The sequence below is a fragment of the Apus apus genome, chromosome 19 (assembly GCF_020740795.1).
Source record: "Apus apus isolate bApuApu2 chromosome 19, bApuApu2.pri.cur, whole genome shotgun sequence".
In the NCBI taxonomy this organism is placed as follows: Eukaryota; Metazoa; Chordata; class Aves; order Apodiformes; family Apodidae; genus Apus; species Apus apus.
The window spans coordinates 222911-349481 of NC_067300.1; the positions used below are offsets into that span (position 1 = coordinate 222911).

Genomic DNA, 126571 nt, shown 5'->3' on the forward strand with positions numbered 1-126571 from the left:
CGGGGCAGCCCTGGTCTCCATGCTGGCCAGAGGCCCCATCCTTTGCCCCCCAGGTCCTGGGTGGGCTGGGACCCCCTGCGTAGCCCCTAGGGTTGAGCTTCCCCTGTGGGACCAGAGCCAGGAAGGGGACCCCAGCCAAGGCCCTGCAGCTGGGAAAGGGATCTTGGCTGCGGCCTCTTTGAAGTGTAGCTTGGGCAGCCACGGGTCCCAGACAGGGCAAGGAGGGAGCAATAATTGCCTTCAGTGTCCATTTCGTGCCTGTGCTGGGACGCAGAGCCCATGAGGGCTTTCAAAGGGAAGAGAAAATCATTGTCCCTGCTCAATGCTGCTCTGTGCAGGGCCAGGGTGCTCTGCCCTGCCCCAGGAACATGCCAGCCATGGCCTGGCGGTGCTGGCCCAGGGGCTGCTGCCTCTGGGCTGCTGCTGGGGAGCTCCAGTGGCCCTGCTGACACTGGGGGCCCCTGGGAACTGCTGGCCCTGGCACAGCCATGCTGCTTCTGGGTCCATGATGGATCTGCCCCATGCCTGATCCTCACTGGTGTGTCAGGGCTGTGTCTGCTTTGGCACTTCTGACTGTGGGGGTTGGCAGCCCTGCCATGGTGGTCCAGGAGCCACCAGACCTGGCTTTGACCAGAGCTGTCAGCGATGTGCTGGGTTACATGGGTGAACATCTTCCACTCTCTTTGGGCTCTGTTCCTGCTGGAGTTAGGTTTGCACAGGTCTGTGAACACCCCTCCAGGGCTCTGACTGCATCTGGAAATTACTGCGTGAGGCTCTGGTCCACACTGGGAACAGCTGGAGCAGGTCTCTGCTGTCCTGCCAACCCACCTAAGCTCAGCCCCTCCATGTCTGGGGTTGTCAAACCCTAGTGCAGCATCATGTAGTCAACACCCATCTCACCAGGCACCAGGCAATGCTGGTCACCAGCACCAGGGTGAGGTGGCATGAGGGGTCCACAGTGTCAGGCCCCAGAGATGAGGTGTTGTTGCCAGGAGATGGGACTGCTTGGCCCTTGCCTGGGCTCAAGCCAGAGACATATCCAGCCCCTGTGCTGCCCCAGGGGACGCAGAATCTCATCCTTCATGTCTTCAGCCATGTGGTTTGGGAAGGATCCAGTCACCTAAGTCTGTTTGTAGTTTCTCTCTTCTTCTGCCCAGCTCCATGCCCTTCTCACGCCCTTGAAGGCTGGGCTGCATGCCCAGCTACCCCCCTTAGAGAAGGGCCAATCTCCCAGCAGAGCAATTATCCCAAATGCCAGCAGGAACAACCACATCTTGGGCCCCCAGCCTGGACATTTTGTGCTTTTTGCCTTTCTTCCCTGCCGCATGGTCAGAAACTTCTCTGCCTGGAGCGGGGCCCTGCTGCCTGGGGCCATTTGCAGCAGCTCCAACTCCAGCGTGCTGGCAGCCCATGCTCTCTGCATCCACTGTTATGATTCTGCCAGTGCAGATCCCTGGGAAATGAACTGAGGATGTGATGTTTGATGCCAAGGAGAATCTCCTGATCCTAGGGCTGGTGCTTAGCAGGATGGGAGCCGGGCTGTGCAGGGCTGTCCTGGCTAAGGGGGTGCCTGGCATGTCTCCGACCTGTGAGCTGGCACCTGGCATCCCTTGCTCATCCCCTTGGTCCCTTGTTACAGGTGTTCCTCTGCCCCAGATCATCACTGTACCTTGACACTTGAGGCACAGTGCAGCAAAGTTCCACTCCCAAGTGGCAAGGGACCACATCTGTCCCCTCCTCTGCGGGGGATAGCAGGGTCAGTGGTGGCCTCTGCTGCACCATCCTGGTTCATTCCCAGGGGATGCAGGGACCACAGCTGTGCCCAAGCCCCAAACGGTCTCCACTGGGGGGGGAATTGAGCACAGTACCCTGGCTGTGCTCCAGCTCCCTGCCAGCTCCCTGCTAAGTCTGCTGTTCCTGCAGCCATGGCCCCAGACTGATGTGGGTGCTCGCTGCTGCCAGTGCAGCCAACCCAGCCTTTTCCAAGGTGCAGCTGGTGGAAACCAGATGCTCCTGCCTGGGGAAACCCAGTGCAATGGGGAGGGGTGGGGCTCCCAAAATTTGCCACGGGGACCGTGACTTTACTCCCTGCCTTACAGAGCTGCCTGTGAGATATCTGCCCTGTTTCCTTGTTCTCGGAGTCAGAGACCAGAGCAGGAGCTGGGACCTTGGCTAGCATCCTGGTGGCAACACCCTCTCTGTGTGGGTGCCCCTAGACCCAAAGCGTCTACTCGTGGGAGCCCCATGTGGCAGTGGGTGCAGACACAGTGGAGGTGGCCCCTTCCTCCTGCCCTGTCACCAGGACACCTCTGGTTACTGTTCCTTGGAGATGGGATCATGCTAGACAGGACCGTGCCCCAGGCAGGGACAGGGAACTGAAGGACAGAGCTTGTTCCACCAGCAGTGCTGGGCTGGAGTCAGGCTGCAGCCATGTCCCAGGGAGAGCTCAAAACCCACCCACGCCATGATGCTGTTTAGCTACTCTGCCTCAGTTTCCCCAGCTGTAGATGAGGGCTGGGCACATGGACCAACATGTCCCTGTGGCAGGAAACCTGGGCTGCTCCAACCCTGCACAATTTCAACAACCAAATGTTTTTCCTTCATTCATTCCCATTCCCACTCTGCAGCCTGGCCCTGCAGTGACAGGGCAAGGAGGGCATGTGGCTCCCACTTGTCCTGCAGCTGGATCCAGGGGCCAGCACTGGGAGCAGTGAGTCCTACTGCCCCAGACCCTCTCCTGGGTGCATGTCCCCCAGTTTGTCCCAAGGCATTCCTGCAAGGTTCTGAGGGACTCCCTAAATCTGCTGTCCCCGCCATGGTCAGCCAGGGACACCCCATCTTTGGACAGGTCCAGACAAGCAGGTTTGGTTTCTTTTGGCTACTGAAAACAATCTCCTGACCATGGAGGAGACCTGGGGGTTGTCTAGAAGTTCAGAGAGACACCAAGTAGGGACATGGTAGCTGTGGGGATGTTCCCCAGCCCTTTTCCTTGGGGTAAAATAGAAGAAACAGTTACCAAATCTTCCCATCAAGGACCTGACAGCAGGCAAGGGCTTCCTGTGCCACCTGTACCGGGGCTTCTGCAGCTGCCTCTGGGCACGGGTCATGGCCACAGCCATGTCTGCATCTCCCACAGATGGGAACACACAGGGCAGAGCTCAGACACAGCAGTGATAGCCCAATGCAAGCAGAACTTCCCAGTCTGAGCTCTTCTCACCCATTAACTGAGCTATGGCCTCCAGCCAGCTCCTTGCTGGTGATGGATCCTCTGCAGAGGGGCTGGTGCTGGTCAGGCCCTGCCCAGCCCTGCACAGGCACCATACACCATCCTGCCTGAGAGGACCTGTCACAAGGGACACAGGTTTGCTCGATCTCAGCCTTGGGCTCCTCTCCACCACACTGCTCTGGTCCTGGCAGGCACCTGAACCAGATGTCAGTATCAGGGTGGACAAACCAGGCAGGTCTGCAGTGGAGGGAACAAGGGGAAGAAAAACCCATGCACATGGTACCAGAGCGTGCATCAGCTGCCTGGGCCAACTGTCCCCCTCGTGCTGCTGCACACACCTGCACTGCGCAGTATTCATCTCTATTTCCCGCTGGGAGTCCCCAGTGATGATATGATGTGATGGCTTAGCAGCCTGGTTGAAGAGGTCCCTGCCCACGGCCGAGAGGTTGGACTAGGTGATTTTTGGGGGTCCCTTCCAACCCAGACAATTCCGTGGTTCCATGTGGAGCTGGGGGTGATGGGACACTCCGGGGGCCTGAGCGGGGCAGGGCAGGGCAGCTCTGCCGGCGGGAACGTCCTCCCCAGCCTCTGAGCCTTGTGCAGGGTTTTGTGGTGCTACAAAGGCACTGAGCAGCTCTCAAACTACAATGGCTTCTCCATCCCTATTGAAAATTAACAACTACCACATGGTGCTGGTCAAACCAACCAGCTTGTCCCACTGGGATGGAGGAGCCCAACACCCCGGTGGCACCCCTGGTGTCCCTGCACCCAGGGCCAGAGGCGCTCAGCTGGTTCTGGTGGAGCTCTTGGTGGGGTCTGTAGGGGCAGCTGCATCCTCCCTGTGCTCTGCACCACCCAGGATATTTGGACGTGTCAGCTCTCATTTTGCTTTTCTGTCCAAAATCCTGAGCAGGTTTTTCTAGCTCAGCCATTTTTCACATTTTCCTCTGATGAGGGGGCTGCTGCACCTCTGCCAACTCCTGGAAAGCCATAAATCTCCCTGGACCTTCTAAAATCCTGAAATTAGGGGGGGGAAAGAAACAAACAAAATAAAACAAAACAAAACAAAAAACCCACAAACAAACAATCCAACGAACATAAAAAAACAACAACAAAAAACACCAAAACCCCTAAAAAAAACCCCAAAAAGCATGTTTTCTAAACAATACTTGGAGAAGAGAATGTTTATTCCTCTCCAGGGCCCTCAGCCTTCAGCACCCCCATTGCTCAGCACCACCCACGGAAGTGGGAGCCTGTTCCAAAGAAACAAAAGGAGCTATGAAAATGCAAATATTGCAAAATTATTTGGTTAAGAAGAAAGGAAAAGCAGTTGGGGCTGTGTGTGCTGTGAGGCTGGGGACAGCTCACCCAGCAGCATCCCTTATCTACCCAAATGCCCTGGTTACTTAGTCGTCCCGGGGGACACATGGCTCGTACTGTGGCTGCACTGTCCTGGGGAGGGGACAGTGGGAGCACAAAGCCCACCCACTGGTGCTGCCCTGTGGCCCATCTCAACTCCCTATGACTTTTCCAGGGATTTCTACCATTTTCCTGAGGTGTTGAAGTGCTTTTCCTCCTCCTGCCTTCTAGTGGGATCGGGGGCTTTCCCAGCTCACAGAGTGTTTTCGTGGCAGGCTTGGGATGTGGGTCTGCAGGAGAAGATCTGGAACAGGCTGCCCAGGGAGGTGGTGGAGTCACCATCCCTGGAAATGTTTAAAAGAAATACAGGTGTGGTGCTCAGGGACATGACTTAATCACTGAATGGGTAGATTAGCTTATGGTTGATGGATTTAGGCTATGGTTGGACTTGATGATATTCAAGGTCTTTTCCAACCAGGATAATTCTGTCATTCTGTCTCCAGCCCAGGTCTCCAACCCACCACTGCAGCATGTCGAGGGCTGCTGGGCTGCTCCAGCACAGCCCCTGGGCTCACTAACAAACACCACTGAGTGACAGGGGGTGGGTGTCCAGGGAGCACCAGCACAGATACTGCTGTGCCAGTGTTCATGGCACTGCCAGGCTGTTCTCAGGCCATGCACGCTGTGTCCATGCTCACACCATGACTGTGGTCTTTCCATGTCCCTGCTCACACTGAGCCCCCACTTTCCCCACTCAGTTCCCAGCTCCGCAGCAAGGCAAGGAGGAAGGAGAGGCACCTCGTCCCTCAGGAGCCTGGGAAAAACCAGCTGGGTATAAAATTAGCTGGAGCTTCTATTGCCGGGATTTTATTTTTAAATGCAATGGAAAATAAATTGCTGGAGGGAAAATCCAAGAGGTCTGGGCTACCCTGTGGAATAACAGGATACCTCTGTCCCACAGTGAAGGTCCTGCTGGTCCCAGGCAGGGCATGGGGTGGGAGCTGGCTGCAGGTGCAGCCAATGCAGCAGTGAGGACCATGAGAGGCTGGTCCTGTCCCTGGGGATAGACCAGGAGCAGTGGGGGCACAGGGGACATGAGCCCTGCAGGCATTGAGGGGGCCATAATGTCCCTGAAGGTCTCCACTGGGATCTCCCTGTCTGAGAAGGATGGGACTTTCCAGCCAGAAAAGATACAGCTGAAGGTCTGGAAATTCAGGACTGTCCTGGAGAGGTTGGAGAGGGATGGAGCCACCAGCTCTTCAAGCACCCAAAGGAAGTGATGGAGGTGGGAGCAGACTCAGCCCAGCCAGCAGCAGGCAGCTCCCCATGCTGAGTGGAAGGAGCTTCCGGCTGAGGGAAGGTGCTGCTGCTGCAGGGTGCCTGAGCCCAAAGGGAGGTTTTCTTGACAAATCCAAGAGGGGCCTATTGAAGGGTGTAAGTACAGATAAATCTGGATATCACATCTGCCTCAGAAATCCCTTGAAGTGAAAGTAAATGGAGAGTGGGAGAGGGCTCAAGGGAAATATCACATATTCTTGCTGTCCTCTGCCTCATCCCTGAAGGTAATGGTGGGGCCCTTGCAGTGGGGTCATTGCCACCTTCTCCCAGGCTGCTTTGCTCAGAGGTGTGTGCTGGCCATGGCCAGGTAGGACACGGTGGCAGCCAGGCAGACTCCTTGCCTCAGTCTGCAGCTCCAACCAGAATTCAGAGGCTGAGCAGGCTCCTGCCACAGGAAGGTGGAGATGGGGGTCCTCCACGGGCTGCAGGTGGAAAGCTGCTCCACCATGGGCCTTCACAGGCTGCATGTGCATGTCTACTCCACCACGGACCTCCATGGGCTGCAGGAGGACAGCTTGCCTTGCTATGGTCTTCACCTCAGGCTGCAGGGAAAGCTGTGCACCTCCTCCTCCTCCTTCTCCACTGACCTGGGTGTCTGCAGTATCTGCTGTTTCTCTCACATCTCTCTCCTCTCCCAGATGCTGTGCAACACTTTTATCCTTTATTAACTACTATGTCACAGAGGTACCACCATCTTTGCTGATAGGATCAGCTTTGGCCAGTGTTGGGTCCCTCTTGGAGCTAGCTGGAGCTGGCTGGGTCCAACAGGGTGGCACCTCCTGGTGTCTTCTCACAGAAGTCACCCCCCCACTTCTGAAACCTTGCCACATAAATCCAGTGCAGACCCAAGGCCACCATGTTGCCCTGGCAGCAGGGGCACCAGGCTGGAGCAGCGAGGGGATGCGCTGGGAGTGGGACGCAGGCGCTCATCCCCACCGGCCTCTGCCCAGCTCCCATCTGGTTGACACATGCCAGGCAGGACCATTTCTGCCCCAGCAGCAGCTTCCCACACACCTGGGCTGGTTTTGACTCTCCTGAGGACCCACCAGCCCCTGGTGTAGGATGTGTTTTGGGAGCCAGACCTCGCCGGCTGCTCCTCGGAAAGGAGATGAGCAGCCACTGGCTGCTGGACACACCTCTGGCAATCTGTCTGTGCCCCCAGTCTCTGCCAAATTTCACTCATGCAAAATGCTATTTTTCTGCCTTGATAGTTTAACCTCAGCCCTTCCCAGGGACTTGGAGCTGAAAAAAAAATAATTCCAGCAATGAATGATGTTCCCTGCAGCAATGCAGTGGCTCCCTGTGGCTCCCATCAGCAGCCCATGAAGCTGTGATTGCTCTTCCACCCCATGAAAGAGTAAAATTGAGCTGAAGCTGAAAACATGGCACTCAATAGTTGCAGCCATATCACCTGCTGAAACCTGAAAGCAGGAGTCAACCAACCTGAAGGCAGGATGTGTGTCCTTCCCATGCCCTTCCCAGCACAGACCCAGCCCCGCAGGCACAGAGAAGCACCTGGAGGTCACACTGCCAGCACCCACAAATGAACCTGACTATGCTTTTCTTCTCCTTTTGTCCCAGTTACAAAGCACAAACACATTAAAAGGGTAGGGTGGTGGCTTAGAGCAAAATGTTTGCGGTCCTGAAGGCCTCAGGGATCATTCCAGGACACCATTTAGGCTGGATATAGGAAGAAATTCTTTCCTGTGTGGGTGGTGAGAGCCTGGCCCAGGCTGCCCAGGGAAGCTGTGGCTGCCCCATCCCTGGCAGTGTTGAAGGGCAGGTTGGATGGGGCTTGGAGCAACCTGGGCTGCTGGGAGGTGTCCCTGCCCATGGCAGGGATTTGCAACTAGATTATATTTAAGGTCCATTCCAACCTGAACCAGTCAGGGATTCTGTGATTCTCCTGGCTCCACCACCTCTGCAACTTCAGCCTCAGGGATGTGTGTTTAACTGTTGCCACCCCAGGTGTGGGTCCTGCTCGCCCTTCTAACCTGCAGCACATACGATCTGTCATGGGATTGTGATTCTTCCAAATTTTTGGCACCCAGTACTGATAGAGGGAGGCTGGACTCTCATTGAGGCCCTGCTGAGACCAGGGTGCTCCCCGAGCCAAGTGCAATGCTGCGTCCTGGGGGCCATGGAGCAGGCCCTGCCCTGAGTCCTGCTGAAGCAACTCCCTCCTCATCTTCCAGAGCTTTCACCAAGTTGGCTGCCTTTCTTCAAGTGGCCTGAAGAAGACCCACAGAGATGTCTGCTTTGGGGCAGGATCAGCTACCCTGCAGCACTGGGGGGTGTTTGAGGGTGTCCATCTGCAGCCAGAGATCCCTGTGTCTCCTCTGCAGCATCCAGCTGCTCATAAATTATCCTGCTTTGGAGTGTCACAGGGAAGAGGAAATGAGTGAGGCTCTCAGGGGCTTTTTCAGAGCTCCACAGCACGTTTTTCTCCAATTGCAGCTCTTGGCACCCCACAATGAACTCATGCCCCATTTCTCCCTGAAAGACAAATAGAATTCCAGCTTTGCAGTTATGTTAAAAAACTGATAAGTGTATGAAAATATCTGGAGCACACAAGCTCTCTTTTTTCAAATTTCAGGATTTGGGGTTGTCTGACTCCCAGTTTTGAGTTTTAAGTCACCTGAAAAAAATCCCTAAAGAGAGCTGGGGAACCATAGGAAAGGCCCCAAAGTGGATAATGGTGATGAAGTAGGAGGGTTAAATATAGGGGAAAAACCTGATTTAGTAAATTGATTAAAGCTGATTCATTTCCAGGCCTGGGTATGGATCAGTTCAGCTGCCTGGACTCAGTACCAGGTGATCTGACAGCAGCTCTGCAGAGCCCAGCCCTGTTCCCCAGCAGCCCTGGAGGTGCTTGGTTTGCCAGAAGGAGACAAGAGCAGAAGCTGAGCATGGCTGGGAGGTGTGTGCTGAAGGAGTGTCTCCAGGAAAGCAAACTCCCAGCAGGGTTTGCCCCAAGTGGGAGCCATCAGCAGCTGGCAGAGATCCCAGCAGGTTCAGGTCCAGGATCTGGGAGGGCCTAGGCAGCAGCAGGAAGGGCTGAGGCAGGAAGAAGAACGGGGCAGGCAGCAAGGGCTGGGAAAGGACATGGGAGAGGAAGGGCTGACCCGGCTGAGCCTTGACCAGATGGTGACAGCACGTGCCCTCCTGGCCTTGTGCTGCAGTGGGTCTGGGTCCCTTTGCTGCCATCCTGCAAACACGTCCTTGCAGGCAGCCAACACATCCCTGAAGCTGCCCTCCTTGCCACAGTGGTGGGGAATGATGTCTGTCCTGCCTGTGCCATCACACTGGCATTGCTCTGAGTCTGATGATGTCTCTCGTAATCAGGAACCCTCCACAGAATGTTGGTCCTCAACTCTGACTGCAAACATCAGCAGAAAGCAAAATTATCTTGCTCAGTGCAAAGTGGGACCAGACTGACCTGGCCCCTTCCCATATCCCTTCCCAGTGCTCAGGAAAGGTGCTGGAGAAGCGTCACCTTGCCAGGCTGGGACATACTGGGGGACAGCTGTAGGATGGCCATGGGAAGGTGGCTTATGCCCTGAGAGAGGTGCTTCTACCTCCTGAGCTGGCAGGGGATCCACAGAACCCTCCTAGTGCTCAAGTTCTAGAACGTTTTGTTTTGTTGACAACACCTCTAAGGACTTGAGGGAACCTCAGAGCAGAGAGTTTCTCTAATGGAGAGATACTCACACAAACTATGTCCCTTTGGGGTTACTTGAATCCTCCTTGCAGCTCAATGCAAGAGCCAAGAATGGAGAGACAGGTCCTGTTTGCACCTTCGGAGGGCAAAATCCCTCATGCAGCCTGGTTAAATGTAGATAAATGGGGGGGGGGGGAGGGGGGGGGGCTGAGGGGGAGAGGGAGGGGAACGACACTGACTCAAGTCAGACAGTGGCGTGAGTTTGGAGAAAGTGGATTGCAGTGCTTGCATTGGCCCCAAGCATGGCCACAGTGTGAGGGAGGGGTGCTCTGCCTGTGGGTCCTGTGTCCTGCCCCAGTGTTCACAGCTTCGTAGCACAAGTGGGAGAAAGCAGGATGGTGGTGCAACCACAGAACCGTTAGCAAGGGATCCTTGTAGTCAACGGCTCCTGGCTGCAATGCTGGTGCTGTGAGGTGTGTGCACCTTCTGGGCAGACACCTCCCTGCTCTCTGCCCCTCACTGAGGTCTCCTGGAGAGGAAGCTGGGAGAATGCTGTGGGGCTCTTCTAGAGAAACTGCCTGTTTCCTGGCTGCTTTTGTGCCCAGGCAACAGGGAACACCAGGTCCTTGCCCTGCCATTGCAGAGGCTGCCCTGGGAAACCAGAGAGACAAAGAGGTTTTTAGAAAGTAAGGCAAGAATGGAGATTTGTGCTTGGGTTTGATCTTCCTTCCAGGCAAGTGTCTTTGCCAGGATGGGGATTACAGACTTGGATACACTGGGGTCCTTCCAGTCCTGGAGCACTTCAGTGCCTGTAGGAGGAAAAGCTCTGGGCTTGAAGCCAAGCCTTGAGTGCCTCAAGGGAGCTCATACCCGAAGGGTGTAGATGCAAAGACACTGACTCAGGGGGGAACTATCCTCAGTCACCCTTTGGCTTGTTGCATCCCCTTATTTTTACCCTCTATCAGTGGAAACACTCATTTGATTTGCAGCCTTGTTGCCGAAAGACTCCAAGAAAACCCTAAAAACACCTTGCACCTGCATGCAGTGAGTTTGCTTGGTGCTGGGACCAGGGTGGGCACCCCCAGCTGTTCCCACAGGCATTGGCTCCCTGGCCAGCCCTGGTGACACTGGGCAGGTTGACCCATGGGTGGGTGCATTGTGGACAAAAGCATGGCTCCAGCTCTGGCTGGACACACCTCTCCTGGGCTGAGGGATATGTCGTCCCACCAGGACAGGTTTTCAAGTACTCTGCGATTTTGGGACTCCGTACAAGGCAATGAGATATTGTGGGGCTCAGTTGCTCAAGTCCTTGGCTGGTGCAGGACTCAGCCTGCCTGGAGGTTCCCCAAGACCAGGACAGCTCTAGGCATGTGGGGTGGCTGGCCCAGGCTGGCTGCATCCTTTGGAAAACACAGATGGTTTCTCAGCCGATTGTCCAGATCTGGGTCCATCCAGGGAGAGCTGCAGAGCTAGGCCAGGCTGCACATGGCCTTGGGGGCTGGGAGCAGGTCACAGCTCCTCCACCTGGCTGTGGGTTCAGCTCTGCTCCCAGGAAGGACTGGGATTGGGGTGGAGGCTAGGATTGAGAGCAAGGCTGGGAGATCCCCCTCCTGTGGACCACAGCATGCAGAAAGGGGCTGTGCCCCTTCTGGGGACACCTTTGCAGCCCCCACCATCCCCAGTGTGCTGCTGCCCACCACAAGGACCATGCTGTCCTCCAGGCAGTCCCTCTCACTGCCTACTATTTTCCCTGAGTAATTCTGCAGAGTAACCACAGCACCCACTGCCCTCCTGTGCATCTTGGGAGCAGGTCAGGACCACCTTGGGGCTCCCATCAGTGTTTTGCTCTAGCAGCTCTTGAATGCATCATGGGGCTGCTTTTTCGTTGCTCATGGTTGGCCCTTGCTGGTGGCTCATCCTCATCTCAAGATTATCAAATGTTTCTGGACCCATCTCCCCTGCACATTCCATTGGCCTGGGAGCTTGCAGATGGGAGCTGAAAACCCTGTCCCTGATCCCTCCCTTTGGACCTAAGCCTGTTGCAGTCTCCAGGCTCATTCTGTTCTTCCTGTTATTTCCCAGCCACATGTGGAGCTGCTGTGCCGCCCACCAGCGCTCCCAGATGTGCCGCCCACCAGCGTTTTCCAGATGTGCTCACCCATCTTTCACACAGACATTGAGAAGCTCCAAGCACCACCACCAGCAAACCCCACCATCTCTCAGAGCCAGCCAGAGAGTACCTTCACATGCTCCAGTTTCTCCACTAACTACTGGAAGGCCTGGCCCCATGTCAGATGTTATTGTTGGAAGAGGTGGATTAGGAAAACCTCTCTCCTTTGCCTAGGAAAGCAGCTCTCCCGCACTAACACACTCCCCACCTTCTCATCTTTGTTCATCTCCTGCTACTTTGTGCCCAGTTAATATTTCTCCTACAAGTCCCCTGGAGTGGGGACAGGTTTTGTTGCCCAACTGGAATGGAGCTCCACCAGAACCTGCCTTTCCTGGGAACCCTGGCTTCTCCTTAGTGAGGGAAGGAAAGCCTCGTCCCCCAACCCCACCGAGGCAGTCAATGCCCACAGCAACTGCAGGGATGTGGAAATACACCCCAAGAGCCTGTAGATGCCTTGGCTCAGTAAAGACACCAGCATGGTTTGGAGCTGGGACTCCAGATCTGGACCCCTTTTGCCTGTGAAATCCCTCCACTCCTCTGGGCCTGCTTGCCATGCCACATCTCAGAGGCACGCCTGGTCCTTCTCTGCCTTGGCCCCATAACAGAAGTGACACCCCACAAACAAGCTGTAAGCCTGGAAAATTGGCATGAAATCATGAGGAACTTGTTGCTGGCTCACAGCAAACCTTGGCCCTGCATCTGACTGATGATACAGTTATTTGAGGTTACCATAAGTGTCTGGTCATGCTGAGGGTCTCTGTGCCTCCTGCTATCAAAGCAAGTCCCTTAAAATTTCACCACATTCCTCTGTCCCTGAGGACACTCAGGCAGGATAAAGGGATGGAGAGCAGCCCTGGGGAGAAGGACTTGGGAGCACTGGTGGATGAAAAGCTGCACATGAGTTGGGAATGTGCGCTGGCAGCCCAGACAGCAAAGCCTATCCCAGGCTGCATCAACAGCAGCATGACCAGCAGGTCAAGGGGTGGGATTCTGCTCCTCTGCTTCAGTTTGGTGAGACCCCTCTGCAGGGCTGGGTCCAGCTCTGGAGTCCCCAACACAAGAAGAACATGAAGCTGTTGGAGCAAGTCCCGAGGGGGCCATGGAGACGATGGGAGGGCTGGAGCAGCTCTGCTCTGGAGACAGGCTGGGAGAGTTGGGGTGTTCAGCCTGGAGAAGAGAAGGCTCCAGGGAGACCTTATTGTGGCCTTTCAGTACTTAACAGGAACTATAATAAAGATGGGGACAGACATTTTGCCTGGGCCTCCAGTGACAAAACAAGGAGCAGGGTTTGGAACTGAAAGATGGTGGATTTGGATTGGACATAAGGAAGAAATTCATTGCTGTGAGAGGGGTGAGACACTGGCCCAGGTTGCCCAGAGAAGCTGTGGCTGCCCCATCCCTGGAAGTGTACAAGGTTGGATGGGGGCCTGGAGCAACCTGGTCTAGTGGGAGGTGCTCCTGCCCATAGCACAGGGGTGGGACTGGATGATCTTGAATGTCCATCCAAACCAAATCAGTCTGGGATTCTAGGATGATGCTCAGGGAGAGAGCACACCCCTTTTACCTGTCCTTCCAGCAGGTTTCCCAGCTGCTGCACGTCCCCTGAGCCCAACAGGCTGGGGCCCATGGCTGGCTGCTTTGGGAGCAGTTAAAATGACAGTGAGCTGCTGAGCAGGGTAATCCCCTGAGACACCTCTCTCCACACCACCTTGCTGTGCAGTGCGAGGACAAGTTGTCCTGGTACAGGGAGGCAGGCGACAGGACAGCAGAGGTGGCAGGGTGGCAGAAGTGACAAGGCAGCAGGACAACCAGGCTGTGCTGGGCTGGCTCCCCACACAGTTGCTTGGACATGGAACTTGCTCGTTCAGGCAGATCCTTTGCTTCACAACCTGGAGTCCCACAGAGGTGACATCTGTGCCAACCTTGTGTGCTGGCACCCAAAATCTACGTCCCTGGTTTCCTCAGACAAACAAAGCTGCTCTCTCCTTCCCATGGCATCAGGAGATCCATCTTCCATCTCAGAGAAATCCCTGCCTGCACCTTGCAATCATTTTCCCACTGAATTTGCTTGTGCCTGGAGCTCATTTCCTGGTTCTGGCCAGGTGCTGAGCGCCTGATGCAGCCACTTCAGTGCTGGTGTCTGCTCCATCCCCAGGGATGTGGCTGGGTTCTCCCTGTGTGGGGCGGGGGCTGCCTGCACAGTGCAGGAGCACAGCCTGCCCTGCCTTGCCCCACTGCCCTCACTGCTGGGGACTCCTCTAAACCAGGCATGGTGAGAAATATCTCCCCTTGCTAGGGCCAAAGCCACCAGCACCTGTCCCTGGCCAGGCAGAGCTCAGGGCAGCATCCCAGCATGCTGTCCCTCTCAGTGACACCTCAGAGAGAGATTCCTCTAGCTACACATGGTTTCAGGTGGCTGTCATTCCCCTCAGGCACTGGGAGCTTTTCCAGCATGTCCCAGCACTTGGTGATCTCTTTGCACTGGAGGCTGAGTCTCCTGGGACACCCAGCCTCAGCCAGGGCTGGGCACAGGCTCTCACCAACCTGGGCTCAACCCCCCCTCCCCTGTGGGGCCAGGCAGAGGGTGCCAAATGTGACCCCATGCAGAGAAGCAGGAACAGTCCCTCCTGCAGTGAGAAGGGACACAAACCCCCTGGTCCAGGTCATGTATGGGCAACCTGGGAATAGGTCAGTCGAGTCTGCACCAGAACAAGGTATGGAAGACACATCTCCACTCAAATCCCAGTAAGAGTTTCACCATACAAGTAATCTCCTGCAGAAAGGGACTCACTGCTAAGTACTCAAAAGCTAAATAAAGATGAGGAGCAAGGGACCATCCCTTGAATTCTCCTTGCACCCACAGGGATCCCCCAGCCCTGTTTCTGCTCATTGCCATCCAGAAAATAGATTTTTGGTGCCTTTTCAGGCTCTGAAGACCTCTTCTCACTGTTTGTCCAGTCATGAAGAGAAACAGGAGACTTGGCAGCTATTGAGAAAGAGATTAAATGCAATCCAGAGAAGAGCTTTCTGTGTTAATCCCTGCTGTGGTTGCCCCTGGGAGGGTTGCAGGTGTGCACCACAGAACGAGAACAGGTGAGAAAGATGTAAAGAAAGTCAGGAATAGGCAGCTATTTCCCTGTGGAAACTTCAGACGAACCTTAAAGCCAGCAGCAATGCAGGAGGGCAACAGAAATTATGCTCTGCTAAGCTCACAGAGACAAACCAATGATTTCCTACTGTTTTAGCAGCAGCAAGAAACAGGAGCATTTTTTTCACATAAATCAGGATATTAATGTATTGGAGTTGATTGACACAAGTTTTCTGGAGGTTAAATTGAATTAATTGAAGTGAGGGGGTGGACATGCCTGCAAACACTCCCAGGTCAAAACCAGCAGTGCTGGGGAGAAGCCCTGTGCTGCGGTGATGGGCACTGGCTGGGTGAGGGTCACTTACTCTGCCCTTATTTAGACATTTTCTTCCCCAGGCTCTGCTGTTGGTCACAGCTCCAGGGGATGACACCAGAGCTCCAGCGGCAAAGCCACAGCAGCACGTGGGGACTGAGGTCCCCAGACCACATGCCCTTAGCACAGGCTGGGCCTCGGCCCCCAGAGGCCCCAGCGATGGCAGGAAGCTCTGCAGAAACCCCATGCAGTGTGCTGAGGAACTGCTGCAAAAGTGTTTTGATATGAGAAGAACTGAGGAGTGAGACAGGTTGCAAGGAACTTGAAGTGTGACTCCCAGCCTGCAACCCAGCTGGGCTGGAAGGCCTGTCTTCCCTCAGCCTCCTCTCCTTGGTGATATCTCCTTGTTTATTATTTTGTTCACTGTTTTATCCCACTGTGTAAGCAAGATCCAAATGTCCTCAGAGCCAGGGGCCCAGCCTTCCTTGGCTCCCTGCTCCATGTGTTAAAGCATTACATTATTCACTTGTGACCGTATTAAAAACAATCTCAGTATACATCTGGGCTCCTCAGGGCTGTCACAAACTCCTTGTAATGATTAAAAGCAGTAACATACTCGTAGCTGTTAATTGTAATACGTGAGACACTTTTTTGGAGCTTTTTTGTTGCTCAGGGTGTTCTCACCTCCACCAAACGCACCTTTGGGCTGAGTCCCAGGACACAGGCAATGCCTGAGGCGAGGGGGACGGGGCAGGATGGGGCTGAGCCCTGCGTCAAGGACAATGCCTGGTGAGGGGGAGAAGATGGGACTAATCCAAAGGATTTGGCCGGGGAAAAGGGACAGGGTGGGGCTGAGCCCGAAGAAATGGTGATGCCCGAGGGCGGGGAGCAGGAGGAGGCTGATCGCGGGGCAAGGGTGATGCCCGGGGGGGGCGGGATGGGGCTGAGTCCTGGGTCAAGGACCATTCGGCGGGGGGCGGGGAAGTGGGTCGATGGGGCTGATCCCGGGGCAGGCGTGATACCGGGGGCGGGGGCAGAACGGAGCTCAGCCCGGGACAGGGGCAGCCCGACCCCACCCGCGCAGCGCGGCAGAGCCCGATTTCCCTCCCGGGTGGGCCGGGGCGGCGGTGACTCAGCCGGGAGAGGCGGGCGAGGAGGAGGAGGAGGCGGCGGGGCAGGAGGAGCAGCGGCAGCAGCTGCAGCCGCCGCGGAGCCGCTCACCTGCCCCGCTCGGCCCCCGCCATGGCCCGCCGGATCGCCGCCGTCCTCCTGCTCCTCGCCCTCGGCTGCCTCCTGGGCATCCTCCTGCTCTGCCTCGGCTCCGGGGACACGCGGGGCCCGCCGGGCTTCAAGGTGAGCGGGGCCGGCACCGGGGACGCCGGGCAGGGAGGGGACGCGGACGGCAGGCACAGGAGGTCCTGGGCTACCAGGGCTGGGGGAGCCGCAGTGGGGACCCCGATCTGCAGGATGTCCGGGCGGCAGCGGCTCCGGCCCCCAGCACATCCCTGGAGCCGCGGGATGGCAGCAGGGCTGGGGGTCCCCGAGCAGCAGGGCGGGAGCAGCTCCCTCCGGCCCCAGGCCAGCAGCGAGCCCCTGCCGCGGGTACCCCCCGCCCGGCACCACAGACTTGTGTTTTGAGAGATGAATCCACTGGGCTCCCTACAAAATAACGGCGGTGTGTCCGGGTGTGTCACCACCGCTGTGCTGGGGCCGGGGCACCCCGGGCACCCCCAGCACCGCCCGCGCTGGAGCCAGCGCTGCTGGACCAGAAATGCACCTCCCCGTGAGAACAAGCTACATTTTTTCATCCTTTTTTTTGGTGTAAATTTAGATGCTGAAAGAAGTCCCCAACCAATTTCTTGTTGGCTAAATCCCCCAGTTGACTCTTTTGCAGTTCAAGTCTTTTGTTTTAAAAAAAAATTGTTGGGTTTTATTGTTGTTTTGTTGTTTGTTTGTTTTTGCTGTTGGTTTGGTTTGGTTTTTTTGTGACAGACAGGGCTATTCCATGGAGTGAAGGCTCTTGTCGTGGAAAATAGCTCATCCAAACCCCCCATTTTCTCATCCCAAGCAATTTACTTGTAAACTTTCTGAGCTGGCCTGAGTGCCAGATGTGTTCCTTTCACTCTGTGTTTGTCAAATGCAATGAAGATGAGGTTGAGAAAATGAGCTGGCTTAGCCAAAATTATCCTTGATGCCGCTAGTGTAACTAGCAATGATTAACTCTTTCCCCCTGACACCTTTCTTTGCCACTCATTGCCACATGCTGAGGCATATTGAGCAGTGCCCATGGTTGGTTTTAAAACAGATTTTGTCTCTTTGGACATGAGGGAATGAGACAGATTAGTGCTGAGCCCCAACTGCAGCGCTTGGCACAGCCTGGGAAGCCTTTTCTGCTCCTGGTTCCAAGATGGATCTTTGCTTTTAAGTCAGGTGCATTCCCAGAAATTTAATTTTTGAGCTTTTTTGTACTTTCTCTCTGAAGGGTAGCACCTTACAGTCTGAAGGTAGCCCTGCAGTTTGGGACTGAGAATCTCTGAACACTCCTGTGGTCTTGGCCCCGCTTGGCCTGGCCCGTGGACTTGGGGTCTTGCACCCTTCTTGGATGTGCCAAGCCCACATGGAGTGTGTAGAGAGGCACTGCCCACCAGAGCTCATCACCAGTGTCATGGCTGTGCCAGGTAGGCACTGAGCTGTTTGCTTTTGCACAAGTCTCAGGGCCTTGTTTTGAGGATGCAAAGCTTTGGCATCATCTAACTCAGCCCAGAATGTGCAGACATGAGGCAGAGGTTGGTCCTGCTGCAATGGACCCCAGGCATGTGCTCTCACTTACGGGGGCAAGTCATGGTCCTTGCTGGCTCGGTCCACATTGGCACAGCTGCTGGCTGATAGCACTGTTCACTGCTGAGTTATGGCTCCATGTCTTCCTTTTCCAGCTCCTTTGCTTGGAATATTGCCCTAAAAATACTCCAAATTAGTTATCCTATTGCTAGAGGGACTGATCTGGGAGCATGGTGTTCCCCTTCCCTCGCTGGTCCGTAACAGGCCTTTCAGCACCAGTGCTGTTCACTGGAGCTGTTGCCTTCTTTTGACAACCATTTTTCCTTCTTTTGTTAAATCTCTTCCCTGGCTGCTACAAACTCTGCAGGGCTCTTCCCCTGCCAACCATCCCAGCAGAGCTGCAGCTCCCATGGTGGGAAGGAAACCTATCATAGCCCACCACAGACCTGAGGGCCCATGGGTCTTGATGCCCTCGAGGAAGATCAGATGTTGTGGGGCTGGACTGAGCCCCCACTGCCCCATGGGGCCACCCAGAGAACCTGTGGGGCAGGGGCTGGAGGCCCAGGCACACCTGTGGGGCATGGTGCTGGACTGCAGTGAGTTGGGCCGTTTTCAGTGTGTCCCCTGCCTCCTCCCCCAGTGTGTGGAATATTTCTAGGCAGAGCCATGCACTCACCAAGACGCCTGAGCCCTACTCGTGTCTTCACTGCCCCGTGGCCTCTGGGGACATCCCTGCCCTCTGCATCCCTTCTGCAGGGGCTTCAGGACTGAGCAGCCCTGGTTTGGGCTGGACTGAGAAACGCTGCAGTGTGACAGAGCCCACAGGGCCATGGGTGACCCAGGAGGCAGCACGGCTAGAGGTGGCACAGGGACACTGTCCCAGTGTGGGGCCACACCATCCCCCAGCCCTGTGGCATCACAAGGGTCTGGTCAGGGAGTCCTGTTGTTAGAAAAATCTATCATCCCTGTGCCACCAGGAGATGCTGGAGTTGAGGACTGTCCCACAGACAGTCTTACCAGGGCCAAGAACATGCATGTGAGGCCCTGGCAAGCCCAGGGGGTGTTGGCAGCTGAGCGTGTCAGGGAGGATGAGAGGGATGACAGGAGGCAGGCGCCAGCATGGGAGCGTGTCAGGGCATCCTTGTGTCCCTCCAGCCCTTGTTTTCAGCCCAATCCTTGGCAGATGCCAGACGCCTCAGCTGGCAGAGCTGCGGGCCAGTGCTTACGCTGCAAATCACTAATGAGATGGGCCTTCAGCCTGGTTTCTCCCTCCCTGGGCTTCTCATCTGCAGGGGCTCTGCAGACAACCCTTCTTTGCCCTTTGTGTGGCTCTGCTGCCCAGGCACAGGATCTGGGACAGCAGCTGAGGCAGGAGCTTGGACAGCCCCACTGTGAGTGACCCCATCCCTGATCCCTGTGTGGATGCTGGAGGTGTGTGTGTATCCCCAAGTCTGGGGAGAGGATGGGACCTCTCCCTCATCCCTGGAGATCCTCTTGGCTGTCCAGGTCAGCCCCAGCCCCTTGCTGCACACATGCCTGTGCTCACTTTCACCACTGCTGCCAGGGAGGACAGCTCCTCTGTGGGGACAGGACAGGGTACAAAACCCTGCACCCTGGGAGCGGGGGACTGGTGCCAGGCTGCAGAGGCTCCCCTGGTGTGGGAGCAGCCAGGAGCGAGCCATGGTGTGGGTGCTGGCGGAGTGCCGGGCACTCCCCAGACTGACAGCACCCACCACACTGTGCCAGGTCGTGTTGCCACACGTTCTCACCTTGGCTGGGCCTGGGCACTGCTGCCTTTGCTGCTGGGGCCAGGTAGAGGGTGCCATGGGCCAGCCCTCACCCGTGAGTCCTGGGCCATAGGCACCTTGGCCACGCTGCACCAGGCTGTGATGGGCTCTGCCTGTCCAGACACCAGGACCCTGGGGAGAGACCCCCCACCCTGACCTGCAGGTGGTGGCAGCAAAGAGCACTGGGGTGCACCCATGTGAGACATCTGGTTCTGCAGCCTGCCCCAGCAGTGCTGTTGTCACCCCACACATGACACTGCCCTGGGAGAGGGTCAGTGCTGCCTCCCACTGCCAACCCCCCATTGCATGGGCAGCAGAAGAGCAGTGCCAGCTCTCTGTGGGGCTGGAAGCAGAGGACAGCTGAGCCAGCCCTGGTGAAGGCAGGAGGGAATCCCTTGAACCTGGCTGACCAGGCATGTGGGATTCCCATGCCCAATCTGTATCCAGCTGCATGTCCAAGCTCACATGGCCATGTCCCTTTCTGTTGTGGGGTGGGTATGGTGTCCCTAATGCTGTTCTTCTCAGAGTACCCCCATTCTATGGCTGTGGCACCAGGTGTCCCCAGTGCTGCAGGTCTTCCTCACTGCCTCCTGCTCCAGCATTTCTTAGCCCCAGCCACCCTGCAGGTATCCCCATCTCCAGCTTTGTCCCCCTGCTCCAGCTACAGTTCCCCCCCTGTGTCATCCTGGGGCTGGAAATGCTCCCAGGGACCCAGCTGTGCTCCACCACTATGTGTGAGTCCCCTTTGGGGACAGGTTGTCACCCTGCTAATGCTAGTGTCACTCTGGGTGAAATGTGGGGTGGCAAGGAGGTGGTGTGGTACCGTGAGTACAGTGCAGACATCTGCACAGTGGCCACAGGGCACCTAGGCACACGTGTGGCAGAGGTGGGCAGGGGATCTGCTGGGGTTGGACCCTCCCTGGAGACCCCCATGGGGATGCCAGCACCTGCTTGTGAGGACTGGGACAGTGAGGAGGACATGCCAAGAGGACCATGGGGTGGGAGCTGGTGGTAACTTGCCAGCAGGCATCCCCTGTGACAAGTGGCTTTACTGGGACAGACTCATCAACCTTTATTGCTCATGCTTGTGCCTGGTGGATAATGGCCTATCTGGGGGTGTAGGGGGTGCCTGTGGGGTCCTGGGCAGGCAGGAAAGGCAGAGGGTGCAAGGCAAGGGAGGGGCAGGGGGGCGCTCAGTGCCAGGGGTGCACTGCCTGGAGCATGCTGGGCAGAGGAAGGGACTGAGAGCCCCAGCACCCTGCCCAGCAATGGGCCAAACTGGATGTCCTGCTCCCCTGCTTTGTGGTTTAAAGCAGCAGCTTGAAGACGTGAAGAGGTGGGGGGGGCTGCTGTCAGAGCCCCCCTCCTCCTCTCCACAGCATTCAGCAGTGCTGGGAGCTGCCCCCCACACATGTGCCCTGGCACACCAGCCCCACTTTACACCCAGAGGGGGGTTTCCTGCTGGCTTGGAGCTTTTGGCCCAGAGCCACTGAGAGCTAACAGAACCCTTGGTAGGCTGGGGGTCCACCTGCTGAAGATGGTTCCCTGGGGGAGTAGCGGGTACTGTTGGTTTGGAGCCATGAGAATGGGGGTTGCCTCTAAGTGGGGATCCCTGGGTGTCCGTGCCTGTGCTCTGACACGTTATTTCTGCAGCTACCTGGGCTGGAGCCTGCTCTCTGGGACAGGGATGGGGATAGGGATGGGATCAGGGCACCCAGCAGGCAAGGCTGGGGTGGCTCCTAGTGCTGGGCAGGGAGAGGCTCTGCCAGGTGCGGGCAGGGCAGGCAGCAAGCAAAGTCTTTGTACCATCCAGTTTTAAGCCTTGAGAGGTTTCACCCCAGAGATGTTCAGCTGCTTCCCCCTCAACCTGGCCCCACCCCAGCCCCAGCAAAGCAGCTCCAGCGGCATGGGGGTGCCCAGCACAGGCAGCCCTGAGCCCATGGGCAGTGGGGCTGAGGCAGAGGGATCTGGCCAGGGGGCTAAAGGCAGCAAGGGCAGCCCCTCCTTGGGAACTGGGTAACCTTGTTTGGCAGGAGGGAGTGAGGATATTTATAGCTGGAGAATGGCCGAGCCATACAAGGGCAGGAGGGACAAGATGCCTGGCTGCCCTTCTTTGGCAAGGCATCCCTGAGGGGCCGCTCACAGGTGTACCCCCACATTGGCCACAGGGCCCCCTGGCACAGCTGAGCACAGGTGTGATAGACTGGGGAGGTGGGAGCAAGCAGGGCAAGGGGGGGCAGCCTCCTGCTATCTGCTCCAGGAGACAAGGGGGTCACCGTGCCCAAACAGCTGGAATCCCCGTGCTGTGCCACACGGTGTCCTGGGGTGGCCAGTACCCCCAGCTGGGAGCGTGCCCACTCCCAGCCCCATTCTGGGCAAGCAGATGTGGGCAAGAGCATGCCCATGCTGAGCTGCTCCCCTCTGCCAGATGATGCTTCTGAAGCTTCTGGGCAGGGCAAGCCGAGTGGGTGAGCCCCAGTGCATTCCCTCGGGGTGGCCTGGGGCAGCCTGGGGGTCTCCTGCCCCTGGCTTAACCCCCTGTTTCCCCCCTGCAGTATGGCATCGTGCTGGACGCCGGGTCCTCCCACACAGCCATGTTCATCTACAAGTGGCCGGCAGACAAGGAGAATGACACCGGGGTGGTCAGCGAGCACAGCATGTGTGATGTGGAGGGTAAGGGCTGTCCCAGTCCATGGGACTGGGGGTGGTCGCAGTGTCTGTCATGCTCTGTTCCCAAAACCTCCCCGATCTCCCCTGAGGCTTGCAGACCTTCCTGCCTGTGGTTTCTTTTTTCCTGGCATGCACTTCAGCTCCCTGCCTAGCCCAGTGATGAGCAAGGGATGGTTTCCCACTCCCCATTTAAGTGTCCTTTCCCTGGCTGCCAGCTGATGGGGGAACACAGTGTGAGCAGGGAGATGTGGTTGGACTCTGGGTGGCTTCAGGCCCACAGAAAACTGCAGCACCTGCCTTTTGACCAGACTGGGAGGGACGCAGCTGCCCACTCAGCATCTTGCAATCCCGCATCCTCCCACCGAGCCTCTGCCCACCGCCTGCAGGGAGCAATGCTCTTTCCTCTTCACAGGTCCTGGCATCTCCAGCTACAGCTCCAACCCACCAGCTGCTGGTGCAAGCTTGAAGCACTGCCTGAACCAGGCCCTGAGAGATGTGCCCAAGGAGAAGCAGGTGGGCACCCCGCTCTACCTGGGTGCCACGGCTGGCATGCGCCTGCTCAAGTGAGTGTTTGCTCCAGCCGTGCCAGCTGCCTGGCCTCAAATGCTGGCTGGGGGCCCTGCATGCCACCCTGCCATCTCACCACCCATGGCAGGGGTGGAGATGGTGAAGCACAGCTGCGAGATCTCCCCTTGGCCAGGAGAAGCTCCTAACCCTCCCAGCTTCCTAGCTCCATGTCTCTTTGTCCCTTGGAGAGGTGCTCCTGCCTTTCAGAGCAGGAAACGCTCCAGGGCACAGCAGTAGAAAAGGGGCTGGCATGGGGCCAGCATGGGGATTACCCAACCAGGCTTTTTGGCCAGCCAGGAGGAAAGTCCCCCTGTGCCTACTGCCAGCCTGACAGGATGCAGTGAGAATTATTCCCTCCCAAAAATCACATAGAGAAGGGGGTTGTGCTCCCTCACCCAGACATGGGGTACAGCTGGAGGGAGGAGGAGGGAGCATATCTCCAACCCCTGCCACTCGCCTCCTTCTACAGCAGAGACAAGAATTAGCTGGGTTTTCAGGGGACATCCCCACCGGTGGGGGCAAGGACCCAGGTGCTCTGTGTGAGCAGCTGGGGCTCCACTAGGGTCCCCTAGCACAGCCCTCCCACTCTGCCCACAGCATCACCAACCAGCAGGCTTCTGACGCCGTCCTCAGCGCCGTGGCGGCCACGCTGAAGTCATACCCCTTCGATTTCCGGGGGGCAAAGATCCTGTCAGGGGAGGACGAAGGGGTCTTCGGTTGGGTCACCGCAAACTACCTCCTGGAGAACTTCATCAAGGTGGGCATTGGAGTGCAGTGCCTGTCAGGGACAGCTGCAGGGGCCAGGCTGTCCCACAGCTCATCATGTCCTTATGTGCACTCTTGTCTTCCTTGTTCAGCGTGGGTGGCTCGGGGAATGGATCCAGCCCCAGAAGAAGACACTGGGGGCCATGGACTTTGGTGGTGCTTCCACACAGATCACCTTTGAAACCAAGGACACCATTGAAGACCCCAGAAATGAGGTGATGCTGAAGCTGTATGGCCAGGTGTACAAAGTGTACACCCACAGCTTCCTCTGTTATGGAAGGGACCAGGTCCTCAAGAGGCTGCTCTCAAGGCTCCTCCAGGTACCAGTGTGTGCTCAGCAGGGATGCTGCCTTACATCACCCTGCTGCTGCCCCCTCACCCTGGCGTTTGTTGACTGGTGTCCCCCAGCCCTGGCTCTACGACAGCCTCTCAGGGCTGGCTGCACACCTTCCCATCCAACTCCTGGGTTTTGCCCCCAGCCCGCTTCCGTGGTCCCAGGGCTTCCTCCCACCTTCTCCATAAGGTGTTGCACGCCTCAGTCAGAGCCAAGACATCCTGAGTGCTCTCAAGACCCTTGTGGCATCTGCCAGCTCTGTGTCCCACTGCCCAAGCTCCTCCACATCTCCCTGGAAGGGAAATGGAAGCAGGCAGGCGGTGGTGTTGGGGCTGCCCAGGCTATGACATGGTTCACATGTCCCATGTGTTGCTTCCCTGGCAGGCTGAGAGCTACCGAGCAACTGTCTCCTATTCCTGCTGGCCCACGGGCTACAACAAGAGCCTATTGCTGAGCAGTGTCTACAACAGCCCCTGCACAGAGAAGGAGAGGCCCAGCCTTGCCCTCAATACCACCATCACTGTGGTTGGTACCGGGAATGGGAACCTCTGCGCTCTGCACGTCAGCAAGCTCTTCGACTTCACCACCTGCTCCTTCTCCCACTGCTCCTTCGATGGCATTTTCCAGCCGGAGGTTTCAGGAAATTTCATCGTAAGTCCTGCCATGGAGCAGGGTGGTGGCCTGGCTGCTGGGTGGGCAGGTGTCCCCAGGCCTCAGCATCATGCCTGGCAAAGCCAGACCCCCAACTCTGTGAGGGTGGTCACTTGTGCCCACCACAGCTGTTCACCTTGAGAGGATTTGCTGCCAGCCTGTCCCACAGCTGCCTCCTTTCCTCCATCAGGCCTTCTCTGCCTTCTTCTACACGGTTGACTTCATCCAGACAGTTATGGGGAGACCCATACACTTGCCCAGCGACCTGAGGGATGCTGCTGAGACCATCTGTGCTACCAGCTGGAGCGAGGTGGGCTTATTTGGCACAGTGGGGAGGAGAGGGGCTGCTCCTCATGGGCATCATCACCTGGGTTCTAAGAGCAGCCCTTCCAGGGGGAAGGATGTCCTGGCACCCATGGAGCAGGGGGAGGGTGGGTGACAGCTCCTACATGGCACCAGGAGAGACTCAGGTGGGTATGGGCAGCACTTTGGCCAGCCACATGCGGCCAGACAGAGCTTCAGGCCACAGAAAAAAAAGCCTGGACTCTGTTGGCTTGACCTCTTTTCTCTCCCTCCATGCCTCCCATCCAGCTGCTCCAGAAAGCCCCCATGCTGGAGAAGAGGCTGCCGGATTACTGTGCTGTCAGCACGTTTGTTTATTTGCTCACCACCAAAGGCTACAACTTCAACAACCATTCCTTCCCCAACATTGCCTTCCAGAAGAAGGTGGGTAACAGCAGAACACATGCTCATGCCAAGGTATCTGCTTGGATTTAGGCCAAAAGACCTGCAGAAGAAGATTTCAGGGAACAGGGGCAGGATGGGACTCCCAGTTTTTGGGTAGATCTTCTGGGAGATGGGAAAAAAAAGGAGCTAAGCTGTGGTCATGGAGTCAGGTCCTCCAGTCCTTCCTTGGCCCTCAAGACAGCAGCCATCTGAAGCAACTTTTTGCTCAGGCTTGTTGGGAAGTTATCTCAGGGCAGGGTCCCAACTTTGCCCTCACCTGCATGAGCCATGAGATGGGCAGTAAGATCAGGACTGGCCTAAGCCAACAAGATCTTGCTCCCATCAGATGAGCCCAGCTCCACACAGTATGGTCACTGCTTCATGTCTGGGCTGGCTTGACCCGTGGGTAAGCAAGGACTCAGGGTGGCGTGGACTCCCTCACTCCCTTGGGCTGACACTGAGGTCATACCTGGAAGGTCTTTTGAGGCTGGTGGAGCTGGGTTGACCAGGGTGGTGCTCATGCCATGCTGTTTCCACAGGCAGCAGAAACCTCCATTGGCTGGGCCCTGGGCTACATGCTGAACCTCACCAACATGATCCCAGCAGAGAAGCCCTCTTCCCACAAAAGCATGATGTACAACTACTGGGTCATCCTCATCCTGCTCTTTGTGATCACCACCCTGACATCTCTGGTGACTGCCGTCTGCCTGCTCCGGCGCAGCAAGTCCAGCACAATCTAATGGCAGAGCCAGGGAGAACCTCGTCTGCAGGACCCAGCTCCTCCCTCCTGTTGGAGCCTCCATAGCCTGAACACCGGGGATGCAGCAAGTGCTCACAGCTGTTGTCCTTCTCCAGTACCCTACACTGCCTGTCCCTGAAGGGAAGCTATCCATTTCTGCCCTCCCCTTGTTTCAAGCTGCATAAAGGGGGACAGAAGAGGACTGCTGGCCCTGCAGGAGGATGGGTTAAGGGTTTCCCAGTGCTACTCAGGGATGGACCCCAAAGCAGGCTCGGGATCTGGATTTTCAGACTTGGGGCATCTTTCTGTCACTAGGCCTGAGCTGGACTGGACCATTAAATCCAGACAACAACGTGATTTATTCTCAAGTCCACAAAGTGTAATTGAGGTACCAACAAGGAGAGGTGCTGTGCTGGACCTTGTCCTCACCAAGAAGGAGGGGCTGGTGAGGGATGCTAGGCTCAAGGGCAGCCTTGGTTGTAGCGACCATTAAATGGTGGAGTTCAAGAGCTTTAGGGCAGCCAGGAGGGCTCACAGTAAGCTTACTGCCCTTGACTTCAGGTGGGGAGATAGCCTCTTCAGGGATCTCCTCAAGAGAGTGTCCTGGGATAACATCACAGAATCATCAAGATTGGAAAAGACCTTCAAGATAATAAGGTCCAACCATCCCACTAAACCATCTCCCTCAGCACCACGTCCACCTGTTTTTTGAACATCTCCAGGGATGGTGCCTCCACCACCACCCTGAGCAGCTTGTTCCAAGGCCTCACCACTCTTTTTGTGAAGAAATTTTTCCTAATATCCAATCTGAACCTCCCCTGGCACAGCTTCACCCCATTTCCTCTTGTCCCATCACTGGTCACCAGGGAGAAGAGCCCAACACCCACCTCACTACAACCTCGTCTCAGGTAGTTATAGCCAGCAATGAGGTCTCCCCTCAGCCTCCTCTTCTCCAGGCTGAACAGCCCCAGCTCCCTCAGCCTCTCCTCATAGAGCTGTTCTCCAGACCCCTCATCAGCCTTGTTGCCCTTCTCTGCACCCTCTCCAGCACCTCCATGTTCTTCCTATCCTGTGGTGCCCAAACCTGCCCCCAGTGCTCAAGGTGCAGCCTCGCCAAGGCAGAGTAGAGGGGCAGGATCACCCCCCTGGTCCTGCTGGTCACACTATTCCTGATGCAGGCCAGGATGCTCTTGGTCTTCTTGGCCACCTGGGCACATCCTGGAGGGGCCTTTGAAAGCTGGCTGATATTTATGTGATTTAAGGTGATTTAAGAATCACCTTCTCCAGGCCCAAGAGCAATGCAGCCCAACTAAGAGGAAATCAGGTAAAAACTCCAGGAGGCCAGTGTGGATGAGCAAGCAGCTCCTAGAAAAGCTCAAACATAAGAAGGAAGCATAGAGAGCGTGGAAGCTCGGGCAGGTACCATGAGAGGACTATAGAGAGGTTGTCCAAGCAGTTAGGTCAGGAGAGCCAAATCCCAGATGGAATTAAATCTCACCAGGGATGTAAAGAGCAATAAGAAATACCTTCTCTAGGTATGCTGGGGATAAAAAGACAACCAAGGAAAAAGTAGTTCTTCTCCTGAAGGAAACAGGAGACCTAGTTAGGCAGGATATTGAGAAGGCTGAGGTTCTCAAGGACTTCTTTGCATCAGACTTCTCTGGCAAGTGATCCAGCCTCATCACAAAGGCCACAGCAGCTGAAAGCAGGGACTGGGAGAATGAAGGACACCCCACTGAAGGAGAAGAGCAGGTTTGGGACCATCTAAAGAACCCGAAGATGCACAAGTCTGTGGGACCTGATGGGGTCCATCCACAGGTCCTGAGGGAGGTGGTGGATGAAGTTGCTGAGCCTCTGTCCATCATATCTGAGAGGTCATGGCTGTCTGGAGAGGTTCCTGCCAATTGGAAAAAAAGTCCCATAGCCCCTATTTTTACAAAGGGGAAGAAGGAAGACCCAGGGAACTACAGACCAGTCAGTCTCACCTCTGTGCCCAGCAAGATCATGGAACAGATCCTCTTGGAGTATGTGCAAAGGCACATGGAAAACAAGGATTTGATTAGTGACAGCCAACATGGCTTCAATAAGGGCAAGTCATGCCTGACCAGTTGGGTGGCCTCCTATGACAGGCTACAGAGATGGCGGATAATGGCAGAGCAACTGACATCTTCTACCTGGCTCTGTGCAAGGCATTTGACACTGTCCCACATGACATCCTGGTCTCCAAACTGACAAGACATGGATTTGACAGGTGGACCCCTCAGTGGATCAGTAATTGGCTGGATGGCCCCACCCAGAGCGTTGTAGTCAATGGCTCAATGTCCCAGTGGAGGCAAGTGACAAGTGTAGTTCCTCAGAGGTCAGTATTGGGACCAGGGCTCTTCAACATCTTTGTTGAGTGGGATTGAGTGTCTCCTCAGCAAGTCTGCTGTTGATCCCAAGCTGTGTGGAGTAGCTGACACCCTAGAGGGAAGGGATGCCATCCAGAGGGACCTTGACAGGCTGGAGAGGTGGGCCAGTGCCAGCCTCATGAAGTTCAACAAGGCCAAGTGCAGGGTCCTGCCCCTGGGTTGGTGCAACCCCAGGCACAAATCCAGGCTGGGGGGAGAATGGCTGGAGAGCAGCCCTGAGAAGGACTTGGGGTTAGGGGGAGATGAGAAGCCGGACATGAGCCACCAGTGAGTGCTGGAGCCCAGAGGGGCAATTGTGTCCTAGGCTGCGTCAAAAGAAGTGTGGCCAGCAGGGCCAGGGGAGGGGATTCTGCCCTTCTACTCTGCTGAGACCCCACCTGCAATGCTGTGAGCAGCTCTGAAGCCCTCAGCACAGGAGAGACATGGACCTGTTGGAGAGGGGCCAGAGAAGGACCACAAAGATGATCCAAGGGCTGGAGCAGCTCTGCTCTGGAGACAGGCTGAGGGAGTTGGGGTGTTCAGCCTGGAGAAGAGAAGGCTCCGGGGAGACCTTAGAGCACCTTCCAGTGCCTGAAGGGGCTACAGGAAAGCTGGGGAGGGGCTTTTCATCAGAGAGGGCAGTGCTAGGACAAGGGGTAATGATTTTAAACTGAAAGAGGGGAGATTTAGGTTAGACATCAGGAAGAAATTCTTCACCATGAGGGTAGGAAGGCACTGGAACAGGTTGCCCAAGGAAGCTGTGGCTGCCCCCTCCCTGGAGGTGTTCAAGGGCAGGTTGGATGAGGCTTGTGCAGCCTGGTCTAGTGTGAGGTGTCCCTGCTCATAGTGGGGATGTTGGAACCTGTTGATCTTTAACGTCCCTTCCAACCTTCAGCATTCTATGATTCTGTAAGTGGGTGGAGAGCATTACTTAAGCCAGTCCTTATAGTTGACCATTCCAGCCAGTCCCTGGAGCAGCAGCCCCACCTCCCAGGAGTGCTGGCCATCACCCAGAGGCCATGCTGGCTTTCTGGTTGATGCATAAACCCCACTGACCTTTCTGAGGACTCCTTCTTGTCCTGGACTTCCACCAGCCTCAGCACAGGGGCTTTGGGTAGGGGCTTAGCAACACGCAGCTGATGGGAGCAGGCAGCTTCCGAGGTTGCACTTCAGCAGCCAGACACAGGGCCTTCCCCATTCCTGTGGTTCCTCAGCCAGACTCACCTTTGCCATGGCCAGAGTATCCTCCATCCCTCCAGCAATGGCACAAAAAAAGCCCCCATGGCTCCCTGGTTCATGGCTGTGCCAGCTTTAGGACTTGAGCCCTGCAGCACTCCACGCCAGGTAGCTGGGAGGATGCACCTTCATTTCCAGTTGAGTAAGAATAGGGACATGCAAACATGCAGAAGGTTTGGTTAGGGTTTTTTTTTAATCAAATAAATCTCTGTAACCACTCCTATGCCTCTGTGGCTCTCGATCAGCAGGAGGCTGATGGAGCCTGCCTGTCCTGCAGGGCAGTAGAGCCACTTATGGGGTCTGCTCAGACACAGCCACAGGTCAGGCTGTGCCTGGAGGTGACTCAATCCCTCACAGCCTGCCCAATCCTGAAACACCATCACAGCTTCGTATACCAGCCCAGAGAACCTCCCAAGACAAACCAAGGTGAGCTTGAAACCTGACTCCAGACTCAGGCCCACCTGGAGGTCCAAGAGTTTCGACCAGCCACGGTGGCAAAGTTGAGGTTTCCCAGGTGCTAGAGGCCCAGTCACCCCAGAGGTGTGAGCAGCACTGGGGTGGCCCTGCCCTGTGGGCACCGCTGCGCTCATGGCCACACAATGAAAACATGCAAGGAGCCTCTGCTGCCATGGACCAGGTGCCCAAGCAGGGCAGGAGAGCAGCCCCAGGCTTGGCAATTAATTGGTGCAGCTGCTGTGAGGGGCCAGCCCCGAGTCCTCACTCCTCCGGCCAGACCCTCCAGCCCTGCCCCTTCCCCCACACGCCCCGGGGCAGGAGCCTCGGCCAGAGCTGCGGTTTCTCACTGCGCTTCTTCCCCTCCACTGCCCACCAAGCTCCCAGGAATGCTGGACTCGGCTCAGCCCACCTTCTCCCTGCAGCCACTTTGCTTTTAGCTGTCCTGGTGGCTACACAGGACAAATGTGACACCAGTTCAGGTGATGCTCCCAGCCCACAAAGTTTCCTCCCCAGCTCCCTGTCTCCCTGGAACAGGGACTGCCTCCTGTGGCAAGGCTCGGGGACGGTTTCCAGTCCTCATAAAGGAGGAGGCACTTCTGGTCGAAGCTGAAATGCTGCTGCTCTGCTGTAAGAAACCAGCTATCTGGCAGAACTCAGACCAAGATTCCCCTTCTGAGAAATTCAGCTGCCACTGAATCGCAACTGGACAGCCACCAGGAGCCGCTGGTTTGCCTTAGTCATGACTTGGCGTTTGCCAAGTAGGGAAAAATTAAGTAAAAGTAGCTTCTTAATCTTCCCACGTGCCCCTCTGGATGTGTGAGATTTGAGGCAGTACCGTTCCCTTGCTGGCTGGTTACGGATCCCTGGATAGAGTCTGGGACTGGCAGGGTGATGTGCCCCAAAAGCAAGGTGTGCACCTCACAGAGGGTCTCTGGGCATGCATGCTCCCCCTCTGCAGGGGAGAGTGGACACCCAAGAGGCTTCAGGGCCCAGCTCAGCCCCATCCAGGCAGGCAAGAAAGGCCTTGCTGCTGCGGGGTCAGGGACAGTGACTGGCTAGGCTGAAGAAACAGCACAGGGCAACAGCTCTGCCCCTGACTCAGACCTGTCCCTGCCTGCAGCCACTTTGCAGCCAGTGCTGCTGGAGTGTGGTGCCATGGTCTCAGAGGGACCAGAGCACTTTGCTCCAATGATTACTGCAGGGTGACTGCACCTGCACCTCAGCTTTTCCTGTCCCACCACCAGCCTTTGCTTTGCCCACAACGTGTCCTTTCAGCTCTTGATGTTTATTGTGCACCTCACATGTGATTTTCAGAGGCCATCTGGGAGGCCACAACCCCTGGTGGTGCTTCCACCAAACTCCCACTGCAGCACTGACTCATCCAAGCTCCCGGGCAGTGCCACAGAGCCCACCAGTCTCTCAAGCAGCAGAGGCAGCTGGGCAGGCAGGAGGGGGTGAAGCAGGACAGGGCATAGTGTGCTCTGCTGGCTACTCCACAACATCCCCATACTTGTTCCTTCTCACTAGCGGTGCCATAATCTCTCCATCCTCTGGGCTGGGCAGATTTTCTGCAACAGAAAAGAACAAGCTTCCTGGACCCCCAGCTATCCTGGTGTGTTTGCCAAGGGAGGACAGAGAACCACAGACATCCAGTGAATTGTTTAAAGCCTCTTCAGCTTGGCCCAGCTTTGGGAGCTCACGGTACCAGTGGGAGAAAGCAGCAAACAGCCATGGGAACCACCCAGCAGCAGCTGTCCTGGTGCCCCTCCAGCTCTGCCCAGAGACCAACCGAGGTGTGGAGGGGTTTACAGTCTCCCTCCATCCCTTACCTTCCTCCTCCTTTTCCAGCAAACAAGCCCTCCATGCTGGCTCTCAGAAATCCACATAGCAGGCAGGGCCACAAGCAGAATCAAGTGCTCCCACCCCATGCTGCCAGCCCTGCTCAGGTACCTGCAGCACAGAGGCCCTCAGGAGCCACAGGACCTGGCAGGGAGCTCCAGCCACCCCAGCACTGCTGCCACCCCTTGCACCTGCTCCATCCCTCAGCCACGGGATGCCAGCATGGGACTGGTCTGGGGATTTTGGCAATGGCCAAAATGGTCACCAGCTTATGAGGCAAGGACAGCAAATTGTTGCAGTAGGGAAGAACCAGGCAGGTCAAACCCAGAGAAAGCAGCAGGGAGAGATGTGAACGTACCTCCAGGCTGAGACACCCTACCATCCCCAGCGAGCTCCTGGGGGGACTTGCCTGTCTCCAGGTAAATCCAGAAGTCAGAACATTTCCGTGTCTCAGCTCTGGTTACCACATAGCTGGCAATGGACCCTGCAGCTGGAGAGACCAAGATGCCCCTGTGAACACCAGCAGCAAGGGCAGTCAGTGGTGGGGAAAAGCACCTGCCAGCTTCTGAGGTGCTGCAGCTGCCTGAAAGCCACCCCTGAGCCCCCCCAGGGCTGTGAGGAGTGGGGATGTGACAGGAGCTGGGGGTGAAGAATTCCCCAGGAGAAGGACCAACAGCCCTTCTGCAGCACAGGGTGCTGCAGGGCCGGGCAGGACACTCACCCCCCGCCAGCAGCAGGCTCCACTGCGGGCTGTAAGGCAGCTTCTTGTTCAGCAGCTTCTGCACGGCGAAGGCGGCCCCAGTGCCTGCCGAGAGGCGGGGACGGTCACCGCAACCGGCCCCGGGCCGCGCCCGCAGCGCCCGGGGCAGCCGGGAGGAATCGGGGGACGGGGCCAGGCCGTACCTGCCAGGAAGGTGCCGATGCCCTTCACGAAGGCGTGGGACTGGCAGGCCGCGTACTGCTGCAGCGCCTGCGGGGAACCCCTCAGCGTGCGGCGCCGGCCCCCGAGTCCCCCCTCGGCGCCCCAGCCCGGCCGCGCCCCGCTGCTCCCAGCACCGGCCGCCCGCGCTCCCGCCCGGCTCCCTCATCCCCCGGCCCCTCCACCCCCAGTGCCCCAGCCCCCGCCTCCCAAGGCCTGCCCGGCCGCACCGGGTGCTTGGCGGCCACGCTGTCCTCCACCCGCCGCAGCCCCAGGGTGACCATGGCGCGGCGGCCGCTCCCGCTGCCCCGGAGGCCGCGCAGGCCTCGCCCGCCCCTTCCGGCGCGGCTGTCATGGCGGAGCCGGCAGGGCCGTTCCAGCTCCTGCGGGCCGGGCCGGGCCGGTACCTCTGCTACTGCCGCGGCGGCACCGTCTAGTAAGTGCGGGGCCGGGCGGGGCCGGGCGGACCAGGCTGTGCCCCTGACCCGCTGCCTCCCGCAGTGTGACCGACGCGCTGCAGGTCTGGGCCGGGGAGCTCGGAGCCCGCCCGCCGCTCGGCTGCGTGCGGACCGCGCCCGGGATGGGGCCGGCTCAGGCCGTGTCGGGACGTGCCCCCTCTCCGCAGCGGTGCCAGCCGGAGGAGCAGGCCGCCCAGCTCAGGTGGGTGCTGCCGCCGCGGGAACCCGGCCCCTCCGCCCCGGGCCCGTCTCACCGCGCCCGGCCCGCGCAGGGCCGCCCTGGGGCGCGGGGCCGCGGCGCTCAGCCTGGGGCCGGGGAAGGCCACGCTGCAGCTGCGGGAGGAGGAGGCGGCGGCCCAGTGCTCGGCCCTGGATCTCTTCAAGCTGCCCGTGGCCGAGGCGAGGAGCCAGCTCCAGGCGCTGGTGTTCGGCATGGCGGGGCGCATCGAGAGCCTGGAGAGACGCCTGGAAGGTTCGTGGGGGTCTGGGAGGGGGTAAAGGCAGGAGGAGGGCGGGCTGCTCCCTGCCACCGTGTCATCCCCCCGCCCAGGGGCGCCCCAGCTCAGCCAGCAGCAGGAGAAGGCTGTGCCTCCCTAGACTCAGCCCAAGGGGCTCCTCTCCGATCCTGGGTGGACTGGCCAGGGGGGGTGGGAAGCAGATGTGCTACCACCCTTTTCCTGGTTGGACTGGCTAGTTGGCAAAGGTGGCCAAGGCCTTCACATGACCACCTGGGTGAGAAGAGGTCCTGCATGGGACCAGAGGATGCAGTGATGTGTCTCTGTGCAGAAGCACAACCTTGTCCCCATGGCCATCACCATGCCATCATCTCTGTGTGGGAGTCACTTTACAGAGGTCTCTCTTTTAGGGGTCTAGAAAAATCCTGGGGCAGCAGCAGTCTGGCTAGGAGAGCTGAGAGTTGAGCTGTGTAGGGGAGGGAGCTTGCTGGGAAGGCCTGGGGTGCCGCATGCCACGTTGGAGTTTATTGTCACAGCCTGGCTCTTGTTCCTCTCTCGGTAGTGGTTGAGACACTGGCATCTTCCTGCAGCCCTGAGAAGAACACAGCCCAGAGCCAGCAGCTCTTCCGTCCAGGTAGGCAATTGCCAGGGTCACCTCCCCTGGTCCAGCTGCTTGTTAGCCTTCTCTCCCCCAAGATGCTGCTGGTCCTCTGTCTGTGTGCTCTCCAGGACACTCTTGAGTTCCCTCAGCTGTGGCTGCTGTCAGCCACCCTGCTGTCCTAGTGCCCTTCCTGACACAGAAGGGCCTAGGGCTCAGCACAGTTGCTCCTTGGGGTGTGCTTGGGTCAGAAGCCAAGCATCACCAGGAAGGTTGTTGACTAGCCTTCAGGAGGAGGTCAGGCTTCGCTGCTCTTCTGAGACCACGGCAGGTCCATGGCTTCCTGCTCCTTTGGGAGAGGAGACCAGACTTAGCGCTTCCTCATCCACCACGGGTGCTGGGCCCACCTGGCTGCGCTGCTGGAGGCTCACCCTGAGCACAGCAGGGTTTGCAGAACTGTCAGAGCAAATGACTGATCTTTTGCAACCTCTATCCTGCCTGTCCCTGATGGAGGCAGACCCCAGTCCCCAGAAGAGCAGGGGTGCTCGCTCAGCTTTGCCGGCCAAGAGGAAGATCCCAGGAGAGTCTCTCATTAACCCTGGCTTCAAAAGGTAAGAGCTGCTCCTAGGCCTGGTGCCTGGAGGTCCAGTAGGCTCTGCTCTGTAGCTGTGTGGCAGCAGGTGTGGGGCGTTGAGCTGTGACATTCCCTCCATCTCCTAGCAAGAAGGCACCATCTGGAGTGGACTTCGAGGACTTCTGAGCTGCACTGTCCTGTCCCCCGATGACAGCCCTACCAGAGCCTTGTCAGCTGCCTGCATGGCTGGTGGTGGAGGTGTCACTGCAGCCTGGGCCTGCTGAGCCCCTTGTGCCCAGGGAGGTGGGTGAGGCAAGCAGGACCCAGAGCACTGGACCAGCACCTGGCAGGCCTGAGTGAGCAGATCTCCAGCTGGGGCAGTGGCAGAGCCTTTGGGGTGACAGATGGGGCAGGGGTGACTGAAATGGTCTCACAGCTCTTCCCTGCTGGCAGGGGTACCCTCTCTACCTCACTTGCCATGAATTGGTGGGGTTTTTAAAGGAACTATTATATTACTATTTAACAAAAAGATTGCCTATGCTTAACTTCTTGCCAGTAAAGCTGGTTTGAACTATCTGGTCTCTGGCAACTGGGACGGTGCTGATATGTCACTCCATTCTGCCTTTCCCTTGATCAGGAGCTGTGTGACCAGCTGCACCTGGAGGGTCAGAGGCTCAAAGGATTTCACTTTACTGCCAGCTTTGTGCCAGCAGGCTGGTGGGTGAGTGTTTAGAGCCTTCCCAGCCCCCTGAAGAGCTGGGATAATGGGCTCAGCCCTTGCTAGGCACTGGGAGAGCACTGGGAGGCCAGTGTGAAGTTCTGTGGGGCAGGAGAGCTGCTGGGGCTGGTCACTCCAGAGTCACACTTGTCTCACTTGCAAAGCTTTTATTGATTTCCAAGAGCTCTGATCCATGGCTTGGGCTTGTCCCAGTGCACCCCATCCCTCTCCCAAGTCTGCTCCTGAGACCTTTCTAATGGTGGGTTCTGAGGGGACAGTCCCCTCTGCTCCCCTCACCCAGGGTGATGGGGCTGGGCTGTGTCCACCACCTGTGGCAGCTGCCCCAGCTCTGTCCCATGGCTCTGCCCTGGCTGTGCTGGTTCCCCTCACTTGGTGCAGCTCCTTGGGACATCCTGCAGTGCCCACTACCCTGGCATAGCCCTGCCTCAGGTCACTCACCTGCTGGGTGGCACACCACACCTCCCAGGGAGCCTGCAGGGATGCCTGCCACACATCACTACCCTTTGCAGTGACCTCTGCTTTAGACAGCCTTTCCCCTCCAGCTCTTGCCCTTGCCCTCAGCATTGCCCAGCTGTGGTACAGGCAGTGCCCAAGGCTGTGGCCCCTTGCACCCATCCTGGTGCCTGAGGGACCACAGGGCAGGTTGAGGGGGCTGTGGCCAGGCAGGGAGGGTGGCACAAGAGATGATGACATCTGTGGGCTCAGTGCGGTGCAGATTGCTGCCAGCACCTCGGGCAGAGGTGCCAGCGGGGGGGGATTCGGGTGCCAGGGGCACAGCTCATGCTCTCTGCCTCCCTGAGTGTGTGCAGGCAGAACTGGGGTGGTGGTGGTGGCAGGACTGGGGTGGGTGTTGCCCAACCCTGGCCCTACACCCACCAGGGCACGTGCCCGGCTCACTGCAGTGACCGGACCACAGAGCCATAGGCTTGTATGATCTCCTCGCTGTTGGGGCAGGTGTATTTGAACTCCTTGGTGGCACTGGCACTGTTGAGGTACCGCCACACGCCCTGCAGCTCCTTGGGGATCCCGAAGCGGCGGTAATGCTGGCACACGACCTGCAGGCAGGAATGGGGTGAGCCCTTGCCCAGCCCTGTGTGCCTGCAGTGTGCCAAGGAGGGTCCCACAGCTAGGGGCTGGTATTCAAGGGCAGGGAGGGTGGCTGGGCCAGAGGACATCCCTCGCACTGCATGGGATGGGGGGTGGCAGTTGGCAGGGGACATGGAGGGGAGCAAGACCTGTGGGAAGGCACCGTGCTGGGGAGGGGGCTGCCAGTGGGCAGGGGGATGATACAGGGGTTGGCAAAGGAACATGGGGTTTCATGCCAGGGGCTAACAGCACTGAGGATCCAGAGGGAAATGGGAAGGGCATGGTGCCAGGATAGTCAAGCTCACCTGGACGATGTTGAGCTTGGGCAGCAGGTTGCAGTCGGCTAAGGTGAGCTGGTCCCCGTCAAGGAAGCGGCGCCGGGAGGCCTGGAGGTGGGGGTCCTGGGCCAGCTCGTACTCCAGCGGGGCACACAGGTACTCGTCCAGCTTCAGCAGGGCCCGTAGCAGGCTCCGCTGCAGTGCTGTGGGGAGGGCAGCCATGCTGCTGGGTCAGGGCATGAGCCCCATGGTTCTGCCAGCCCACCCCTCTGCCCACTCTCTTCCTAAGTGAGGCTCTCTTAACTTGCCCAGGTTGGACCTGCCCCTGCCCTCCCAAGGGAGCCCTGGCACAGCCATGTTGAACTGTGTGGGGAGACCCAGCTGTGGCCTGGGGCTGGGGAGGGCTGGAAAGGCTCCAGGTGATCTGACCTGGTGTCAGGCTGGTGACACCTGAGAATTTGCATGGCGTGTCCCCCCCTGCCCCTCCACAGCTCGAGGTTGCATGGGATAACCCCTCATCCCGCTGCTCACCCTCATCCTGGGCAGGCACCGGGTTCTTGATGAAGGTGGAAAACTTGTGGAAAATGTCATTCCCAGCCAGGCTCGACTCCCTGTACTGTGGGACCAAGCTGGGGAACCTGTAGGGACATGGGCACAGCTGAGGAAGGAGGCAGAGCCTGGCAGGGTCAGGTGTTGCCTTCCCACCCCACCTCTCAACCTGTCCTGCCCCTCTTTGGCTCTTTGCCCCCTCTCAGGGCAGTGCCCACTGACATGGGTGGGCTCAGCTTGTCCTCCAGGAAGTCCTCAATGGTGACAGTGTCGGTCTTGGGCTCGCCATTGTAGAGCAAAACAGGCAGCTGGGCACCCGGAGCAAAGTCCTTCAGAACGTCCAGTGCCCTGCAGAAGATGGGGACAGACACTGATGCCTGGTCGTGTGCAGGGCTCTGCAGGGCACCATGCACATGTTTGTGTGTGTGTATTTTTCAAGGGCAGGTTTGACAGGGCTTTGAGCAGCCTGGTCTAAAGGAAGGTGTCCCTGCTGTTGCAGGAGGGTTGGAACTAGATGATCTACTAGGTCCCTTCCAACCCAAACCATTCTGTGATTCTGTGTGTGTGTTTGCAGGCATGTGTGTCCTAGGCAAAAGGACAAGGTGGTGCCCCTCAGGGTGCTCCTGCCTCAGCATGTGACCATGGCAGTTTTGCCCTAGAAAATGCCCACTGACCTCCCTCAGGCTGAGGGGTACAACAGGCTCCAGTATCCCACAGAACCCACCCTCACATCTCTTCCCAGCCCCCCTCTCAGTGTTCCCATGGCCCTGTCCCCTCTTTGGGCAGGGAGCACGACTCACCTCTTCATATCCACAGTGGTGAGGGTGAAGGGCACCCCTTTGAGCAGCAGCACCATAAAGAGCCGCTGGCAGAAGGGGCAGTGCCCCACACTCTCCCCATCCTCGCTTGCCTGCAGGCAGAGAAGGAGAGCTCACCTGGTGGGTGCAGGGTGAGGATGGCAGGGCACATGCCACCCCACCTCCTCCCCTAGCCAAGCCCAGGCTGGCCACAGGCTGGCAAGCAGTGCTAGCACCTGTGGCACCAGCTAGACTGGGCAGGGGGCCAGTCCCCAGCCCTCGTCTGCTCCTGGGGCCTCTCTGCCCCACCCTGGGGCAGCTCATGTGGCAGAGCAGGTGCTGGCCCTGGGCCCCTCTGGGGAAGGGGGTGGGTCCTGAGCTGCCCCAGCCTTGTAGTGCCAAGGAGAGCAGGGCTTGGGGGCAGTGTGGTGGCACCCGTGGCAGTGGCAGGTGACAGCCCAGCGTGGCAGAGGCTGTGCAGAGGAAGGTGGTGGTGATGCTGGTGGCCCCATTGCCGCCAGGTGCCATCCCAAGTGGGCCCTGCCGTGCACAACCAGACCAACTGCCCCAGCCAGGTGGCTGCTAGGCAGGACTTGGCAGGTGCTGTGGTGGCCAGGCTGCTGGGCAGGGGCTGTGGTGGGGGCACCCCAGTCCAACCCCCTCCCATGCTGAGGACCTCCAGCCCCCCCATGCCCACAGGGCAGGCAGCAGCACGGTGGGCCCTGGGCTGCCCTGAGCTACCCCAGTGCCCGCCCAGTGCCCACATCTGGGTTCTACAACAGGCAGGGGTGGCCAGGCTACCCCAGTCTGGACAATGCCAGGTGCCTGCCAGAGGTGCTGCCTACCGGCCTGAGGCACCCCAGGCCCCTGTGACCCCCTCACCTTGACAAAGAGCTGGATCTGGGGCTTCTCTGCCATGCTGGGTGGTGGCTGCCGGCAAGTGCTGGCTGAGCTGCGAGTGCCGGTGCGGAGCTGTGGCCACTCCCAGCCCACATTCCTCCCCGGGGTGCACCCGCTCCCACCCACGCCTGGCCCCACGGCACAACTGGGGACGCCCAGTGATGGAGACACCCAGTCGTGGGGCCACCGTGGCTGCTGCCAGCCGAGTCCAGCCAGGGCCACTCACAGCATCCCCAGATCCTGTCTGCACCCTGCAGAGCTTCATGCCCCCCCCAGCCCCACCACCAACCCAGAAAGGTGCCAAGGGCTGGGCACAGCCCCATGTTGTGCTTTTCACCCACAGTGGGCTCCTGCACCCCAGCAGGGGGACCACAAACCCCCTCCTCATCCTGTACCCAGCCCAGTCCCTTCCCAGCCACCCAACCCCTGGCCCTCCTGTCCACCAGCTACCACACAGCCTCACTGGCTCCAGTTATTAATTTTTTATTTAAAACAATAATTATTTTCACATTTCATCCTTTGTTTGTTTTGTTTGCAATGTACAGGCTTTTCCAAGGCATCACCACCCGCAGGGGTGCCCCGTGCCGGGGCCCTGTGTGGCACCGGCACTGTGCCCGGGGCTGGTGGCCAGGGACGTGCAGAGGGAGGAGGCAGGAAGCAAGGCCAAACTCAAGGAAGCAAAATAGTGTTAAGGCAGCAGCCACCCCTGCCTTGGGGTGATGCCCTCCTGCTTCCACCCGACTTTCCACCCAGGGGCTGTTCTCACGGGGGTTTTGTGTGGGCAACACTGTGCAGGGGGCACAAAACCCTTTTTTTTTTTTCTTTTTCCACTGACCATCAAGACACAGGGACAGTGGCACAGCAGCAGGTGGGGGCTGCTCTGCAGAGTAGGGGGCTCTGTGCCCTCCCTGAGCTGCAAGGCATCGGGGTGGGGGAGGACCAAGCCCAGGCCAGAGCACAGGGCAAGGTGCCATGCCCACCCTTGGGGGGCCCAGAGGGAGCCACCAGCAAGGTGACAGCTAGAAAACCAAAGCTGTCACCATCTCCTCTCTCCCTGGTGCAAAGGGCTCACCCCAAGGTAGCTTGTTCCCCATTGTCCACCCAGGAAGGCAAAGTGTGCCCAGCAAGGGAGCAGGGTAGGGGCTGCCCACCTGTGCCATCCACCCCACCCTAGGGCCTGCCAGTTTCCAGTATACCTTTAAAAAAAATATGGTCTGAAAAAATCAGAAAATAGAGCTTTTCTCCCCCAATTTTTCCCCTATTGAAAATACAGTATATTGCATCACAATCTATAGCAGGTGGCATACACAACTGGCCAGACCAAGGGGCACAGGGACAGTGAAGGGTCAGATGCCGCCTGTGTCTGCTTCTGCTCTGGTGTCCTACCCACCTCCCCCTGCAGTGCTGCCCACAGCAGGGAGCCAGGTGACCTGGTGCTCGGAGCCAGCTCGGGGCCTCCAACTGATCCCACGCCAGGGAGGCTGAAGAGGCGATGGGGACAGACATGGAGCAGCTTGGCCCTGAGTGCTCCCCAGGGAAGGAGGACTGTGTACAGCCACCCCAGGTTGCTGTAAGAACCTGGGGCACCCATGGTGGGGGGGGGGGGGATAGTGGAGGTCAACATCAGAGGCCCTGCCACCACCCCATCTCCTGGCATGGCTGCAGGTGGCTGAAGAGCTGGGGGTGCTGCTGGGCTGTGCGTGCTGGGCATGGCCCCTGCGGGTGATGAGGCAGCAGGACCCTCTGCAGAAAGGAGGGGCACTGCTGGTCGAGGGGGTGCTCACTGCTGGCCCTGGTGACACTGACAGCCCCACCACCACCACAGTCCATCCTTCCTTCCCCACCATCCCGGGCACTTCTGCCAGACTGCATTGGCACTCAGCTGGGCTGTCATGACCTCATACCTCGAGGCCACTCCCAACTTCAGAAGCCATCCTGGGGGGGTGCAGCAACCCTTCTCCCACTACCACCAGTGACCCAATAAGAAACCAGTGCAAGTGGCTCCATTACAGGGCCAGACACTGAGCAATGGGTGCCAGGGCAAAAGGAGGGGGACACAGCACAAAGGTGGCACAGCAGCAGTGGTGCCCTGTGGAGGGCAAGCAAGCAGTAAGGGCAGACAGAAGGCAGGATGAGGTGCTCTGGGAGGAGGGATGTGGCTGGGGGCAGAGGGAAGAAACAGCTGGTGCCAGCATGTGAAATACCCTGTGAAATGCCCCTCTGCCCCCGCACGTGCCCCTCTGCTGGGGCCCCACTGCCTGGCCCCAGGTGGTGCCAAGTGCCCAGCACACACATGGCAGAGCCAGGTCAGCTGGACTGCTAGGCTGGCAGCAACATGGGCAGGCAGGACGCACCAGTGGGGCAGTGGCCACATCTTGGGCAGACTGGAGGTCACCAGTGGCATCCTTTGGGTGACAGGAGACAGTTGTGGGTGAAGCACCAGGGCTCCTGCCCCTGCGGCGCTGGACCCTGAACCCCCCCCAGTGCCAAGGGCAAGCACCAGGCCTGGGGGATGGAAACAAGGCGAAGCAATCGTCCTTCCTCCCACCCTGCCAGGGCCAGGCCTGGGGTGCTGATGGTGCCAGGAGGAAACGGGGCATCTTCACAGCCAGGGGTCTCCGGGGTGGGTGCAACATGAGTGTCCAGATGAAGGCACCACTCACAGGCCTCGTCCACAACACAAAGCATGTGGGGCTGGCAGCGCTGGTGCCAGGCAGTGTCCTTCTCTTCGCAGTCTCTGTCTGCTGGCACACACTGGCTGGGCAAACTGGCTGAGGACAGTGGCCCCCAGTAGCACACAGGGACAATGCCCTGGAGCTGAAGGGGACAAAGGCCACACAGCAGGTGGTGGCTCGCAGGGTCCAGCCAGGCTGGTGCCACATCTGCCGTGTCCTCCCTGGCTTGTGTCTCTGGCCGCAGCAGCTCCGCTCAACGGGGCGAAGGGAGGGGAGAGGCCAAAAGGGTTCAGTGGCATCAGAGCCAGGGGACGTGGCTGCCTCCAGGGGTCTCAGCACAGCGTGTCCGTGTTGAACGAAAGCTGAGCCTGTGGGCACAGACAGGCAGGGCTCAGGGGGGGCTGCCCACTCTGCCCAGTGCTGCTGGGGTCACAATCTGGGTTGGGGCCATGATCCCCCCTCCCAGAGAGCCCTCTTGGGTCCATTCCTGGCCTGTGTCCCCTTCCTGGTACCACAGCACCCAGCCCTGGTGTTTGTGGCAGAGACACAGCTGGGACCAGTCACACCCAGCTCTGGGACAACCCCTCACCCTCTCCTCCTCAAAGCTGATGAGGCCTTCATCATCTGTCTCCAGGTCCTCCTGCTCCTCCACCACCAGGGCCCTTAGCTCGGTGGGGGCGGCGCGGGGGCGCAGCAGGTTCAGCACCTGCTCCAGGGGTGACTGCAGGGTGCAGCTGGGGCTCGTCTCCTGCTGCTCCAGGTTGTCACTTTGCTTCTTGGCAAAATTCACAAACACCTGGGGAAGAAGGGGCAGAGGGCTGTAAGGAACCCCTGTGAGCACCTACACCCTCCCACATAGCACTGGACACAGCCCCAGCACATCCCACAGGTCCTGTGGCTGCCACCATGCCCCATGCCTAGCTCCACCTCCCATCCCACAAGTGGTTTCTGCCAGGCATTTTGGCACAGCCACCCTCGCAAAGACAAGCACCCATGTGCCCAGGCCATCCCCAGCTCACGTTGTCCAATGTGGTCTGGCTGACAGAGTAGTCTTCGATGCCCAGGACATCCACCACCTGCTCCATCTTGCTGAAGACCTGTGCCAGTGAGATCTGGTCTGACTTCAGCTGGTACTGGGCCTTGGTGTGGTGCCGCTCCTGCAGGGGACAGAGGTGACACCCAACAAGCCCTTGCTCCCAGACCCCCTCACATCACCCACAGAGCTGCCCCGGGGGGAAGAGAGGGCTGGCAGAGGTGGCAGGGAGCTCACCTTGAGGACAGCCTCGGGAAAGTTGCGGTTGAAGAACCTCACCACCTCCTTGATGTTGAGACTGGATTTGGTGCGCACTGTGATCATATAACCATCTCCAAACCTGTGCAGGGACAAGGGACACTGTGAGGACCTGCCCCCCCACCTGCACCCCTGCAGGGAATGGCTGACCCCACAAAAGGGGACAATGCTCTCCAGCAGTGGCTGCACCCACCAGGACGATGCCAGGATGGTTGAGCAAGCCTGTCCCCTGCCCACCCTTCAAACCAGATGTCGCAAGCCGGTACTGGGGGGCTACACAGCAGCACCCAAAGGGCTGACATCTCGCCATGGGTGCCACACTGGGGGCCTGGCTCCCTCCCACCCTGCAGTGCACATGGAGTGCTGGACCTCCCACCAGGCTCTGACCTGTTTTTCAGGTGCTGGATGCTGCCAAGACACTTGAGCCGCCCATTCACCATGATGGCCAGGCGGGTGCAGAGCGCCTCACACTCCTCCATGCTGGGGAGACAGGGCTGATTCAGCAGTGGGGACAGTGACATGGGCCACAGGTGGGACAGGTGGGCAGCTGAGCTCCCCAGGCCATCACCCGGGTGCTGTGGCCCAACCATCAGGGATGGGAGATAGCAACACCAGGTGTCCAGGGTTCCCTCTGCTCCCTGTGCCCCTGCCCAACGCCCTCCCCAGGAACACAGAGCCCCCTCCCACCCCCACAACACCCCAGGTGGCCAGAGGCATTGTGGGGGCAGCCAGAAGACCTCCCAGACCTGTGGGATGTGAGCACCACAGAGCGACCCGTTTTGATGACATCCAGGATGAGGTTCCAGAGGAAGCGTCGTGCCTTGGGGTCCATCCCTGTGGTGGGCTCATCCTGCCAGACAGACAGCACCTTTAGACATGCCAGCCTCCAGAGGGACCCTGCAACCCCCTTCCTGTCCTGAGCCTGGCTCAGGACACAATCCCACACTCCAGGACACTCATGACAGAGCTGGGGGCAGGCAGCCCCCACCCAGGGTTATTTCTGCACCCTAGCCTGGTGCCAGCCCCAGAAACACGGAGGGTGGGAGGACCCAAAGGCAGGGTGCTGGAGCCCGGGACACACCAAGAAGATGAAGGCCGGGTATCCAATCAGTGCAATGGCTGTGGACAGCTTCCTCTTGTTGCCTCCACTGTAAGTGCTGGCAGGCTTGTCAGCATACTTGGTCAGCTCCAGCTTCTTCAGTGCCCACTTGACCACCTGCAAGCATGCGGGGCTGTTGTCACCCTGCCAAAGCCACAGGGCTGGCAGGATTGGCAGTGGGCAAGCAGTTGGGCTCTGTAGCACAGGCCAGCTGCCCCAGGCATGACAAGCCATGTGCTAGTCAGGGGAGCCCCACAGCAGCCCCTGGCACAGCCCCAGGGGTCAGCAGGGGCCTGTGAGAGCATGAGCTGGGTCCTTGCACCCCACATGAGTGCTGCACCAGGGTGGCACTGTTGTGGGCCACAGCACCAGCTCAGTCCCTGCTGATGCCCAGTGACAGCTGTTCCCTCCAGCACTGGCCATGCACCCCCAGAGCCCCACCCGCTCCTCGTCCTTCCAGGGGATGCCACGCAGGCGGGTGTAGAGCTCCAGGTGCTCCTGGGCTGTCAGCTCATCGAAGAGTGCGTCGAACTGAGGGCAGTAGCCCAAGCTCTGCTGGACCTGCAGGAGCTCCTTCAGGATGCTGCAGGAGAAGACAGAGAGGCCATGGGGAGAAGGAATCGCTTTTCAGGAGCTCCCTGTTGCTCATCCCCCTATGCATGTCTTTATCCTACAGCAGCCTTGGCCAAGAGCCAGAATCACTTGCCCTCCTCCCAGATGACAGTCAGCCCAGGACATGGGGCTGCAGAGTCCCACAGAGGCACATGGGCAGGCTCATGCTGCTTCCTCCTGGGAGACCCCCAAACAGACCCTGTCCCATCCCCAGGACAGTGGGCAGTCCCCACCTCCTGCCCAGCCCATGCCCCCCAACCTGTGCCCGTTAACGAAGGCCTCCCCGCCCGTGGTGCTCTCGTCCCCCGTCAGCATCTTGAAGGTGGTTGTCTTGCCCGCACCGTTGACACCCAGCAGCCCGAAGCACTCCCCGGGCCGCACGCCCACGCACAGTCGGTCCACAGCCAGGATGCGCCCGATCTTGCGGGACTTGTACACCTGGTGGGGCAGGGGACAGGGGGCCTCAGCCTGCTGAGAGGCACCCAGACCCCCAACCCCACCCTGCACCCCTTGGACAGGATAGCTCCAAGGTGGTTTCTTGCAGCCCTGGAGCATGCCCTGCCACCACTGTCCTGCTGCTGCACCTTGGTGAGGTTTTCAATCTTCAGCATATCATTGTCGGCGTCGCCGCGCAGGACACGGTGACGCTCGTTGGCCACATCGATGTCATCCTCAATGGGTTTGGTGGAGACGGGCAGCCGCCTGTGGGAGGGCGCAGGGGACAGGGTGGGGATGCCAGCAGGGGCAGCTCTTCAGCTCACTCCCACTGGAGGGGCAGGCCTCAGCTAAGGGGCCCCAACAGCCAAGCTGTTCCCCACAGCCAGCCCCTGCCAGCCTGCCCCTTGGTCTCCACCATACTCACTGGGGTTTTCGGAAGAAGTTGTACTGGCACATGATGGTGATGAAGAAGCCGACGAAGCCTTCAATTGTCATGGCAACAAGTCCCCGTGTCACGATGTCCCATTCAAAGGGCGACTTCATTTTATCAAACTGCCCTGAGTGGGAAGAAGAGGAGAGAGCAGGTGGGGACACCTTCCCATGGGACAATCTGGTTGTATGTCTTGAGCTGGCCCATAACAATGACGCTGTCCTGCCCATGTGTCCCCTCCCATGTCACAACTGCCTGGGTTGGTCATAACAAGGCTGTCCACTCCCAGCACATGTGCTGTTGAAAGCATCTTGCAACTTTTCAACCTCAGAAGGATGAATTAACCCAATGGAGAGTGGGTATTGAGTGGATTTGTCAGATCCTGCCCCAAAATTGCCCCTCATGATGCCAGCAGCGCTTGTTTGAGAAGCAGAGAGCAGCAAGAGCTTTTGAGGCCAAGCTAGAGATGCAAGTAGCAAAAGGCTCATTTTTGGCTGGGCAATGCAGCCCTGCAAGAGACTATGTCTGGAAGGGAAGAACCCTTGCAATGCCCATCCCACTTATCTCAGCACAGCTCCACCACGGCCCACCACAGCCCCACTGGAATCCCACAGTGTGCCACAGCAGCAGGAACACACCACTCTGCCAGGGCTCACAACCTCCTCCCCCTGTGGAGCCGCTATTTGGGATTGGTCCAAAGAAACATGTTCAGTGTCACCAGCCCCATGCCACAGCTCCTCATCAGCCTCATCTCTTCCTCCATCCCAGTCAAGTTCACATTGCCTGGCTTTTTGCTCCAACTTGCTCTGGGCCTCAGGAAGCCCCAAGGAACAGATGGAAAGGATGTGCCAGCACCATCGTCTCCCCTAGCCCCATATACCCTGGAGCAAGAGGAGAGGCCATACCAATCTTGGCGTAGTACTCATTGATGTATTCATTGTAGGCCATCTCCATCAAGCCATGACCCAAGTTGTAGTTAGGGAATACAAGGAAGCAGCTCTTCAGGTAGCTGTTCACCAACTTCAGATCCTGTGGGGACGGGCAAGGGGGATACAACCATCACAAAAACCCCTGATGACTATGAGTGTGTGGTAGGATCAGGATCCCCAACAAGATACAGCATGGTCAGGTCTCATAGCTGATGCTGCTGGAAGCAGGACTATGCAGCAGAGACCTCCTGAGGTCCCCCCCAGCCCTGAGCTGTCGCACAATCCAATGGCAGTTTCTCCCTTTGTGGTGGCCCCAGTAAGAGCAATGAATCCCATACCTTGTCATGCTCAAACAGCTGCAGCAGAAAGGTGGCAACAGTGGCCGTGATGCCAATGAAGAGGTTGATGACGATGAGGAAGACGTAGGCAGAGCTGGGCACCTCAAACCAGAAGGAGGCAGGGTACATGATGGGAGTGATGGACCAGCTGGGGAGGCAAGTGGCAGGAGGGCACATCAGCGTGGCAGCAGAGGAACTGGGCAGCACCAACTGTCAAGTCTTGGCATCGCCCATCTCTCAGCCCCATCCTCCCCAGGCTCCTCCCCAGCCCTTGCAGCCCACCACCTATGGGAGCTGCAGACCATCAGCCAGGTGGACAGCCCCAAAGCCAGATCTTGCCTGCACAGCCACAGTGCAGACAGGGCACTAGAGGGACCCACCAGTGCACCCTGACCACCCCCCGGAGCCACGTACCCGTAGAGAAGGAAGAGGGAGAGGACGGCAGGGAAGTTGGTGGGAGAGGTGTACGCTGGGAGGTCGAACACAAACAGGATGATGATGCAGCACGTGGCCGGCACCAGGTAGTTCAGCTGGAGAAGACAGAAACTTCTGTGGCTGCCCACCCACCCGCCTGGCCCTGGGGGTTCAGCTAATGGGGCCATGTGCCCTGCTCACCATGTCCCACACGTAGTTGGCCAACCAGTAGATGACAGGGTCGCAGCCACTCACAAACTGCAGATGTTTGGCCTTGGTGGCCTTTTCAGCCACCAGGAACACCACAAAGCTAGCTGGCACGAAGGACATGGCCACAATGATGAAGATAGCAATCACCACGTCTGTGCCCTGCAAGCTGCATGGAGAGCAAGGAGAGCAGGGATCCCATCACCCTCAGCTGCCCAGGGAATGGCCACCTGTCCTGGCATGGGACAGTCACTGTGCACAGGGCAGGGCTCAGGGACCCCACATCACAGCCACCCAGTCGTTCTCCACAGCCTGCACGGCATATGCTTCAGCACTGCTCAGTAAACTGTGGTGAGGTTATCCCTCCCTCCCGTGGGATGGCCACCCTCCCCAGAAACCACTCTCTGGACCTACAGGTAATCCAGGGACAGGCTGGCACTCGTCTTGTTCATGGGGTGGTTCGTGACTGTGATGCCTGCAGGAAGGCCCAAGAAGAAACACAGGGGCTTGAAAACTGGCTCAGGACAGAAAATGCTGTCCCCAGCCAGCCTGGTCCTGGCTCTGAGGAGGATGGGTTTCCTCCCTGTCTGAAGCAACCAAGCACCTCAGGGCCAAGCCCTCCCTCACCAGCTGGCAGAGAGCACCCTCAGACAAGTCCAGGAGCCAGCAGGCAGCACCTTGGGAGGTTTTGCCCCAGCCCAGCCCCTAAGCCCAGCCCACACAGTCATGGTGTGTGATCCCCCTGGGCACCAGCCTGCTTGGTCCAAGGGGGGACACTGAGCTTCACAGTCTAGCTGGACCATGCACTAAAGCTGCCCCTGATGTGCTTCTGCCCTTAGACATCTCCAGGTCCTCACCATAGGCAGCAGGGTTGCCTTTGCTCTTGGGCAAGTTGGCCCGCAGGATGGCATTGTTGAGAGCATTGAGGTAGGTGGGCATGCTGTGGTAGCCCTTGTTGTTGTAGAAGACCTGGAGGAGCAGAGAAGAGTGGTGTGAGGTGGCAAGAGAGCTGGGCCCATGGCAGATGTACTGGGAGGGATGGGGCAGCCACAGGGCTGTGCTCACAACTGTGGGAGAGCAGGTCACTGCTGACCATGCCAAGCCAGACCTGCTGGGGTGGAGTGGGAACTCCACCAGAACTGCTGCAGGGGGCAAAGGGTCTCCCCTGTGTGAGCAGTGCTGCCTGCCCCCTTCTCCCCAGCACTGCCACTGCCATCGTTGCGCCCCCCACCCGCTCTCCAGGCACCCAGCCCCACCTGGGCTGCCCTCCGGACTGCGATCTTGCGCACGGTGGCTGGAGCCTTGGCCCCGAAGGAGGCTGGGATGGATTTCTGGACGTTGCCAAAGGTGAGTGCCCCATACCTGTGGGACAAGGCATCACCAAGAACCTGTGACCAGTCTCCCACCTCCAGGAGCAGAGCCCTGCTCCAGCACACTCCTGGCTCCTGCCAGCACCCTGGGACGGTGCCCCCAAGTCCCTGGTCCCCCAGCCCTGCTCGGCAGCACAGGGCAGACCCTCCCAGCCTCCCCTTCTTGCCTGTGCAGCCGGAAACGGTCCGAGGTGTAGAGCAGATACTCAGAGACGTTGCGCCCTGTGATGTCTGCCAAGATGTCCCCCGTCACCACCTTCATCTGCGGGGGGTGGCCCCCCACACCACTGGGGCAGGAGAAGCCAGTCCCCTGCATGGAGCACGTGCACCTGATGGGCTCATGGACGATGCGGGGCAGGGTAGGGGCCGAGGTGACGGTCTCTGAGGAGCAGAGAGGGCAGCTCACAGCCAGGCCCCCGCCTGCCCCGGGGCCTGTGACAACGTGGGGGTGGGAGGGCTCAGGCAGAGAGGGCACACCCAGCCCCACTGGTGGGAGCTCCTGCTGGGCCACAGCCTGGCTGCAAGAGGACTTTTGTGTCTTGGTGACCAAGAGGGATGAAGAGATGGATGTTGGGAAAAATTGGAGGACAGAAACAATTCAGAGAAGGGGTATGGGGACTGCGGCCAGTGAAGGTGACACAAGGCTGGCCACAGGGCCAGTGATGGCCATGAGCCAGAAGTTCAGCCATGCAATGCTCTGCTGTGGCTGGGCCAACTGAGAGACACCTCCAGGGGTCCCTGGAGCTGCTGCTGCAGGGAGGTCTATCATCTTCCTCCTGGAGATAAATCCCAGACCTGGACAGACTGAGGCACCAAGTGCAGGTGATACCTTTGATGGAGGAGGAGAAGGTTGTAGAGTTCCACGCACGAAGCAGATCCTCATCCACTGAGACAGGGTAGTCAGAGGGGGCTGGGGATGGAGGCGGCGGCACGAAGTTGGAGAATGGCAGGCCCTGGGTGAAGGAGTCAATGCACATGGCATCGAAGTACTTGGCCGCAAGCATCTTGGACTCATTGCTGTTGAGGTTGAGGGTCTGCATGGGTTGGTCCAGGGTGTTGTTGAAGGCCATCTTGAGCACACAGGTGGCCCCAACACCAGAGGGCAGGTGGAAGGTGTTCACCAGCTGCTGGGGGCTGGCATCAGGAGACAGCCTGATACTGCGGGGAGAGGAGCAAGTGAGCAGGAGCAAGGAGCAGAGACATGGGTCTCACCACCTTGGCCATCTTCTGCTGGGACCTCCCCAAGAGTCTTGCACATATTGTGGCTGAATGGACGTACACAACCCACGCCTGGCATGAGCCAAGCGTGGCTGATGGCAGACAGTGCCAGGGCTGGTACCTCCCCCAGAGACACTCTGGGGAGGATGGAGGCTGCTTTCTGCAAGGGGACATGACACTGGCCAGGCTTGGCTCCAAGCCAGAGTCAGCCCTGGCACCAGCCCTACTGCAGGCTGCCCTCCCTGCTGCCCCCCTCATGGTAGTCCCAGGGTTGGAAAGAGGGACGGGAGAGGCGTGGGACACTGGTCACCAGCGAGCGGCAGCTCTCACCGGTACTCGCGCCGCTCCTCGTTGGCGTAAGGAATGAAATTGCCTTTGGGCTGGGTGTAGTTGTGGTACTGTGATGGTGAGAGGATGAGGGGTGGTAGGTCACCTGCAGGGGTAAGAACAGGAACCCAGTGGCACTTGCAGCACTGTCACAAAGGCAGACTGGAGGAGAGCCCACAAGCCTTGTCCTCCTCCTCCCCCAGCCAGTGTCCCCACCGATCACACTGGGGCAGGCAGTAAGGGCCACCAGTAGCCCCCAGCACGGGGGTGGGTGGCTCACACACACCTATTTCAGGCACAGAGAGTGCCACAGTCATGGCCACGCAGACGAAGAAGGCGGGCAGGAGGATCTGCGAGAATAGGGCCTTGGTGTTGCGCTTGGCACAGTGGAAGCGCTTGACAATCAGCCCATGGAACTGGCGCAGCTTCAGCCACGAGCCCTCCAGTTTGAAGCTCCCCTGCCCAGCCAGGTCTCGGTCCTCTGCCTCCACTTCTTGCTCTGGAGGGAAGAAGGATGTCAGCTCCCCAGCATGGATACACCCGAGCCCCCCTTTGCCCCCAGGGAGCTGAGCCAGGCACCAAACCAGGCGCAGCCACCTCAAGGGACAGTGTGACACCCAACCGTGATGGCCACCAAGCAGGAAGCAAGGCAGCTGGCTGGCGAGTTCCTCTTGGTCCAAAATGTGAAACATAGAGAATGGTTTTTAAAAAATCAACCTTCTGGGAGAACCTCCCCATTTTCCCATCAGCTGTCCCAGCTGGTGAGGGGTCAGCACAGTCAGAGACAGGGGACAGGACATGGGTGGGGTGACCCAGAGAGGCAGCGGGCTCGGGGCTGGGGCTCAGGGGCACTCTGCCTCCTGCCGCCCAATCCACAATGTTCAGAGCTGCCCCAGCCAGGGAGGCAAGGCAGCACATCGTGGAATTAATCACAAGAACTGCTGGGATATGCCAAGAAAGGATTTGTGAATAGAACAGCAGCCTCAGGGTGCCACCTGCATTCCATCCCCCAGCACCCTGCATGGAGAGCCCCAAGCCTGGGGTAGGGTCTGGGGGGGCTGAAGCCTCCAGCTGGAAGATGACACTGTGCACAAGGGCCAAGAGGAGAAAACCCAACCAGGCACCAGTGCGAGGAGCAAAGCACATTAGTGGGGTGAGTCTGCAGGGTGGCACCAGGGGGCTCTGTGGGAGGCAAAGGGCAGAGCTGGCACCAGCTGCACCCGCGGGCTCAAGGTCTCAGTGTGGGACACTGCCGCGCACACACAACCAGCTTGGGGGTGCAAACTGGTGGAAGCGCCTGTTCCCACCCTCCCACCCAGGCTGCACTTCTCCAGGTGTATCACTAGCCCCACAACAGGGTCTTGTCCCAGCAGGCACAGTCCCCATCCTCTCCATGTCCCAGCTGAGCACCTCCCCTGGCCCTGGAGGCACCAACCTTGCAGACTGATGTTATCAGGGTCCTGCCGGTTATCGAACAGGGGTGTATAATCCCCAAAGAATTCGGAATAAGCCCCACCTTCATCGCCCCGCATGGAGCCCACCGAGGAGCCTGAGCGCAGGGACGCCTGTGACTGCGTCAGCTTGGAGCAGGTCACCAGGTTGCTGAGCTCCACCTCGGGCTTCTCCAGCACAGCTGCTTCAGCCAGGGGCTCCCCATTGGCCTCAGGCTTCGGGCCCAGCTCTGGGGCAGGTGGCCGCAGGGCATCCTTCTTGGACTCCTTCATGTCTGTAAGGAGAACGGGGGTTGCCACCAGCCATACGACCCTTCAGCGTGGTGTGGGACAGAGTGGGGACAGATCTGCTCCACAAATCCAGAGCAGAGCAGAGGCTGGCTGCCCTTGGCCAGGATGGGCTCCATGGCCAGGATGGGCTCCACTGGAGACCTGACCTCCCCTTGGGAGAGGAGACTCCTGCAGCCACGTGCAAGGGAAGGGAAGCCACCAAGCCCACACAAAGGCATACAGCCTCTCACCAGTACTGGGTGCCCCCCCACCTCCCGTACCCACGTCACTGTTCTCCAGCGACTGGTCCTCCTCAGACACCTTCAGAAAGACCTCCTCCAGTGTGGTGTCCATCAGTCCAAAACTGGTGAGGTTCAGCTCCTCCAGGCTCTGCTCCAAGTGCTGTGGAGGCAAATCGGTGTGTGAGGAGGCCAGGAGGTGCCTGCAGTGCTGTGGACCCCCAGAGCCCCTCACCTGCCAACCCCATGAGTCCCCGCTGGTACCTGGAAGAGCCTCTCAAAGCAGCCCTTCTTGACAGCCTCACTGGGCAGTATGTAGGAGAGCTCGGTGTTGGTGTCCGAGATAAGGAGGCAAGAGGCCACATACTTCTTGATGAAATGGGACACGCGAGGCTCGGAGCAGGGACTGACAGAGGAGTGGGCTGGAGGGCTGTGTGGCTGACCCAGCTCTGCACCAGAGGGACAGCACCAGGAAGTCACTTTTCACCCAGCTTCCCACCAGTACCCACCATTTCCACCTACACCCAGTGCCATGGGGGCTCCAACAGCTTCTATCATGGGGTGCTGGAGGCTTCCTGGCTGCCCTGCCTGGCCTGTGGATGGTGTTCTGCACCATGGCCATGCTGGACACCTCAGTAGGCAGCCCATGGGCTGGACAGAATCAGCGCCTGGAGACAAGCACCACCACACAGGTCACTGAGATGGGAAAAATCAAGGCTGACAAATGCCACCTCCTATGCCCTAGCCCCATTCCCCTCCATCCTCCATGTGGCCTAAGGAGACTTGGGGTGGGACCACGTGGGTGTTGACCTCTCTTTCCTTTCCTGGGCTGAAGAAGGGCTGGTCCCTTCTACTTCTCTAAACATGGGCTGCCACTGTGCCCCAGACCTGTGCCATTCCTGGTGTACGACTGCTTCTTCACCACTGTCAGCTTGTAGCCATCACCATAGGTGCTCTTGAGGAAGAGTGGAGAGCCACAGCACTTGAGCTTGCCGTGGGAGATGATGGCGATGCGATCACCCAGTAGATCAGCCTCGTCCATGTGATGTGTGGAGAGCAGGATGGTCCTCCCTGGTAGTGGCACAGAGACTCATCAGAAAGGCCAGGGACACTACAGCCAGAAGAGCAACGTTGGGCTCTGCCCACCTCTGCTCACCTGGCTTGTACTTGAGGATGAGGTCCCAGATGGCTCTGCGTGCATATGGGTCCACACCAGCTGTGGGCTCATCCAAGATCACAGCCCGTGACCCACCCACAAAGGCAATGGCTACTGACAGCTTCCTCTTCATGCCCCCTGAGAGAGTCTGCACCAGGGAGTGGCGTTTGTTGGAGAGCTCCAGGTCTTCAATCATCCTGGGGACAGGAGAGAAGTACCAGGGATGCTGAGGGAGTCAAACTGGTATCTGGTGCTGGCAAGGAGCACTCTTCCCCATGCCCTTAGCCACTGGGACAGCCCAGCTCCAGCCAGGCTACAGAAACATCTTCTGCTGCCTTCTACAGCCTGATACCCCAAGCTTTGGAAAACACTTGGTGAAGCTGCTCCAGAGGACACCTCTGCTACCAAATCACCCAACCTGGCTCAGCCAGCAGGAAGGGGACCTATCCATGAAAAGGAGAAAGAGGAATTGGAGGTGCCTACTTGTCCATCTCCTTGCGGATCTCCTCCTCTGCCATGCTCTTGAGCTGTGAATAGAACCAGAGGTGCTCCTCCACTGTCAGCCTGTCAAAGAGCACATTGTGCTGGGGACACATGCCCAGGTTCTTCCGGATCTCATCCATCTCTGTCCGGATATCGTGGCCATAGATGGTAGCAGAGCCCGAGGTTGGAGGGAACAAGCCAGTGAGAATGGACCTGGATGGATGAAGAAAGGCAATATGAGGGACCTCGTGTTCCTTTATCTGGTCCTGATCCCAACCACCACCTCCAGGAGTATCTCCTGGGCAGAACAATATCAGTACAGGGTCATGCACCCACTGGCTGTTCCCCTTCTGTGCCACCCCCACAACCACACTCCTGCCCTCTGGCTGCCACTGGGCCCTGCAAGGACATCACAGAGCATGTCACCCAGCTGGCCAGGACACGGCCCCCATCCACCCCCACAGGCACTCACATGGTGGTGGTTTTGCCTGCACCATTGTGCCCCAGGAAGGACACCACCTGGTTCTCATAGAGGTTGAGGCTCAGCTTGTTCAGTGCCAGCTTCTTGTCTGTCTTGTAGACCTTAGTGAGCTTGTCAATGCAGACGACCAAGGGGAGGTGGGTTGGTTCCTCCTCAATGCCCCGTGTTTCCTCTGCCGCAAGAGCAGGATGGTGAGGAGCCAGGTGGTGGCAGGGATGCCAAGCTTGGAGGGGGACTCCCTGGGGGATGGATCTCCCCACCTCCAACCCACAGTGGCTGTGATGGCTCGTGGCCCCTTCCCCTCTGCTTCTCATCAGCTTCATCCCTCCCACACCATGGGCAGCAGCACCTGGCCCAGGATCCTGTCCCAACAAGGGTACAGGGGACACACAGGGGGCCCTGGCCACAGCAGGACTCTGGCAGAGCAGATGGCAGGGCCATTCCCAGGCCACCCTCCACTGCCCCTGTCTGCTCTCACCCAGCCTCCGGTTCTCCATGGCACAGGCCTGATCCTCCTCCATGATGCTGAGGCGAGTGGTGCGGGACCAGGGCCACGTCCACTCCCAGGTCTCCACTCGCCCATTGCCCAGCCAGTAGGACTTCTGGAAGGGGAAGTACCAGGGCCGCGGCAGGCCGAACATGCCTGCAAGGACAACCCCTGGGGGGTCAGCACCAACCCTGCACCCACGTCCACACAGAAGCCAGATGAGGGCTGATGCAGAGCTTGGCGTGGGTGTGGGCATGGAGATGGGCTGGGAGGTTTCTCCAGCTCGGGGTCATCACTGTGGGGTGGGGGCTGCAAGTGCCACAACCAGCTGGGCTCAGGAGCAATGCTGCTGGGCTGGGCAAAGAAGCCAAGTCCTTTGGGCTTTGGATTGGGCCTGACTCATGCTTCAGTTTTACTGGGAAAGCAAAGGACACAGGTGAGACCCCAACCCATGCAGGCAGTGAGTGGAACAGTGCTCCAGCCATGGAAACTTGCTTTGCCACAGCTGGTCAGTGAACTGAGACATGCAACTGAAGATCTCCAAGGAACCTGATGGTGTCGCTAGTGGGTCAAGGCATGTGGGCAGGTGTCCCCAAAGGCCCGTTGTGACCAATGCCACCTCAGGGCCCAGCACCTCCAGCAACCGGCAGGTCCCCAGCAAGGAGGTTCCCGTAAGATCAGAGGTGGCTGCACGCCCCACCTCCTGCACGTACCCGGGTGCACAGCCTCAATGTACCATGTGAGCACCCCGTACACCACTGCATCCACAATCAGCATCATCATGGACAACAGGAGGTTGAAGTCATCTCCTTCCACGGGTGACTGGCTGAAGGTGTGCCACTGGATGCCCACGCCGGCCACCTCATACAGTGCAAAGTACTTGGAGCCCAGCCCAAAGGCCGTGGTGGACATGAGGGACTGAAGAGAGGTGGAGGAAAGAGGATGTCAGCAGAAACCTCAGACCAGCTCTGGAGGAACAGGTTGTGGCAAATTCCTACCCAGTACTGCCCCACCCAGCCCTGTGGAGATTTTCCCTACCATGGGAGGCACCAAACCTTCTGGATATGCCTCCAAAGCCCCATGGTTCACACAGGCAGAGGTTTGCCCAGGGCTTGGCGACAGCTTGGTGGACTGTGTACTGGACATGGGATGCCTGGGGCAAACCTGGGGCCAAGCACCTCCCCAGCAGCTGCAGCTAACTCACCGCAATGCACTTCTCAAAGGCTGTGATCTTGTCATGTGCCACCTCCTCCCGGATGGCCACATACATGTAGGGCACATAGCTGAGGAAGTAGATGATGCCGCCACAGGCAGAGGCTAGCTTGGCCTTCGAGTAGAGCACTGACACCAGGAAGCTGCAGGAAGGACAGTGTCACCTTGGATCCTACCCCACCAGAGCTCTTCTTGATTTTGGTGGTGTTGAGGTGATAAATTGGCCCCTCAAATGAGCTGCTTGGGGGGGACTGCACCCCTCCACGAGCCCTTGCCTGCACAGCTCCCTGCACCCTCACTCCATGGAACAAGGACCCCGGTGCTGCTCATGTCCCCCCCACCTCACGAAGTGGAGCAGACAACTCACCAGAACATGATGGTGGCCACTGCATAGATGGCAAGAAAGAGCCAGATGATGAGGACATCACTGTGCATCAGGACCTTGCCATACTTCAGGATGGCAGTGAGAGCTGTGACTGAGATGGAGAGCTGGACGAAACCAGTGATGAACCAAGCCACCCAATGCACTGCATTGTTCAAGCCCATCATCTTCATCACCTGCAAGACCAAAACAGCTGAGCAGGGCTGGCCCCTGCCCTGTGCTTCCCTGCTGCCTTGCCAGTTGGCTGGGAGAGCACTGGTCATCACCAAGGGGTCCCCAGGGCAGCTGGGAATGGGCAGACCCTGTGCCAGGGTATCCATGGGCTCAGCTCCCTCTGGTGCTGGGAACCATCGGAAGGACCAGCTCAGCCCAGTGATGTGGGATCTGTGCCCACCCCAGCTCGTGCACCTCACTGACATGGGGAAGGTGCCCAGGGACACAGCACAGGACTTGGATCTCAGAGATGCTACTCCTCCCCAGGGATCTCTCCCATCATCCCCACCTCCTTCAGGCGATGCTCCTTCTCTGTCACAATGTGTTGGATCATCATGGCCACAGAGTAGACCCAGGAGATCACCATGCACAGGGGCATCATGTGCTCGATGACAAAGAGGAAGCTGGTGGGGTAGAAGAAGGGAGGGGAGAGCTGGGTGGTGGCACCACCACAGACACCCACGGAGACCCTGGGCCACAGGGCAGCAGAGGGGCTTTCCCACCACCCTCGAACAATCAGCCCTCTGGTCCAGCAGCTGCACAGTGTCCTGAGTAAGCTTCTCCAATGAGTACACAGGATAATCTGGTGTCCTGGCTGTCAGGTCCCAGCAGGAAGGCAGGGCAGCAGCCCTGGGCTCAGCACAGTGCCCTGCCAACCCTGCTGTAGATGGAGCCCTAACCACTCTCCTGCCACGGAGGGATGGTGGCTCTGGCACTTCTCCAGATGCTTCCTCCAGACCACCACTGTGTTCAGTAACCACCAACACCCCCATGTGCCATCCATTTATCACACTCATCTGGTTCTCCCCAGGTCTTTCAGTCTCCAAGACACCCTGCAGCCAAGAGCACCTCACTTCAGCTGCAAACTGGGCACAAAATCCTTTCCCTGCTTGCCTGGCCTGGTGGTCCAAGGAACAGGGCTTAACTGCTTGCTCCTCAGTCCCAATGTCACCAGTCTCTCAGACCCCCAAACTTGTACCCTTTTCCCAGCTGAGGTGTCCTGGCCTGCAAAGGGGAAGAGGAAAGGTCCTGCTCTTGCCCACATGGGTGTTACTCACTCGTCCCGGGTATAACACGGGTACGGGAACATCTGCACATAGTTGCCAGGCTCCACCACATCATGGCCAACAAATGTGTTGATGAGGGCACGCTCCATCATGTCTGGGGAGGAGGAGAAGCCAAGCTCAGCGGGCAGTGCAGGCAAGGGCCAAGGCCATGGGCAGTTGTGTCAGGGAGCTGGCACTCACCCTGGATCCAGACAAAGCCATACAAGAAGTAGAAGCGGCCGCCAGTGTTGGGGCCAGGCCGCCAGTAGGCCCGTCGGATCTCGTTGGTCTTCTCCGTGAAGCTGGAGTTCTGCCGGATCTTGTACATGACATGGGGAGACAGTGAGCCATCCTTGTTGGTCTGGAAGATGACACCTGCGGGCAGCAGGAGAGGCAGGGAGCATGATGGCACCATGGGAGGTGGCCACACCAGCTGGCCTGCAGCGACCAGCTGGGATGTGGAAGGGTTCAGCGTGTCCCAGCCAAGGGCACCAGGTGGGCTGCCACAGATGAAGAGGGTGGGCATGGCCCTGGCAAGGGATGTGAGGGTATGTGGAAAGTAGGCAGCAGTGGTGGGAAAGTTAGCACAATGGCAGAGCACTGTGCCCAGCAGGACTTGGCCAGGGTCAGAGGACAGGAACCGTGAGATGGCTTGGTCCACTCATCCACCCAATGCATGCACCAAGGGAGCCACAGTCAGTGGTCCCGAGCACAGCTGGAGAAGGGCACAGCTTCAGGGACCTCTGCAAAGGGGCTAGTTCCTGGGGACATACTGGCAAAGACCGTGACATTGTCCTGGTAGGCCTGGTTCAGCGTGTAGTTGACGATGCTCTCCTCATCTGGGAACCCTTTGAAGACATCCACACTGACCTGGTGGGAGGGGGAGGCTGGTGAGACCCCAGTGGCCCTGACAGATCTGGCAAGCAGTCCCTGCACACAGTGCAGCCTGTGCCACCCACAGCCACCCCTGAGCCCCTGAACCCATCAGTGAACAGACACCTCCACCATTGACACCTACCCCAAAGCCCCTGACACCGCAGAAGCCACTAAATACTCCAAAGCTCCTGTCCCATGGCCTCAACGTCTGAGCAGATCTGACCCCTCCTCAGCCCTGCAGAACCCAGCTGTGGGCAGTGGGTGCTGCTTCAGCACCCATGTTCCCAAATGCAGGCACAACCTCACCTTGGCCATGAAGTGGACCCAGCCACAGGCAGCATTGTCAATGGTGTCCAGCTGCTGGAGCAGGACACTGGCATTGGGCAGGGAGAAGTTGCCATTGAGGAAGCTATGGAGAACATCACTGTCTGACACATTCAGGATCTCTGGGTGCTTGTGGAGGTCAGCGGTGAACTGCGACAGGGAGGGAGACACAGAAGGGAGTAGTTGGGGTAGAGTCCTGCCTCCCAGCCCTCCATCCTCCCCATGAACACAGATGGGACCCAAGACTCCTCCTGGGGACGGGGAAACATCATCCACCCCGCACAGGGAACCAGCTTGGTCCTTGCAAGAGCAAGGTGGGCACCCAGGAGCACCTGAGAGCTTCACATGAAGAAGCTACAAGTTGCCTGAGGGCAGGACACCCCCTTTCCATCCCCAGGGCAATGAAGCCCAGTTCAGTTCCCACCAGACTCTACCTGCTGGAGCCAGCGGATGCGCCTCTGCAGCCGGCCCTCCTCCAGGTAAGCACGGATCTCAGGGGAGATGTTCAGCCATGCCTTGGCATAGTGGGTGACATTGCCCACAAAGGCAAAGGTCTCGTTGGCCTGAGGAGGAGGAAGGTCACACAGTGGGAAAAGGCAGGGGTCCTGCTGCTCTCCACATGGCTAGCAGCCATGGAGGTATCTGCCTACTGCCCAGCACTATGGCTACCCCAGCTGGGGTCAGGACAGCTGCCTGCTTCTAGCAGCACTGGCTGGCAGATGGACTCTTCCTCCCCACTCAGCCCTGGCCCTGGCTCCTCTGGAGCAAGGATGTTCTTTGGTGGGAGTGGAAGGATAGGTGTCCCAGAGGCACCCTCACCTTCAGGATAACCTTGTCCACTTCAGTGCCCACAGGTGCATATAGGATTTTGGGGTTGCTGGTCATCAGGTGCACAAGGAGGCCCAGGTTTCGTTGCTCCTTGCTGGTGAAGCCCAGAGAGCTCATGTTGCCCTGCTTCAGCGCCTCAGGCTCAATTGTCCTGCAAAGGGGGTTCAGGCTGCCAACTCCACCCCAGCCCCAGTGCCCCTGACTGTGAGCAGCCACACTCCTGCTCAGGAGAGCATTTCACATCAAACCCCATGCCAGTGTAGCGCTGCCCAGCACGGCGAGCTTTCCCAACCCACAGCAGCACAATGTGATGCAGCATCTGTCCTGCATCCTCCTTGAGGGATGAGCCGGGCCCTTGACTGCTGGCAGTGGCTGGTGGGCTCTCTCACACCCCTGTCCCAAGCAGAATCCCACCCCTGTCCCCCAGGGCTCTTACCGGTTGTTGCCACAGAGGATGGGCTGCAGCCCAGCCCAGAGCTGCACAAATGCTGAGAACTGCCCCTGGGGGTTGTCACCACTGCCCGGGCCTCCCACAGCAGCCTCCTCCTCTGCCGTGGCATTGCCAGCTGTGGCGTTGGCACCAGCCCAGCCAGTGCTGTTGGCAGTGGGTGGTGGGGCCTTGCTGGCACAGGCTCCCTTGGGCAGCAGCTTGGCCAGTGCCGAGAGGATGTCCACATCGCGGAGAACCTTCTCCATCTCCATCAGGTCCTCCAGGAGGGTGTGGAGGCGGTGCTGGGCAGCTGTGCTGTTCACTTCATCCAGCTTCAGCTGCAAGGATAAGCAAGCACGGGGCCCTGCTCGCCAGTGGGAGGCGATGAAGGGGGACCCCCCAAGCACTGGTATGTCTGCCTTCTTGGTTAAGAGATGGAAGCTGTGCCCAGTTGGGCCCTGCACTCTTTGCCATGTATTTGTGGCTATCAGCCAGCAGGAGTGCTGGCAAATGCTGACAGAGTCTTGTTGGGGCACATGAGATGTCCCTCAAGCAGTAAAGGGTTGTCCTCTGTAACCACAAGGGACACTATAAGACTTGGGTGGGACAAGGAGTGTGACCTCAGAGCCAGTCTTGAGAAGCAGTGTCACCATGGACATTGCCAGTACCAGGGAGTTAAGCCAGTGGGGACACACTGGAGAATGCTAGGGGCAGCCAGCCCAGTCCAATGGGCACTGTCTGAGCCAGGAGGGGGAATCACCTGGGGTCCTACCATGGGGCTGGGCAGGAGGTGCCCATGTAAGGGATGACCAGGAGAGGCCAGGCCATGTAACAGAGCCCCCCCCATCCCCACACAGCCTCCAGTGAGCAGGCAGACCCTGCCCAGGACTAGTCCCTGCCCCCCAGCACCTTGCAGCCCCGCTCTCACCCTGCTGGTGATCTTGGGCGTGTCCATCTGGTCCTGCAGCACAGCAGCCAGCTGGCTGAAGTGCTGCCGGCGGGTGGCCCGGCTGCCGTTGCAGGCCAGAGCCCGGTACGCCTGCAGCAGTGGCTGCTGCCCGGGGGGCACTCGCAGGAGCCGGTGCAGCCCCCCCCGGGCCCTGCTCGCACGTCAGCTGCTCCAGCACCGGCCCGGTGAAGAGGACACGCTGTGGGGCAGAGAGCTGTGGGGTGAGCCCTGCCCCGGTGGCACTGCCCACCCTGCTCCACCCCTCCTGACACTCACCTCCATCTCGGTGACAAAGGCCTGGGGGCTGTCAGTGGTGGTGGGCACCGGGGCAGTGCCGGCGAGGCCCAGGGCCCGGGAGAGCAGCCGGAGCAGCGCTGGCCGGCGCGGGGCTGCCGCTGGGTCCCGCAACACCCTATGGATCAGCCCTTCCCGCAAACTCCTCCAGCCACTGGGGAGGCTCTTCTGCAAGAGGGAGGGGCTGGGACTGAGGTGGCTGCCTGGTGTCCCACTCCATGTGTGTCCCCCAGCATCCGTGAATGGCCCATCCATGGTCTCCATAGGGAGGGGAAGAGAAGGGGATGTGCAGATGGGGGAGGATGGGTCTCCTGCACCCCACACCCCACCCAGAAGGGAACAATCTCCCCCGTTCCCTCCACAGGCACTGTCCGGGGGGGTGGAGGCATCATCCATTGCAACGGGAAACTGAGGCACAGGCACTGGTGTGCCTCAAAGTACTGGGGGAACTAGTGGCAGCACCAGGATGGGACCCAGCCACCCCTGCAGCTGTTCTGGCCACCCAACAGCATCCCATCACATCTGCTCTGCTAAGATGGGACATCCTCAGATCACCCCGTGGTGGGACATGGAGGGGACGTGGAGGATGAGTTCTGTCCCCCCAGGCTGTAAGTTCCCCACATGCAGCACTGCTCCTCACCTCTAGCTGTGTGATCTTCTCACTGGGGCCAAATTCATTCCACAGGTCTCTCTCATGGGTCTCATCAGGTACCAAAGGAAAGGAACCAAAAACCAGGTGGTACACCTGCAGCAGGGACAGGAGCACTGCTGAGTGCACTGGCAGCAGGAGCACCCATTTGCTCAGCAATGCCCCAGCACGAGGGGGAAGGGCAAGATGTGTCCTGGCCAGGGGCCCACTGACTCCCACCCTGCAGGGCTGGTGGTCAGGGCTCAGTTTGGGTTGAGACGTGCCAATGTGCTAGGGCAGTGTGGACCCCTGCAAAGCCCAGCCCTGCAGTGCTGTGCAGTTACCCACCACCCACAAGTCATCACCCACCTCCCGCAGGTTGTCACCCACCTCCTGTGGGTCACCACCCACCTCTCACAGGTCATCACCCACCTCCTTCAGGTCAATGGTGGAGCGCAGGAGCAGCTCGGCTGTGCTGTTGGGGAGGGACAGGTTCTGTGTCAGGAAACGGTGCAGCTCACCCTGGTCCTTGGCTGCCCATGCCAGCGTGAAGCCAGATCCTGGTAAGGAGCAAGGTAAAAGGTTCAGAGCAGCCCACCAGCCTTGAAGACATGGCACAGGTGACCCTGCCCAGCATGCCACAGTGCGGGACAGTGGCAGGGGGCAGTGGCAGGGGACGGTGGCAGGGCACTGCCACATGCCATCACATCGCTGGGTGTGGCTGGGCATCTCCATCTCTGCCTGCACTTGCAGCAGGGCACAGGCAGGACATACCTAGTCGGTTGCTGAAGTGGGTCTCCATGGAGCTGGGCTCGCTGCTGCTGAGGGCCTCCAGGCGCCGGCGCAGCGACTCCAGCTCCTCCTCCAGCCCCGGATGCTGTGGGTCGAAGAGGCTGCTCTGCTCCACCACCTCGTTGAGATGCTCCAAGAGCTGCGTCACCCTGTGAGAGCCCAGCACCACCACGGCTTCAGGGACAGAGGAATGGGGAGCACCTACCACAAGTCCTGGGTGGGATGAGCCCTTCGGGTGCACAGGGCTCCTGCCATGCAGCACTGCTGCCCCAGGAGCTGCTCTCGCACCAAACCTACCACACCAGGGGTGCAGAGGAGACCCCTAGAGCCTTGAGGTGTCCCTGGGGGCCACTTCTGTCTCCCTCCCAGTACCCAGGAGCCCAAGGAGGAACAGGCTGAGATGTCTCCCGCACCCCAGGGCCTCAGCACTCTGCACCCAAGCACTGTGGAGGACAAGTGTCCCTGGCAGGGCAGTGCCAGGGTGGGAAGGGGCAGGCTGTGCAGGCAGGGGCAGGAAGGCGAGGGCAGAACTCACGTGGAGTTGGAGTACTGCAGAAAGCCAAACTCGTCGCGCTGGCCGTCGGGGCACAGGGACTGCATGACGGGCAGGATCCCGGCCGAGGTGAGCGGCGCCGCCGTGTAGAAAGCTGGAGCCAGCAAGAGAGCGCAGGGGGCCAGGGAAGGTGTGGGCAGGGAGAGGGGGGGTCAGGAGGAGCAGAGGAGGAGGCAGGGGAAGCAGTAGGGGAGGCAGGGGCCACCAGAGAGACAGACACTCAGTTCTAAGAAGTGCGTGCTGGGCCCTGTGAGCCCGGTGGGAGGTTGGTGGCCAAGGGCAGAAGTCTGCAGCTTTCTCACCAAGGCTCTCTGAATGGTGGCCTCTTGGGCTGTGGGCAGCTTCTGCCACCATGGCTCCTACCCTCTTGCCCCTGCTTGCTCCCCCCTGGGTGATGGGTCCCTCCTGCCCCAAGATGATGTCCACTTCTGCCACTTGTCCCATGATGGCCACCAACCTCCCCCAGCCTCTCAGTCCCTCTTGTTAGTAACCTCAGAGGTACCGCCATATCTCCAGAGGTAGAGGAGGAGGAAGAATACAACAGGGAAAAGAGAGTTGTAACCTGCAGCTCCCCGACCTCCCAGCCCCCCCTGCCCAGCTACCATGATGAGCTGGAAATGGGTAGAAATGGAGACACAGTGGGAGGAGATGGAAGAAATAAGGAGTAGCAATGGGACAGCAAACCTTCCCCTCCCTCTGCCAGCACTGAGCCTTTCTCCCTGATGGGTCTTTCCACATCCTTCCCCAGGACAAGGCAAGCCAGAAGGGCCCTGCCTGAAGGGGACCACAGGTTGCCTGAGGTCCCCACAGGCAGGGAGGATGCCCCACGTAGGGACCCTGTGCTTGGCACCCTAGCTGGTGGCCCTGTGGTTAGAGGCAGGTCAGTGCTGTTAGCACGGTAGTGACAGCCAGGGGCTGGTGAAGATGGGTTTCTTGCAGGGACAAGGAACAGTCAGTCCATGGCAGGGAGGGACGGGTGTAGCATGGGATGGGAGAGACTAGAGTGGCCATACCATGCTTTGGTGACAAAGCCAGCACATGGGTGGCATCTTGCAGGCCTCCAGGCTCCTAGCAGTGCCACATCCCAGCTTGTTCCAGGTGCTAGGGGCCAGGACAGGGACCCAGTGGTGGTGCATGGGTGGGAGTTATCTCCAACCCCTTGGGGACCAGCCCAGGAGGGCACACAGGCAAGACTGGGTGATCATAGGCCACCACATGGGTGCCAGTGCACAGTAGGGTCTGCCCCAGGAGGGAGGAGATAAGAAGGGGTAGGATAAGCCTCCACCTGGCCTGGAGAGCCCTCTGCAGCCAAAGGGGCCAGGGACACTGCTACCAGTGGTCCCAGCACCTGAGGAACCTGGCACTGCCAACCCAGTGGGGCCACCACCAGTGCACTGGGAAACTACCACAGGCTGGTCCTGGGGAGCAGCCCCTGGGGAGGAGGAGGCAGGGGCCATACTGCACTGCCCAAGCCCATCTTCACCAGCCGCAGAGAAAAGCAACTGGGTTACAGAGATGTGGATTAGGCTGGAATAAGTTGATCCAAACTGGGCTCTTTCTCCCCCAGTTATGTAGCCGGCACAGGCAGGGGAAGGGGGGGAGGCGCCCACCCGCCCCACCGACTTACAGACTGGCACATGCAGTAGAGGCATGGAGGGCAGGTGGGCAGGGGAGATGGTGGAAAAGAAAAAGAAGATGTGAGCAAAAAGAAAGAAAAACCAAACAAAAAAACCACCACACAACACGGAGCGCATGTCAGAGGCAGGGCAAGAATCAGGGCAGTGCCCACTACTGCCCGCAGCTGGGCCCGCACTGGCAGCTGGGCTCTCCCTCATTGGCACACGCTGAAACACAGGCTCAGACCAGCATTACATTGGGTCACCACAGCCACCAGCCCCCAGCATCTCCCCCTGACCCCACCATGCTCCCACATCAGGGCACCAGCCACAGTGGGTGTCCCACAGGGTGTTGATACCACATGAAGGCCTGGCTCAGCTCCACCGCCTTTTCCAGGGGCACAGCCTGTGGGCACTGGACCTACAGCCCAGCCAGAGCTCTGGCTGCACAAGTCTGGGAGTCCCCAGCTCCAGGCCTATTGCTTTGTCACCTTCCCAGAGCCCCACCACAGCCAAGCACAAGGCTCCACATAGTGCATTTCCCCCCCCAGCACCCTGAGGAGCTGTGGACCCCTTCCCAGCACCACCCCAGCTGCGCCCTGAGCATTGACAGAACTATGGCTGTCCCAGCCCCACCTAGCTCCAGCTCCTCTTTCCCCCCACTAAATGTCCCTACTGATGGCAGGCACAGGCTGTTTGGCACTGCCACCACCAGAGGAACCCCCCTACACTGGCACTGTCTCTCTGACTCCTCTGTGCCTGCCCCACCCACCATCAGCTGCAGTCCCAGCCCAGTGCCATGTCCTGCAAAAGACTCCTCTGAGTCCCCGACAGCTGTCACACACCCCCTCACCTTGACTCCAGGCTGTCCCCAGGGGCCTGGAGCAGCTCCCCAGAGCCTGGGGGTGTCCCCAAGTGTGGGTGCCCACAACACCACCCTGCTGGCACTCACCTTCCTTCACAGGGATGGTTGGCTTCTTCTGCCGCAGCCCCAGAAGGATGAAGAAGAGCACCAGGGGGATGAAGATCTCAAAGGCCAGCACCCACTGGGGACAACACAAAGCAGAGGGATTGTGAGGCTTGGGAACAGGACTCAGCTGCCAAGGACAAATATGGGCAAGACAGGGGTCCCCAGGGCACCGGTACAGTGCAGCACCATGCCTGCATCTTGCAGGTGGCTGGTGGCACTATCACAGCTCAGTCAGAGGCACACGGGTCTCTGGGCAGCTGAGTATCTCCTGCATGTCCCTGCCTGCTCCATCCTGCCTGGGACACCCCAGGACAGGAGATGTTACCACAGAGGGATTAACCTCTACTCTAGCAACACAAACAGGGTGCCAGGGCTCAAGCCCAGCCCTGACAGGCCACCACTGCGGGGGCTGCCCATGGAAGACAATGCCAAGTCCTCATGGCCGGCAAAGAGCTACAGGCTCCTGTCCTGGCAGCGCTTCACAGCCAGTAGCTGCCCAGCATGATGTCCCCTTGCCACCCGTGCCACTGCTGGTCCCACTGCAGAGCTATGCAGGGATAGACCCTGACACTGTCAGGGTGAGGTTGAGTTCAGCCAGGCCCTGGCATTAGTTCCAGCTGGGGGCAGTGGGGGGGGTCCCAGCACCCCTCTGTGCCCTCTCAGAAGGCAACGGCCATGTGGGATTTCCACTGGTGGCATATGGTAAATCACAGCAAATCCCAAGAAATCCCTGACCCCAATCGCAGCTCAGGCTGGGCTCCATGCCCAGAGGCTCTGGGGATGGGCATCAGTGCCTTCAGGCAGAGGCAGCAGTGGCACGCAGCGTGCCCGGCATGCTGCCAGCACAGCTGCTGCCTGTTTGCACTGCTTGCACCCAGGGCACATCATGGCCCCACTGTCTCTGCTGCTGAGTGCAGGGGAATGACTGCAGGTGGGGAAACTGAGGCACAGGGGGAGGTGAGCCACCCTCAGCTCATTTCAGAGTCAGATCAAACCCTGGGATCTGTTGCCACCATGGGCAGGGCAAGCCCCAGCTTTGCTGCCAGGAAGGTGCCTGCTGTGGCACTGGCACCTCCCACCAGGCTCACACACTAGCCCAGTCCCCCACAGTGACCAGAGGCCAGCAGGATGGGAAAGAGGGGGCTTTAATACAGAAGCATGGAAGGACTCAACTGGCAGCAGGAGATAGGGTCAGGCCATCCTGTCCCCAACAGCCTCACCTCCACATTGGCTTCACCCAGGGGCTGTAAATGCTCTGCCAGAGAGTCCCAGCAGCCCAGCAAATGGCAGTGAGCAGAGGGACACCCACACCCAGACCCCTGCCCCAGATGCAGAACTCCTGTGGGTACCACAGCTGGTAGGGCTGTGGGATGGACACAGCTGCACCCATGGGTGCCTCCAGTGACGCCCTTCCCACCCCAAGAGCTGCTGATTTTGGGTGAGGCAGGGATCAGAGAAAGAAGAGCTGGAGGGGATGGTGACAGTAGACACTTCAGGAGCAGTGCCAGGGAATTCCCATCTGTCCAGCACCACTGGTCCCAGGCACAGCCCCTGGTGTCACCATTTGTGCATTGGTGGGGTGGTAAGGGACACCCCAACCCGCTCTGTCCTGCAATCACTGGCTGCCCCTGCCCCCCAGCCTGTTTACCAGGCACACAATCAGCCTCTGTGCCCAGGCGCCTGTGGGACCACCCCCACACACCCACGCTGGGCTGTACCAGGCTCCCTTGGGGACTGTTGGGTCCTTGGTGGCATGAGAAGAGACCTGCTGGTTGTTATTTATTTTTTTGAAGTAGGTCATTGACCTTTGGTTATCTCCTTCTCCAGAGATGTCCCCTCTCCCTGACCCATCCTGCACCTCTGAGCACCCCAGTGGCAGGGCTGGCTGTCCCCCACCACCAGGAGTAATGTGGCAATGGACACATGGCAGCAGAGAAGGGCTCATCAGCCCCCCAGTGGGGTGGCACCCAGCAGGGACACCCAACACTGGCACAGCCTAGGGTTGCAGGTGCTACACCCAGGGTGGGACATGGGTCCCAGGGGTCCTTATGCCCAGGTGGCTGTGGGGGACAGGAGCAGCTCCTGGGCAGTGACAGAGCTGAGCCAGAGGGATCCCCCCCATACACATGGATACACAATCCTGGCATACAGTCACCTCAATATGCTGGATAGGCGAGCGGAATGAGGCCACAGGTGCTGCTCAGGTGTGCCTGCCTGCCCCCCTCACAGTTGGTGAGGCACATGTGTGCTTGTTGGGACCCCAGATTCATCCCTGCCACCACATAGGGGCAGCTGGGTCCTGCCCATCTGCCCAGCAAGGCAGGCAGAGCTCTGAGGATGCTGGTCCCAGGCATGGGGACACTCAGCTCCCTCGAGCTGGGCCAGCAACTCGACACCTACATCCACCCTCTGCCAGGCCAGCAGGCAGGAGCAGAGGGCTGTGAGGAGGACGAGCTGGGGTGGGCACCACACGGCCCAAGAATGAGGCAGCACTAGCCAGGGAAACTGGTACACACGGCAGGCCAAGAGCACTGACAAACCCCACAGGGCACAGCAAGGGCAAAAAGCCCAGTCTGGCACAGCCTAGGGATAGTGGGGTCCCTGCTGGCAGTGCAGGACACTGGGGGACATTTTGCGATTGTGAGGAAGCAAGCAGGGACAAAAGGCCAGGAGCTGGGCAGCTGGGCATTGTGCCCAGCCGCTGGACAGCACCAGGGCAGTCAGGAGATGTGCTGAAGCCAGGGTCAGCAGAGCTGCAGGTGATGTACTTTGGCAGGACAACTCCACTGACATCCTCAGGATGGGGCAGCATGCACACCCCAGCAGCCAAGCCAGGTGTTCCCCACAGGGACAGGCAGGCTGGGCAGACACAGCTCTCTATGTCCATCACCACCACCCAGAAATCTGTTGCATCCATCTTGCCCACTCCCCGAAATGCCCTGAAGGCCACACAACTCAGCAGAGGGGCAGCCAGGGGCTGCCAGCAACTCTGCCAAGACCTGGCTGCCCTCGCATTCCCCTTTGGTCACACTAGTGCAAATTGTGCCCATCATCTCTTGTCCCACTGCCACCTGTCTCCAGAGAAGGGCACATCCCCATGTCTCATACCTTGCCCTGCCACTCTGGCATGGCAGCCTGGGGACATGCCTCAGCAAAGCTGGAGGAGGATGAAATGCCCACTGGGCTTTGCCAACACCTCTTCTGAGCCCAGACCTGGGGTGCCAGAGTGGGGAACCCAGCTCTCCCTCATGCCAGCCTTGTGGAGCTGTCAGCTAGGCACCAATGTGGCAGGCCAAGGTGGACGGGCCATCAGCAGCACCCTGTCCCAGCTCAGCACTACGACATGGTCAACCTCCCACTGGCACAAAGTGTCCAGCCTGAGAGCAGGTGGGATTGCACCAGCGGCCGCAGCTTAGAGGAAGGTGCTGGCTGCACCACAGCCTCTTCTCACAGGCAGGGAGGAAGGCAGAGCTCTGCAGGATCTGGTGGCTCATGGCCACCTGCCCTCTGGGTCACTGTGGCCACCAATCACATTGCAACAGGTGCCGCATGGCCTCCCTGTAAGCAGGAGTTCACAGGGATGCTGCCTGGCACCAGCACCACCCGGCCAAGCCTGCCTGTCCCCTCCCCACCTTCTCCATGCCAGCTGCCAATGGTGAGGAGGCAAAGAGCACCCTGAGCAGGGCAGCACCTGCCCCATCGAGTCCTACTGCAGGATCCAGCACCAGCTCCCAGGGCAGGGCCTCCCCAGGGCACGGGGCTCTGTCCCCCAGGGACAGTGCCCCAGCACAGGTGCTGCTGCAGCAGGGTCCTGCCAGCCAGGTGAGTCCCCCCCATACCTCAGATGTCAGTCTTTCTTATTTTGGAGGCATCACGTTCCGCCCCCAGACCCACTCCCACCAGCCAAGGAGGAAGGGACAGACCTGCCAGGACAAATCTTTTGCGTGGTGGGAGCTTGTTGGCTCTTGGTCAAGGAGCAGAAGACACAAACCTCTCCCTCCACTGCAGGGCCCACACCATGAGAGCTCCACCAACATGCTGTGACACTGAAACTGCACCTGGAGCCTCAACTCCTGCTCATCACCCCTCTGAAAGAGCCCTAAACCACCAACACTGCCCCAGGGCCAAACCAAACTGAGCAGTGCACTTCCATCCCTGGCACTTCAGAGCCAGGAGCTCCTGCTGTGGTCACATTCCTGTCTCAATGCAGGGGCACAAAGCGCCAGGGGGAAGGCAGCCAAACACCCCAAGCTGTGCCCGTGGTAACTTTTGAGAGATGACTGGTTTGTTTTACATCCAACATAGGTTTAAACCAGGAACCAAAAGTCATCTGGGAGCCCATCTCTTAAGACACTCAGCTGAGCTCACCCCCTGCCCCAGCACAGGCAAGGTGACAGGACGGCACAGCCTGCATGGCCCAGGGCTGCCATCAGCACCCCACGGGACTGCCCATCCTCAGGCACCCACAGCCCTGGCTTCGCTCCACCCAGAACCACCGATGCTGTTCTATTCAGATCCTCATGCCTCAAAGAGAATAAGATCCCTGACAAACACAAGAGCAGCCCCCAGACCAGCTCAGCCATGCCAGGTAAAGACCAGTGCTCCCATGGGCTGGATAAGAAACCTTACCAAGGCACCATGGGACAGTGCTCAGCCATCACCCTGCCAGGCTGTAGACTTATCCAGTGACAAAGGGGGTTACAGATGCAGGCAATATGTACCCTCACACCTCTAAGGCCACCTGGCTTCCCTGTACCCACCACTGCTGCCTCCAAGTAGAGCAGCCAAGCCCCCACAGACAAAGCCTGTCCTGAAATCACTGCTGTGCCTCGCTGCAATGCTGCTCCCACAACAGCCCCGGTGCCAGGGATGATGAGGACCCTGCAGGCCACCAGCACTCAGGGGTAGCATAAGCAACTGGGCCCAGATCTCTTTAGTCCCAGTACAGAGCCCTGAGTCAAACACAAGGTGTCTGCTCCCCATCTCAACCTGCAGCACCAGGGCTGAGGCACCTACCCCATGGCAGCACTCCACAGCACAGAGCTGTGCCACTAGGCAGTTGCCCACAGGGCACTACACTCCTCTGGAGACTGGGAGCAACCCCGACTTCCAATCCTGCCCAGGCTAAGCCCCAGCAGGAGAGGAGTCTCATGGAGTCTCAGTCCCCCTGTTTGCCACAGCAGGAACAGCCCAGTGGGATATAGAGCCAGTTTTGCTTGGTGGCCAGGGCAGACCTGTGGTGAGGGATGCACACATGGAGAGCAAGGGATGAGCTGCCAGGGAAGGGCTGGTGTGGCTGGGTTCCTGCATGGGGCCTGGCTCTGCCCTGGCCAGCCAGTACGAGCAGCTCTGCTCCTGGGCTGCTGGGACAGGGCTGCGCTGCTCACAGAGAGAGCAGGGTGACGTCCCCTGTGCTGACAGGGAGTGCGAGGTGAATGTGAGACTTGCACGCAGCAGGAGCACAAGGAAGTGAGTGACACGCACATCCTCAGAGCATGACTGCCCTAGGAGCTCTACCAAATCCATTCATGACCACCGGCAGCACCCTGGCACACAGCAGGGCCTTCACATGCCCCATCATCATGCAGCATTGCTGAGGGGGTGAGGAGGTGCTGGTCCTTCCCCTGCCACTCTGCCTGCAGCAAGCAGGGCACTCCAGTGATTGTCCCTGCACATGAGGGTGACAGGACCTGTGTTTCTTGTCCTCCTCGAGCACAGCTCCCTGCACGGCACCCCTACACTGCCTGCAGGGCTGGGAGAGTCAGGGAGAAATAGGTCCCTGAAAGACACACTTACCCCCAGTCTGTTACCCAACCAGCCACAGCAGCCAGGTCCAGGTCAGTTGCCAAGGGCTGATGGATGCCAGGCTGTACCTGTACCAGCCAGGTCGCTCTCACAGGCAGGGATCTGTGGCAAAACTAGTGCCAGGCAGCCACTTGCAGTAGTCACACAGCTCTTCTTGGGGCAAAGAACAGGGATGACTCAGCTGAAGAGCAACATCCCCCTCAATCATTTTGGGAGCACCTGGGCTGACCTTTTAGCAGGGGGCCTTTAGCAGGGCCTGCAACACAGGCCTCAGTCCAGTTCATGACCTCCCCTGCCTGTCCCAGATGGTCTCCGGTGCTCCAGCTGTTGTGACAGAGCAGGGCCTGATGCCGGCGGGCTGCTGGTGAGGGAAAGCAGGCAGGATCAGGCCTGCAGGATATTTACGAGGGGGAAGAGGAGAGAGATTGCCAGCTTGGGAGCAGCAGTTTGTTACCCTCCCCCACCCTCTAAAAATAACCAGCTCCGGGAGCCCAGCGCACCCATCCCCCTACTGGTCCCTGCGGGCTGGGGTCCCCCCAGGCTGGGGTCCCCCAGCCCCTCCGACAGGGCCGTGCTGCACAGGAGCAGCCAGGCCAAGGGGCCAGGGCAGGATCACAGCCTGGCCCCCCCATCAGCCCCGGGAGGGGACCAGCCCCCCGGAACCCCCACGTTCCTTGGCCTCATGCCCAGGGAGCAGGATCAGCTCCTCTCCAGCCCAGTGAGGAGAGGCAGCTCTGACCCACATATGATTTGGAAACCTATTTATAGCCTGCAGATACCGAGGGCAAGGGGAAAGCTCTCGCAGCCCGCAGGGGTGGCCCTGGGGACGGGGACAGGGCTGGCGAGTGCCCGGGGCGTCGGGGACACCAAAGAGGGCCGAGATGCTGCACAGGGTGCAGGGCTGGGTGTGAGACAGCGCCCAGCCTACGGCCCGGGGCTCCCCCAGCGGCCTCAGGCCCGGGCGACTCCCGCGGGAACGGGGAGGGGGGAGCGGGACAGGGAACCCAACTGTTGCTACTCCAGAAGGGGAGCGGCCGGGCCGGGGGGCACGGCGGGGCCTGCCCCGGCCGCTCCGGGGGCTCATACACAGCCAGCGCCGTGTGCGGCGCTCCGTGCCCCGCAGCCCCCGGGCCGGGCCTGCACCCACCGCACCGACCGGCCCTGCCCGGCGGAGGGGAGAGTCCCGGCCCCGAGGCGGGGCTGGCTACGCACCCCCGGCCTGCGGTCCCCCCAGGCCCACGGTCCCCCCAGGCCCACGGTCCCCCCAGGCCCACGGTCCCCCCAGGCCCACGCCGCCTGCCCTGCTCGGGGTGCGGCCTCAGCGGCGGCTGCAGGGCAGCTCCACCCCCGGGCCCGCCACCCCCGCACTCACCGGGCTGCGCCGCTTCAGCGTCACGTTCTTCCAGAGCAGGAGATGGAGCTGGTGCAGGAACCCCATGGCCGGGCCGGGCCCAGCCCCGCCACAGCGGCTCCCCCCGCTCGGCTCCGCGGATCACCCACCACCCACCGCCATACCCCACTGAACCGCCGCCGCCTGTGTCCGCAGCAGGCTGGGAGGGAGGGACGGATGGATGGATGGATGGATGGATAGATGGATGGATGAAAGGACAGAGACGACCGGCCTCGGCCTCAGCCCAGCCCAGCCCGGCCCGGCCTTGCGCAGCACCGCCCCCGGCCCGGGGCCACCGCCCCTTAAAGGCACCGCTGGAATAGCTGGTGGGTCCCGCTTCCCCGGGAGAAACCGAGGCACGGAGCCCGTAGGGACCCGCTCCCCCCGGCTATGGCCCGTCTGGGAACGGGGCTTCTGTCGCAGGCCCATGAAACCCTCAGTCCCCAGGAGCTGCCTCTGGAGCTGCTCCTGTCGAAGGCAGAGCAACGGTGAGGTCACCCTTCAGTCCAGCCTCTTCCCCATCATTGCCCCTCCAGGGACAGACCATTGCTGTAGGTGTCATGCGAGGGTGGCTTCACTGTCCCCACTTGCTGGCCGTTGCCTGCCCTTCTCAGGCCCCGCTGCCCCCAGATCCTTCTCAGCCCACCCTATGAACAAGTAGCAGGATGTCCACATGTCATCTTGGAAGGGATCAGTGTATCTGCAACGAGCTGTACCCCCAGGCCAGCTGTGACTCCAAGGCTGGGAAGGGTGTCCTCAACAGCAGTAAGCATTGAACCAGGTCAGCTCTGTCTCCATCCTGCCTTGCTTCCTTCCACTTATCCTTCCTTTCATCCTTCCTTCCTTCTACCTTTTTCATCCATCCATCCACCCACCCACCCACTCATCTTTCCTTCCCTCTTTCCATTCCTCTGGTTCTCTGCATTTCACCACCTGTCCCTCTGTCCCCCCTGGTTGTCTGTAGCCCCCTCCCTCCTTCACCTATCTCTAACCATCTCCCTCTCCACGAGGCTCTGAGGGCCAAATGGAGCTGGGAGCTGTAAATAACTCCTTTGGCTGCCCCAGTCCTGAATGGTGTTGCTAAAGGTGACTGTTTCAGGCAGGCTCTGAGACAGCTGCATGGGCACTAACAAAGCTCCCCTTGTCCTGCCACAAAATGCCATTATTCAAAAAACTTCTGGGTGAAACACTGTGCCAAGGTGAGGGAGGACAAGGGGTGCCCGGATGACACAGTGGAGGCGAGGCACGGTGCTGCCCCTGCTCTGTGCCCTGGGGAGGGCAGCTGTTCAGGAAGGGCTACAGGGCTTGCAGGCAGGGGTGTGGGCAGCAGCCTGGCATCAAGAGGAATGGAGAAGGGGGTGGCCAGGGCTGGTTTTTATACCTGCACCCCACTGTCATAAGAAACCTGGGGGCAGCTGTAGTCACCCTGAGGTTTGATGGCATTTCTCTGGCTTTAAAATACTGATGAGATATGATGTCATGGTAAACCAGGCCACAAAAGCGGCCAGCAGAGACAGACTCAGCAGTGTGCCATGGGGCAGCACAGCCCCAGGGAGACAGTAGCCCATCTCCTCCATGGACCCCTGAGCATCTCTCAGTGAAGTTCCTCACAGGGTGGCCAAGCTCCTCCATCTACGTGGGACCCTCTGCAGATGGCAGCACCTACCCACCCACAGGAAGCTCCCTGCCCTGTACTGGTGCCATCTAGCATTACCTGTGGTCCAATGGCCTGGCCCTGGGCACTGGGGGCTTCTGACCCCCACACTGGGGCAGAGCTGGCCCTGCCCACTGGCCTGGCTTTGAGCCTCCAGCACCGTGCTGGCACCTCTGTGGGACACGGGGGTCAGGGTGACCAGATCCACTGGCTGTAGGTGGACATTGTTCCCAGTGCTGTCCTCTGTGGAGGGTAACAGTCCTGTCCCACGTAGCCCCGGTCCCCAGCGCTGTGCAGAGGGGACAGGGACAGCAGGGGAGACAATGCTGGCAGCTCCGGCCAGGCAGGGAGCACTGCCTGCAGCCAGCAGGGATATCTGGGCTCTCAGCCACACAGAAATGCAGAAAGGGGGTGAGAAAAGGTAACAGAAAACAGGGGACATGGCTGGGGAGGAAAAAGCATCGGGCCCCAGAGCAGCAGTTGCCCTCCAAGGGCTCCAGGGCAGCACTGAAACCACAGAGCTCTGCTACACAGTGGCATGGTGCTGTGCCCCACTGCTGCTGGCCTCTTGCTTTACTGCCAGTGCTGTCCTTGATCCTGGGATCCAGGCAGCCAGCAGGAGCTGTGATGCAGTGGGGGGTGCCGACCTCAGGGACCCCGAGGGAACAGTTTGGGGCACCTGTGTGTTCCCCTGCCAGCTGCAGGTACATCACTATGTGCCTCGGGGCTCCTGTCCTTGCCCCTGCCTCAGTTTCCCCATGTCTCTTCCCCTGCCAGGGCTTTGGGGGAGACTTGGTCCCCAGACAGTAGTGCCAGCAAATAAAAGAACTGGCTGTGTGGCCAGCCCTGGAGAGGGGCTGAACCACAGCAGGGCATGGGAAGCAGCTCTCCCTGCAGACCCAACAAAGTTGCTCATGTGCCTGCTTCCCCTTTTGGCAGAAAACATCCTGGGCAGGGCAGCTGCCAGGGCTTAGCAGCACCAAAGGGCTGCTGCTGGCGGGTTAGCTGTTGGTTTTGAGATAAATCAGTGGGAGCCAAAGTTGGGCTGGCATCCTGTTTGCAACCAGATTGGGGTGGCACCATGGTGAGGCTGAGGGCAGGGCCCTGCCTGCACCCCTGGCAGTGCAGGCAGGGCTTTCAGACCCGCTGCAGATACACCTGGGCAAGGCAGCAGATCCTTCCCAGCACCAGCCAAGAGTGAATTGCCAGCAGCGCTGGGTGGCAATGCCAGGCTGAGGCTCTGGGGAGGATGCCACCCTCCATCCCCTCCAGCTATACCATGGGTGGCAGCAAACATCGAGGAAGTGCCTGGTTCCAGCTGGAGCCAAATGAGCAACTCTCTAGCTGCTCCTAGGTGGTTTCAGAGGGGGCTGCACATGCCAGGAGTGTGCAGTGAGACCCAGCAATCACAGAGTTATAGAACAGTTTGAATTGGAAAGGACCTTAAAGATCATCTAGTTCATACCCCCTGCATGGGCAGGAACACCTCCCACTAGACCAGGTTGCTCCAAGCCCCATCCAACCTGGTCTTGAACACTTCCAGGGATGGGGCCTCCACAACTTCCCTGGGCAGCCTGTTCCACTGTATTGCCACCCTCACAATAAAGAATTTCATCCCAATATCTAACCTAAATCTCTGCTCTTCCAGTTTTGATCCATTACTCCTTGTCCTCTCACTACAAGCCCTTGTCCAAAGTCCCTCCCCAGCTTTCCTGTAGCCCCTTGAGGCACTGGAAGGTGCTCTAAGGTCTCCCCGGAGACAAATCCTAACTCTTCCAGCCTGTCTTATCCTTTCCTTATCCTTATCCTTTCAATAATAATTCTAGTTTCTGAGGTGTGCTTTGGCACAAGGCTGCCAGCAGAGGTGCCCCATGGGCTCAGCACAGCCTCCATGGGAGTTTTACCCCCACATGGCCATGGCTCCACCAGCAAACAGTGGATGGGGACCATGGAAAACCGCAGTCGGGCCAGGGCATCAGTGCTGTGTCTGGCAGCTGGAACTGGAGAGGTCTTGGCAGAAGGGAGCCATGTTTTGAGTTCAGTTTCAAACCTGGCACCTGAGAAACCCCTCTGGGGAGCTGAAATCCCACTGCAGCCATGTGCTCCTTCTCCGAGGAGCCACAGTCTAGGCAGAGGAAGCACAAGGGGATGGAGCAACAGAGCAGCATCTTCACCAGGAGCCCCTCCTGGGGGTGCCAGGGCACTGCCATGGGGCAGCACCCACCATGGGTCATGTACTGGGCTACAGTGTCCCACCCTGGCATGGGGCGTGCACCCAGCCAGAGGACAGGCACCCAGCCATGGGGCAGTCACAGAGCATGCACCAGCCATGGCCACCTACCCAGCCACACCTCTATGGAGTGCATGCTCTGCCGTGTAGTACCCACCCAGCCATGGGACACCCACCTTACTCTGAGGTATACCCCTATAGGGCACCCTCTGAGATAAGGGATGTGCACAAAGCCATGAGGCACCCACCAGGCCGTGGGGCACTGTGGGCACACCCCTGCCCCTGAGGCACACACCCAGACACGGGTCACATCACTGTGCTGTGGCACGGGGAAGGGCTGTCAGCAGGCTGTGCCAGCTGCCACGTGCAGCAGGAAGGACCTGCTGTGGGGCTGGGACAAGGCAAAACCACAGAAAAGAGGAAGCCCTCAGTGCCCCAGCCCAGCACCAGCAGTTGCCCAGGCAGACGCGTGCCGGCACCTCGCACACTGCCACACCGGCCCTTCCCTGGTGAGTCTGGGCTCTGCACCTGGGGAGAGGGGCTGGGAATGGAGTTAGCTCCTGGGGCTGCCGGAGCGGGGTGTCCCCTCCCAGGGCATCCTCAAAATGGGGGCAGCATCCCTGCTGCTGGGGATCTGGTGCCACTGTGTGCGGTGCAGTGAGCTGGCACAGCTTTTCCAGCCCTTCCCGCTTCAGGTGCCAGGTTTTTCTGGAGCCTAAACTTAGCTCATGTATTTTAGCAGGACAGAAGGAGCGGGCCAAGGCAGGGAGGGGATTTTCAGCCAAGCTGCAGTGGATAGGGTGGAAAAGCAAGGGCCCTGCTGTCCAGGAGGCTCCAAAATTGTGGAATAACCAGCACAGCTCTGACTGGCAGGGGGCTTGGGCTGGGTTTTCAGAAGTTCCCTGGGAAGGTAAACAGCCTTTAGTACTGAATATCTTAGGACCAGCAACACTAGTGGGTTCAAGATGGCAGATGGGCACTATGGCAGGGCGAGAATCTCGCAGCCAGGGTTCCTGTGTGTCTGCGGGCTGAGCCCCACTAGGGGCAGCCCCAAGTGGCCCTTGCCTGCACTGCCCTGCCTGCCCTGCCTGTGGGGCATCGGCCATCTGTGACACGCCAAAAATAATCTACGAATGTTTGGGGCACCAAGGCTGCCAGCTCCCAGCCTGCTGCAGCTCCCCTTGCCCTCTCTCCCAAGCACTCCAAGACCACGAAGGCACCCCAAGCCAGGGAGAGCATCCCAAGCCACAGAGATCATTCCAAGCCCAGGAGAGCCCTGTCATCACTGCAGGAGCGTACTGGGGTGAGGGGGCACTTCTTGGGCAGGACACTCTGCTCTGGCCCTGAGTGAGGTTTCAGACTTCACAGTCATCTCCTGGGGCACCTTGGCTTGCAGCTGGAGCCCTGCTGTGGGGTTATTTGGGCAGGACTCTGGGGCAAGCCCCTTTGCCCATCCTGCACATCCCCAAGCATCTTTCTCTTGAGCTCATTGGGGCAAGGCTGGCTGCATTTCAGGCTCAACCTGCCCTGGGCAAAGCAAGAAGGGTGGAACAAGACTGTGCCTGTTTGTCAGGTGTGGAACCTGAGGCACAGAGCAAGTACCAAGGACCACATCCCTCATGTGTGTCATGGGGAACAGTGCCAGGCAGTTGGGGTGGGGGGAGACAGGGCTGTTGCCCACTGGGCTCTCTGCCCCTCTTGTGACAGCATCCCTGCTCATCCCAGAGATGGGGACACTGGAGACTGTGGGAAGATAACACAAAAGCCACCATGGGGTGACACCAAATGCAGAGGGGACCCTGGGTGGTCCACGAGCCAGCAGAGGGGCCAGGGGTGATTCTGTGGCCCAGGTTTCACGGAGAAGCCCTTTCTCCGCTGCCTCCATCCTCATCACCTCCCCACCACTCCTCACTCCCCCCCCCCCCCACTCCTCACTCCCCCCCCCACAAGCTGAGCTGATGGTCCTTGGTGGCCTCTCCTCTCTCCCAGGTGTGTCACCCCAGAAGGTAAGGGCCAGCCTGGTAGCATGCCCCGGGCATCATCACTGCTGTGGTTGCCCTGGGGTCGGCCTGGTGTGAAGGCAGTGGTCACCGCTGGGGTGTTCATAACCACCCTCTGGAACCTGAGATGCTTCCTCCACCCCTCTGAGGTCTCCAGCGAAGCCTCCAAGCACACGGAGCCACTGGTAGTCCTGGTATGGGAGTGGCCCTCAAAGCAGGTCCCCAACATCAGCGGGGACATTTGCCGTGAGCTGTACGGCATCGTGGGCTGCTGGGTCACCACGGAGAGGCAGCTCCTGGGCCGGGCAGATGTGGTGGTGTTCCCTCACACCCGGCTCCAGCCTGGCAGGGACAGGCTGCCCAAGGAGAGGCCACCAGGACAGAACTGGGTGTGGGTCTCCCTGGAATCCCCCTCAAACACTAAAGCTCTTGCGGGATGGAACCAGACCTTCAACTGGGTGATGACTTACAGACGGGATTCAGACATCTTCATCCCCTATGGCAAGCTTGTGCCCAACCAGTCAGCTACTGTGAACATCCCCGTGAAGACCAACTTGGTGTCCTGGGTTATCAGCAACTACCACAGGACTCAGAAAAGAGCTGAAGTCTACAAAAACCTCTCTAGGTACCTCCACGTGAACATATATGGCAAAGCAAACAAAAAGCCGCTTTGCAAGGACTGCCTCTTGCCAACAACATCCAAGTCCAAGTTCTACCTGGCCTTTGAGAACTCTGTCCACCAGGACTACATCACCGAGAAGCTCTGGAGGAACTCGCTGATGGCTGGCACTGTTCCTGTGGTGCTGGGGCCTCCCCGGGCCAACTACGAGCAGTTTGTCCCTGCAGACTCCTTCATTCACGTTGATGACTTTGGTTCCCTGGCAGAGCTGGCCACCTTCCTAAAGACCATGAACTCCAGCCGCTACCGGCAGTTCTTCGCCTGGCAGAAGCAGTTCAGTGTGAAGCTCTACACTGACTGGAGGGAGCGGCTCTGCACCATCTGCACCGCCTACCCCAGCCTGCCCCGAGGCCGCCTCTACCCCGACCTGGAGAGCTGGTTCAACACCTAACATGGGGCTGGTGTGTGCTGAGACAATCGTGGGTGCATCTTGACCAGAAGTTACTGGGCTGAGGGGAGTGTGGGGCACTTGACTGCAGATCAGAAGGTGGGAGCCCTGACACCTCCTCCCAGGCCTGCTGTTGCCACACTGGGACCTTGAACAACTTTGCATTAATTCTTGCAAAATGGGATTAACTCCCCCGCCCGCCAGGATCCAACACCAACCTACCTCACCAGGATGCTGGCAGGAGCAGGTGCTTTGGAAATAAATGACACAGGACTGCAGAGGCTCTGTCTGTGGTGCAGGGGCTGGCAAGGGGCTCAGGGCTTCCTAACCTTCCCCTGCCATTGCTCCGTATGTCCCCCGACACCTTCTGCCGAGTGGTGAAGTCCCGTGGCAGAGGCCCCATAGAGACATTCTGGCTGGGGTGGAGAAGCCAAGCTCAGGGCAGCCCCGGGGGGGCGAGCACCCCGCGGCAGGGACAGAGAACACAGCCTCTGCTCCACCCCTTCCCGGCACAGCCTGGTAGCACCCATTGCACCCACCCAGCCCCACTCTGAGCCGTGGGCATCACCGAGCAGGCGGGGACAGGCGAGACACCTGATGTCCCAACATCAGCAATCTCCGTCTGCCCGGTGCCAGAGTCAGAGAGGGACGCGGTGGTTTCCCGGTGGTTTCCTGCTCGGCTGCCGGCACCCGGCCATGCTGCAGCAGGCGGCCAGTGCGGTGGGAGTATCCGGAGCCTCCCAGGGACCCCAAAGCAAAGAAAGTCCCATGGGCACCCTGCAGCACCGCAGCCTGCTCCGTGTGCCCTTGGCACTGCTGAGCTGCTGGGCACCCTTCCCCACACATCCCCATACTGTGAGCACCTTGCGGTGCTGGAGCCCTGGCCATGCAGACGCTGCCGTGTGGGCACCCTGCGTGGAGAGCACCCTGCTCCAGGAGCAAGGGGATGTCCAGACACCGAGGGTAAGCACTAATCTGAGATCAATGGCAGATGTCGGGATAGGGTGACAGGACCAGGGAGTGGGACACTGCTCCAGCTGTGACTCGTTCCGCGCCCCTCGGGTCGATACCATCAACCTCCCATATAAACGGTTCTTTTTGTCACGTGCAGCCCCAAAGTCGCCCAACCCCACCCTTGCACCCCCGCCTGCTGACGTCCAGGACCTGGACATTCCCGGTCCGGGCTGGCACTTGGCTGGGTCGCTCCCCTGTGGCCGTCCCCCCCCCCCCCCCCCCCTCGGCCCAGCCCCCGCCCGTGGCACCCTGAGCTCTTCGGATTTCTGCGGCTTCCGATTTCCGTGGTTTTGTCATCTGGGTCAACAGAAAACGGCGCAGGAGGCGCGCTAGGGAGCAGGGTGGGGGGGCTCGGGGCTCCTGCCTGGCTGGAGCCGAAAACCGGTGGAAATGTGAAGCAGCAAAACTCGGAGAGGCAACATTCTTCCCAGGCTTTCTGCTGCCGACCCTGCTGATGGCCAGACTCCTGCACCCCAAAGTGCCAGGCAGCACAGGGCAGCAGGAGCCCGGGGGGCACCTTCCCGCGGGTGCGATGTCCCCACCCTGCGGGCAGGCAGGGACACGGCCAGCCAGGGGGATCCCACCCCCTGGGGCTGCCCCCAGCCTGGTACACACCCATCCCTTTGCAGGGTCCGCAGGTACCCCGCATCAGCTGCCTGCCAGGACCCTGCTTCAGCCCAGCCCACGGGAGCAAACCCCTGGTCTACTGGCACCGACCTGAAATGCTTCTGCTCAGGGGAAAAGTCACTCAGGGGCTTTCAGACTGCCGGCGAAAAGTATCACCTCCAGACACCTGGGATGACTGGGCTGGCACCACCTGGCATAGCCACTGCACAGACGGACCGACAGACCATAGTGTCCCTCGCCCACTGGCACCACACTGGCAGCCTCCAGTTTCCCCTGCCTCTCTTCCCTGCCCAACCCAGGGCTGGGAGCTCAGCAGTTACCACAGCATCTCCACCCCATCCTTCCTGGCCTGTTGCATCAGCCTGCAAGATCTCACTGGGCTCCCACCCTTCCCAAAAGCAGCTATGGAAAAACCAGCCAAAACCAGGTGGAAGGTGACCCCTTCATCCCCAACATCTGCTTTGGGGGGGACACAGCCCCGATAAACTGGTGTCTCTTCAGGGCCAAGCTGCCACCACCACTCCTGGTGGCTGGCCAGGCTGCAGGCATTTAAAAGCTGGGTGTTGCTGGGGACAAGCCAAGAACCACTTGGGTGCACTGGGCCAGCCCCACCGTGCCCCCACATGCAGCCAAAGCTATGTCACTGGGCACCCTGCATGAGCAGGGATGCGGGGAGGCAAGGAAAGGGTTAACTTGCTCTCATGCCCTAAAGAACTGAGATTTATTTTATTGCCAGGGGGAATGTGATTAAGGAAAAAAAAATATAAAAATCATCAACTACAGCAGGCTCAAAGGCACAGGGGTCTAGCAGCATGGACAGGGCAGTGTCAGCCCCCAGAGCTGGTACCCCCAAGGGAAAGATGGTCTCTGGGCAGCTGGGCTGGGGCAGAGAGACAATGACTGGAGAGTGGAGGGCTCCCAGCTCCCACATAAGCCCCACCAGCCTGTGCACAGGTGGATTAAGGTCTCCTGCGTTAAGGTGGGCAGGGTGGCTGGGGCTGTGACATTTCCCCCTCCAAGGCTCCCCCCTTCCCCCATCTCCAAATCACCCTGGCTGCCTGGGCAGGTGGGCAGAGCCACGGGGACCCCTGCCCTGGGCACAGTACCCCAGCCCCGCTCTACATGACAGGGAGGGGGCACCTGGGAAACTAGTCATCACTACAAAGATTTTTGCTTTTTAAAACTACAACCAAAAACCGTTTTTAAAAAATTAACACCCTTCCCCCACCCCACCTCCCCCCTCAAAAAAAAAAAATCTAGAAAAATACTTATTTTGGGTCTTGGAGGAGAGCAGCTTGGCTGGGCTGGGTGCAGGGGCCCTGCTCAGCACCCCAGGCACATCTGGCTTTGATGGGCTACAGTGAGGCAGAGGCAGCTGGCCCCCTAGAAGCGGTAGGAGGGGGGCAGACACTGCTGGAACCAGTAAACTCACATAACTGGGAAGGGCTGGGAGCAACCACAGAGGGCAGGCACCATCCTGGGGCTGGGATCCCAGCCCTTCCCCTGCCACGCCAAAAGCTTCAAGGCAGCCCAGCGAGGGCCTGGGAGCAGGGCTGTGCCTGTGCCTTCTCAGGGCAAAGTGGGGAGGAGCTGCCCCCAGACAGCCAGCCCAGCCACCGTGTGGGGCAGCACCACGCCAGCCCCCGCAGCCCCCGGTTCAGTGGCTGCTGTTGTTCATGGACAGCCCAGACTGCAGCGCTTGAGGGAACATCTCGGCTTTGTGAAAGGGAGGCATGTAGACGGGAGGGGAGGGTGCCAGGCTGTAGCCCTGGGACGTCACTGGGATGGGCAGGGTGGTGGGCACCAAGGACTGGTTCATGTCGTACATCACCCCCTCCGCCTCGTTTCCGAAGGGCAGCAGCAGCCGTTTGCCTTTCTGACGCCGGTTGCAGAACCAGACCCGGACCACCTGCAAGGGAGGGGAGACAGAGAAGGGTGAGAGGCTCGACCCTCAGCACTGTGGTTGACAAGAGACCTTGCTGCTGCTGGGATCTCCACAGCACCCTGACCCACCAGCACAGCACCCTCCCTTGCCACAGATCCTCCTGGGGCTAGACTTGGACAGGTCCATGGTAGCTATCAGCCCTGGTCACTTTCGCACAGCTTCCAGTATCGAACTGGCCTGATGCAGATGCTGCTGCACAGCTGCTTGGGCAACCACCCTGCAAACCCTCCCACCTACATCTTTGTCTAGGTTGAGGTCCTCAGCGATCTGGGAGATCTCCTGGGGGCTGGGCTTCACACACTTGCGGAAGAAGCTCTCCAGTGTCCCCTTCACATTGGTCTCGATGCTGGTCCTGCGTTTTCTCTTCCGGGCTTGGGCCAACACTTGCTCTGCATTGCACATCTGGAATGAGAGGCCACACGGCTGGTTGAAGGGCTGACAATGTTCCCACTAGGCTCTGGACACACCACCTGGTTGCAGAGGTCTGGGAACAGGCTTTGTCCTTGTGACTCTCCACCAAGTGTCACCCCACTGTGACTGTAGCTACTTGCAGTGTACCAACACTGCCTGCAGCTGGTGCAAGGGGGGATGGACCTGTCTTTCTGCATCCCTCCAGACTCCCCAGGGAGCAGCAAGCTGCACTTCCAGCTCAGCTGAGACTCCAGCAGGACCTGGCTGCAAGGACAGGAGCTGCCACAGTTGTCACAAGGTGCCACCATGGCCTTTGGGCTCCCCCCAGCCTGGCAGAAGGTGATACCCTGAGGTTCACCCCACAATCAGACCAAAGCTGTGGCAGTGAGACACTGCTATGGCACAAGTTGCCTGCTGACACCTCCTCTCTCCCCGAAACCGTATGTACAAGGGAGGAGAAGCTGCAGCTTGGTAGATTGTTGATGTGCAGTGCCCCCCAAGGCCCCCAGCCCTGTACCTCTTGCATGTTGTCCGTGTTCTCTGCCTCGTTGAGCCAACGCTGCAGCAGTGGTTTCAGCTTGCACATGTTCTTGAAGCTGAGCTGGAGCGCTTCGAAGCGGCAGATGGTAGTCTGGCTGAACATCTTCCCTACATGGGCAGGGGGGTGTCATATTTTGCTCCTGCCCCCATACCAGAGGATCTCCCACTCTTAGCAGCCCCCCACCCCCAGGGTCCCCTCCCCCTGCAGCAGCCCTTTTCACTGGGGATGGGGAATCGGGAAAGGCACTCTGCTGCTACAGCAGGGATTTAAGAGGCTGTAACACTCGTTAATAAGCAGCTGTAGCTGTTCTACACCAGCTCCTTGTACTGATCCCTTCCAGCCTGAGTTGCAAGGAGGGCCAGGGAGCCCCCGGAGCTGGTGTTCATTGCCTCCTTTGCTGGCCGTTAAGGAGCAGAAATCTCCATTGCCCAGGTGTTCCACCGCCCTCCCAGGCGTCTCCCTTCCCCCCACGGTGGGGTGGGCGGGGCAAGACCCTCACCGGACTCTTACCGTAGAGAGTGCCCAGGGCCAGCCCCACGTCAGCCTGAGTGAAGCCCAGCATGATGCGCTTGTGTTTGAGGTCCTTAGCAAACTGCTCCAGCTCTTCCGAGGTTGGTGCATCCTGGCAGGGACAGAGAGGAAAAAAAAATCGAAGAGGGGACAACTTGGGCCCAGGGGCTGCCACGAGCAGGCTCGGTGAGTGTGTTGGGGCCAGCGTGGGACAGGGATGGGACAGGAGAGGACACCCACCAGCCACTGCAACTGTTGTGCAACGAGGTCCTTGGGGCGATGGGGTAGGTGGCAGAAAGGATTCTCCCCCCTAACCATTTGAACAAGGGGCTCTGCTCAGGACCCCCCAAAGTGCTTCCAGCCCACGCAGGACCCTCCGGATACTCCACCACTGTGTACACTGCTCAGTTCACACTTCGCTGGGTGACACAAGGACCCGGGGAAAAGAGCGGGTGTCGGGAGCGCCCAGAGCTCCTCCTCTGTCCCAACATGCCTTGGGAATGTCCCCTCTGGGGCTCAGTCCTCATGGCCAGACCAAAGCCAGCACTGATGGGCACATTTGTAGTCCCCAGTCCCACACAAGCAACACGTCCCCACGGGCTCAGCTGTCCGTGGGCAGCCCGTCGCTCAGCGCCCGAGGCAGGTCAAATGCTTCAGACGAAGAGAACTATGGAAGCGCCCATGACTCCCGTGCCATTCATTCAAACGCCTCTGCAACAAATAAGCCCTTCCTTTTGATAAGCCGCTTCCCCAGGTGCTTCCCTTCATTTCTGCAGCGCAACCTTAAACTGCCGCAGGGGTATTTTTCCGTCTTTTAATCCATTTCCATATTAGCAGCGTAATTTCATATTTTACTGACGTCCCCGTCGTCTCGGCTTTTAATCCCCAGCGCACACCGGCAACAAGACGCCAGGACCATCCCGGCCCACACCCTCCCCCCGCCAGAAAAATCCAACCCCCCCCCGCACACACCTTCAAGGGACGCGCATCCCCCCACGCTCCCACCCCGAGCCCGGCGTGCGGGGGAAGCTCCCGGATCCCCGCGGCACGTCCCGGGCAGCAGCTCAGCACAAACCCAACCAACGCACGCGAAGCGACGCGCAGAGACTCAGCACCCAGCCCCGGCAGCATCCGCCGCTGCTCCCTCGAGGCATGGTTGCTTGAAAGGGACGGGTGTGAATTATACCCAGGTTTATAATACTAAAAAACAACCCAAAATACATCTGCCGGTCATGCTTGTAACGATAGCTGCTCCCCCCGCGCCCCGGCAGCCGTCGGTGCCCGCGGAGCCCCGGGAGGAGCGCCCGGGGCAGCAACCGCCGTCCGCGCAAGGCAGGGGGGCTGCGGGAGCCGGAGGGGCAGAGCCCGAGGGGGCCGCGCTGCTGCTTCGGCGTCACGCACAAGGGGCGGTCGTGCAAGCCTTACTTCTAAAGGACGGTCAGCACATCTCAAAGCTACCCCATAAGTCCCGAAAACCACCTTTCTCATCTCCAACTTCTCCACGGGGCGCTGCCCTCGCGAAACCGCTGACCCCGTCAGGACGAGCCCAACGATGGGACACGTCGGGCCGGTCTCGGGCTTCTCCCGAGAGCACGGGCGGAGATAACTGGCTGGACGGCGCCGGCGGGGTCCCCGCTCGCCCCCGCCCGGGTGGGCAAGCAACCTCCGCCCCGACGGGGCGGCCCGGCAGCCAGCACAGGCTCGACTACCGGCAGCGGGGCGCGGAGGGAAGCGCGGTCCCACCGAGGGGGATCGGCTTTGCGGGGCAGGGGAGTGCAACCCGTCCCGTCGGATCTCACCTCGTCGCCGCTGTCGCTAGACTGTCCACCCTCGCTGGCGGCCCCGCTGGAGCTGCCGCTGCTGCCAACGCCGGAGAGGCCGCCGGAGCTCGGCTGCAGGGCGGCGGGGCAGAGCTGGGGGCTGGGGAAGGCGGCGGCGGCGGGCCCGGGGAAAGGCGGGCCGGGCAGAGCGGCGGGAGCGGCGGGCCCGGCCCAGGGCGGGGCGGGCCAGGCCGGGCCGCAGCAGGCCGCCCCGCGGGGCTCGGGCGAAGGCTGGCTGCAGGGCCGGCCCGGGCGAGCCTCCGTTTTGACAGGCGGCCCGGCGGGAGGGGGCAGCCAGGCGCGGGCCGGCGGCGGGTCGCGGTTGGCCTCGGGCTCGGCGGCGAAGGGGAAGAAAAGCGGCTGGGCGGGCGCCCCGTCGAAGTTGCCGCGGGGAAAGGGCGGCCCGGCGTCGGGCAGGATGCCGAAGGGGGCGGCCGGCAGCCCCCCGTCCGGGCTGAACATGCTGCCCGCGGCCCTAGGGCTCCATGCGGGGGCTGCGGGGCTCGGCCCGGCCGCCCGCCGGCCGCTGCCTCCCTGCTGCGGCTCCGCCAGGGCCTCTGAGAGCTGTGGGGCCGGGCCGGGCCGGGCCGGGCCGTATGGAAATGGACCCTGGCCCCATTGGCCCCGCATCGGTGGGTCGGGCGTGAACTTGATCCCACCGGGGGGGGCGGGGTGCCCGGGGGAGAAGGTGCGACAGGAGGTGGCTACGGTCCGCACCCTGCCCTCGGGCCGCGGGAGAGGGGGCCAGCGACCCGCTGCGGGGGCTCGTCCCGCTCCGGCCCCGCGTGCGGCGAAGGGCAGAGCCCCGCGCAACAGCTTTTGGAGGTGCAGACGGTACAAGCGGCTCCAACTGTCGCTCCACCTGGGAAGCACCCAGATGCCGCAGGGGTCGGACAGGGGAAGGGATCCGAGTTTGTTTTGGGGAGCAGGGGTGCGATGAGGCCGGGGCACAGGCGCGGTCCGCAGCCTGCTGGAGGCTGCAGCAGCACGGACGAGCCCTGGTTGCCATTGCAGTGTCAGGGCTGTAGGGAGTTCAGCCGTTCTTTCTGCCCCGTGGCTCCCGGGGGTGCCCTGCAGAGTGTCTTGGTGGATGGAGCTGGGGCTCCCTTGCTCGACATTCACACTGTCCCTGTCCTCTTCCTTGACCCGCAGAGACAGGCAGTGCTTGGTGGGAGAAAGTCCATCCTGGTGGCCTGTGCTGGCAGAGCCCTGGGGGTGCAGTGGGTGCTCAGTGCAGCCCTGACCATTGGCCCCCTCCGCTCCACAATGGAACCCACTTGATATTTTCATAGCATCATAGAATCCCAGACTGGTTTGGGTTGGAAGGGGCCCTAAAGCTCATCCAGTTCCAACTGTCGTCCCAAAAGATAACTGACATTGCAACCCCCCTGCCATGGGGACAACACTTTCCGCTAAGCCAGGTTGCTCCAAGCCCCATCCAACCTGGCCTTGAACACTTCCAGGGATGGGGTAGCCACAGCTTCCCTTGGCAACCTGTTCCAGTGTCTCACTACCCTCATAGTGAAGCATTTCCTCCCAATGTCTAATCTGAATCTCCCCTCTTCCAGTTTTAAGCCATTTACCCTATTTTAAGGCCTTTCCTCTCACACTGCCCTGCACAATGGCCTTCTCAGGGCCAGCTCCAGGCATTTTCCCCCTTTCCTCCATCCCACCTCAGCACCAGAACATTCCCTGATGCTCTGCTTGGTTTGGCCTGCTTGATGCCAGCTCCTGGGTACTAGCAGGCACTGGCAATGTGGGCACTCCTGACCCCGGCTGGAGCGGGACGAGGGGAGTCCTGCTGGCAGCACCGCTCCCTGTTTATTAACCCAGATTACCGGGAACTTGTGGCTGTCTGGCGCTGGAGATATGCTCGAGAGATAGGACGGAGCAGCCTCCCCTGCTGTGGTGGGATGGGGCTGTTGGCCACCCTGGGGAAATGTGCTGGAGGCTGGTTATGAAGGACTTGCTTTAGGTCCAGAGGGGGCTGGGTCTTGCATCATGGGTCTTGCACCCAGGGACTGGCAAAGCAGGTGCTGGCACCCAGGTTGTAGAACTCAGTGCCAGCAGCAGATCCTGGCCCAGCACATGGCACGATTGCACATTGCAGGGAGTGGAACAGCCTTCCCCTGTATATTCCTGTAAATAAAGAAAAATAACTAAGAGGATGAGCTGGAATTACAGCCCTTTCTGACTCCTGGCTGGGCATGAGCCAGGCTGCTTGTCCCACTGTGCCTGCCTGCTCTGGGGAGGGGGCAGCCCCAGGGGAGAGACTGAAGGATGCAAAGGCCCATCAGCAGGGATGTGGACCACCCTGAGTGAGCTCTGCAGCTGCGGGATCTGCCGAGGGGAGCTGCCGGCCCGGCCTGGTGAAGTACCTTCCCCTGTGGGCACTGAGCCCAGCCATGCCAAGGGGAGAGCTGAGCCCCAAGCTGTGCTGTGGGGGTGCTGGCACCTGCCCCATGGCCTGCCCCACTGCCTGCCTGCTGCCTGCCCCTCTGCCTGCCCCTGCCAGCGGGCAGAGGAAGTCTCTCTGCGGGATTCCAATGGCAGCCATCAGCTCTGCTCCTCCCGGGCTCCCGCTGTGGCCCAGGGTTTCAGAAGCTCCTTGGCTGGGCAGTAACTCCCCTTCCCTTTGATTTATTGTTCCCGGACTGGACGTCCTCCTCCTGCCAACCTGCTCTTTCCCTCCATCCCCCCAGGAAGCCCTCAGCCCCCCCAGCCCGCCGTTGCCTCAAACGCATTCCTGCTGCCTTTCATATACAGGCAAAGGGGAAGGGAGACGTTGACTTTGAACCGGCTCCTTTGTAGGAGCGGGGCCCATTGTGGACCTGATGATTTTAGCTGGGGGATGTGGAGTGAGTCAGTGGGGTTTCTCAGTGCGTGCCCCCCCTACATTTCAATGGGGCAAGTTTGGGGGGCTGTGTGAGGTGCTCAGTTATTGTGTGGGGTCAGCATGCACCACTGGCCGGGGCTTGGCCATCCATCTTTAGAGCACAGCATCCTGTCTGCTCCAGGAAGAGGAAGGATGTGTCCCTCCATGACCCTCATGGCTGGAGCTTACTCTTGCTCCAGGCTCAGGCTCAGCTCTGTGGTCTGTAAGCCAGCCAGGTTTGGAAGGGATCCTGCTAGGAGAAGGGGAGCAGAAGGAAGCACATCTGTCCTCCCCAGCTGGGGGACAGAGATGTGCATCCACTTGTCTTTCCTATGCTGAATGTGGCAGCGGTTTGGCTTGGAGACAAGATTTTAAGAGGATGTATGACCACAGATGATGTTTTATTCACTGTCAGCCCACCATCTCCTGGGGCAGGTGATGGCAAAGTCCTTGGGGCTATGCTGGATCTCACAAGTTTCATAACTTGGTGGGATGCAGCCTTGCACATGGTGGGTCAGGGCCTGTGATCAGGAGCCAGCAAGTCTTCATCCCAGGTGGGTGAGAAGGACTTGGAAGTGAGCTCAGCTTCAGAAGACTTGTCCCTAGAGGAACTCCAAGGCTTGTCCATGGCCCTGTAGTATGCTTGGCTGCAGCTGGCATGGGTGGACCTTCCGTGCTTCCAAATCCAGCTGAGATGAAAATCCTGAGGGATGTTTTGGTCTGGTTCTGCCACCTCATTAAAAAGTCTGCATTACAGAGCCAGGGGTGTTATGTGGGTACCATCCCGCACTGCAGTGCCTGAACCCGTAAATCGGACCTTCCTGCTGTTTTACAGCTGGGGAAATTGAGGCACGAACAGGCTGTGGCCAAGCACAGGACCTGCCCCCCGCCCCAGACTGTCCTGGGATATCTGCAGCACAGAAATGGTGTCCCAGGACAAGTGACCTTTCTGTGGCCAGACGTGCTGTGGGGACATGGCTTGCCAGGGGTCCTTGAGAGAGCGGAGCTTCTTCAGAGGAGCAGCGAGGTTTTACTTAAGGCTTGATTTTCTCAAAAAGCCTGGGCATGCTCCAAGAGGCTGCTGGGCCCTGATAGCAAAGGAAGGACAAATTTGAGGACCTCAGAGATGGGGTGCAAGGCTGGGTTTCCCCAGCAGTGAGCCCTAGGGTGGTCCTGAGTGATTTGGGGTGCAGTGCTGCTCACGCGGGACTGGAGACCCCAGGGCCACCCGTGATCCGGGCTGAGTGAAGCGTCCCCGGAGGTGCCCTGGCGCTTTGTCGGTGAGTCAGCACCCACCCTCCGGCTGCCGAAACCAGGAGGAGACGAGATTGTATCAGCCTGATGGGGGGCTGGTGTGATCAAAGGGCCGGGAGTGGAGCTCAGGCTCCACACAATGGGGGGACACGATAGCTCTTATCTGCTGGCCCCGCCGAGGTGCGAAGGGCCCGGCCCTGGGGGCAGGGGGGCTGGGGGGGGTGGGCGCTGGGTGCTGCAGGGCTGGGTGCGGGCAGGCACAGCCAGGGACTCACTCAGCCCTTCATTAAGGAAATTTCTCCTGGCAAACAACGAGAAGCAATAAAATAAAAATTCTGGTTCTTGCCGGGTCTGGGAAAACCGTTGGGAACGGTTTGGAGACTGCTCCAGCTGCGGGAGCAGGACTCACACTAAACCCCCAGGAAGGTTTCAGGATGGGGACCCACAGCATCCTCCCTCCCTGTCCCCCCATCCCCCCCGCTCCTGAGAGGAGCACCCCAAGCCGAGGGTCCCGCAGCAGGGAGCTGGCCCCACACCACACACTCGCATAGGTCTCAAACATGGTCATTTAATAAAATCTTTTAAAAGAACTACAATCCATACAACAACGAGGGGTGCGGGGAGAGGAGTGGGCAGCCCACGGGTACCAGAGCAGGGTGCAGGGAAATGATCTGTGCAGCGACAGCCTCTGCCAGTGACCCCACCAGCTACACTCCCAAAGAGCCACTGCTCCCTGGCACCAGACTCTGCTGCTGCTGCCTGTCCTGCCCATGCCTGCCTGCATGTGCAATGGCTGCTGAGTGTGCAACAGCTCCCATGCGTGCAAGAGGCCACCTGTGTGCACGACATCATGTGCATGCAACAGGTCACCCATGGCTGTGACAGTCTACACCAGGGTCTGGACATGAAGCCAGATCTCTGAAAAGCAACTCAAAACCCACTCCAGGCCTTGTGCTGGAGGAGTCGTGGTCAACACACTACAGAAGCTTTGGGGACCAGCGCTGGGTTCCCAGCAAGGTGTTGGTGGGCGTGGTGAGGCTGGATGCAGACACAGGCAGCAGGGGGTGCAGGGAGTCTCTGGAGCCTACGAGGTGCCCAGAATGGAGTGGTGGAGACTCCCCTGCCTCACAGGGATGCCCGAGGAGAGCATGGATTCCATGGGGCAGAGAAGCAGCACAGCAAAGCCACCGTGCCTTGGCTGCCCCTCCCAGTCCCCCAAACACCTGCCAGTCTTACTTCTTCCTTCCCCACAGCCACAAAGGCTTAAAACCAAAGCCCAAATCCTTTTTCTGAGCCTTCGCCCCATGGAGGCCCTGGGTGAGATCCCAGCTGGCAGCCAGGGCTATCACAAGGAAACAAGTCCTCTTACTGGCACAGCCCACCATGGGGACCCAGGCCACAGGAGCACTGGGACTGTCTGTGCCCAAGAGCCCCGAGGGCCAGCAACCCTGGAAGGAGAAGGAACCAGTGCAAGGGCAGGGCAGAGCCTCCACTCCAGCGGGCACCACACAGGGTAGCATCAGAAGGTGCATCCCAGGAGTGATGCCAGTGCCTGCCTGAGCCTGCTCCTGCTCCTGCCACAAGTGAAACCCTGCTGCCAGGAGCTGCCAGGGCTGAGGAGGAAGGGGCAGACCAGCCACTGGAGCCTTTAGCGATGCCAGCTGCTCTGAGGAAGGTTTCTACCACTGGCAGAGGGGCCCCGGGCAGGCTGGCAGCCCTGGCACCCTCCGCTGCAGACATGACCGTGCCTGGACACCCCCTCCCGGCTCCTCTCTCACTCTTTGAACACTTCTCCAGCCCTTTTCCAGCTGCTGTTGCATCAGCCCAGCCGCAGCCGGGGCAGCAGCCCCCTCCTCAAAGAGAGACAGCGCTGTACCCGCCTCCCCCCCCCCCCCCCCCAGTTTCTGTGTCAAGGCAGTGGCTGCCCCCCGCGCCGGACTGGCGTGTCCCCGAGAGCAGCGAGCTAAGGGCAATGCAGGGACGCGATCACAGCAGCAAAGAGGACAAGGAGGCTGGAAACGGGGGCGATCCCCCCCTCCCGTAGCTGTATGTGGGTGTTTATTGGGCAGGCGTCGCGCAGCCTGGCAGAGCGGGGCCCGCGCCCCTTCCCCCAGCTGCGGGGTCCCCTCCGGCGCGGCCGCCTCTCGGCGTCGGGAACAGAGTCCGGAGCGAGCTTGGGCGGAGGAGAGGAGCGTGTTACTGGTGCGACTTGGGGTTGGAGGGGTGTAAGGAGGAGTCGTCAAACAGCGGGTTCCTCACTTCCATTTCTCCGGTCTGCGGCAGCGGAGGGAGCAGGATGGGGGGAAGGAAAAGGCAGGTCAGAAAGCAGCTGGGGATTGAGCTGCCCTGTCCCAAGGGGTTTGGGTCTGAATCCCAGCCCAGCAGAGAAGGGAGGATGGAGGGGACCTTGTGGGATGGGATGGGGTGACGACACACCGGGACCCCACCGTCACCCCTGGAAAGACACTGCCTTCCCACCAGGAGCAGCCTGGGATGATGGTGTGTGAAACTCATGGTCCTGGATGAGATGGGACCACTCAGCCTGTGTGGGCACCCCAGGACGGGACCCCCAGGCTGGCAGGAATGAGGTTCCTTGCCCAGACTTGCTGTCAAGTGCCCTTTAATGGGCCTGTAAAGACCTAATGATGACCCTTATTCTGGGCCCTGATGGCCGGGCTCTGCAACCATTACCATGTGAATGGCTCCTTTCGGGTCTCTTTGTGTTCTTTGTACCCAGGGCTGTTAGGAGCTGCCTGGGTCCCCTGCCAGCCACTGAAGTCCCCCTCTGGCTTTGAGGGGTCACAGGTCCGTGGTCCAGGCTCCAGGCCAAGCTGGAGCCCAACCCCGCCCCTCCCACCCCCCCCGGACCCGGTGCACAGAAGCCCAAGGTGACCATGTCCCTGGAACAGCAGGGACCGGGAGGGGGGGGGGGGGGCGGGGGGTTGGCTCTGCCAAGGGCTGCTCTGACTCTCTGCTCCCGGGCGTGTGGGACAGCACTCCCCAGGGAGCAGTCCCATGCCGTGACACCCAGACTAGGGCACTCTCTCCAGCGGGACCTGGCCAGGGCACATGGGGTAAGCAGAAGAGCTGGACCATCTCAGGGTTTCATAGAACCATGCAATCGTTTGAGTTGGAAGGAACTTTAAAGATCATTCAGTTCCAACCCCCTGCCATGGGCACTCCTTCCACCAGATCAGGTTGCTCCAATCCCCATCCAACCTGCCCTTCAACATCATTCCAAGGATGGAGCAGCCACAGCTTCTCCGGGCAACCTCTTTCAGGGTCTCACCACCCTCACAGCAAATAATTTCCTCTTAATGTCTAACTTACATCTTCCTCCCCATTTACAGTTTTAAGCCATTAACCCTCATCCCATCACTCCCTGCCCTTGTCAAAAGTCCCTCCCCAGATTTTCTGCAGCCCCCTCAGACACTGGAAGGTGCTCTAAGATCTCCTCAGAGCCTTCTCTTCTCCAGGCTGAACACCCCCAACTGTCAGCCTTTCGAATGAAGGACATGTCCTAAAGCTCCTCCTTGCAAGCACCTGCACATCCCAGCCAAGTGTTGGATTCCACCCTGCACACAAAGGGTCCCCCTGGCTGCTCTGTGCCCACCGTACCGGAGCCAGCCCAGGGCACTCATACACAGTGAAGTCTCCATCCTCATTCTCCTCATCAGATGATGCGGAGTCTGGCAGCTTGGGCTCCTCTTTATGCCTGAGGAAGAGGATGCAGAAAGGGGGTGAAGTACCCCAGTTAATGGCAGGGCATGGACCACCAGCTGGGGCTGCTGCGTGCTCCCTGGGTTGCTTACTTCTCCATGGAGAGCATCTGCTGCTTTTGGTGCTGATAGTGGTACATCTGGGCGCTCTGAGCCAGTGTCTTGTCCCCAGGCTGCAGAGAGAGCAAGGACAAGCATGGAGGCTGGGTTCCAGAGAGCCCCCAGCCTGGCTGGGGGTGTCCCCCTGTGTCAGAAGCCCCTTAAGCAGAGCATAAATCTAGCCTGAGTGCAAACGCCCCAGAAGGGACATGGGGGCCTTACCGAGATCTTGTCGTAGGGCAGGGGACTGGCCACTCGCTGTGCTGAGTAGTCGGCTTTCTGTGCCAGTCTGACCTCCTTCTGCAGCCTGCCAGGGGAGAGGAGTCAGCAGAAGCCCCCAGAGCCCATGCCTCCACATAGGAGCCAGTAAACCCCAGGGGAGCTCAGCCCTCCCACCCCCATCCCCACTCCCTGTGACAGCACCCATGAAGGGTGGCACCCCCAGGCACAGTCACCTCCATCCTGTGGGGCCTGGGCACAAGGCACTGATGTGCCTGAGGTGTCAGCACCCAGTGCAGCAGCAATACCCAGACCAGGTGCCACCTGCTCCCAGGAGTCTGTGCCTGGCATGGGGAGGGGGGGCACACTGTTGTCCTCCAGCCCTGTACCTGCAGGGAACTGGCAAGGGCAGCTACTGCCTCTTCTCCTACTTGCCCCCAATATCTGGGAAGCACCAGGACACTGGGATAGGGCACAGGGACACAGAGGGACTGGCTGGTACCAGCAACCCCTGGCTCACCTGCACCAGCAGACGGCAGCCACAACCAGTGCTGAAACCCCGGCCACTGTGCACACTGCGATCAGCCCTGCAGAGCCAGAGAGGGACACAGAGGGACAGAGGGTGAGCCTGGTGCCACCAGCCCATGGCCACAATGTGAAACCCCCTCCCAGGAGCCACCTGTCCCCAGGGTCTCACCAAGCACCACATCATCTTTTGAAGGGAGGGGCGACGCTTCCACTGGGTACTTCTGGACTGCAGCGGTGGTGGTGGCGGGCAGGGTGGCAGCTGCCTCACTGCTGGTGGGACCTCGCTGCAGAAGCCCCCCTCTCAGCCCACTGGCCACATGCTGTCTGCCACTGGCAGGGACCGGGGTGGCTGTGAGAGAAGGAAGAACCCTGAGCAGAGCAGTCCGAGCAGCTCTGAGGGCAAACCCAGCTGGTGTGGGGTTCTGGCTGCTGTGGGGGGGCAGGCACTCACTCCTGAACTTGCCATCCAGCTGCAGGTGGGTACCAGGAGCCTCTTGCCGGGCCAGCACATCTGCCAGAAAATCGATTTCTTCCTCCAAGCTGGGAAGGGATGTCCGCCCTGTGACAAGAGAGAGCAGATGTGGGATGGGCACCCTGGGGATGTGGCCAGGCACCCAGCCCAAGGCTGAGCCCAGCAACCCCCCAGAATGGGGCTCATGGCCCCACAGAAGCAAATGTGGGTGGTCTGGAGTTCAAGGATGCAGCCCTCTGGCACACTAGTGGTCCCAAAGCCAAGACCTGGGCTCCGCCTGTGTCCTGTGCTTTTGGGGTGCTTTTCACCCCACAGATACCAGATGCTGCAGCCGCTGTCTGTGCCAGAGCCAGTAGGTGCTGCAGAGCCCTGTCGGGGCAGGCTGCCAGCACCTGCTGCTCAGGACCTCCCCCATGTCCTTGCCACACAATGGCCCTGAGCGAGGAGGGACATGAGCTGGACTAGAAGAGACCTCCTCCCAGCTGCCTTGCAGGTGCGAGGGGCAGCACCAGTTGTTTCAAGAACAGGCAGGGCACACCTGAATGCTGGCTTTCACCCCATATTGTCCCATACAGACCAGGGGGCTGGAGCCACCCCAGAGCAGGGCTCAAACAGGGCTGTCCAGGAGCTGCAGGAACCCTTTACTCCAGCTGAGGGGCTGGCTTCTGCCCAGCACCCGGCAGAATGCGGCCCCTTTAGGGAGGGGGAGGGGTGCCGCCTGCAGCAGGGACCACCATGTGTCCCCAGAAGCTGGCTGGGCATTTCAGGGGTGTCTGCCCCAGCCCACACCCGAGCTCAGAGCACACCAGGAACCTACAAAGGGCCGGGTGCTGCTGTGGCAGGGGGCATGGACAGGACCCCCCACTCTGGCCTGGGGGTGCCCACCCAGGGGGTGACAGTGTCAGATATTTTAAGGACAACAGCAGGAGTGGAACTGCTGTCCCAGCCTGCAGGGCAGAGTCAAGCTCTGATGCTCACCACTCTGCTTTTAACAGGATGAAACTCAATTTCAGAGGCAGGGGACATCCCTGTCACCCACCCTGCTCCCTCTGTCCACATCCAGTCTGTCCCCAGGGAGAAGCCCTGGAGGGTAAATCAAGATGCACAAAGGTGAGGTGGTACAAGGAGCTTCGTCCCCAGATCATTCAAGGTTATAACAATTACAGCTCCTCTGGAATCTGTCCTCACTCACAATGTTTGGAAAGAAATCCCAGTTCCCTTTGGAGCCAGACACAAAGGCCTCTCTGCTGCCTGTGACTCAGAGCTACACAAGCCAAAAAACCAAGGGGGACACTTAAAACAAGTGCACAAAGAGCCATTGTCCCCACGTCCACTGTGTCCCTTGGCTCCCCGAGCCCTGCCAGACTCCTGTCCTCTGCAGGAGCTGGAGTGTCCCACACACCCCAGGTTTCCCTATCTCTTTGCACCCCCTTCCACCCCCAAAGCAGTTTGCAAAGCAGTGCCATGGCCCAGTGGTGCCAGCTTCAGGACTGTGCCACCACAGGAAGGGACAGCTCCCCACTGCCTGCTCTCCACTGGGACAACTCTACACCAAAGCCAACTCTCGGCTGAGTCAGGACAACTCTGCTGGGACAACTCTGCTCCAGGACATCTCTACACTGCTACATCAGAGACAATGGATGTACCTCTGTGATTAACATATGAAAGAAGGGGAAACGAGATGGGGGATGGAAAGCAGTGGTGGGGAGCAGATGCCAAGGGCCTTGAGGAAGGAGGGGGAGGAGGTGCCCGAGCAGCCCATGGTGAGATGGCAGAGAAAGGCGAAGATGGGCATGTTGTCCTGAAAGTGACAACAGGCAGAGATGGTTATTATGAAAAGCTTGTTTCAGGACACAGTCCTCTGGTCAGATTGAAGAAATACAGGAAAGCTGATGACTGCTTTTCAAGGATTGTGTCTGACTATGGCAACAGAAGCTCTCTAGACAGTTGCACGCCATGGCACACAATTTTCAAGTACCTTAAGAAAACGTAGGGGTTTTTTGCCATTTTCTATCTGCATTTGTATACCATCACCATTAAAAACATTGTTTTTGCTGCTTAACATCAATTTCCAGAACTGTATTTTGCTCCAAAACTGCCTTAAAACAGTATATAAAACAATTATATTGATTAAAGTTATACTTTTATGGTATATGCTTTATTATTATGTTGTATTTCATTATGCTATTTTTATAATGTTATTTATATCCTATGTATAATTGCATTTGTGCAGCATCACTTTCAAAACTCTTTTATTTTCTGCCTTAAAACAGTATTAAAAAAACCCCACTTTTTGTTATTTTATAATTGCATTTGTGTAGCATCATTTTCAAAATTGCATTTGTGGGCCAGACCATTAAAAACAGTCTTTTTTCTGATTGAAATTCGTAGTGAGAGAAAACTGAGTAAAGGTTAGAAATGAGAACACAGTGATTAAATTAAGGGAAATCTAGGAGGCCCAGGAAGGGAAAAATTCAGGGTGTGAAAAGGTTGAGGCTGCTAGCTCTGTGGGGCTGCCTGTTCATGGGGCAGACACCGTGTGACTTGCAAGGGCTTTGCAGAGCTTGCTGTGGTGGGATGTCTAGGGAGGAGCAGCACAGTCCTGTGTCACCCGCTTATCCACCAAGAGTTGTCCCTGTGGAGGGCTGTCCTGGTGTGGAGATGTCCCCCTGTTGAGATGTCCCTGTGTAGAGAAGTCCTGGGGTAGAGATGTCCCAGTGTAGAGTTGTCCAGCAGAGAGTTGTTGGTGGAGAGTTGTCCCAAGCCTGTGTCACCACCCCTGTGCCCAATGGGTGAGAGCCGTGGTGCCAGCATGGGGCCAGGTTCTTCCAACAGGCAGGGGAGCTGGCACAGGATGAGTGTGACAGCCCTGTGGGGACAGTCCTGTGCCCCGTGGGGGTTGCCGTGTGCCCCACAGGGACAGTCCTGTGTCAGGGATGGGGACAGCCTGGCTCTGGCTCCCCACTGCACTCAGGGAAAGGGTTGCCCACATTCCCACAGGTCCCAGGGGACAGCCCTGTCTGTGCCCTCCTATCACCAGCAGGCCTGGGGCATCTGGGTGTGCAGGATGCACGCAAAGCGCGAACAGAACACGCACAGGGCACAGGGTGCACTCAGGCGGCACAGGGTGCACCCAGGGTACGCAGAGAGCGCGGAGGGTGCCTGCCGGGTGCACGCAGGGCTTGCACAGGACAAGGGTGCCCTCTCATGGCAGGTCTCACCACTCCTGCAGCAGGGAGGACAAGGCCAGGCTGGCACACCACAGCATCCCAGCCCATCCCCAGGGTCCAGCAACCTCCCAAGACTGGTTTGGGGACAGCAGGGAGCAAGGAAGGACACGTGTGGCTTCAGCCCTGGGGTGCTTAAACCATATGTTGACAGTTTCCACAGGAGGGCACAAAATTCCTACAAAAATCCACTTATTCCTGTAGCCCTGCCCCAGGACAGCTGATGCCCTCCTGGCTGCTGGCACGGACCCCCTTTTCTTCAGGATTGGTGTCATCAGCAGTCACCAGCGGTCAAGGATGCTGAAACCTTTAAAGGGGCTGCCCACGCAGTTCTGCTTCGGCATCCTTGAGCTGCTGCGGCCCAACTTATTTGCATTGCTTCTCCCCCAAATGCAGCTATTGCATCCCCTCCACACCCTCTGTAGCTCCCCCCAGGCAGCTGGGTGCTGCTGCCAGACCGAGTTACAGGCAGGATGCAAAAGCACCCATGGGGAAAAAAACCCAAACCCAGCTCCTGCTCCCCTACACAGTAAAATGGATGACTTAGGCAGGGATCCCCCTTTTTTTTTTCCCTCTCTGTTCCCACAATTTTGCTGCAAGGAGGTGGTGGCATTACTTGAGGCAAGAGGACAGGGCTGGGAGAGACCACGGGACGGTCGCTATCCTCCTGGCATCCTCTGGGCATTCCCAAGGGATGCTAATACGGCCCTGCATCTCCCTGCTGAAACTGTAAGATAATGGTACTGTGATCCCACCCTCTGCCAAAACTGGGTGAGAAGGCTACGATGGGCATGTCTCCCTGCTGAAGCTGGCACAGAGCAGAGTTGCTATGGAGATGCTGGCAGATGTGTAGCCCTTTCCAGAATGGAGTTTGCTCTCAAGACCTCACATAAAAAAAATAAGTCACAAAAAACTGCTACAGTTGTTTGGTGACTGCAGACATGGAGCCCGTGGCTGGGGCATCTGCCCTTCATTTCAGCTTGCTACTGAGCCCTGCACTTGGACCCCATCCCTGTGCCATCCCCTCTCACCCCTTCCCCAGCCATCACAGAGCCAGGGCCCCACTTTGGGGGTGTCCCCTCTGCTTTAAGGGGTGATCCTCCTGCCAGGAGGCTGATGGCACAAAGGGCACGACGAGCTCTGCCACCTCCATGTGGTGCATGTGCTGCCACCTCATCTGCTGCAAAGCACAGGCTGAGCCACGAGCAAAGAGCAGCTCTGGCTGTGATCCAGTGGGAGCCAAGACACAGAAACCAGAACACAAATGTGTCTCAAAACCCCAGCAGACCCCTCCATGCAGGGTGCAGGGGCTGCCCTTCTGGGGCCTGCCACGGTCCAGCCTGCTTGTCCTCCCCACTTGGTGTGGGACGAGCCAACCTGTGTGTTTGGGGGAGTGCCCCAGATCTTGGGGGGCAGAAAGGGCTGTGCTGGTGGGGATGGCAGTGTGGGGATGGCACTGCTGTGCTGGTGAGGGCTGCTGTGGCAGGGATGCCAGTGCAGTGTCAGCCAGGATGCCACCTGTTGAGTACTAGCTCAGGCACATGCTGGGGCCAGGCATTGCCCACTGTGGGCAGGAGCCAGGCTCCAGGAGGGACCATGGGCTCTGCCTGCTGAGGAAAAACCAACCTCCCTTTGGCAGGAGGGCTATGGGGGCCAGGGAGCAAAAAGCAGGCAGGGAAGGGTGGGCCAGGGGAAGCCACTAGTTGGTGCCTTTTGCAGTGGGCACAGAGGAGGTTTGGAGGGGCTCAGAACCCCCACCCTGCATCCAGGTGGTCCCCAGTGAAACCACCCAAGAGTAGTGTGAGGTCACAGCTAGGTCCTGGCTCCTTCCCCACGCTCAGAAGCTGCTTCACTTCAGTTAAAGCAAGAGTGATTGGGTAGAGCTGCAATTACTGTCTTAACTTGCCTGCCTGTTGAATCTGCAAGAGAAACCACGAAGTGGCTCTGCCCACAGCTTTCAAAGACTCATGAAGATTTGAGGGTCACCCTAAAATACGCCTGCACCCACTTCCCAGCACCAACTGCGCAGCCAAGCTGGGTGCAGGTGCTGCGACTGCACTGGGCGCACCCTCCCTGCACTGCAGCAGTGGGTGGGAGAGCCCCGTGGCACAGGGTGACCATGGGCTGCTGCTTCCTGGGGATGTTCTGCCTGTCTCTGCTGGTTGGCACAGCACAGGCACCCGGGCTGCCACAGCTCCACCAATCCCATGGAAAAGCAGCAGGGAATAACAGACAGTGCTGCTCTTGGTGCCTCATGTGCAGCCAGGCAGGGCTTGTACCTGGTGCTGCTGACTCCAACCCACGTGGCACAGATGCTGGGCGTCACCAGAGAAGGATACAGCAGCCCCAGATCACAGCCCAACATGTCAAAACGGTGGGAACCAGCTATAGAAATCCCAAGCGCTGCGATGGCTGAGGGCACCTGCCTGCCTCAGTCACAGGGGCTGTGCATGGCCATGTCCCCTCTTCCAAAAAGCCTCCCCTTCAGCAACCCCCAGAGCACCCTGCAGCTCCCTAGGTCCCCTCCCTGGGTGCCGGCAGGGCCTGGGGGCACTTGAGGCCACCAGCAGGATGCAGAAGGAGCAGGGTCAGGTCCGTCTACTTTCCCCAACCCCAAACACACCCCCTGGTGAGCCAGGGCTTGGGGTGAGAGGGGGCAGAGCTGCTGACCCATGGGGACACAGCTGCCACCATGAGGAGCCAGAGGATGGAGAGCAGGGGGTTGGGCTGCCCTGAGACAGGGGAACCTCCTGCAGCTGCAGAGGAGCAGGGCAGGTTTGGCAGTAGGTTTGTGGGCAGGTTGGTGGGCAGGTTTGCAGGCAGGGGGTTGTGGAAGGGGTCTCCACGGGGTGGGTGCACCTACCGCTGGGTGAGAGCTGCTTCTGGACGCATCGCCCACGATTGTCCTCCTGGAAGGCGGGCAGACAGGGGCCGCAGGCGCCTGAGCCGGGCAGGCAGAACTGCCGGCGCTGCAGGGCACAGTCCAGGCTCCGGGGACAGGACACTGCTGCAGGGACAGGAGGCAACAAGTCAGGAGGAGAAAAGGGGTCAAACGTGCCCCTGGGTCTGCCCATGGCCTCTTGGTGTGGGACCCAGGCAGCCTGGGTGGTGCAGATGTGCTTCACCAGGGCTGCCCTCAGCCCCACCTCACCTTTGCAAAGCCTGGGAAGAGTGTGCAGTGCCCATCCTCCTGCGTGGGACCCCAAGCCCAGGGTGCCACTGTCCCCTGGGATGCCCCAAGTCCAGGGTGCTGCAGAACACCCTGAGTCCTGAAGAGTTGGCAGTGAAAAAAGTGTCAAGTGACAAGGTTGTCACCAGTGCTTGTGTAGTAGCTGTCAAACAAAAACAACCACCCAAATCATACTCCTCCCAAGCCTCAGCACGGCTGTGACAGGTCATCGTCATCATCAGCAGCAGCAGCTTTGGTTTCCATCTGTGGGAAATGGTGCTTCTTCTTCCCCACATAAGTCTAAACAAAATGCCTTGTGACACCATCCATTTGGCAATAGGGCAAACCAGAGGGACCCAGCCCTCCCCCAATGACATACCATGGCCCAAACCTCCCTTGGGGCTTTATGGGGCATTTTGTTTCTGTGTCAGACTTGGTGACTTCCCCACTACCTGGGGACAGGGACAAGGCCCCCAGCCCCAACCTCACCCAGGCCCAACAGGCCATAGAAGCCTGCTACAGGCAGAAGCAGCCCCAGTCCTCCCCCAGCCCAGATCAACCCAGAGTGACTTCCTGAGGGGACACAAAGTCACCAGGTCCTATGCAAAGCTGTGGTCCTGAGACCTGCTGACAGTGGGAAACCACATGTGGAGATGGAGAGAACTGTGACCAGTGGGGACAGTGACATGCAGGGCAATCACACAGATCTCACCCACAGCATGGGGCTGTGGGGACACTCTGGGGTCTGGCTTTCAGTGACAGCAGCAGGAGGAGGGTGACACTGCTGGCACTGCCATGGCACAGGCACAGACATCCCTCTGTCACAAGCTGGTGGCAGTGTGCAGGTGTCCTGGGCTGAGCACAGCTGAATGGCAGTCACAGGTGGATGAGGGGGTGCAGAGCTCGATGGGAGTTGGGGCTGAATGGAGGGGTGCACAGATGGATGGAAAGGGGCACAGCTGGATAGGGGGCACAGCTGGATAGGGGGTGCACAGCTGGATAGGGGGCAGAACTGGATGGGGGGCAGAGCTGGATGGAGAGGGGCACAGGTGTATGGGGTGCAGAGCTGAATGGGGGCAGAGCAGGGTGGGAGCACAGCTGGATGGGGCTGCAGAGCTGGATGGGAGCACACAGCTGGCTGGGGGTGCAGCAGACAGCTGCCCTAGCCCTGTTCTCCACTAGCCACAGTGGCCATGCCCACACCTTTCCAGCAGGCATGAGCTGTCACTGCAGCCCCTCAGTCCCTCTCTGGGATCAGGGCCAGGCGTGGCCCCCCCAGCACCCCCAGCCTGGCCATGAGTCACACAGGAGCCAGCTCCCAGCACCATCCCACGCTGTCCCTGACAGCTCTTGCCTGCCCACACCAACACCATGGGCAAAGTGCCCACTGTCTGACTGTCCCTGTGTCCTGGGGGATGGCAACATCAGGGACAGCCCCAGAAAAGCAGGGCCCCCCCACGAGAAGGGGCACCCCAACTTTGGGGGCTTTTCTGAGCATCCCCATCCCTGCAGGACCCCAGGGTGAGGGGGGGGCAGCTCCTGCTGTGCTCAGGCATTGCATGGTAGAGAGTCCTGGCATGGGATGGAGCCACCAGGACACGGAGCCTGGACCAGCATCATCCCCCAGCAAGGGCACAGGTACCAAGTGGGATGCCATCCCAAAATGACACATGGGATGCTGAGCAGGATGCCACCCCCAACAATCCCCCCTTGCACAGCCCTATTTCATCATTACACTGCTCAGCAGAGGGTGTAACCACTGCCAATGGCCCCTGGCTGCACCTGGACACCTCCCCACGGGACGCTGTGTTCATCACCCCCCAGCTGGCAGTGACAAAGGTGGGCAGAGCTGCCCTCACTCCAGTGTTTTTTCTCACAGGGCTTTCTTGGCAGCTGCTGTTGGGTTTGCTGAACCCTGCACCAGCAATTTGCTCGGGGTGGGGGGCAGGGACCCCCGTGCCCATAGAACTGGGTTTGTTCCCCGGGGACAGCGCAAGGCTTGGCTGGGCAGCTGGGGGGAATAAATGCTTAATGGGAAAATAATTGGGCATTTAAGCACAGAAATTGGACGCTGCAGCCTGCTTTGTCCACCCTGGGCTCATTCTCAAGGCCACGTTGTTTAAAAATCACAAAACAGCCAAAGCACACAGCCACTCAGGAGCAGGAAGTTTTGGCATTGTGTAGGCTCAGGGGTGGGGACATGCCACATGCCTGCAGGGTGCTGGGGGACACACTGGAGACCCTCACCTGTACCATGGACCCATGGGAATACATCACCCCAAAGCAGGTGCTGGAAAAAGTCATTCACTGGTGGGATGAAGCCACCCTGGTGTGGGTCACCTGGCACTTGTGGTCACGCAGTAACATGAGACCCTGGTGGGACCCTCAAAGCTACCTCAGGGCCATCTCAGGGCCACCTTGAAGCCACCTCAGGGCAGTGGGAGGGGTGGGGAGGGCAGCCCTGAGGCAGTGCCCAGCAACTGGTTAAACAAACCCCACCCTGGAATACATAAAGCTGGTTATCTCTGTTTGAGGAACGCGCTGTGCTTGCCCAGCTGTCACGGGCTGGGACTGGGAGAGAGACGGGGGCACTGAGCTAATTAAGCTCCTCGTGTGTGTAATCGACCAGTGTTTAGTGAGCAGATACCACACTGCGGGCCCTGCAGGGTCCAGGGTCTGTGGGGGCTTTGTCAGTCTCTGAGCCCACCCTAAAGCCCACTGGCCACTCCCCAGCTGGGCTGGTGAGGGTGGGCAACTCCTTGCCAGGCCAGGTGCCAGGGACTGAGCCATGGGGACATGTCTGATCCCAACTGCTGTCACGATGGGGGACTGGGCTTTGGGTGGGACAAGCTGCTGGTGCTGGAGAAGGCAGGCAGCCTCCCCGCAGGCAGAAATGCAGGCAGGAGCTGAGCCCAAGGCTGTGGGACACCACGCAGCTGCTGTGGAAAGACAAACAGCGGTGAGCGCGAGACGGGGACATGTGGGAGTGGGAACAGCTATCAGGAAATGCTGGCGTGTGAGCTCCGAGACGCACACACACACCTGGGACAGGTTATCCAAGGGGGGGCAGCTCAGCACAAGGCCCCAGCCCCAAGGCCCCACCCTGGGGAGAATCGTGCCATGGGGTCCGGCAGTGTCTCGCCATGGCTGGGCAGGGCATGGAGGTGCTGGCAGCCACAGCCCAGGGTGAAGAGGTTTTTCGACACTTGTGCTAAAACCTACACGTGACAAAAAACCCTGCAATGACCCTAGGGAGGACATCAGGGTGGCTTGGAAGGCAGGAACTGCCCCTGCTGTGTCACTGGCGCAGATAGAGAGATAAAATTGAATGTAAGTGGATAATTAATTAGTGCTGAGTGTTGCTCCGAGTGCTTGTGCTCTGAGCACCAGCAGCGCACACACCCAGCCCCCGGCAGCATGAGCTGGCAGAGCCGGCTGGGCAGGGAGCAGGGACTGGGCACCCAACAAGAACTGGGCACAGAGCTTACACCAGCCCCGGGGCCATGCACGGCAGCTAGATGTGGCCCTGGCAGGGGATGCACACGGGGCCACACCAGGCATGGGGGGACATCAGGATGCCCCAGGAGCAGGGGTGCAGGTCCCCGCTGCCACATGGAGCTTCCACGTGCTGCCACGCAGCCAGAGGGGTGACCAAGGGCGCGGTGGGTCAGTGGCAGCCAGTGCCTGCCAACTCTGCCCAAGGTCACTCCTCCTCCTCTTCTTCCTGCTCCGGCCAGGTGATGTGGGACCTGCCTGCTCGCGTTTCTGCTGGGAGCTGGCACCGGCTGAGGCTTCTCCTGGCTCTGCAAATTGCTCCTGGCTCCAAAGGGCTGGAGCCACACAGACAGGGGTGCAGGAGTGCAGGTGGGGGGCAGCGGGTCAGGCATGCTGCCCCACAGCACACCCCAGCCCCTGAAGTCTCACCTCCCTCTGCCCCACAGCAGGCAGAGGCCGAAGGAACGTAAGACACCCACCCCCCCTTGCCCAGGGACCCATCCCCGGGGTAAGCTGGGTGGTCACTACCTCACTGGCCAGCGGCTACAGTGACACCGCAGGAGCCAGGCTGGATGGCTGGTGTCACCTGGGTGGGTGCGCCAGCCCTGCCACCGCTCCTGCCCCATACACCAACCACAGGTAACACACACCAACCATGGGTGTGACACATACCCATGATGGATCTGACATGGAGCCAGCATCCCTGAGCCCTGTCAGGCTTCCCGACCCAGCTGCCCTCCCAGCCCAGAAAGCAGTGCAGGGGATCGGAGCCTTGGGCATGGCCGTACCCAGAGTGATGTCCCTCCTTAGGCACAGCTGTTGGCACCACAGCCCCATGGGAGCCCTGCCACTGCCTGCAGCCACTTAATGTCACCACAGGCTCCTGCTCCCCAAAATGCAGCAGCTGACACTGCTCCCCACCCCCCACACCATGTGCAGGCTCTGCAGAAACACCCACCCAGGATAACCAGGAGCAGGGGAACACTGGCCACGTCCCACTGCTCCTGGGGCTGGGGACGTGGCACGGCCATGGCCATGCAGCCTGGCCCCCCCACACCACCCCTTCCTGCAGCAGCTCCAGCACGTGCCAGCCCATCAGAGAGCACCAGGCAGCCCCGAGTGTTTACTTGCTTTTGGCTTTGGCACATTTGTCCAGTCGAAGGCCACGTGCCACTGGGCTTCCCATCCCCAAAGCCCCTGCAACTTGTGTCCTGGCTTCCAGCTTTTCCAACTCAGCTGGGTGTCCCCAGCCAAGGGACAGCGCCACCAACCCTGTGCTGCAGGCTGGGGGACAGGAGAGTCCCAGCAGAGACCCTCGGCAGGATCACCCCTGCACACACAGCAAACTCCTTGGCTGCACTGTACTCCCAAGGGACAGGCTCACTGGCTGTGTCCCCACCCAGGAAGGACGGAAAATGCCACCATGGGCAGTCATCCAGTGGAAATGCCACTGGCAGCTGCCTCTGAGCCACCAGCTCCAGTATGGGCAGCACAGGCAGTGCGGCAGGCAGCAGTGCCAGAAGAGATGGAGCCAGAGCAGGGGAACAGGTGCCTGCATGGCAGAGGAGATGGGAGCCATGCCAAGAGCAGCTGTCTGCTGCAGCCCAGAGGCCACCACAATGAAATCCCAGAGCCTGTCCCCCTTCAGGTTCAATGCCAAGGGGAATTGCAGGGCCAGGAGCAGCTGGGCCAGGCTGCATCAGGGATGGGGGGGATGCCAAATGCTCAGCAACCCCAAACACTTTACCTCCCCAGCCCCTGTTGTTCACCCCTGCCTGTTCCTGCTCTAGAGCAGACCTCATCTACAAGCACCCCAAAATCTCAGGTTGCTCCTGAGACATGGGGTGGGGGAATGGGGAGCACAGGGCAGCCTCCCTGTGCCAGGCTGAGGAGTGGGATGTAGTGTCATTGCTACTCAAACCCCTTAACTAGCCAGAAAAATCTGTGACAACCTGCCTGGCACATCAGGGGAAGAAGAGCTGGATTGATGGGTGCTGCAGGAAGAGATGGTGTCTGGATGGATGGAAACTGCTCCAGCAAATGGCAGCTTCTGACCCCAGCAGGAAGTGGACAGAGCTGGGTGGTGACAGAAGTCGTGGCCCCCTCACCTGTGTCAGGTGGGATGGGGGCCACCATACATCACAGGGGACAGGGGACCACTGTCACCTGCAGTGCCCCATGCATCTCTTGTAGAAGCCACTCACCAAGCCAGTGTCACACCTTGTCCCACCCCACAGCCCCAAGGGGGCACAGGGACAGGGGAACAAGGTGAGTGAGAACCCCTGGTCCCTCAGCCCAGCAACCCCTGGGCACTGCTGGCTCTGGCCCCAGCTTGCTGTCCCCTCCCAGCTGCCTGAGGCAGCTCCAGCCCCACAAAGGCAGTGCCACCTTGGGGGGGTGACATGCTGCATCCCTTGCTGTGCCAGGTGGATCCCAAGGTGCCAGGGTGACCCCACAGTGCCAGATCTGTCTCCAGCCACAAGAGCTTTGTCTCAAGTATTCAGGGAGAGAAGAAACAATTAAAAAACAAACAAACAAAAAAACCCAAAAAAACAAACCAAACCAAACCAACAAACAAAACCAACAAAAACAAAACAAAACAAAAAACCAGAAGCTGTTTTCCTAGGACTGCCCACCCAGACCTGCCACTGACTCAGCTTGGTGTGTGCCCGTCTGTCCTGGGGACCCCAGGCTGTCCCCAGTGCCACCCCATGCCACCAAGCACCTTGCTGCTCCTTGCAGCTCAAACCACCCACTTTCAGTCTTGTTTATCAGGTTTTGCTTATGCAAATACCAGAGGGGCTGGGGTTGGATTTTTATAAATTCCTTTTTTATTGGCTGGGCCCTGAGGTTGGGCACAGCATAGAACAGAATGGTTTGGGTTAGAAGGACCTTAAAGATCATCTAGATCCAACCCCCCTGCATGGGACACCTCCCACTAGACCAGGTTAATCCAAGCCCCATCCAACCCACCCTTCAACACTTCTAGGGATGGGGCTTCCACCACCTCTCTGGGCAACCTGTGCCAGTGTCTCAACATCCTCATAGTGAAGATCTTCTTCATAACATCTAATCTAAATCTACCCACCACTAGTTTTGATCCATTTCCCCTAGTCCTACCACTGCCCGGCATCCTAAAAAGGCCCTCACTAGCTCTCTTGCAGTCCCCCTTAAGATACTGGAAGGCCACAATAAGGTCTCCTTGGAGCCTCCTTGGAGCATGATGGGTGGCACAGCTGGGGGTCAGGGCTGAGGTGCTGGGCACCCCCAAGAGCAGGTGAGCGTGGCTGGCCACAGGCACGGCACGGTAGCCACCAGGTGTGTGGCATAGTGGCTCCATGGTGAGGGGGACACCTTCTCACCTCCTCACAGTGCTTGGGGACACCCAGACAGGCAGAATGGCATAGTGCTGGAGCCTCACTGTGCTGGCATGGCAGGGATGGGCAGCCCTGGCACCACCGCCATGCCCCACTGGGAGGGGCTGTGCCCTGTGGTGCAGAGGATGTTGTTTATTAATTGAAATAAGTAAAATTTTGGGGAAAAAAAATCACCTGCACCTGGGCCAAGGCAACTGGAGATATGAATACAGGCTGGGGGATGACACACTTGAGAGCACCCCTGTGGAAAAAGACCTGGGGGTACTAGTGGACCAAAAGCTGGACATGAGCCACCAATGTGCAATTGCAGCCCAGAGGGTCAACTGCATCCTGGGCTGTATCACAAGAAGTGTGGCCAGCAGATGGAGAGAGGTGGTTCTGCCCGTCTACTCTGGCCTGGCAAGACCTCACCTGGAGCACTGTGTCCAGCTCTAGAGACCCCAACACAAGAAAGATGTGGACCTGTTGGAGCGTGTCCAGAGGAAGGCCATGAAAATGACCCGAGGGCTGGAGCAGCTCTCTTATGAAGACAGGCTGAGGGAGTTGGGGGTGTCCAGCTTGAAGAAGAGAAGGATCCAGGGAGACCTTAGAGCACCTTCCAGTGCCTGAAGGGGCTGCAGGAAAGCTGGGAGGGACTTGTTACAAGGGCTTGTAGTGAGAGGACAAGGGGTAATGGTTTTAAACTGAAAGAGGAGAGATTTAGGTTAGAGATCAGGAGGAAATTCTTCAGTATGAGAGCAGTGAGACACTGGAACAGGTTGCCCAGATAAGCTGAGGAAGCTCATCCCTGGAAGCATTCAAAGCCAGGTTGGATGGAGCTCTGAGCAGCCTGATCTAGTGGGAGGTGTCCTTGCCCATGCAGGGGGGTTGGGACTCAATGATCTTTAAAGTCCTTTCCAACTCTAACCATTCTACAGTTCTATGATTCTACATAAAAGAGAACAAAAGGGACATGCAGAATGAAAATAGAGCTTATGTAACAGTGAAACAGTGAGAATTAGACAAAACCAGATTCCAATTACAGAAAAACACTCCCCATGTAGCTAACAGCCAGTGTTGACACAGACCCGCAGGACACCTGCAGGAAAGATGGAAGAGATGGAGAGGAGCACTGTCCACAGCTTGGCTTGGGGACAGGATGGAGCACTGAGTAGAAAACACTGCTTAATTGAATATTAACATCTCATAAATATATCAATGAACTATTAGCATACTAAAATACCCATCCATGGATTAGAAGGACCCCTGTTCACAAAAAGCCCCCTATTCTTTCAGCAGGTGTGGTGACATTTTTGAGCTTTGGAAGAAAGGAATTGGTTAACCAATTGTGTGTGAATGATGGAATAAAGTTAGAGATTAAGTTCTTCCTCACATTTTGGGTATAGAAGTAGCCCTTTATGTTTTGGGAAGCTGAGTTTGGTTTGTGGAACACCCCCCTGCTCCCTGTTCTGTGCAGTACTGGACATTAAAGCAAACATCTCGACTCTGTGTGTGGGTCGGCTTCTTGCACACCAGGTGACAGACCCATTTTTGGACAACACAGAGGGGGCTCATGGCTCTGCTCCAAGACCCACCTGAGCCCCAAGCAGTCTAAAGGGGAGGGCTTGTGCCCAGCTCATCCCTCCTGTCACTCTCCATGCACCAACAGATCTGCAGGTCAGCACCCACAGAGCCTGACCTGCCAGGGTGAGCTATGGCAGCAGCCATGGGCATGGGTGAGCTCTCCCTGCAGGCCCAGCAGTGCTGGTGGGGAGGTGTGAGAGGACAGCCCACGTCCCCAGCCCAGCACCTGAAGAGCTGCGTGCTCCCCCGGACAGGCTGGAAATAAAACCCTGGAGTGGCAGCTCCCCGGGGAAGAACCACGGCGCCCACTGCAGCCAGATGCTCTCAGGCAAAGCCAAAGCCCTCCCACACCTCCCTGCTGTCCCACGCTCCTGGGAGACATTTTGCAGCTTTTGGCAAAAATGCAGCAGCACGATTCTGCTGATCAAACACCCTCAGGCAGCCGGGAGGTGGTGGCAGCACAGGCAGCTTCACACTGGGTGCAGAGTCCATCTGTCTGTCCTGTTCCCACAACCCGTGCCTGGCACTGGCCTCAGCACTGCCACCAGCCCATCGCCCTGAAATGGCAGTTTGGGGACACAACCACTTCTCTGCAGGTGCAGGGGGCTATAGGGGCCAAGCTTCACAGTTTCCCAAGGCTCAGAGCGGGACCCCCGGATGGGCAGCCCCTGCAGACACACAGGAGGAAAAGCTGGGGCCACTTCATCCCACCCCACGCCGGGCTGCCCCGGCGCTGACTCAGCCATCACCAGCCATAACGACCTGTGGGACATCATGTTCCAATGGGACAGAGAGGCCAGAGACTGGGAGGGGGCCTTGAGCCCAGAAAATGGGGATCCCATGGGATGCACAGCTGTATCCCGGGGGTGCTGATGAATGCAGCATCCCAGGGCTCATGGAAAAGGGCTGCAGATGGTACCAAAACACCTGGACCCACAGAGTTCTTTTGGGTTTTATCCCCATAGGAGGTGGCCAGCTCAGGGAAACCTTTTCCTTTCCAGCCAAGAACCCAGGAATTCTGGCTGCAGGATGGGTCACATTACTGGCAGCTTACAGGGCCGCCCTCTTTCCTGGCTTAGCGGGTGGCTGGGAAATAATCCCTGACAGATGCAAGATGAGTGCCCCAAGGCAGAGTCCCGCAGGAGTGCTGCTCTGTAGACCCCTGCCAAGCCCAAGCAGCACCCATGGGTGCCTTCCCCACCTTTTGCCCTCCACCCCTATTGCTGTCTCCTTTATATAGGAAGAGAACAGGAGCCAGGAGCCCATGGGACTTCACGCCAACTGACATGTTAACTCTCATGTCACTCTGCTGAAGTGACAAGTCCCCTCACCTCCTGCAAAGGCTTTGCCCCCCTCCACCTGTGCAGGAGAGACCCCAGTAGCACATCACGGGGTGCACTGGTCAGGATGGGAAGCTGCCAGCCCCACAGTGCTCCAGGATGGGAAGACAAAGGGACTGGAACCTGCTCCAACTGTGTTTCCTTCCTCCAATTCAAAGCACTTAACGGCCAGTTTCTTCCCATTGTAATTATCATTAGCTCGTGAAGTGGCTAATTATAGGCCTGGTGCCACGCCATTCAGTGCTCTGGTCACCCCAGTGGCAGCAGCGCTGGTAAAGCCCAGACATGGGAGGGAGATGCTCCAGTGCTGGCAGCAGCACTTGGGCCAAGCCCAGGGGTTCTGGGGGGCAGCTGGCCTGGGGGAGCCACTGCACCTACTGGGTGCCCCCTGGGGGCCAAGCGCCAGGGCACCATGTTTATGGAATCCATGCAGGGATGGGACCGACGGCAGGTCCTGTCCCCAGTGCCTGGGGACCCAGCACATTGCACCTGGGGAGAGGTCACCCCATCGTGCCTCCTGTTCCTGTCATCCCTGTCACACCTCCTGTCCCTGGCACCCCTGTCACCTGTCCTATCTACACCATCCCCAACACTCCTCCTGTTCTCAGTGTTCCCATATGTCTCCTTTCCCCAGCACACTGGCCACCCCTGGACCCCTCCCATCCCCATTGCCCCAGCCACACTGTCACCCCTGTTGTTTCCAGCACACTGGCCACCCCACAACCCCTCCTATCCCCAACATTCCTCTAGTCCCCAGCACCATCCCTGTCGCCAGTGCCCCCATCACACTGTCACGCCTCCTGTCCCCAGCATCCACATAACCCCTCCTGTCCCGTCCATCCCCCTCCTCCCCCCGCCCTGTAGGCAGAGCTAAGCTGATTACCTCCCTTAATAGCCCCACAGCCCAGAATTGCTGCTTCAGGCAAACATCCTGGAGTCATTTTCTCCTTTGTGCTGCAGGAAGGACCCAGTCACCCCTGGGGATAAAGGGGTCACTGGGGTAGGGGTTGGCAGCCCTGGGAAGTGTGACCCCAGGGTTAGGCCATGCTCCCACTCCAGACCCTCAAGATCACCTGTGGACCCCAAACCTGCACCCAGAGCTGCCAGGGAAAGTGTAGATCTGAAAGGCCTGACCCTGCTCAGCACCTCCAGGGCTCTGGGACACCAGCATCCCCTCCCTGAGCTCCAGCAGCCACATGCACGGCTGGGGGGCATACAGGTTTGTTGTGGGTCCCTGTGAGCTGCAGAAAAAGGAGAGGAAGGTCTTCAACTACGTCTCTTTCATAAACTCTTCCTTGATGCTGACTGTGTTGGGAATTGGGATTGTGGAGACTGGGGGCCTCTCTCCACCTCTTCCCCTCCCCATGCTGGTGAACAGAGCCCTGCCTAGGTCCCTGCCACAGGTCCTGACCCAGGGAGCCCCATAGGGTGCCTATGTCCCCAACCCCCCCACACCTCACCTACCCATGAGGACTCATTTCTCATGGTGGGAGCCAGCTGAGCCAATGTTACCCAAGATAACATAGTGGGAACCTCATCTCCAAGAATAAAATCCCACAGAAAATTGAAGTCAGGAGCAACATGCATCTCCCAGGGGAGCAGCACCCCAGTTTCCATGTGAGAAACACTTGGTCTGCACTCATGTGGCAGAGGACACCCTGACGTGCAGCCACGGGGGGCTTGAAGGGACAGCGTGACTGCTGAGAGGGACCGTTGCCCACCATTGCCACCAGGCAATGCAGAGATGCAGATGACCTTCTCTGCGTCTCAAGAAATAGATGGGGCTGGAAATACCTGCTTTCTGCAGACCAACCTGTGCAATGTTCAGGGCTCAGGACCACCTGAAATGATCTGCAGGGCAGCCAGTCCCTTGCAGGTGCCACAGGCACAGCACCAGACACTGCTGTGATGGTCCCAAGAGCTGCCCCAGCTTCAGTCATCACGATGATCCTTGGGGACAGGCACTGTACCCCAGCCTTGCTGCACCTCCCTCCACAGTATGGTGATTGCAAAGCAGCCAAATTAAAAGCCAAGAGAACAATCTCACAGTGGGCTGATATTTCCTGCCCTGCCATGTCCAGCTCTGGACCTTGATAAGTCTCTGTGCTACCTCAGAGCTGATGCACCCACATTCAGAGCATCCCTACTGCCACCAACATCCCTGAGCAGCAGCATGGGGAGGAAAGGCAGTGAGAAGCTGCTAGTGCACATATGGCCAAATGCGTCACTTGGACTGGCAAGGACCACTCAGATTTTGACCAGTGGCTTCTCCAGGCATTTCTGATGCAAAGTGCTGGCTGCAGCTGCTGGGCTGGGCTTTTCAGGGTTATTTAAAAAGGAGATCCTTGTCCATCATGCCATTTGGAAAATCTTTTTTTTTGTTTATAATAATAGATGAAATTTGGCAGCCGAGTTGCTTGAGAAGGGATGTGAAGTCCGACTCTCATTAATGCTCCAGGAAACGCAGCCAGCAAATGAAGAAAGGAAGTGTTTCTGCCTGAAGCTGAGTGTGCCAGATAGAGACATATGGAGAAAACACACACCTAAGGAGCACCAGCTGAAATGAAACCACTGGCTGCACCACCTCCAATGCCAGCTGCTGCCCTTCCTCCAGCTCAGATCAGACCCTTGGCAAGCATGTCACCATGCCATGTGCCACCTGTATCCCAGGAGATGGCAAGGCCTCTGGGTTGCAGCACCAGCTGATGAAGGTGAGGAGAGGGAGATGCTGGCCACTGTTTGAAGGAGCTTAGCTGAAGGCACAGAGGCAAGAGGACATGGGTATGGTGGTCCATGACCTTCTCTCCTGGCTCTTTCCTTGCCAAGAGCCACTTCACCAGCAAACCGAGTGGGAGCTGCCCCTGGCCCTGCCACCTCCACTTCACAGCTGTCCCTAGAGAAAGCTGAGCTGCCTCATCCACCCAGAAAGAGGAATTATAAAATGGGAAGAAACGGTCAGTGTTTCCCATGCCCTGCTGCTCTGGGGGAGGAAGGCTGTGGGGTGCCTCCTCTTCCTGTCCAGCATCCCACAGATGCCCCTCCAGGCGCCCCAGCCATCCCCAGGAGAAACCAGCCTGGAGCTTGTCACCACTCTGTACTGAACAATCCTGCCCTCCCGGCAGTGGGATGCTGCTGTCGGCATTTTGCAGTGTTATGACAACGACAATGGTTGGAAACAGCACAAAAACCCTGCCCCCAGCTTTTGCTCAGGGACGGAGGTTGAGTGGTCTATCCCGAGCCCACCGGTGCCAAGCACATGTGACAGCTCAGGAGCAGGCCGAGTGAGGCCTCATCTCCAGCAGCTCCTAGTCCTGGGAAAGGGAGGAAAAGCGAGGGGCAGCTCTGCTACCGCCCCTCAAAACTGCCCCCGAGCAGCCCCTCAAGGCGTCCCACCCCAGCATCACGACCAGGCCAGCTGATCCCCTCCAGTCCCCTGAAACTTGGGAGGCAGTGGAGATTATGAGATCACCGGTGGCTACATCAGAGCCGCCGCATCTCCCTCCGCTCCCCGCAGCCTGCGTCACCCACACCCCCGGCCCAGCCACGCTGGCCTCGACAGGCAGGAGGAGGGAGAGCACCGGAGCATCCCACCTCCTCCTTCAGCCCCGGCCTGGAGAGCCCCGGATGTTTTAAACCACTGGGTGATTTAAAAAAACCAAAATACTGCACCTTCTGACCCTGCCACAGATGAGGCAGCAGCACGGCAAGGCCACAGCGTCCCCACGCACGGCAGGCTGCCCACCCGGCAGCCGGAGCAGGGAAAACAATAACAGGTCCACAAAACAATGCTGGGAGCGAGCAGGCGATTCCCCGGCTCCTGCGGCCGGCCAGGCGGAAAGCACGGCGGGCAGGCGGGACACGGCCCGCGCCGGCGCGGGGCAGGGGCGGGCAGGGGGGGGGCAGCCCCCCGGGGTCCCTGCAGTCAGCAGCGGAGGTTTCGGGGGGTGGGGGGTGGTTATGCCCATTGCGGCCCCACACACAGAGCGAGGGGACACGACGCAAGTCCGGGTACCAGAGCAACTGAGAGGGGAAATACACTGAAACGCCAAAATTAAACAACATCAAAACCGAACCCCAGACCCCAAAACGACTCTTAAGAAAACAGTGATGAGGTGACAGCGGTGCTGCGGGGAGGGAAATGAATGCCTGGCAATTTTTCTGCCCCGGGGGAGGGCAGCAACGCCTCCAGCACCGAGGCAGGCGATGCTGCGGCTGGAGCTGCCCGAGGGCAGCGATCGGGGCGGGGGGCAGACGGGGCACCCCCGCAGCCCTCGCCCTGCGCAGCCCCCGGACATGGCTCGGCCACCTCGGCAGCTTTACTGGTTTATTTTTATTTTTTGTTTTGAGATTTTTTTTTCTTTCTTTCTTTTTTCCCCTCAATACAGGCGCTTCAGGAGGCCCTGGCCCACTCCTGCGGGGCCGCGCTCCCTCCCCAGGCCAGTATCGATCCTTCCCGTACCGGGGGGTACCCAACCCGCTGCCAGGTGCCCTCCTGCAGCAGCGGGCAGGCGAGCGATGGCGCTGGGCTGCCGGTCCCCGGGGACGGCGGGGAACCAGGGGCGGAGAAACGCTGGCGGGCTGCGGGGCAGGGGGCGGACAGCGCTGCCCGGGGGAAGGATTCTGAGCAGCCCCGCACTCACCGCAGCCTCCCGGTGGTGCGGGGTGCCCTCTTCCAGAGGGACCGGGAGGCTGCAGGGGTGGGGATGGGGCGGGGGGAACAATCGCACCGGGAAGGGGAAACAATCATTCGCCGGGGACGCGGACACAGACGGAGCAGCACTCACCGGCACGGGCGAGGCGCAGCCGGCAGGCCCCGAGGGCGGCGAGCAGCAGCAGCAGAGCTCCGCGGCGGGGGGCAGCGCCCCGGGCCCCCACCATCCTCCACCGGGCGGCGGCTGCGGGCGGCGGCGGGAGCGGCGGGGGGGGCGGGACCCGCCGGGGGCGGGGCCTGGCGTGACCCCGCCCCCTCCCGGCCCCGCCCTCCCTGCAGCGGCGCCCGGGGCCGCGCGCGCCGGGGCAGAGCTGCCCGCGGGGGGGTCCGGGCTGCGCCCCTCACCGCGAGATGGACATGGAGGGGCTGGAGCGTGTCCAGGGAGGGCAGTGGAGCTGGGGAAGGGGCTGGAGCACAGGTCTGATGAGGAGAAGCTGAGGGAATCAGGGATGTTCAGCCTGGAGACGAGGCTGAGGGGAGACCTGCTGGCTCTGCAGCTGCCTGAGAGGAGGTTGGAGCCAGGGGGGTCGGGCTCTGCTCCCCAGGAACGGGTGGTGGTTTGGAGGGCAGGATAAGCCCAATTTAGGAGGCCAAGGAAGAATCATAGAATCATTTCAGTTGGAAAACACCTCTTAGATCAAGTCCAACCATTAACCCAACCCTGCCAAGGCCACCACTGCCCCATGTCCCTCAGCACCACATCTACCCAGCTTTGAAATCCCTCCTACCATGGGGACTCCACCGCTGCCCTGGGCAGCCTGGGCCAGGGCCTGACAGCTCTTTCCATGGATAAATTGTTCCCAATACCCAATCTAAACCTCTGGCACAACTAGAGGCCATTTCCTCTTGTTCTTTTGCTTGTTCCTGGGGAGCAGAGCCCGACCCCCCTGGCTCCAACCTCCTCTCAGGCAGCTGCAGAGCCAGCAGGTCTCCCCTCAGCCTCCTTTTCTCCAGGCTGAACATCCCTGATTTCCTCAGCTTCTCCTAATCAGTCTTGTGCTCCAGCCCCTTCACCAGCTCCACTGCCCTTCTCTGGGTGCTCAGACAGCTTGGCAGAGTCCAGACATCGGATCTCTGGCCCCATGCTCGAGGCACAGACCTGAGGCCTTGGCACAATGCTCAACAGGACACGCTGCCCGGGATCCCGCTGGCCAACATGTGCTGCCATTCCTGCCCCCAGCTCTCCGGCAGAGGAATTCCCAGGGATTCCCACAGCCGCGTGCCTGGGCTCGGCACCAGCCGCCGGCAGGAGCCCGGTTAGAGCATCAGCGGTGCCCTGGGGCGCTGCCAGCAGCCCCGCCGCGCCCGCGCTGCCGAGAGCGAGGGGCCGGGGCCGCCAGGCTGGGCTCGGGCAGGGGCAGACCCCTGCCCACCGTGTGCAGGCAGGTGACAGTGCGGCGTGGGGCTGGCCATGGGGACAAGGCTCTTCACTGCCTTGTCATGTGCCTCCAGCAGAATTGATCACTCCTTACGTTTTTTTTTTCCTTCACTTCCTTGGTCTTTCTCTCCTGCCAGCCCTGGGTGAGGCTGGGATTTTACTTCCAAAGGAAAGGGCCTGCGTTTCTTCTGCTCTCTAATTTGCTAGAGCTCTTTACTCAATAATTCCTTCTCCATTTTAATACACACCTCTGGGACCAGCAAGCAATGGTGCTGGGAGAATTGGGGCAAGTGCCTGCACCTGGGCCAGTAACAACATCTTTAACTTGCTGCTTTTTGCCCTGCAGTAAGGTGGGGCTGGAGGGTTACTGAGACAGACTGGGCAAAACCAAGGGGTTACTGGGACAAACTGGTCCTGTTTACACTGATATAAATCCCTGGTAAACTCAGTGATTTTAATAAGCTCTGAAAGAGCTGAGTTCCTTTTCTGCCCTGTGTTGTTGCTATCACCAAGTTACAGAGAGGCAACCTCAGCCTGTGGGCAAAGTCCCTGCCAGGTCCTGTCCCCATGTGTCACCAGACCCAGCACCTCTGGCTGCACCCAGCAGACTGGTGCTCCTGTGCAGCCTGAGGGTGCCATCGCACGGCCAGGGCTGGGCAAATCCAGGGCAAGGTCCAGCCAGGACCCTCACCCACAGCACCAGGGCAGGTTCCCAGGCATCACAGCCAAACTGGCCCTGTCAGAGCTGTGCCCCCTCCATGAGGTGGTGGATGCCCCTGGCCCACCGTGGGCTCTCCTGAGCCCCAGAGCTGTTGGAGGGTTCCCCTCTGAGTGTCAGGGTGAGGACCACAGGGACCAGATCTGCAACAGTGGGGGGTTATGAAGGTGGTCTGGACCACAGGGCTGCAGCATGGCTGTGGCCAGAAGCAACCAAAAGCCACCCATGGCACACGGCTGGGAAGCAGTGATGGGTCTACACAGAGGCAAATCCAGCAAAAAAGGCACCGAGGAGGGACCTGGTCTCCTGGGGGAGGCAGAGAGGGACCTGCTGAAACCACTCTGTCCCCATACTTGGGGTTTGCAAGACCCCACTGGATGAAGCCTAAGTAATGTGGGCCTTGCTGCTGTGGCAAGGGGTTGGACTGCAGACCTCCAAAGGTCCCTTCCAGGCTGAGTTATCTGGGGATGCCCTCTCTGGAGCAGTACTTGCTGCTTGCTGCAAGCCCAGCCCAGCTCCAAGGGTCTAGCCCCATGCAGAGAGCTGCTGTTCCCACCCTCCCAAAATGCAAGCTGAGGCAGCAACTCTTGCTAATGCTGAGTTTCAAATCTTAAAATATACTTGGTGAAAGGAAAAAAAGAAAAAAAGTGTTTTTTCTGACCTTTCTCTGGTGCTTGACCTCTCCCCACAATGGTGCTTGGGGCTGGAGGTCACATTTGGGATGTTTTAGGCATTTGTGCTCAGAGTTGCTGTACCCAAGGCTCTGGCTGGGGGGGGCAGGAGAACACTGGGGTCCTGTCCCAGCCCAGGGATGGGAGAGCCAGAGCTCTAGCTCATCTGCTCCAATGGTGGAATAAACCCCTTTGCAAAGACAATGAGGGATGAGGCCCATCTCCTGCTCCAGAGGAGTAACGTGGCCTTGGGGAAAGATGCTCAGCACCCACCCAGGGATACACAGGCTGAAATTCCCCTTGCCCCCCAGCTGGTAGGAATGTTTCCACCTCACAGCCCTTGCCCTCCCTGCAAGGGCTGAACCCTCCCCAGCTGAGTGCATCCCAGGGCCCTCATTGCAGCACCCACAAGAAGGTGCCAAAATGACCCTCTGCCTCTCACCACCTCACCAGCTCTGTGCTCCACAGGGACCCCCAGGCAGGGAGGACTCGGGACAGGGGCTGCGGCTGCTCTTGGCTTTGGGCAGCGCCATCGTCAGCTCCTTGGAATGTCCCATCTGCCTCATGATGTCTCTGAATTTCTCCAACACACGGGGTTGCATTTCAGTGTCTTTGCCGAAATGCCCCGAAACCTCCTCAGCCCGCGGGAGTGGCACCAGGAGCACTGTGGGGGTCCCAAACTTCCCTCAGTCCCCTGACACCCCCAGAGCAGAGGGATAAGCTGTCTAGCAGGTCCCATCTGCTGTTAGTGCCTTGCTGGAGGGTCAGCCTCCTTGCCCCTCACCTCTCTGGGGATCACTGCACCTTTTTGTGCTTCCTGTGACACTTGATGCAGAGAAACAGCCCTGAGACCCTCAGGCCCTAGTGCATTGGGTGCTGAGGAGGGGGGTGATGTGCCTGGCATAGTCTTTATGGACCAGACCACAGCTGGTGAGATTTCTCCCTGCAGGAGAAAATGGTGGGTTGTTTTAGAAGTGGTTTGGGGAGTGGGTGAGCTCAGGGCATCACCTCCTGCCTGGATGCAGAATGAGCCTCCCCGTGCCCAGGGCTCCTGGTGCCACAGCATCTCCTAAAGACTCATCCCTGACAGAGTCCCTGCAGGCCCTCTCTCTGACTACCCACCAGCCTCTAGAGTCTGGCTCCCCCTATTCCCACTGCCAACATGGCCTGGGACCTCCTTGCACACTAGCCCTGTTCCCAGGACCCCCCAGTCCCTCTCCCCACTTTGGACATAGTCCCTTCCAGCCCCTCCATATGATATGTCTCCCTCTCAGGGTGACCCTATGGACCTGGGAGGACTCAGGGCTGCATCCCCTAAAAGCCATCGGCTCTTGCCATGCTTGTGAGAAGTATAATTTCTTTCCTCCAGACCTGAAGAACCTAAATAAAGTGTTTTATTTACTCTTGGAAACAAAGCATGCTTTTAACTGCTTCAACCTGCAAGATTTTAGGTCTTACTCCTCCATTGTTAAGATGTGCCCACATGCACCCAGAGAGAGGCTGGGGTCCCTCAGCACTGCCCCACATGCTGGAGGCTGGGGATCTGCCTGAGGGGGCTCCTGGAGATTCTCTCCCTGAATTAACCCAACACCAACCCTCCCTGATGACTGGGCATGCAGGCAGACCCACCACCCCCACAGCCTCTCCTGGGATATCCTGCCACCTGGTCCTTTTGTGCCCCAGATTGCATGTCCCCCAGATCCTGACTCCAGCACACTCCACAGAGAGAGCTGGAGAGCTGACAGGTGGCCGAGCACCTCTTCTGCCTGGCAGAGTCGTGTTCTGCCATGAAGAGCAAGCCCAATCCAAGATCCACTTGGCCAAACCCTGGTGCTCCCTGACTCTCACTAGCCCACCAGCTCCCCCCCAAGGTGTCCAAGTCCCCAGATGTCACACTGTCGAAAGCCAGGGAGCCTGAGGAACCTCACCTTCCAGCAGGAACTGGGGTCCTTGCAAAAACAGGCAGGTGGGTTTTGTCTGACCTCTGCTCCCCTGTGGGCTGTGTCCAAGCAAAGCATCTTCCCCATGGGAAAGCTCCCTCCAGCAGCATGGCCTTCTCAGAACATTCTTTCAGAGAGATTTTCATTCGGATCTGAGGCAGATCTGGGAGTGTTACCTCCAGGAGCAAGAAAATGCCCTTCATCTTCAGAACAGCTGGGAGAAAGCTGAGCTCCACAGGCTTCTCTGAGCCTTCACCCCCCCTCATGGATTCCCAGGGACAGCAGAACAAACTCTTCTTCATCACCTGAGGCACAGGGATCATAGAATCCTGGAATCATAGAATGGCTTGGATTGGAAAGGATCTTAAAGATCATCTAGATCCAACCCCCTGCATGGGCAGGGACACCTCCCACCAGCCCAGGCTGCTCCAAGCCCCATCCAACCTGCCCTTCAACACTGCCAGGGATGGGGCAGCCACAGCTTCCCTGGGCAGCCTGGGCCAGGGTCTCACCACCCTCACAGGGAATAATTTCTTCCTAATGTCCAACCTAATTGTCCTTCCTCTTTTCCAGTTTTAAGCCATTACCCTTGTCCTCTCACTATATGCGCTCCTCAGGATCACCTCCTCAGCTGGGTTCCCCCCATTCCTTCTGAACTCTGGGACAGAGTCATCCAGTGGCTTTAAAGGGTTCCAAGAGGCTCCAGAACAATAGAGATCCCCACATGATCTCCTCAGCACCCTGGGGTTTGTCCCACCCATGCAGGGGCTCGATATGTCCTGTCTGCACAAATGACTCCCATTTCATCCCCAAATCTTCCTCTGCCAAGGGCACAGCTCCACTCCCTCAACCTCTCTTGGCCCAGAGGAAGCAGAAGTAGGAAGCAGAGCTCTCCAGGCTTTTTTGATCACACCCCCTTACCCATGAAAAACTTCTGAGCTTACACCCCCAATAGCTGTCCATTTATCCATGAGTTATATACATGCCCATTATTAGACATACACAGTAAATAGACATCTTAAAGGACAAGATAAAGATATAAATACTCTTTTCTTTAGTCGTCTTTATTGATGGTACCAAAAATACTTTCTTCCTGCACCCCAGTGGATTGTCTTGCACATCCCCTGGGGCACATGCCTCCCAGTTTGGAGACCAGTGCTCTAGAAAAGGCAGGGATCTGTCCTGATGGGTAAAAGGGGCATCTGCTTCTTCTATCCCTATTGACAGAACAGCAAGCTCTGTTGGTCCATATTATGGTGTGGTCTCACCCATCAGTGTCATGAGCTGAAGGCTGAGCAAGGGACACACTCAGGACATGCGGTGCCTGATCCTTCCCTGCCACAGGAATTCTCCCTCCTCTCTCCCTTCCTGTCCCCTCTGGACATGCACATCCAGCCTACTCCTAAATGTAGCTCCAGCTGCCTGGAACAGCCATGAAAGCCAAGATGTCCCTGTCAGAGGGACAGCTCTGACCAAGCCTGTCCTGGGGATTGGAGGTGGGAAGGGATGTGAAATTCCTATTTGATTCCCAAAGGAGCTGTGCATTTGGTATATGTCTTAAACTGGGGTTCCCTGAGTGGTCCTGCCCTGTCCCTGTGCTCTGGGAGGTCGTGTTGCATCCTCGCTGAGCAGGATAAGGCAGGTTGCATTCCTACTGGAAAGCCCATGACTCCACTAAGGATGGGGGTGTTTCCCATCACCAGAAACCGGTTCCCATTATTTCTGCTCAGCAGGAATCTCACTGAGGCTTATCCATAAAGAAATCCCAGCCCAACATAGGGCTGATGTCCGAGGGGGATGCGTTTTGTTGTGCCTGCAAACTGTTCCCCTCATCCCATCCCTCCCTGCCCTTGTCCCAAGCCCCTCCCCAGCTTTCCTGGAGCCCCTTCAGGCACTGGAAGGTGCTCTAAGGTCTCCCTGGAGCCTTCTCTTCTCCAGGCTGAACACCCCAACTCTCCCAGCCTGGCTCCAGAGCAGAGCTGCTCCAGCCCTCCCATCATCTCTGGGGCCTCCTGTGGACTCGCTCCAACAGCTCCGTGTCCTTGTCGTGTTGTGTTGGACCCCAGAGCTGGACCCAGCCCTGCAGGGGGGTCTCATCAGAGCTGAGCAGAGGGGCAGAATGCCCTCCCTCACCCTGCTGGTCATGCTGCTGGTGACAGCCCAGGACACAGTTGGTTTCTGGGCTCCAGCACACATGGTCATGTCATGTCTAGCTTTTCATCCACCAGTGCCCCCAACAGGAAGAAACAGGAACCATTACAGCCTCATGCAGAGATGTTATGGAGGATTTCATTTACTACGTGGCAGCAGATGTCCCCAGAGGTCAGAGAAATAGCTGGTGTGACCAGAGCAGAGGCAGTAGAGATCACAGGAAAGGGCAAGAAAGGGAGGCAAGGAGGGGAGCCAGCAGAGGTGTTGAAAAGCATCATCAAAAGATCTTACTGGATCCAAATCTTGGGAAGGGGAGAAAGGAGGGTCTGCCCAGATGGTTTGTTCCGATCCCCCAGCCAGACTGAGTGGAGCACAAAGCCTCAGGAGAAAAATTATTTGAGGACAATGAACTCTTTGGAGTGTAGGGAGGCTATAAATCACAGCATTTTCTGTCATGGTCATTCCAGAGATGCTTGGATATGGCAGCTCACATATTGCTTCCCAGGTTGCAGAGGGAAAAGAGCTAATTGGATCTTTTCATACCTATTCCTGAAAAACATGCTGGTTTTAGAAGAGCTCTCTGAGAAAATTACTTTGGCCAGAGTAGGAATGAGTCGATGACATGTGGTGCAAAGGAGATGAGTAGGAGCATATTGGTGGCTGCGGCTGTGAACAAGCACAAACCAGGACAAATGAGGAGAGCTGGGTGCTGCAGCTGGGCAGGTTTGGGAAGCTGAGCATGGAAATGTAGAGAAGAGCTGGGCTTGCACTAAAGCAGAGGTGCTAAACCCAGATAAACACTCCCACTCAAGCATAGGGGAGAGGCTGACAGAGCTGGGCTTCTCCCGGAGCAAGTAAATCCACCAAGGAGGATATTTGGAAAGAGCAGAAAGGAAAGAGCCTGAAAAGTGGTGAGGAAAGTCTGTGCTGAAAGATGATGGAGGGCAGGACAAAGGTGAAAATGGCTCCAGGCTGAACATCCCTGATTCCCTCAGCTTCTCCTTATCAGACTTGTGCTCCAGCCCCTTCCCCAGCTCCACTGCCCTTCTCTGGACACGCTCTAGCCCCTCCATGTGCTTCTTGTTGTGAGGGGCCCAGACCTGACCCCAGGATTCCAGGTGCCCCCTCCCCAGTGCCCAGTACAGGGGGATGATCCCTGCACTGCTCCTGCTGGCCACACCAGTGCTGATACAAGCCATGATGCCATTGGCCTTCTTGGCCACTGGGCACATGCTGGCTCATATTCAGCCACTGTCAACCAACACCCCAGGTCCTTTTCCACTGGGCACTTTCCAGCCACTCTTCCCCAAGCCTGGAGTGTTGTGTGGGGTTGTTGTGACCCAAGTGCAGGACCTGTTGAAACTCATGCAGTTGGCCTTGGCCCATCTATCCAACCATTCCAGATCCCTCTGCAGAGCCTTCCTACCCTCAGACAGATCAATACTCCTTCCCAACTTAGTGTCATTGGCAAACTGAGAGTGCATCTCTTTGTCCAGATCAAGGATAAAGATAATAAGCAAGGCTGTCCACAGCCATGTGCATTTTGGGTGCCAGTGCCTCCTGATACTGTGGCCTGAAAGGACACCTTGCTGCCCCAACAGCACCAAGAGGTTTTTCCTCACTTTTAATGGGCCTCAGTTATGTAATTAAATTTTCTAACTTCTGCAGCCTTAACTTCTGAAGAGGCTTCAGGGGGCTTGTTGTGCCACTGCAACACCTGGGGACAGGAACTCTACTTGCCCTTTCCCAAAGCAGGGACTAAGCTCAGTGTTTATTCCTCTGCAGGGCTCAGACTAGTGCAGAGGTGTCTTCACACACTAGTTGGCAACTTAGCAGTGACTCAGTCCTGGCCCCTGAGAGTTCACATGGCTTCCGTCTGTGCTGTTGAGACCAAATGATCCAGGTGAGGGGCTGTCCCCAAAGCTGGAGGCTGGGGAAGGGCTCAGCTGGGCTGGCACTCACCAGGTCCCACATCCAGTGGTGCCTGGGGAACCTCATGATCTCACTCTATACCATCCAAGACAAGTTGTTGGAGTGACTCCTGCTGTGGTGGCTGTACCACCAGCTGGTGACATCCAAAGGGACATCCAGGAGGCTCTAATGCATGCTTGCTCAAGGCACGTTGGAAGGGCACCCATGGGTTCAGGTTTTTGGGGTGGCCAGGAGCCCACAGGTCC

The 126571-nt window shown here is 58.9% G+C and overlaps 8 protein-coding genes across 11 annotated transcripts; 3 read left to right on the forward strand and 5 right to left on the reverse strand.

Moving 5' to 3' along the window:
- The first annotated feature begins 16269 nt into the window (after window positions 1-16269).
- ENTPD2 (ectonucleoside triphosphate diphosphohydrolase 2) lies at window positions 16270-28384 on the forward strand. Its single transcript, XM_051636693.1, has 9 exons — window positions 16270-16508; window positions 22276-22393; window positions 22803-22953; window positions 23555-23714; window positions 23815-24042; window positions 24441-24707; window positions 24898-25017; window positions 25299-25433; window positions 25973-28384. Exons 1-9 carry the CDS (start codon window positions 16398-16400, stop codon window positions 26171-26173), a joined length of 1491 nt encoding a protein of 496 aa, XP_051492653.1. The 5' UTR covers window positions 16270-16397; the 3' UTR covers window positions 26174-28384.
- A 3136-nt stretch (window positions 28385-31520) lies between these two features.
- On the reverse strand, window positions 31521-33338 carry TMEM141 (transmembrane protein 141). Of its 2 annotated transcripts, none has more exons than XM_051636695.1 (5): window positions 33243-33338; window positions 32997-33063; window positions 32815-32898; window positions 32503-32583; window positions 31521-31822 (listed from the first exon to the last, which is right to left on the reverse strand). In XM_051636695.1, the coding sequence occupies exons 1-5, from the start codon at window positions 33294-33296 to the stop codon at window positions 31743-31745; spliced, it is 366 nt and encodes a 121-aa protein (XP_051492655.1). In that variant the 5' UTR covers window positions 33297-33338; the 3' UTR covers window positions 31521-31742. The 2 variants fall into 2 exon arrangements, with proteins under 2 accessions (XP_051492655.1, XP_051492654.1); XM_051636694.1 differs by having other exon boundaries at window positions 32452-32583.
- Window positions 33339-33361: 23 nt separating this feature from the next.
- On the forward strand, window positions 33362-35626 carry PAXX (PAXX non-homologous end joining factor). Of its 3 annotated transcripts, none has more exons than XM_051636698.1 (6): window positions 33362-33448; window positions 33514-33672; window positions 33743-33942; window positions 34488-34559; window positions 35041-35134; window positions 35244-35626. In XM_051636698.1, exons 1-6 carry the CDS (start codon window positions 33366-33368, stop codon window positions 35281-35283), a joined length of 648 nt encoding a protein of 215 aa, XP_051492658.1. In that variant the 5' UTR covers window positions 33362-33365; the 3' UTR covers window positions 35284-35626. The 3 variants fall into 3 exon arrangements, with proteins under 3 accessions (XP_051492658.1, XP_051492656.1, XP_051492657.1); XM_051636696.1 differs by having other exon boundaries at window positions 35248-35626; XM_051636697.1 differs by lacking the exon at window positions 35244-35626 and having other exon boundaries at window positions 34488-35126.
- Window positions 35627-36335: 709 nt separating this feature from the next.
- On the reverse strand, window positions 36336-39473 carry CLIC3 (chloride intracellular channel 3). The gene is made up of 6 exons (XM_051636362.1): window positions 39429-39473; window positions 38550-38659; window positions 37972-38097; window positions 37732-37838; window positions 37228-37403; window positions 36336-36891 (listed from the first exon to the last, which is right to left on the reverse strand). The coding sequence occupies exons 1-6, from the start codon at window positions 39462-39464 to the stop codon at window positions 36730-36732; spliced, it is 717 nt and encodes a 238-aa protein (XP_051492322.1). The 5' UTR covers window positions 39465-39473; the 3' UTR covers window positions 36336-36729.
- A 440-nt stretch (window positions 39474-39913) lies between these two features.
- On the reverse strand, window positions 39914-73912 carry ABCA2 (ATP binding cassette subfamily A member 2). The gene is given in 50 exon segments (XM_051636361.1): window positions 39914-42489; window positions 42711-42917; window positions 43141-43278; window positions 43392-43494; window positions 43800-43892; window positions 44159-44262; window positions 44494-44628; window positions 44953-45094; window positions 45383-45561; window positions 45708-45825; window positions 45986-46118; window positions 46897-47020; window positions 47259-47406; window positions 47673-47788; window positions 47874-48048; window positions 48294-48354; window positions 48737-48848; window positions 49136-49241; window positions 49417-49630; window positions 50079-50407; window positions 50798-50900; window positions 51081-51293; window positions 52230-52520; window positions 52797-52917; window positions 53019-53203; window positions 53643-53825; window positions 53911-54107; window positions 54394-54606; window positions 54866-55046; window positions 55353-55517; window positions 56075-56279; window positions 56566-56716; window positions 56941-57131; window positions 57458-57572; window positions 58227-58329; window positions 58416-58589; window positions 58988-59084; window positions 59397-59564; window positions 59849-59977; window positions 60234-60393; window positions 60679-61010; window positions 61601-61771; window positions 61773-61820; window positions 61898-62083; window positions 62556-62660; window positions 62976-63103; window positions 63318-63484; window positions 63871-63982; window positions 66457-66550; window positions 73652-73912. Coding segments are annotated over 50 exon segments (7527 nt in total). The 5' UTR covers window positions 73718-73912; the 3' UTR covers window positions 39914-42453.
- A 5652-nt stretch (window positions 73913-79564) lies between these two features.
- FUT7 (fucosyltransferase 7) lies at window positions 79565-80639 on the forward strand. The gene has a single exon (XM_051636736.1). The coding sequence runs from the start codon at window positions 79580-79582 to the stop codon at window positions 80621-80623; it is 1044 nt and encodes a 347-aa protein (XP_051492696.1). The 5' UTR covers window positions 79565-79579; the 3' UTR covers window positions 80624-80639.
- A 2868-nt stretch (window positions 80640-83507) lies between these two features.
- LOC127392567 (POU domain, class 5, transcription factor 3) lies at window positions 83508-87950 on the reverse strand. Its single transcript, XM_051636689.1, has 5 exons — window positions 87468-87950; window positions 85669-85780; window positions 85135-85265; window positions 84444-84608; window positions 83508-84170 (listed from the first exon to the last, which is right to left on the reverse strand). Exons 1-5 carry the CDS (start codon window positions 87948-87950, stop codon window positions 83919-83921), a joined length of 1143 nt encoding a protein of 380 aa, XP_051492649.1. The 3' UTR covers window positions 83508-83918.
- Window positions 87951-92171: 4221 nt separating this feature from the next.
- Window positions 92172-117735, reverse strand: NPDC1 (neural proliferation, differentiation and control 1). The gene is made up of 9 exons (XM_051636862.1): window positions 117610-117735; window positions 102745-102888; window positions 96634-96741; window positions 96352-96531; window positions 96175-96241; window positions 95658-95742; window positions 95430-95509; window positions 95236-95332; window positions 92172-93891 (listed from the first exon to the last, which is right to left on the reverse strand). Exons 1-9 carry the CDS (start codon window positions 117701-117703, stop codon window positions 93814-93816), a joined length of 933 nt encoding a protein of 310 aa, XP_051492822.1. The 5' UTR covers window positions 117704-117735; the 3' UTR covers window positions 92172-93813.
- Window positions 117736-126571: the final 8836 nt, after the last annotated feature.

Coding starts and splice junctions, on each gene's coding strand:
- ENTPD2 (XM_051636693.1), top strand. CDS start 16,398: ATGGCCCGCCGGATCGCCGCCGTCCTCCTGCTCCTCGCCCTCGGCTGC. Junction 22,954..23,554: donor GCTGGCATGCGCCTGCTCAA/GTGAGTGTTTGC, acceptor CTCTGCCCACAG/CATCACCAACCAGCAGGCTT. Junction 25,018..25,298: donor GTGCTACCAGCTGGAGCGAG/GTGGGCTTATTT, acceptor CCTCCCATCCAG/CTGCTCCAGAAAGCCCCCAT.
- TMEM141 (XM_051636694.1), bottom strand. CDS start 33,296: ATGGTCACCCTGGGGCTGCGGCGGGTGGAGGACAGCGTGGCCGCCAAG. Junction 32,899..32,996: donor CATCGGCACCTTCCTGGCAG/GTACGGCCTGGC, acceptor GCCTCTCGGCAG/GCACTGGGGCCGCCTTCGCC. Junction 31,823..32,451: donor TAGGGTGTCTCAGCCTGGAG/GTACGTTCACAT, acceptor TTTCTGTTGCAG/AAAATCTGCCCAGCCCAGAG.
- PAXX (XM_051636696.1), top strand. CDS start 33,366: ATGGCGGAGCCGGCAGGGCCGTTCCAGCTCCTGCGGGCCGGGCCGGGC. Junction 33,943..34,487: donor CCTGGAGAGACGCCTGGAAG/GTTCGTGGGGGT, acceptor CTCTCTCGGTAG/TGGTTGAGACACTGGCATCT. Junction 34,560..35,040: donor CCAGCAGCTCTTCCGTCCAG/GTAGGCAATTGC, acceptor TGATGGAGGCAG/ACCCCAGTCCCCAGAAGAGC.
- CLIC3 (XM_051636362.1), bottom strand. CDS start 39,464: ATGGCAGAGAAGCCCCAGATCCAGCTCTTTGTCAAG. Junction 38,098..38,549: donor ACCACTGTGGATATGAAGAG/GTGAGTCGTGCT, acceptor CATCTTCTGCAG/GGCACTGGACGTTCTGAAGG. Junction 37,839..37,971: donor GACAAGCTGAGCCCACCCAT/GTCAGTGGGCAC, acceptor ATGTCCCTACAG/GTTCCCCAGCTTGGTCCCAC.
- FUT7 (XM_051636736.1), top strand. CDS start 79,580: ATGCCCCGGGCATCATCACTGCTGTGGTTGCCCTGGGGTCGGCCTGGT.
- LOC127392567 (XM_051636689.1), bottom strand. CDS start 87,950: ATGTTCAGCCCGGACGGGGGGCTGCCGGCCGCCCCCTTCGGCATCCTG. Junction 84,609..85,134: donor ACACGGACAACATGCAAGAG/GTACAGGGCTGG, acceptor CTCTCATTCCAG/ATGTGCAATGCAGAGCAAGT. Junction 84,171..84,443: donor ACCTCAACCTAGACAAAGAT/GTAGGTGGGAGG, acceptor CCTCCCTTGCAG/GTGGTCCGGGTCTGGTTCTG.
- NPDC1 (XM_051636862.1), bottom strand. CDS start 117,703: ATGGTGGGGGCCCGGGGCGCTGCCCCCCGCCGCGGAGCTCTGCTGCTG. Junction 102,889..117,609: donor GCTGCGCCTCGCCCGTGCCG/GTGAGTGCTGCT, acceptor CTGTCCCTGCAG/CAGTGTCCTGTCCCCGGAGC. Junction 95,743..96,174: donor GCTGCCGTCTGCTGGTGCAG/GTGAGCCAGGGG, acceptor CTCCCCTGGCAG/GCTGCAGAAGGAGGTCAGAC.